At 27.4% G+C, this 143,303-nt stretch overlaps 8 protein-coding genes and 3 long non-coding RNA genes across 37 annotated transcripts; 8 read left to right on the top strand and 3 right to left on the bottom strand.

The window, feature by feature from the left end:
* Nucleotides 1-13,805: 13,805 nt before the first annotated feature.
* LOC119683184 lies at nt 13,806-16,154 on the top strand. Of its 2 annotated transcripts, none has more exons than XR_005252635.1 (3): nt 13,806-15,205; nt 15,304-15,739; nt 15,800-16,154. It is a non-coding gene; the product is annotated as an uncharacterized LOC119683184 (long non-coding RNA). The 2 variants fall into 2 exon arrangements; XR_005252636.1 differs by having other exon boundaries at nt 13,806-15,189.
* A 4,768-nt stretch (nt 16,155-20,922) lies between these two features.
* Nucleotides 20,923-47,460, bottom strand: LOC119677419. 2 transcript variants are annotated; one of them, XM_038088757.1, is made up of 15 exons: nt 46,498-47,460; nt 42,500-43,469; nt 40,732-40,879; nt 35,544-35,608; nt 25,345-25,458; nt 25,056-25,193; nt 24,701-24,838; nt 24,495-24,583; nt 23,922-24,049; nt 23,566-23,685; nt 22,262-22,407; nt 22,023-22,194; nt 21,591-21,949; nt 21,318-21,515; nt 20,923-21,208 (listed from the first exon to the last, which is right to left on the bottom strand). In XM_038088757.1, the coding sequence occupies exons 1-15, from the start codon at nt 46,513-46,515 to the stop codon at nt 21,081-21,083; spliced, it is 2,931 nt and encodes a 976-aa protein (XP_037944685.1). In that variant the 5' UTR covers nt 46,516-47,460; the 3' UTR covers nt 20,923-21,080. The 2 variants fall into 2 exon arrangements, with proteins under 2 accessions (XP_037944685.1, XP_037944684.1); XM_038088756.1 differs by having other exon boundaries at nt 35,367-35,608.
* Nucleotides 47,461-50,648: 3,188 nt separating this feature from the next.
* Nucleotides 50,649-91,702, bottom strand: LOC119677739 (modifier of mdg4). Of its 24 annotated transcripts, none has more exons than XM_038089203.1 (7): nt 91,231-91,701; nt 90,735-90,993; nt 90,522-90,661; nt 89,566-90,349; nt 58,593-58,688; nt 58,310-58,420; nt 57,520-57,947 (listed from the first exon to the last, which is right to left on the bottom strand). In XM_038089203.1, exons 2-7 carry the CDS (start codon nt 90,946-90,948, stop codon nt 57,652-57,654), a joined length of 1,641 nt encoding a protein of 546 aa, XP_037945131.1. In that variant the 5' UTR covers nt 90,949-90,993; nt 91,231-91,701; the 3' UTR covers nt 57,520-57,651. The 24 variants fall into 24 exon arrangements, with proteins under 24 accessions (XP_037945147.1, XP_037945146.1, XP_037945149.1 ...); XM_038089213.1 differs by lacking the exons at nt 57,520-57,947; nt 58,310-58,420; nt 58,593-58,688 and adding exons at nt 59,658-59,721; nt 59,891-60,101; nt 60,158-60,282 and having other exon boundaries at nt 91,231-91,698; XM_038089216.1 differs by lacking the exons at nt 57,520-57,947; nt 58,310-58,420; nt 58,593-58,688 and adding exons at nt 72,260-72,280; nt 72,466-72,518; nt 72,587-72,823 and having other exon boundaries at nt 91,231-91,697.
* On the top strand, nt 67,862-69,822 carry LOC119677743 (modifier of mdg4-like). Its single transcript, XM_038089228.1, has 3 exons — nt 67,862-68,594; nt 69,067-69,282; nt 69,337-69,822. Exons 1-3 carry the CDS (start codon nt 68,036-68,038, stop codon nt 69,432-69,434), a joined length of 873 nt encoding a protein of 290 aa, XP_037945156.1. The 5' UTR covers nt 67,862-68,035; the 3' UTR covers nt 69,435-69,822.
* Nucleotides 73,624-74,846, top strand: LOC119677745. Of its 2 annotated transcripts, XR_005252289.1 has the most exons (3): nt 73,624-73,830; nt 74,152-74,404; nt 74,592-74,846. XR_005252289.1 is itself a non-coding variant. In XM_038089230.1 (2 exons), exons 1-2 carry the CDS (start codon nt 73,797-73,799, stop codon nt 74,400-74,402), a joined length of 285 nt encoding a protein of 94 aa, XP_037945158.1. In that variant the 5' UTR covers nt 73,624-73,796; the 3' UTR covers nt 74,403-74,478. The 2 variants fall into 2 exon arrangements, 1 of the variants encoding a protein (XP_037945158.1); XM_038089230.1 differs by lacking the exon at nt 74,592-74,846 and having other exon boundaries at nt 74,152-74,478.
* Nucleotides 76,190-77,781, top strand: LOC119677748. Its single transcript, XR_005252291.1, has 3 exons — nt 76,190-76,279; nt 77,281-77,531; nt 77,695-77,781. It is a non-coding gene; the product is annotated as an uncharacterized LOC119677748 (long non-coding RNA).
* LOC119677744 lies at nt 78,330-78,909 on the top strand. Its single transcript, XM_038089229.1, has one exon. The coding sequence runs from the start codon at nt 78,367-78,369 to the stop codon at nt 78,886-78,888; it is 522 nt and encodes a 173-aa protein (XP_037945157.1). The 5' UTR covers nt 78,330-78,366; the 3' UTR covers nt 78,889-78,909.
* LOC119677746 lies at nt 78,979-80,088 on the top strand (the record flags this gene model as incomplete). The annotated part of the gene is made up of 2 exons (XM_038089231.1): nt 78,979-79,464; nt 79,635-80,088. A coding segment is annotated over one exon (447 nt), but the record flags the coding sequence as incomplete, so codon positions are not given.
* On the bottom strand, nt 81,417-82,037 carry LOC119677747. The gene is made up of 3 exons (XR_005252290.1): nt 81,860-82,037; nt 81,672-81,786; nt 81,417-81,503 (listed from the first exon to the last, which is right to left on the bottom strand). It is a non-coding gene; the product is annotated as an uncharacterized LOC119677747 (long non-coding RNA).
* A 6,076-nt stretch (nt 91,703-97,778) lies between the features above and the next one.
* LOC119676794 (muscle-specific homeobox protein tinman) lies at nt 97,779-102,601 on the top strand. The gene is made up of 3 exons (XM_038088053.1): nt 97,779-97,954; nt 101,250-101,971; nt 102,218-102,601. Exons 1-3 carry the CDS (start codon nt 97,779-97,781, stop codon nt 102,553-102,555), a joined length of 1,236 nt encoding a protein of 411 aa, XP_037943981.1. The 3' UTR covers nt 102,556-102,601.
* Nucleotides 102,602-116,767: 14,166 nt separating this feature from the next.
* Nucleotides 116,768-118,934, top strand: LOC119676795 (homeobox protein bagpipe). The gene is made up of 3 exons (XM_038088054.1): nt 116,768-117,266; nt 117,424-117,851; nt 118,454-118,934. The coding sequence occupies exons 1-3, from the start codon at nt 116,768-116,770 to the stop codon at nt 118,826-118,828; spliced, it is 1,302 nt and encodes a 433-aa protein (XP_037943982.1). The 3' UTR covers nt 118,829-118,934.
* Nucleotides 118,935-143,303: the final 24,369 nt, after the last annotated feature.

Consider the following 143,303-nt stretch of genomic DNA (forward strand, 5'->3'; position numbering starts at 1 on the left):
ATCTTCGAATATTATAAAGTTTCGCGACGATGTTCACTTATATAAATAATTATATAAAAATCATTATTATAAACACAGAAATCTATATACATTCTTCGTAATTAAGACAGTACTCTCCGTGTATAACTAAATCGAAATATCATAAATATAAGTATAAAATGAGGTATTATTTATTAATCTTATACGTCAAATAAAATCTAAATAGTTTCTTCGAAATACGATCACGTATATCTCCAGATATTATTGAGTTTCGCGACGATATTCACTTATATAAATAATTATATAAAAATCATTATTATAATCATAGACATCTATATACATTCTCCGTAATTAAGACAGTACTCTTCGTGTATAACTAAATCGAAATATCATAAATATTAGTATAAAATGAGGTATTATTTATTAATCTTATACGTCAAATAAAATCTAAATAGTTTCTTCGAAATACGATCACGTATATCTCCAGATATTATTGAGTTTCGCGACGATGTTCACTTATATAAATAACTATATAAAAATCATTATTATAATCATAGACATCTATATACATTCTTCGTAATTAAGACAGTACTCTTCGTGTATAACTAAATCGAAATATTATCAGAAAAATAAGTATAAAAAGAGGTATTTTCTAAAAATCTAATATATCTAAAATAGTGTAAGGAGAATCTTCGAAATACGATCAAGTATATCTTCAGATATTAAAAAGTTTCACAACGTTGTTTACTTGTATAAATAATTATATAAAAATCATTATTACAACATAGAAATCTATATACATTCTCCGCAATTAAGACAATCGTCTTCACATATAACAAAATCGAAATATCATATAAGTATAAGTATAAAATAAGGTATTATTTATTAATTTTATACGTCAAATAAAATCTAAATAGTTTCTTCGAAATACGATCACGTATATCTCCAGATATTATTGAGTTTCGCGACGATGTTCACTTATATAAATAACTATATAAAAATCATTATTATAATCATAGACATCTATATACATTCTTCGTAATTAAGACAGTACTCTTCGTGTATAACTAAATCGAAATATTATCAGAAAAATAAGTATAAAAAGAGGTATTTTCTAAAAATCTAATATATCTAAAATAGTGTAAGGAGAATCTTCGAAATACGATCAAGTATATCTTCAGATATTAAAAAGTTTCACAACGTTGTTTACTTGTATAAATAATTATATAAAAATCATTATTACAACATAGAAATCTATATACATTCTCCGCAATTAAGACAATCGTCTTCACATATAACAAAATCGAAATATCATATAAGTATAAGTATAAAATAAGGTATTATTTATTAATTTTATACGTCAAATAAAATCTAAATAGTTTCTTCAAAATACGATCACGTATATCTCCAGATATTATTGAGTTTCGCGACGATGTTCACTTATATAAATAACTATATAAAAATCATTATTATAATCATAGACATCTATATACATTCTTCGTAATTAAGACAGTACTCTTCGTGTATAACTAAATCGAAATATTATCAGAAAAATAAGTATAAAAAGAGGTATTTTCTAAAAATCTAATATATCTAAAATAGTGTATGGAGAATCTTCGCAATACGATCGAGTATATTTTCAGATATTAAAAAGTTTCACAACGTTGTTTACTTGTATAAATAATTATATAAAAATCATTATTACAACATAGAAATCTATATACATTCTCCGCAATTAAGACAATCGTCTTCACATATAACTAAATCGAAATATCATATAAGTTTAAGTATAAAATAAGGTATTATTTATTAATCTTATACGTCAAATAAAATCTAAATAGTTTCTTCGAAATACGATCACGTATATCTCCAGATATTATTGAGTTTCGCGACGATGTTCACTTATATAAATAACTATATAAAAATCATTATTATAATCATAGACATCTATATACATTCTTCGTAATTAAGACAGTACTCTTCGTGTATAACTAAATCGAAATATTATCAGAAAAATAAGTATAAAAAGAGGTATTTTCTAAAAATCTAATATATCTAAAATAGTGTAAGGAGAATCTTCGAAAGACGATCAAGTATATCTTCAGATATTAAAAAGTTTCACAACGTTGTTTACTTGTATAAATAATTATATAAAAATCATTATTATAAACACAGGAATCTATCTACATTCTCCGCAATTAAGACAGTACTTTTCACATATAACTAAATCGAAATATCATAAATATAAGTATAAAATGAGGTATTATTTATTAATCTTATACGTCAAATAAAATCTAAATAGTTTCTTCGAAATACGATCACGTATATCTCCAGATATTATTGAGTTTCGCGACGATGTTCACTTATATAAATAACTATATAAAAATCATTATTATAAACACAGAAATCTATATATATTCTTCGTAATTAAGACAGTACTCTTCGTGTATAACTAAATCGAAATATTATCAGAAAAATAAGTATAAAAAGAGGTATTTTCCAAAAATCTAATATATCTAAAATAGTGTGAGGAGAATCTTCGAAATACGATCAAGTATATCTTCAGATATTTTAAAGTTTCACAACGTTCTTCACTTGTATAAATAATTATAGAAAAATCTTTATTATAATTATAGAAAACTATATACATTCTCCGCAATTAAGACAATCGTCTTTACATATAACTAAATCGAAATATCACAAATATAAATATAAAATGAGGTATTATTTATAAATCTTATACGTCAAATAAAATCTAAATAGTTTCTTCGAAATACGATCACGTATATCTCCTGATATTATTGAGTTTCGCGACGATGTTCACTTACACAAAGAATTTTATAAAAACCATTATTATAAATATAGAAATCTATATACACTCTTCGTGCTTAAGACAATACTTTTCATGAATAACTAATTCGAAATATCACAAATATAAGTATATAATGAGGAATTTTTTAAAAATCTAATATATTAATAATAATCTAAATTGTTTCTTCGAAATACGATCAAGTATATCTTCAGATATTTTAAAGTTTCACAACATTCTTCACTTGTATAAATAATTATAGAAAAGTCATTATTATAAATATAGGATTCTATATACATTCTCCGCAATTAAGACAATCGTCTTCACATATACCTAAATCGAAATATCACAAATATAAGTATAAAATGAGGTATTCTTTATTAATCTTATACGTCAAATACAGTCTAAATAACTTCATCGAAATACTATCTAACACATCTTCGAATACTATAAAGTTTTGCGACGATGTTCACTTATATAAATAATTATATAAAAATCGTTATTATAAACACAGAAATCTATATACATTCTTCGTAATTAAGACAGTACTCTTCACATAGAACTAAATCGAAATATCACAAATATAAGTATAAAATGAGGTATTATTTCTTAATCTTATACGTCAAATACAGTCTTAATAACTTCATCGAAATACTATAAAATGCATCTTCGAATATTATTAAGTTTCGCGACGATGTTCACTTATATAAATAATTATATAAAAATCATTATTATAAACACAGAAATCTATATACATTCTTCGTAATTAAGACAGTACTCTTCACATATAACTAAATCGAAATATCACAAATATAAGTATAAAATGAGGTATTATTTATTAATCTTATACGTCAAATAAAATCTAAATAGTTTCATCGAAATACGATCACGTATATCTCCAGATATTACAGAGTTTCGCGATGATGTTCACTTATATAAATAATTATATAAAAATCATTATTATAAACACAGAAATCTATATATATTCTTCGTAATTAAGACAGTATTCTTCGTGTGTAACTAAATCGAAATATTATCAGAAAAATAAGTATAAAATGAGGTATTTTCCAAAAATCTAATATATCTAAAATAGTGTAAGAAGAATCTTCGAAATACGATCAAGTATATCTTCAGATATTAAAAAGTTTCACAACGTTGTTCACTTGTATAAATAATTATATAAAAATCATTATTATAAACACAGAAATCTATATACCATACATTCTCCGCAATTAAGACAATCGTCTTCACATATAACTAAATCGAAATATCACAAATATAAGTATAAAATGAGGTATTATTTATTAATCTTATACGTCAAATACAGTCAAAATAACTTCATCGAAATACTATCTAACACATCTTCGAATACTATAAAGTTTTGCGACGATGTTAACTTATACAAATAATTTTATAAAAACCATTATTATAAATATAGAAATCTATATACACTCTTCGTAATTAAGACAATACTTTTCATGTATAACTAAATCGAAATATCACAAATATAAGTATATAATGAGGAATTTTTTAAAAATCTAATATATTAATAATAATCTAAATTGTTTCTTCGAAATACGATCAAGTATATCTTCAGATATTTTAAAGTTTCACAACATTCCTCACTTGTATAAATAATTATATAAAAATCATTATTATAACATAGAAATCTATATACATTCTCCGCAATTAAGACAATAGTCTTCACATATAACAAAATCGAAATATCACAAATATAAGTATAAAATGAGGTATTATTTATTAATCTTATACGTCAAATAAAATATAAATAGTTTCTTCGAAATACGATCACGTATATCTCCAGATATTATTGAGTTTCGCGACGATATTCACTTATATAAATAACTATTTAAAAATCATTACTATAATCATAGACATCTGTATACATTCTTCGTAATTAAGACAGTACTCTTCACATATAACTAAATCGAAATATTATCAGAAAAATAAGTATAAAAAGAGGTATTTTCCAAAAATCTAATATATCTAAAATAGTGTAACGAGAATCTTCGAAATACGATCAAGTATATCTTCAGATATTAAAAAGTTTCACAACGTTGTTTACTTGTATAAATAATTATATAAAAATCATTATTATAAACATAGAAATCTATATACCATACATTCTCCGCAATTAAGACAATCGTCTTCACATATAACTAAATCGAAATATCACAAATATAAGTATAAAATGAGGTATTATTTATTAATCTTATACGTCAAATAAAATATAAATAGTTTCTTCAAAATACGATCACGTATATCTCCAGATATTATTGAGTTTCGCGACGATGTTCACTTATATAAATAATTATATAAAAATCATTATTATAAACATAGAAAACTATATACATTCTCCGCAATTAAGACAATCGTCTTCACATATACCTAAATCGAAATATCACAAATATAAGTATAAAATGAGGTATTATTTATTAATCTTATACGTCAAATACAGTCTAAATAACTTCATCGAAATACTATAAAATGCATCTTCGAATATTATAAAGTTTCGCGACGATGTTCACTTATATAAATAATTATATAAAAATCATTATTATAAACACAGAAATCTATATACATTCTTCGTAATTAAGACAGTACTCTCCGTGTATAACTAAATAGAAATATCATAAATATAAGTATAAAATGAGCTATTATTTATTAATCTTATACGTCAAATAAAATCTAAATAGTTTCTTCGAAACACGATCACGTATATCTCCAGATATTATTGAGTTTCGCGACGATGTTCACTTATATAAATAACTATATAAAAATCATTATTATAATCATAGACATCTATATACATTCTTCGTAATTAAGACAGTACTCTTCGTGTATAACTAAATCGAAATATTATCAGAAAAATAAGTATAAAATGAGGTATTTTCTAAAAATCTAATATATCTAAAATAGTGTAAGGAGAATCTTCGAAATACGATCAAGTATATCTTCAGATATTAAAAAGTTTCACAACGTTGTTTACTTGTATAAATAATTATATAAAACTCATTATTATAAACATAGAAATCTATATACATTCTCCGCAATTAAGACAATCGTCTTTACATATAACTAAATCGAAATATCACAAATATAAGTATAAAATGAGGTATTATTTATTAATCTTATACTTCAAATACAGTCTAAATAACTTCATCGAAATACTATAAAATGCATCTTCGAATATTATAAAGTTTCGCGACGATGTTCACTTATATAAATAATTATATAAAAATCATTATTATAAACACAGAAATCTATATATATTCTTCGTAATTAAGACAGTACTCTTCGTGTATAACTAAATCGAAATATTACAAATATAAGTATAAAATGAGGTATTATTTATTAATCTTATACGTCAAATAAAATCTAAATAATTTCTTCGAAATACGATCACGTTTATCTCCAGATATTATTGAGTTTCGCGACGATGTTCACTTATATAAACAACTATATAAAAATCATTATTATAATCATAGACATCTATATACATTCTTCGTAATTAAGACAGTACTCTTCGTGTATAACTAAATCGAAATATTATCAGAAAAATAAGTATAAAATGAGGTATTTTCTAAAAATCTAATAAATCAAAAATAGTGTAAGCAGAATCTTCAAAATACGATCGAGTATATTTTCAGATATTAGAAAGTTTCACAACGTTGTTTACTTGTATAAATAATTATATAAAAATCATTATTATAACATAGAAATCTATATACATTCTCCGCAATTAAGACAATCGTCTTCACATATAACAAAATCGAAATATCACAAATATAAATATAAAATGAGGTATTATTTATTAATCTTATTCGTCAAATAAAATATAAATAGTTTCTTCGAAATACGATCACGTATATCTCCAGATATTATTGAGTTTCGCGACGATGTTCACTTATATAAATAACTATATAAAAATCATTATTATAATCATAGACATTTATATACATTCTTCGTAATTAAGACAGTACTCTCCGTGTATAACTAAATCGAAATATCATAAATATAAGTATAAAATGAGGTATTATTTATTAATCTTATACGTCAAATAAAATCTAAATAGTTTCTTCGAAATACGATCACGTATATCTCCAGATATTATTGAGTTTCGCGACGATGTTCACTTATATAAATAACTATATAAAAATCATTATTATAATCATAGACATCTGTATACATTCTTCGTAATTAAGACAGTACTCTTCGTGTATAACTAAATCGAAATATTATCAGAAAAATACGTATAAAATGAGGTATTTTCTAAAAATCTAATATATCTAAAATAGTGTAAGGAGAATCTTCGAAATACGATCAAGTATATCTTCAGATATTATTGAGTTTCACAACGTTGTTTACTTGTATAAATAATTATATAAAAATCATTATTATAACATAGAAATCTATATACATTCTCCGCAATTAAGACAATCGTCTTCATATATAACAAAATCGAAATATCACAAATATAAGTATAAAATGAGGTATTATTTATTAATCTTATACGTCAAATACAGTCTAAATAACTTCATCGAAATACTATAAAATGCATCTTCGAATATTATAAAGTTTCGCGACGATATTCACTTATATAAATAATTATATAAAAATCATTATTATAAACACAGAAATCTATATACATTCTTCGTAATTAAGACAGTACTCTCCGTGTATAACTAAATCGAAATATCATAAATATAAGTATAAAATAAGGTATTATTTATTAATCTTATACGTCAAATAAAATCAAAATAGTTTCTTCGAAATACAATCACGTATATCTAAAGATATTATTGAGTTTCGCGACGATGTTCACTTATACAAAGAATTTTATAAAAACCATTATTATAAATATAGAAATCTATATACACTCTTCGTAATTAAGACAATACTTTTCATGTATAACTAAATCGAACTATTTTCAAAAATATAAGTATATAATGAGGAATTTTTTAAAAATCTAATATATCAAAAATAGTGTAAACAGAATCTTCGAAATACGATCAAGTATATCCTCAGATATTTTAAAGTTTCACAACGTTCTTCACTTGTATAAATAATTATAGAAAAATTTTTATTATAATTATAGAAAACTATATACATTCTCCGCAATTAAGACAATCGTCTTCACATATAACTAAATCGAAATATCACAAATATAAGTATAAAATGAGGTATTATTTATAAAGTTTATACGTCAAATAAAATCTAAATAGTTTCTTCGAAATACGATCACGTATATCTCCTGATATTATTGAGTTTCGCGACGATGTTCACTTATACAAAGAATTTTATAAAAACCATTATTATAAATATATAAATCTATATACACTCTTCGTGCTTAAGACAATACTTTTCATGTATAACTAAATCGAAATATCACAAATATAAGTATATAATGAGGAATTTTTTAAAAATCTAATATATTAATAATAATCTAAATTGTTTCTTCGAAATACGATCAAGTATATCTTCAGATATTTTAAAGTTTCACAACGTTCTTCACTTGTATAAATAATTATAGAAAAATCATTATTATAAACACAGAAATCTATATACATTTTCCGCAATTAAGACAATCGTCTTCACATATAACTAAATCGAAATATCACAAATATAAGTATAAAATGAGGTATTATTTATTAATCATATACGTCAAATAAAATATAAATAGTTTCTTCGAAATACGATCACGTATATCTCCAGATATTATTAAGATTCGCGACGATGTTCACTTATATAAATAATTATATAAAAATTATTATAAATATAGAAATCTATATACATTCTTCGTAATTAAGACAGTACTCTTCGTGTATAACTAAATCGAAATATTATCAGAAAAATAAGTATATAATGAGGAATTTTTTAAAAATCTAGTATATTAATAATAATCTAAACTGTTTCTTCGAAATACGATCAAGTATATCTTCAGATATTTTAAAGTTTCACAACGTTCTTCACTTGTATAAACAATTATAGAAAAATCTTTATTATAATTATAGAAAACTATATACATTCTCCGCAATTAAGACAATCGTCTTCATATATAACTAAATCGAAATACCACAAATATAAGTATAAAATGAGGTATTATTTATAAATCTTATACGTCAAATAAAATATAAATAGTTTCTTCGAAATACGATCACGTATATCTCCAGATATTATTAAGATTCGCGACGATGTTCACTTATATAAATAATTATATAAAAATTTTTATAAATATAGAAATCTATATACATTCTTCGTAATTAAGACAGTACTCTTCGTGTATAACTAAATCGAAATATTATCAGAAAAATAAGTATAAAATGAGGTATTTTCTAAAAATCTAATATATCAAAAATAGTGTAAACAGAATCTTCGAAATACGATCGAGTATATCTTCAGATATTAAAAAGTTTCACAACGTTGTTCACTTGTATAAATAATTATATAAAAATCATTATTATAAACACAGAAATCTATATACATTCTTCGTAATTAAGACAGTACCCTCCGTGTATAACTAAATCGAAATATCATAAATATAAGTATAAAATAAGGTATTATTTATTAATCTTATACGTCAAATAAAATCAAAATAGTTTCTTCGAAATACAATCACGTATATCTAAAGATATTATTGAGTTTCGCGACGATGTTCACTTATACAAAGAATTTTATAAAAACCATTATTATAAATATAGAAATCTATATACACTCTTCGTAATTAAGACAATACTTTTCATGTATAACTAAATCGAACTATTTTCAAAAATATAAGTATATAATGAGGAATTTTTTAAAAATCTAATATATCAAAAATAGTGTAAACAGAATCTTCGAAATACGATCAAGTATATCCTCAGATATTTTAAAGTTTCACAACGTTCTTCACTTGTATAAATAATTATAGAAAAATTTTTATTATAATTATAGAAAACTATATACATTCTCCGCAATTAAGACAATCGTCTTCACATATAACTAAATCGAAATATCACAAATATAAGTATAAAATGAGGTATTATTTATAAAGTTTATACGTCAAATAAAATCTAAATAGTTTCTTCGAAATACGATCACGTATATCTCCTGATATTATTGAGTTTCGCGACGATGTTCACTTATACAAAGAATTTTATAAAAACCATTATTATAAATATATAAATCTATATACACTCTTCGTGCTTAAGACAATACTTTTCATGTATAACTAAATCGAAATATCACAAATATAAGTATATAATGAGGAATTTTTTAAAAATCTAATATATTAATAATAATCTAAATTGTTTCTTCGAAATACGATCAAGTATATCTTCAGATATTTTAAAGTTTCACAACGTTCTTCACTTGTATAAATAATTATAGAAAAATCATTATTATAAACACAGAAATCTATATACATTTTCCGCAATTAAGACAATCGTCTTCACATATAACTAAATCGAAATATCACAAATATAAGTATAAAATGAGGTATTATTTATTAATCATATACGTCAAATAAAATATAAATAGTTTCTTCGAAATACGATCACGTATATCTCCAGATATTATTAAGATTCGCGACGATGTTCACTTATATAAATAATTATATAAAAATTATTATAAATATAGAAATCTATATACATTCTTCGTAATTAAGACAGTACTCTTCGTGTATAACTAAATCGAAATATTATCAGAAAAATAAGTATATAATGAGGAATTTTTTAAAAATCTAGTATATTAATAATAATCTAAACTGTTTCTTCGAAATACGATCAAGTATATCTTCAGATATTTTAAAGTTTCACAACGTTCTTCACTTGTATAAACAATTATAGAAAAATCTTTATTATAATTATAGAAAACTATATACATTCTCCGCAATTAAGACAATCGTCTTCATATATAACTAAATCGAAATACCACAAATATAAGTATAAAATGAGGTATTATTTATAAATCTTATACGTCAAATAAAATATAAATAGTTTCTTCGAAATACGATCACGTATATCTCCAGATATTATTAAGATTCGCGACGATGTTCACTTATATAAATAATTATATAAAAATTTTTATAAATATAGAAATCTATATACATTCTTCGTAATTAAGACAGTACTCTTCGTGTATAACTAAATCGAAATATTATCAGAAAAATAAGTATAAAATGAGGTATTTTCTAAAAATCTAATATATCAAAAATAGTGTAAACAGAATCTTCGAAATACGATCGAGTATATCTTCAGATATTAAAAAGTTTCACAACGTTGTTCACTTGTATAAATAATTATATAAAAATCATTATTATAAACACAGAAATCTATATACATTCTTCGTAATTAAGACAGTACCCTCCGTGTATAACTAAATCGAAATATCATAAATATAAGTATAAAATAAGGTATTATTTATTAATCTTATACGTCAAATAAAATCTAAATAGTTTCTTCGAAATACAATCACGTATATCTAAAGATATTATTGAGTTTCGCGACGATGTTCACTTATACAAAGAATTTTATAAAATCCATTATTATAAATATAGAAATCTATATACACTCTTCGTAATTAAGACAATACTTTTCATGTATAACTAAATCGAACTATTTTCAGAAATATAAGTATATAATGAGGAATTTTTTAAAAATCTAATATATTAATAATAATCTAAACTGTTTCTTCGAAATACGATCAAGTATATCTTCAGATATTTTAAAGTTTCACAACGTTCTTCACTTGTATAAATAATTATAGAAAAATCTTTATTATAATTATAGAAAACTATATACATTCTCCGCAATTAAGACAATCGTCTTCACATATAACTAAATCGAAATATCACAAATATAAGTATAAAATGAGGTATTATTTATAAATCTTATACGTCAAATAAAATCTAAATAGTTTCTTCGAAATACGATCACGTATATCTCCTGATATTATTGAGTTTCGCGACGATGTTCACTTATATAAATAATTATATAAAAATCATTATTATAAACATAGAAATCTATATACATTCTTCGTGCTTAAGACAATACTTTTCATGAATAACTAATTCGAAATATCACAAATATAAGTATATAATGAGGAATTTTTTAAAAATCCATTATTATAAACATAGAAATCTATCATACCATACATTCTCCGCAATTAAAGACAATCGTCATTCTCACAACTATAACAAAATCGAAATATCACAAATATAAGTATAAAATGAGGTATTATTTATTAATCTTATACGTCAAATAAAATATAAATAGTTTCTTCGAAATACGATCACGTATATCTCCAGATATTATTGAGTTTCGCGACGATGTTCACTTATACAAAGAATTTTAGAAAAACCATTATTATAAATATAGAAATCTATATACACTCTACGTAATTAAGACAATACTTTTCATGTATAACTAAATCGAGCTATTTTCAAAAATATAAGTATATAATGAGGAATTTTTTAAAAATCTAATATATTAATAATAATCTAAATTGTTTCTTCGAAATACGATCAAGTATATCTTCAGATATTTTAAAGTTTCACAACGTTCTTCACTTGTATAAATAATTATAGAAAAATCATTATTATAAATATAGGATTCTATATACATTCTCCGTAATTAAGAGAGTGCTCTTCGCGTAGAACTTAATCGAACTATTTTCAGAAATATAAGTATTTAATGAGGTGTTATTTATAAATCTAATATATTAAAAATAATCTAAATTGCTTCTTCGAAATACGATCAAATATATCTACAGGTGTTATTAAGTTTTACAACGTTGTTTACTTGTATAAATAATTATATAAAAATCATTATTATAAACATAGAAATCTATATACCATACATTCTCCGCAATTAAGACAATCGTCTTCACATATAACTAAATCGAAATATCACAAATATAAGTATAAAATGAGGTATTATTTATTAATCTTATACGTCAAATACAGTCTAAATAGTTTCTTCGAAATACGATCACGTATATCTCGAGATATTATTGAGTTTCGCGACGATATTCACTTATATGAATAATTATATAAAAATCATTATTATAAACACAGAAATCTATATACATTCTTCGTAATTAAGACAGTACTCTTCACATGTAACTAAATCGAACTATCACAAATATAAGAACATAATAAGGTATTACTTCTGAATCTAATATATTTAAAATAATCTGAATTGCTTCTGCGAAATACGATCAAGTACATCTCCGGGTAATATAAAGTTTTACAACGTTGTTCACTTGTATAAATAATTATAAAAAAATCATTATTATAACATAGAAATCTATATACATTCTTCGTAATTAAGACAGTATTCTTCGTTTACTATTATCGAACTTTTATCGGAAATATAAGTATATAATGAGGAATTTTTTAAAAATCTAATATATCAAAAATAATCTAAATAGTTTCTTCGAAATATGATCAAGTATATCTTCATATATTATAAAGTTTCACAACGTTGTTTATTTGTATAAATAATTATATAAGTCATTGTTATAAACTTAGAAATTTATATACATTCTTCGTAATTAACACAGTACTCTTCGTGTATAACTAAATCGAAATATCACATATATAAATATATAATGAGATATTATTTATAAGTCTGAAGTATCCCAAATAGTCGAAATAGTTTTCTTGACATACAAATATTTTTTTTAATGTTTTAAGTTTTTTGCCCATTATAGTATACGTATAAATTTCATAATATGAACAATGTAATATATAAAAACATTTGTATGAATATTTTTTAATTAGGACCATATTGTTCATAAATTTTAAAATCGATATATTAAATCAAATTATTTGTAATAAAGTAAATTTTAGAAATATAAAATCTCCATAATAATCAATATAATTTTCAATGTGTAATGGAGCATGCACTTCTTAAGCTGAACCCATGTTAACCAAGATTTTCTAATAATATATATCTTATTGTATTTTGAATTTTCAACTTATGTCAATTTACTTAACTTTTTGTAAATAAAATATTAAATGCATTTTATTGCCGAAATCAAATCAAAATAGCCTTTCTCGAAGTGATAATTTTAAATTGAGAGACTAAAAAAAATCACTCGGAGTCGTGTCAGATGAGTACGATGCTTGGTCGTGGAAGATGACGCAATATCATGATGCGAATTCAATGAATTGGCCTTCCATAATTCTGTCTGTTTTGGTGGAAATTGTTGATGTAAAAGCCATATGAACTATTATTCACCGTTTGTCCCTCTGGAAGAAATTAAGAATAAACCATACCGCTATTATTGAAAAGATTTGTCAGTCCTACTCTCATTTTCTAACGAATTTGATATAGATAGATTTTGTGACTATTTAATTAGTAAATGTAAAATCTCAGGACATTATGTGTCCAGTGATCTGGTTTGAATGTTATTTTTCAACAGCATAGGGCTAATTTGACACCACTAGTGCGGCAGCAAATTTTATGCCCAAAATAAAGCCAAGATAATTTTCAACGACTCATATACTGTTTTCAGCGGACTAGACGAAGCGATTGCACTACCATATCTCCGTCTTCTTTAAATACTTTATAACATTCATATGTCTATGTTTGTAGCATGAACAATTCACGGAATCGCACAAGACACTCCAACAATTCCATCACCTGCACAATGCGGGATGCATCCAATATTCTGCGACAATTTCGTAAGCATCGTGCTTTCGAATATTATCTAAAAAATCTGGAACCTCTAAAGAGAATATTAATTTATAATAATAATTTTAAAATTATTATTATTTATTAGTTTTTTAAAATAAACTTCTATATTTTTTTTCTAAATACAAATTTTCTTAAAATATTGCTGAACGCAATATAAACACAACTACTTCTGGGTGAGGTTATAACTAATTATATTTAGTACTTGGAGAACATTAAATCTTCGGTATTTTTCAATACCAACAAGAACCTCATCCACCCCAAATATTTAAATACAGAGATATGACATCTAAATACAGCTAATGATCATTAACGTAGTCATTAGGAAATGATAGATATGTTCTTGGGTAGTAAATTTTACAGACTGCGGTAGGTAATGGAAGTAAAATAAATATTTATTTAATAATAATAATTTTAAAAAAAATTCTATATTTTTTTTTCTTAATACAAATTTGTTTAAAATCTTGCTGAACGCAATAAAAACACAACTTCTTCTGGGTGAGGTTATAACTAATTATATTTAGTAATTGGAGAACATTACATTCTCGGTATTTTTCAATACCAACAAGAACCTCACCCACCCCAAATATTTAAATAAAGAGATATGACATCCGAATTATTAAATGCAGCCAACGATTATAATGGTCTTCACGAGGAAACGATAGACATGTTATTGGGAAGTAAGCTTACGGAATGTGACAGGTAAAGGAAATAAATGGTAAATAATCTTAATTTAAAAATATTCGTAAAACCATATATATATATTGTAAATTAAATGCAAAAAATGAAAATAAAACTTGATTTTATATATTACAGCTTTCATCTATTAGAATCGTTCAAGTTAAAGTCTGCTTTATACGCAAATTAAAACGAGTATAATTAAAATGAGGACTTCCTAAGATTTTTTATCAGCCCACTAATATTTATCGTAATTTCGTTTTTGAATTATGTATATGACAAACTTAAAATAACAACATAAGAATCGTTTCTAACAATTATAAAATGCATTATTTTATACATAAATAGTGAGTAGTATATCCACGCATGACAAAATAAAAAAATTTGTAAACGTTAAGTTTACGGTATTTTTCAATACCCATATAAAGAGATAATATTTTCAACTTTTAAATAAAAAGAATTTGGACACCATCCTTATGGATTTATAACAGTAAAACAATTTTGGGTCTACTATGTGGAAGTGCACTTCATAGAGATGACTGCAGAAGATACAACAGAAATAATTAATGAAAAAGTAAGAAATCGAATTATATATAAATAATTATTGTATTTTTATATGTTTGTATTTATTTAGAATTGTGTTCCAGATTTAATAATATCAAAACCTTAAACCGAACAACAGCGTGTTTATCTAATAAATAATTCAAAGCACTATAATGGATATCCAATCTTAGTCCACTATGATAAATTTTTTTATCGAAGCCAATACCGTGGTGCCTTGCAAACGCCATTCTTCTAGCGCAGGTCAAATTAGCTTTTCGTTCGTCTATTACAAAATCAGCCAAGCTATACTTTTCAAACAGGATCCACACTCATCAAAACTGATTGCTATCGAGTCTATCGAGACGTGTTATTTTGCTGTAGCTATAGTTTCTTCAGAATCATCCTTTCTCACATATGGAGCCAAAAATTCGCCATACAATTTTTGTTTAATTGAAATTGAATTGATTTTGTTTTTATTATATATTATTATATAGATTTTATATATTACAACAGATTGTTTATATTAGATTTATAAGAATATAAGAAACACATGAACTTAAATAAATTTATAATTAAATATAAGTCCTCAAATTGTTTTTCGCATTTTGTTAGCAAAATAACTGTTAGCACTCGAAATATTGATTACATTTTTGTATTTAATAACTCTCAGTCCCCCTTTTAACAATATGTGTAAGATACATTTTTTTCTGCATTTAAGGGAAAACATGTACTCCTTATAGCTTTTTTAAGTGCTCAATGTCTACTAATTTTCTTTTAAAACAATGAAATTTGAAACAGCTTTTGGTCTCAAGACAACTATTACCACCATTCTCCCTGTCTAGTTATCCATGAAACTAAGTATCCATTATTTCAACTTTTACATCCATAATTTACATTTTTGTAATTAATGCAAGACACGCTTTTAGTATACTATACTTGTAATCGTTCAATAATGCTATCTTATATTAGATCTTTAATCGGACAACTACTTTCTTGCAGCCAAGGCTAGGATATAACTTACAATTCAACTTTTATACTGATAGAATAGCCACATCTTGGTGCGTACTAAAGGTGTGATTAAGAATGTCGACGGAAATGTCGGAAGATAAGGTTTTTTCAGACGAAAAAATCAACAAAGTTAATAGAGAATTTTGCAAGAATAAATCGAGGTTTAAGCATTACGCACAAGGTTATGAAAAAACTTAAAATCTGATATAATAGTGTTGAAATTTACCGACGTAGGTATAGTGAACTGGGTGTTACTACACAGCGACTGAAAAAAATCAAGACGTCAGACGCACATAGTTTGTCTACAGCATTTTTTAAGCCCACTTGCAATATGCTGATAGAGTGCATGTATTAGCTTATCTGCAAGATATAGCTACTTGAAGGTACAACTAATGATATGAATCTCAGTACCCTATGAGCACACAACTGCAGTATTAACGTAATACCTGTTGCGTACACCCAATACAAAGGTAATAAATTATTTATTTGTTTATTATCTTTATTCAATAGAATAATAAGAGCGCCATGGTACAGCAGGTCGATAGATATGTTCTTATAGAGAGGTTAACTAAATTAATACGCATTAAGGCATCATTATTCCACTTATTATTATAAACTCGCATCCATACACTTTCTTTGCTGAAAACAATCTCTTCCAATAAGCGGACATTGAAATAGTCATGTTGTCGCTGGACCCACAAACCAAATTCACGCAGAAACCAAGTTGTAAGATTTTTTTTTATTTCTTTCTATATCGATACATTATTATCTGGCGAACATTTTAACTAAAAGGTGTTAAGAAATACACGGCATATTATTAAATTAATAATAATAAAAGTCGATTTGTTATACTTTTATTTTATTTTATTAAATATATTTTTTAAATAAATAATAAATAAAAATTTTTTAAAAATTAACATAAATCATTGTTTTTCATATTTTATATTCGCATTTTCTCACACATAAAAATAAGAATTGTTGTTTTAAGAATTAGTCAAATTATTTATAAAAAATTTCAAATATAAAAAATTACTTAATACTAATATTTAGCATAGCGTTTATGGTTTTAGTGCCCCTCTCATACCGTGCATTCAGAAGATTCAGTTGTTAGTGGTATATCATAAATCGGGGGTATCTTTTCAGTTAGTTTTAATTTAAGCATTTTATTATGTACAAAAATATTTGATACTTATTTAATAATATTGTTTATATATATATATATATATTAATATATATTTATATATATATTTGCTTTTTATATTTTTGAACATTTATAATAATTTATTTTGTATTTTTCATGTATTAAGTTAGCTTGTTTGTCTTATAGATCACAACAAAATCTTTCATAAATTTCACAAATAAACAATCAAATAAATTAGTATTCAAAAAGAAAAAAGTGCAATTTAGCTTTGTCCGCTATTGTCTTCGAGTGCAGAGACGATTTGCAAAATTAGAAAATCTTTTAATTTGTATTTTGTTTCTTTTACTAGTTGAAAGAAATAGGAAGAGTTCAGATACAATTCACACAATATATTTCAAATTTATTTTTATTCGATTTATGTATTGCTTGTGGCAGAGATAAATATTAACTCAGGAGTGGAATATTCTACCTGGTAAATTAATTGCATTGATATCCCATATCAAATATATACTCATATTTTGGTACATTATTTTGAAATAACATATTTATATAATAGAACTTATTGTTTTCAAAAGCGATTGCTTTCCAGACTTTGACTTTGAGAAAAACACATAAATTTAACTATAAATAAATGCAAAGCTATGAAATTAAGAATTTGAGAGGAAGAATGCGGAAGCATTTGTAATTAGATATGTAAGGTACTCTTACTAAATATCGTATATAAAAACCAAAATTAAAATGCTAGTAAAATTTACATAAAATGATAAATGAACACGATTGTATAAAAATAACTCAACGTAGAGTTTAATCTTTTGTGTCATTTCTTTACACTGCAGTTTTAGAAAATCATATTTTGCACATACAAATTAAATACTATTGTACACCGAACCTAATTTAGAAAAAAAGTTAACAGATCTATGTACCCCACACTCACATATTCACATGAGAGCAATTGCTTAATGTAAGGAATGGATAAAGAAAACAAAAATTCACGACAAAAAGAAAGTTTTTAAAGGATATCTTTGGTATGGCCCGGCCCTTATTAAAATTTTTATTGAAATGCGTGAATTCATATATGAATTATTTGTTTGTGTTTAACTATCTAGGAAATATCAGCAATTTTGCATTTATTTAATTTTTTTCTATTTCTTTTGTATAACGCTTAATAATCTATTTCATATATCATACCTAATTATACTGATTAAATTGCATATATTTCATATGATTTCATATAATTTCATATAATTTTTGTTTTATTTACATGATTAAAATTTCGGTTCACTACTTAAAGGTTTAAATGGTTTTCTGTTTGAATGCATATTATCTGTCTTTATTAGTTTTCATAAAATTACATGGTATGAATTGTCTTTCTTAATTTGTCATTTTATTTTGTATGATATCTTAATTTTCAGTTAATTTAGTACAAGAAGAATAATTTTTATACAAATATGAATTTATATATATGTATTCTTTTTCTTCACACTTTTCGCCTTTATCCGGCTTCTGTCTTTCAATACAAACGCATTCATAAGTATTTATTACATTGTATTATTATACTAGATCTATATCACCTCTTAATTTTCTTAAACATTCTATATTTAATTTTAATAAATTTTTTTTCCATTTCTTCAAAAATGTGATTGAATCAAGACAATTATTTATTTATTTATATCTTTTATAGCTTTTCGTAATTTTAATTATATTTTGCAAGGTTTTCTTATATATAACTATTATGAAACCAATGGAATCCTATGCAAAATATGTTTTCTTAGTGTTTCATTTTTTTAATAAAAAAAACAAAATAATTATTTTGTAATTCAAGATTATTGTAATTTAAAAAATAATAAAAAATAATTTAATGTTTATTTGACAGCACAATTTATTTGTTTTTGTTTTTTTTTGTTTTACTAATAAGCATACAAGCTAAATTAAAATGTTATTTTATCAATAATACAAACTCACTGTAAATCGCAAAATTAAATTTAAATATAATTTATATATATAATTTATTTGTTTATTTGCTTATTGTATAAAATATTTAAAAATTAATAAAGTCTGATGAAATTTTTTTTAAAAGTCTAGTATATAGTATATATATATCTATATTAACTGAAGAAGCGATTCAATATGTTTGTTCAAAATTATTTTCAAAGAAAAAAATTCTAATATTTCTTTTGAATTAAAATGAATATCTCCTTTTGAGCATTTCGTGAAATCACTGGTTTTTTATGAACAATTAAACCAAAAAATATTTTTAAGGTTTTAAGGAGCAAAGATTATGGAGATTTTACAGTAAGATATATTATTGAAAAAATAACAGTTCAGCTGTAATTTATGCGCAATTGACAAAATATACACATATATATAAGGGAGGGAAAATGCATTAAATTATCAGTTAAAGTTTATTTTGCTTTGTTTTTTTATATTAATTTATAAAACGTATTCTTTTTCATTACAAATTTTTTGCTTTTCATTTTATTTATATAATTTTTTTTTATTAACTTTGTTGTATTCGAATCTTAAAAACTAAAATTATGTGCAAACTAAATATAAAACATCAATAACAAAAACAATTTCCTAAAATATATTTATATTATACATCAGTTGCAGAAAATTTGTGTAGTTAAAAAAGCTTTAAGCTAATGATCGTATAATATATGCAAATTTTCATATTACAATAAATAGTTTAGTTAGCGTATATAATTACACATGGTTATTATCCTTAAACTTGTATTATTTTTATCAATTATTTAGTTATCAATACACAGCTAAGGCTTTATTGCAAACCATTTCAATTTCAATATTAACTTATATTTACAAAATATATTTTATTTTTATTTATAGCTAAAATTAAGGTTTTTACAAAAAAGTCTTTATTAAGGGATTTTTGTATACTTTTTAGTTCATTTTAAACTGTGTACACTAAAATGTAATTCAACAATTGCATTATAATTCTACTCACTTTTTTGTAGAGAGAGATTTTTCAAAACTTCGAAACTTCAAATCTCTTAAATATTTATATTTACAATTAATTTTTCATTTATTTTAGTTTGAAATCGATTATTTCAAATTTATTTCACTAACATTTTTAAAAATTGTCGTTTTAGTTTAATTGGAAAAAAATATTTATTATATTGTGCATTTTAATCAATGTATTCGGCGCTAAAGACCCTTTAATTCTTTTCTAATATATAAAAAGTTTTATTCATTAATTGTGCTGAAGTCATCTATGATTTAATGTGAAAATTCCTGTTTGTAGCAACGCACACAAGCAATGGAAGATAGCAATAGTTGTTAAATACATATTTATACAGACTTTGGTGGAACTTGATCCAGTTTCGCCACATTTACCTATAACAAAAAAAAAGTATATATTTTTTTCAAAAATAATTTTAAACAAAAATTATATGAATTCTTGTTATTAAATGAATTAATTGATTTTTTATATAAACTATATTACCTAGTACTGATAGATTTGCAACTAAATGATGATCAGGTGGTTTTTGCGTGCCACGATAGCAAGCATCACCAATAACAAATTTGGCGGATGTGCCCTCAGTAGGTCTGTAGCTAATACACACACCGTGTTTAGTACCTTTATGTCTTGCTATAATGTAAACGGTACTATTTTCCGACCACGACCCGTGACAAGAATATTCTATAAATGTAAATAAAAAGGAGTATTTCCTCGTTTATATATTTTCTCTATTATATAACTTTTAATATCTAGTACCTTCATCGCCATCATCACTGCATAGCGGGCGTACATCTATTACATTTGGTTCTGTACATCCCACCCATAATTGCCGTTGAGATTTAACATTTGTAACACAACCAGGAACATCACGTCTATTCCTTTGTTTTATTGATAACTCCGTTGAAATAGAGTTTATCGTTGTTCTATTTCTATCTTTGTCAATATTCAATGGTAGATCTTCATTTATATCATGTACATTAAATTCATTAAAAGCTTGTGTAGGTGAAATCGTGGTTACCGCTGCGCGCCTATTACGTACGGGCACTCCACGAGTATTGGCATGCCAAGAACCTTTTTCATTTTTTTCCGAATTACGAAAACTTAATGTACTGTGTCTAAAAATTATTTAAAAATTAGTAAAAGAATTTCGGCAAGGCTAATAATATTAAAATTAAAAAAATTTATTACCTTTTATGTAAATTGCCATTTTCTAGTTGACTTATATGGCGATGAGTATGTCCACCATGAGCTTTATTATTATGATTTCGCTTATGACGGGTGGTTAAATAAGGTGGACCAATGGCACCCCGTAAGTAATACAAGCCTTCCATTGGGCATATTTGAGGATCTGGATTGCTTGCTATATATAATGTAAAAAATAATATATAAAATTTATATAATAAAATTTAAAGGGTTTTTCAAATTACCCAATAAAGTTATATACGGCATTTTGTTAAAGTCAAAGTGATCAGGTGCGCATGCATCTTCCAGTCTAGATGCTTGTTTTCCAGTTTGAATTTCAATAACATGAGTATCTCGTCGATAAAACATCATGCACATAAATCCAGATTGACTAATCGAAAAAAAATTAAGTAAATCTCTACATTTGTTTTTTAAATAAATTATAATGAATTATCAATACATTAATTATTAATATATTAATGTATAGTTAATTTTGAACACATTTAATTTAACTAGGCATGCTTGGAGGTGATCGATTAAATAAATCGATGTGCAGTTTTAAATAGACCTATAGCAACAATAATTTATTCAGAAAATCAAAGATTAAAGATTTCAAAGACATGAATTTTTTTTATATGACCCAATAAAAGCATTGGAATACCTACCTTCTGGTAGGTTTTTTAATTTTTTTTATTTTTATTCAACTTAAAACTTTTACGTTTTCTTTAACTGTTATTGCACCCGTTAATAACTATTTAAATTTTTTTTATTTTACGCATACATATCAATACGTAAAGTATGATGGCTGGCATTTTTGAAAAGTATAAGAAGCAACAATGTAAATGCAAAAACCATGTATTAAAAAAAAATAACAAAATTGCAGCACCAACAATGTTGTCTTATGTACGTACGATACGAGTTTATTTGTATGTAAAAACTTCATTTAATTAGTTGAAGTAAAAACTAGTAAACTATACGTTTTAAATGAATTTTTGCAATTTGTAAATTAAGAAGATAATTAGTGATTTGTAGCATAAATACTTGTGTGAAAGATATATCAACAAGAGAGAAAGACCGTTGACATTAAATAATGTTGAGAATTTTTAAACTGCGTTTCATTTAGCTTAAATAATCTAGGATAATATAATTCAACATGGCAATATTATATTATTAATTTATAATTTGTATATATGAAATCAATTAATTACTATGCTATTACTATTTTGTAATAACTATAATTACTATTAATATTTTTAATTAATGAAGTGTAACATATAACTTTAATAATTTTTAGATTAGACAATATTTTTGTATTATGTTGGTTAAAATATCTCGCTTCATTGAATGAATATTTTTGAGACAAATTTTATTTATCATATATACATTATATAGACCTATGTTTATGTATATAAGAAAGAAACATTGTAGGATTCTTATTAAAGAAACTTTCACATCTCTTGTATACATATGTATCCTTATACTAAATTGCTTACCAATAAGTACGATATTGAGTATCATTTAAATAACTTTATATATGAAAAGCACTTACCAGCCAGTAGTGTAATGAACCACAGCCATCATTTCGGTTGAAGTCTGTTTGTTGATTTGTTCGCATAAAGCTCTCGTTTCCATGTAACCATTTGGCTTAATGATGTGCACAGAGCCATCACTTTAATAGAAAAAATAGATGCACTTATATATTTTTTCTTATTAATTTCTTTTACATATTTTAATATTTTTGCATTTATTATGCTCCGCTAATGGGAATGACCCAATTTCATTCATATTTTATGCACAACACCCATTCCCCACCCCTACGTGCTTAAAACTATGTATATGTGTTGGTAATAGTGTTATTAAGTATTTAAATGCGTGTTGTAAACACTTTAATGAAGTATTACTTACTTGGAATGATAATTATAGACAGCGTTGCCCATCAAGGCATGCCAATGACGTGGTCCCTTAAACCAAACCGGAAAGTCACACCGTTCAGCCAATGGCGGTTTGCGCAACGACATGATACGGGAACCAACCTACATATAATAAAAAGGAAATCATATTGAATACAGAAATATAAAAAAACTCACTTCAACCTATCTCATTTAAGATGTGTTAATTTTTTACTAATTTATATAGTATTACAAAACCAATTAAAAAATGAATTCAAGATTCAGTCTACAACGCACATTAAAATTACATTAAAAGAAGGAAAAAAGAATAATTAAACTATACAAGTACATTTTTGCAAACAAAAGTAAGTTCCCAAAGGTCTTGTTGGTTTAATAAAAAGAGGTTAAGTACTTCTATAAAAATGTTTACTGCTTATTCTGTAAAAATTCTGTAATTTTTCCACTTGAAAACATTAATCGCGCTAAAAGTTCGCTCAAAAAATCAAGATGTTTTCTTTTTAATTTTTGTATATAGAGTTCTCTTTCCTCTTTAAATTTTAATAACTTAAGCTATAATAATTTGATTTACCTCGGCACTGTCAAGTCCGTTGCATGTTGCGTCGCCAGATTGTGCCAGTTTATATTCAGCATCCTTTGAACTCATCATACTTGGGCCGCCTGTATTTCAATGGAAAAAGAGAAACACAAAGAAGTTACATTACATTGAAAATTTCTATTCTTGGGTAAGGGTTAGCTGTATGCACATGATGCCACAACTAAATACAATAAACATACCCATCAAAGAAGAGATTTTTTCATAAACGAAACAGCGATAACGCTCCTCATTGGATATGGCATGATGATGTGACACTAGGCCAACAAGATAACGTGAATTACCATCCTTCCAAGTTGCTAGGCATGTAAGCTCTTCAACTGTAATTAGAAAAGAAGACATAATTTCTTTAATAATCCTATACAACAAATTGTCACTCATAAATGAAATAAAGAAGTACTACTGAAAAAATGTACTTAATTTTATATATAGTATAATTAAAAAGCAAAGCTTTTCATAAAAATTCTTTGGAGTGTATAATTACTGAAGTATTATGTACAAAGCAAATATGTTTTAAAATAAAATATACAAACCAACCTGTACTTTCAGTGCCTTGCACATCAGGACAAGCTTGAAAACTGAGCAACAAGCGGCTATCTTCCGTACAGCTTTCTATATTTGAAACAGGACTTTTGCACTCGCCGTGGCCACGATTATATGTAAAGACAAATGGTCCTTGAAAAAAAAATAGAAAATAGAATGTGCAATATTAATAACACATTAATACATATAAATAATGTCACTCAGATATATGGTATATGGCTATATCATATATAGCTTTGTTCGTTTTTTTTTTTTTTGTTTTTTGAATGTTTTCAAGACATACCTTTTAATGGGCATTTTACAGGTTCCGCACTTTCACGAAAGAGTGAATACAAAAGTGCATCACCAGGAATTTGATCACAGAGATTTTGTAAAGTTTCACGTCCTTTGCAGAAACCTGGGGGACATAATTTTTTGAAGACAAAGGAACAATTAATGCACAATTTTCAAAAACAAAATTTATTTTTGCACAAAAAATTGATATAGGGAAAAGGAAGAGGGGAACAAAGTTTTACACACATTAGCATTTTATTAGAAGATGAAAAACTACAAAATTAATATATTTAATATTACTATGCCCAAAGAAATTAAACATAATAAATGAATGACTTTATTTCATATCAATATAGAGAAATTGAAAAAATTTGCAACAATTTAGTTTACAAATATACAATTTTTAAAAGAGTGGTTTAGAGTGGTTTAATTTCTTTGAGTTTTAAAATAATTTAAAACTAAAACAACAATTTCTGTTTATTAATCATACAAAATATGTTAAGAAAAAATAATTTGAAAATTCTGCATATACACTTCAAATGTAATATTGTAGTTTTTAAAGAAGTATCTATACAAATCTATTTTAAGCATACGAGTAGAGTAACTCTTGTAACTAAATAGATATTTAATAATCTAAATCGATTTTATAATCTAAATCGATTATATTCGAAGTCCTTTTATGAATTTGAATTTTTAACAATATGAAGAACAAAATTACACCGTGAAATATTTTATATAGTTATTAATGTTTATATGTACATAAATAAAGGTTTATATTCAATAAACAAAAAAATCTTAATAATTTTAAAAATGAATTTAAAAATTAGTGATATTTTAATTTATTGGATCTAAAAGTTTGCTGTAAAAATTTTTTTTAAAGTCTTTTAAAAACTCCTCAGTTAAGTTTATTTTTGGAGTTTTATTAATATTGCATTTAGCTTAAAATAATAAACAACAGATAAAGAATAATTATACAATATCGGCGTGCATATAATGTGCAACATTACGCACATAAGTCTATAATGTAGAATAAAGAGTACTTTCGGTATTTAATTCCTAGTTTAATTATTGAGTTAATTTTAAATTATGTTTAATTACGAGTATAATCTCTGAAAACTATTAAAACTTCGTTATCACCTTTTGAGAGTTATACATTCGTAGATATGCGTAAATTTTCTTTTATATATTATATGATAGACAATATTGTATGTAAATTGTTTATTCTTATATTATTTTGCCATAATGCGAATACGATAACTAAATAAGCTAGGCAAAGTTGAATATCTTCAACTGCAAAGATTTTAGTCAATCTATTCATAATATTTTGGACCAGCTAGCGTTACCTTTTGTCAACAAAGTTTTCTTGTAAAGCATAATCAGGGTAGGTGATAATTAGACAAATCTTAGATTTAGATAAGAATTTCTTATCTTACAAATCTTAGATAAGAACAATTTCAATGTCTCATTTAAATACTATAGAATTAAAATTATATTTGTTTGCTGAAAAGTTTCTGAGATTAAAAAAAGTAGACCTTTACAGCAGACTGCTGGGGTGTGCAGATGTATCATACCAAGACGAAGGGCAATGTTAATCACCTGCAGCAGCAACGTGACCTAGACACAGATCACACCGATGGAAGTCTTAAATAACTAATAGAGACCCTACCTCGAAGTAATACTAACGTAGTACCGGGGTAGGACGAGGGTCTGAAGGGGTATAAAGGGGAATGGTTTAGTCCGTGCGAGTCGGGCACTCAGTTTCCGGGGCGCCGGATTGTGGTCAGTGCGTAGGCAATCCACTCCTCCTTGACGCAAAAAAAAAAATTAACATTTTTATATACCATTTATTATACTAATTTGTAACTGAATGGTTTAACACATTGCTTTTGATGCAATTCTCTTTATTATGGTACATTATGGTATCGAACTCAATTTTAAATAAATTAAAAATTTAAATTCATATTTCACATATTTTTATGCTTTTATTTTTTTAATATATATATTTCAATGTATTTTTGTTCTTCATTCAGTTAGTTATTAACCATTTTTTGTGTGTTGTATTTTAAGCATTAATTGCATAAAATGTGGTATATAAAACAAAAGTAAAAAATTAGTTTTCGGTAAAGGGTCCTCTCTTTGTTGAAAATTAAAAATCAACACTCAGTCAAATATTGTTTTCATTTATGAGAAAGAAAATAATAATAAATTCATAGAAATAGTATTATAATAAATTACAACTACAGCACACATACTATATTTTTTTTTAAGATATACAAAATAACTACAAAAAACAAGCAAAAACACAAACACATACGTAAGCCAAAAGTGCTTATTTAATTTAATTTCGTTTAATTTAATTTAAAATAAAAACTCAAAACAATAGTAAATCATTTCAAAGCTTAGCTAAAGTAAAAGGAGTTTTTGAATTCAAAACCTAAATTAAAATTTTAAATGTAAATTTTTTTTAAATTGTGTTTATAGAATAATTAATAGAATTCAACTCTACACATAATAAAATTGTTTAAACACAATGATAACAAAAATTTGAATGAATGAAATAAAACTAAATTTAATTGTTTACAATTACAACATTTAAAACGTCTATAAGCACATTGATACAAATACTTTAATTATTTTTTTTTTGTTTTTCAATACAAAACAGAAATTGTTGAGTTTGGTTTTTAAATAAATATGAGGGAACTAAAAATCACATACACAAAAACATTTTTAAATAATTAACATGAAATATATATATATATATGACAATTTATTTTTTATACTAGCGGTCACCGGGCAGCCCATCCCAACATTTTCTTGTTAAAATTGTGGTTGTTGATTGATTCATTCTTTATAGAAAATTTTCATATTTTATTATTTTAGCTGAAATATGATTATTTAAATGCTTTTACTTTGATTTTATGTTTTTAATATTTTTATTTTTTTTTTTTGTTTTCCTCTAAACACTCAAAATGAGCTTTCGTTCATTTTCAAATATTTAATGGCATAATATTGAGAAACAAAAAGTAATTAATATGATATATAATAAATATATACATTTTATATAATAATAAAGTGTTTACAAACGAATTCACTGTAAAAACAAACTAACAATAAAATAATTTTATTGTTTTAAATTATGTACAAATAAATTTTAAACTAATAATATAAATATATATAAAAACAAAAACAATATTACTTTATTTCAATAGTTTTATAATGAAAAAATTTTTACAAAATGAAATTACAAATATATTTACAGCGTGTATTTGAACGTAATAGTATGATTTAATGAAATATTTTTAACAAAATTTAAAAAAATGCAAACAAAGACCAAAGTAACACAATATACAAACATATTTATAATACACGAAATAAATGAATGTTATTTTACATAAGAAAAATAAGATTTAATAAATAAAATAACACGCAATTTGATGACACCGAAAAGCAAGCATACCTCACCTCAATTCGAGTAGGTGTATCTTAAAAGGGAAAATCACTAAAAATTATTTAATTAATTCATAATTATGATATATGGTGTACTAGTTTAATGCATAATTTCGTGGTAGTTATATACATACTTTTGAGTATAAAGTAAGGTGAAAATACCAAAAGCAATCAGAATTAAATTAATTTTTTGTTCTTTTTTTTACTTCACAAATTTTGTTTTTATAAATATAAGCTATATTTTCAATTCATATATTATATGTATATGCTATAATTATATATCTAAACCTCTTTTTAATACTATTATGAATGAAGTTTAAAACTAACGCATTATGAAAATAGTTACTTTTCATACAACTCGCTATTCGTATTTAGGTTCTCCTTACTTAAAATCTGTAAATTGTATTCATAAAGAAACCTAAAATAAATAATTAATTGCTTAAAATAGTTTAACAATGTTTATTAATAAATTGTGTGTTTTTTTTAACGAGGGAGTGCCTGTAAAGGAAATGAAATTTCCTTCTTACTTCATTTAATAATTTAAACGGTCTTATACTGTTACAATATTAATATATTTTTTGCATTTATTTTTAATTAACTAAAAAAACAAATAATGTTAAAATAAACCAAATTAAGATGTCTAATTGAATTTACAAAACACACTCATACGCTTCCTGCTCTTCAATTCGTTATCTTCATCTTCATAAAAAATACTTAAACGAAAAGCTTAATATGGGTTTATGTGGGAACCGCAAACTTAACCCGTCTCAATTTCAACGCAATTTGCTATATTCATCCTCTTAGCTAATTTCAAATGTATAGTTATTTATATATATGTAATAAGGAATGTTTATACCTATGTCATTGCATACTTGTAATGTAGTATACATACATCTGTAAATTTATAACTGCACTATTACATTAAAAAGATATAATTATACTGAGTACTATTCGTAGTATCTATTCGTATAGTATCTGCACAATTTAAGTTCAGAGACGAACATGTTGTTATTTTTGCATTTAATTCTACATTCTACAGATACATATACATATATGTATATGTATATTTTTCATATACATATTATCCATCAACTTCAATGATTCATTTCACTGGTTTTCTTTGTGTGGTTTTGGTTCATTTGAAATGCATTACATTTACTAAATTAGATATAAAGTAAACTTCTATAACTTCTTGTTAACTAAATCAATGTAACATATAACCAAAGTTTAATTTAAATTTTTCATAACTTTTTATGAAACCACATTTAATTTACAAACAATTTTAATAAATGTGAAATTCATCTCTGGTCACTATTCAATTAATTTTCTTCATTAGGTTACATTTGAAATTGTTTTTAGATAAAGTACGAAACAAAAAAAACATTATCATTAAATGCACTTTTTAATGTAGAACAGCACTTTGCTCTCACCCTTCAACAGAATTAAGAATTAAGTATCTTCAAGCTTCTTGTATGTAATAAAAACCACTCATACATATTTACAAATTTACAAAACTACAATTTTAATAAAAATAATTTAAGATATTTTTGTGAATAATGGTATTTGAATTTCACATTTATTTAAATTTTTTACCAAACAGAAAATTCGACTTCAAAATCGTTTGAAATTTTATATAAATTTTGTTGAATTTGTTTAATAATATAATCACGAGTATGTAATTTTTACATCAAGTATAAAATTTTTTCATTTCTTACAATATTAGTAGTTGATCAATTATTATCGATAGCATTAAGATAATAATGCATATAATTTACTGAATGTAGAAACATTCAAACAAGATAATTTTAAATATTATCCCTAGTAATAGCCACATACCAAACTACTGATATTTACTGTTACAGTTTGTATTATATTAAAAGTATTTTTATATAATCCGTTTATGTAGTTGAATGTTATATTATATATATGTATAACAATATTTGCTTTGACTCTGCAAGGTAGAATAGAAGTCGGTTGGAGACTCAACAAAGTACAGCATCTTGACGAGAAATATTTTTTACGCAAGCTACCCCTTGTCGATCAATGGCAATTACTACATTTCTACCTCAAAATAATATAATATAATAATATAATATAATGTGAAAGGACACAGGTAGGACGAGCATGGGGTCTCATATATACATATTCGGGCCATGTATAACGAAGTCCAGAAACTCTTTTATTGAAGAGCCTGAAGAGCAGAAGGAATTGATCATTGAAAAGGTAGTATCTCCATCCTCACTAAGTGTAAAACCGCATACTCACACTAAAAGTCTCAAAACATTTGCAGTGTTTTACCACATTAGATAGTACAATATTGTTTATATATCAGGTAGATAGTCATTTCGCAACACTACCCTATCGTGTTGTGGAAAGAGGAGTCTTATAGGTAACGATTGTCTGAGATTTAATAATTGTTATGACCTTTTTTGCCTGTTACTGCAGTATTTGAATGTATTTTTATCTATATGTAAGTATTAGAAACAGCAGTAAGACACACACCTGTGTATATTCGCTTATTAAAATTAATATATTTTAAAATTACAAAAGATATTAACTATTTTAAAACATCAATTGAAGAAGAGTGGTATCAATGATTTTGAAAATTTTATTAATTGTTATACTAACTACAGAATGCAACTTTTTTTAATAATTAAGAAGGAACTACTCAAGAGTTAAATTATGATAAAAATTAACTCGAATAAATGTGAACGTGCATTCATAACACTAAATATTATGGGAAAGGTGAAGTATATAAAGAAATCCCAAGAGAAATCCCTAACAAATGCCAAGAGGAAGTAACCAATCTCAAAAGTTTTATTTTTTAAATAAGATAAAAAACTATATAAAATATTTTAAAATAAGATACACATCTGCAAGGCTTTGGGCAATAAAAAACTCCACATTAAAAAGGATGTTAACCAATAGATTATTTAAAAAAATTGGTTTATTTATAATATTATTTGATTCAATAACAATATAAAAAATGTTTCATGTTATTATTGACCAAATATTGCTATTATAATAACATAATTATTAACAACAGTACCAATTATTAGTACTGTCAAATACTCGAAGATCGGTACCATCAACAACAGGATGGTAAAACTATAGGCATTGTTCATAGCGAACCATCATAGAGAAAATGGTACAATCTTATAGCAATAGATTTCAAAAAATCAGAGCATCATCGCCATTAAAAGCAATACCCATCCTATTTGAGTACTCGAGGACTCTACTGATACACAAGGAAAGATAAAATATTTTAAAGCGTGTTTTTTTAAATTTTGCAACAATAATAATATAGTTTTAAATGGGCTGCTTGTTTGATGTGCTCTTACATGCGGTAATCTCCGCACTTTAAAGTCAAAGCAATTGCTATCTTAAAATCTAAATAGTAGGGTCAGCATGCAATAGCTCTGGTACTACAACAAATCCCCTTTCCAATTTTATTCAATTTAGGTTATGTTATAAAACTCATATTTGTATTTGCAATATATTAAAAGTTTAATTCCATTAGTAAAATCTTTAGTTCGAGTATTTTTACAACAAATAGTATTGTCTCTATATTTATGTATTTGAGATATGCAAGAGTATACTTAACATCATCTTTTATAATTACAAATTGTCTTAGTAATTTGTATGCGATAATTTTAATATTATTTCTCATCAGGTATTTATGAATAATTTATTATATTATATAATTTAATAATTTAATTGATTACTAAAATTGTTTTAATTTAGGTTTTATATAATAATAAAAAAAACATTTGTTTAGTTAGATAAATATATATGACTTCAATTTTTTTTTTTTCATATATATATTTTTTATTCATTTTATATTTGGTCATAGTTAAAATGTAAAGAAAATGAATATTGGTCATAAATTAAATATTTGAATTGAAAAATAACTGCTTTTATAAAGAAGTACACACATAAATACACTCCATCCGGCAAAAAAAAATGTAAAACACTTTAAATTTAAATTGCTGATATCATACGCAATAGTTCAAATACAATCTATAAACTGTTACTATAAACTAAAGCTAAAATTCTCATTGAGATACCCCGTAGAGATATCGGTCTTTTGGTAGGTTTACTTACAGATCACTGTAAACTAGGGAACCATGCTAGAAGATTAGGTCTCCCTAATTTCAATCAAATCTGTCGCAGCTATGGGGAAGACGATGAGAGTGTCTCTCATCTACCATGTTTTTGCGCAGCTCAAGCACGGCGGCGACTTAATACTTTAGGAGTCCCTTTTCTTGAGGACTTGGATCAGTTACAGGAGCTGACACTAAATAGCATCTTATGCTTCGCTGAAGGTTCTAGGTGGTTTTAGACCCTGAGTTTTTCCAATATATACGGTAACACAATAAGTCTACGTAGATCCACTAGGAATCACCGATATAACCTAACCTAACCTACTATAAACTTGTTTTTATGTTTTCATAAATTGTTTAAGAAGAAGATTATATGGAATAAAGTACTAATGAAATACTCTCCTCTGAATATAAGATATAAATGCGTACATACGAGTATAGTGTTTTAATTCACTATAAATATCAATTTGTACGTATCAAAAAATTTGCAAAAATGAAGTGAAAAAGTTTCTTATTATATATGTTTTATTATATATTTTCTTATGATAGTCCAAAAAAATTTGAAGCATATTATATACAGTAATATATACAGAGTTGAAGTTTATAGTATATGTTTAGCTTAAACAAAAAGTTATTCTCACCTATTAAATATTATTGTATCAAAATCTATTTATAAAAACAGATAGAATTTTTTGCTAATAAATTTGTTTATTTTGTTTAGTAATACAATATATGAATATTTTTTGTAAATAAATAACCTTAGCTTTATTTACAGGCTATCTTAAAGTATTTACTGTTTACTTCTACAATAATACAAAAAGTTCTAAATTCTAATGCTGATTTTTAAAAATATAAATTTTTTTTAATTTCTAATCCTCTAACAAAATTATTCCTTTAAGTTAAAGTAACTTCTTTTTAATTAAATACATACATTTTTTAGCTGGATGTAGTGCATCAAAGACATTTGGGAACTGAAATGGGGTTTAGACGATACGCACATTAGGACACACACATAAAATTATATTTAAATAAAACTATTGATAAAACCGAATTATTTTGGTTTAAATTTAAATAAAAAAGGTCCTAATATAACAAAAATTCGTTAATAATTATATATATAACTTAAGTTATATATAAATTTTAGGCGTGCAACAAAAATGAAAAATATATAATTATACAATAAGAAAAAATTGTTAATATTTTATTGTGAATAAAAAACTTCATCAGCATAATGGCTTTAGTTTATATATAAAATAATGTATATATATATTTTCTATATTAGTTACAAAAGTGTTTTTAGTTATATTTCGAGTTATGACGTCTTGACGTGGTGTTCAATGAGATGATATATTTACAATATGAGTATACGACAATGACGTCATACATTGCATAAGGATTAACTAAAAAGATTATAAATTTTATTTGTGATTTTAGGATTTTAAACCTCATCTATGTTAATGTACGTTAAAATATTTGTATTTGTGCGCGAAAATTGCTTACTAAACTTTCATAACATAACTAAATTACGTGTAATTACCGCGTTTAAATAAAAAATCAATTAAACTTAAGGATAAAAATAATTATAATTAAGTATAATTTATAAAGCACACACAATAAGAAATATCTTAAAACTTTTTAATTAAGGAAAATACATATCATTATAAATATTTATGTAAATAGAGTTTTGCAAATATATATAAATATATGTAAAGATATTAACAAACAATTTTGTATTTACAAAATTCAATTATTTACAGTCATAATCAAAATCAAGAAATAAAGATTTTATTAAATTATGAATAAAATAAAAAATATTTTGAAATTTTTTATATTCGAAATTTTCTGGAATTGTATTTTTGAATTTTCGAATTTTTGAATTTTTAGTAATTATATTAAATATTTTACAAAAGTTGGGACGGGTTAATCTGCTATTCCGCTAATACTTTTGGTATCACAAACTATTGATTTTATATTGAAAATATATATGTATGTATATTTTCGATTTTGCACACTAACAATAATTAATAATATTAATTTTAAAATTAATAAAATTTAGAGAGGACCCTTGCCATGAATTGAAAAAATTTACAAAAAAATATTCAAAACTAATAAAAATACATAAATAACTTCGTTGTATTATGCAGAGTAATTTTTGGTTTTACTATTTACAAGGTTTTTATTTGTATTAATTTTTATGCTTAACTTGGTGAAAAATCAAAAATAAATCATAGATCAAATAATCAAGTTACAAAAAATTTAACTAAATAATATTTAAAATATGTTTCGAAATCATATCAAATATTTTTAAATCAAAGGAATGTGTATTTAAATTATGTATTTGAAGATGATTTTTTTTTTCAGAAATCATCTTTATTTTATGTAGCAATACATAATACTAATTACAAAAAAAATTAAAAAAAAAAAAATAATTAAATAAACATAAATTAAAACTTTAAATTGAAGTATTAAAATTAATGCTTACAATCATTCATATCGTCATTGGATCTCAAGTATTGATCCGATGATGATAGTCTTGAATTCGTATTGGGATGAGCTCCCCCCATATGATCACTTGTTTGTTTCTTTGCTAAAGTGCTACGCATCGCCATTGCGGATGGGTTCGATTGATGCATATACATACTATCACCTTCGCACTCACTTTCTTTATACTGGAGCACATTTTTATGCTTCTCATAGATAACCAGGCACCGATGACATCCTTTCCTAAAAATTCATTTATCATCAAATCAAATTGTTTATGAATCATCAATATATTTGTTTCATTACTTGTGTTATTATCTTTTTTATATACACACTAACATATGATTGCTTTTTGTATGAATAACTAAGTAAACGACTGATTATTTTCTTTGTCTTGTTATCATAAAGAAATATTTACTTTATTTCTAATATATAAGAGTGTATGAGGCATATTTTTTTTATAAATTTCTAAATAAAATGTCTTGAATCAACTTCATATGAAATATACTAAATTTTAACAGGAATCGCAATGTTTTATATGTAGAGCAGCATATACAAGTTTTAACATTTATTTTATTTAAATAAATGATCTATTCAGACTTTGCTGTGTGATACAGTTATATTTTAAACAAATTACTTATTTAATCCGAATTTAAGATATTTCACAGAACGATAAATGAAAATATATGATATACATATATATTCATTATTGATGACCATTAAAACTGATCGGATAAATATAAATTATTATCATAAATTCATTACTAGAAATAGAATTTTATATAGTTTAAAATTTAATTAATAAATATAAAGAATATCTTAATATTTTTAACATAACAAGGTCAATTTATTAAATATAGTAAGAAAATATTCGATTTATAGAGTACATAGAGTACATATAAAATAATTATTCATTGAAAAATTATTTTTAAACTGGATTGATTGTACACCAAAGTGTAATTGTCCGTGAAATTCTTCACATCGAGTATATTTATTAAGAAGTTAGTACAAATATTGGATCTCTTAATGGATCTAAAAAAAAATATAGTAATGATTTACATCTGAGGGTTGATTGAGAAACCATGATTTATTTGATTAACTCTTCGTAATCAAATGAAGCTTAAGGCACAACTACTATTTAGAATTCTAAATAATTAAAAGTTTTTCATTAAATGAATTTATTTTATAAAAAATATATTGCTGTATATTCTGAAATAAGATGTAAAATCAGTATTTTGAAAAAACTTGTAGATGAAGCTTTATTTCCGTCAAAAAAAAAAAATTAACAACTTCAAATGTAATTATATAAAAGAAAAAAAATACTACTATTAAAATTGTGCAAAAATGCTGTAGATAAAAAATGAAAATCAAAAAACTAAATTGAAATTAATTTTTAAATGTTAATAGGAATAAGTAAATTGCATATCTGAAGTAAATATGAAAAAATATACATATATTGTCTTAAACATATACATATACGTATGTAAGTTGCGGCAAGAATTGAAACTACATTAAACACCCTGTATACATACTTATAAAAGCATGATAAACATAAATTAGACATACACATAATTGTCTGCACATAAAAATTCACATATATATATTTTGATAAAATTGCTTGGTTTCCAGAAATTATTTCGTTGACAGTAAACGCCATTCCCAAGTGCATATTTATGTACACACTTGCATGCCTTAAGGGTATACGGAGCTTAAGCAAAAAAGGGAGGGTAAACAAAAGTGAGTAGCATAAAATTACACCCTCCGTTTTCGTTAACATTTCTGTTGCTCATTTTATTTTCATTTGCAACTCTACTCGACTCTACTCGACTCGACTCGACTCGAACATTCTTTAGCTCAGATACATTTGAAAACACAGTATGTACTGCGTTTGTTACACTTATGTGGATATTTAAATTTGAAGAAACGAATTTTTTTTTTGTTTTATGTAACAATGTTTGTGAACAATAAATTTTATATTTTTTTGAATTTTCTGAATATAAAATTATGCAATTTTACCCACAGAAATTACACACATACCAACCAACTACTTACATATTCATTCAGAAAGATACTTCGTTGACCTTAGAACTTTGCTTTCGTCCCTCTTCGCTATTTTATGACAATATAAATACGAGCACTCATACTTAAGTAGAACTAATGAAGCATTTATTCAGTTATAAATTATTATTTGTGCTTATATACATATGTTATTAATATAAAACACCTGGTGAGACTAAACTAGCGCCATGATCTATAATTTTTAGAATTAACATTTAACTAAGTATAAAATTCTTTTCGGAATTAATTGATTGAAATCATTTAAAACATATGTTTACGTTAACGAAAAATTTTGCACAATTATAAAAATGAAAAACATATTATACGAGTATATATAGTATATAGAAGAATACAATAATTTTAATAAAAAATAAATAGATGTTTTTAAAATATTAGAAAAATATATTGAATTCAAGGTTTAAATTATTGAGAGTTTCTTTTAATATATTATATTATCATAATAACAAAACAGAACTCGATTTCGCTGGACATTACATTGGACGTTATGTATTTACGGAATATATGTTACATAATAATATGCATTAAGAAGACAGTGATTATAGCTTAGAAAGAAAAAAGTCATAGATCTATCCTATATTAAACAAGTTTATGTTAATGTTTTATATCAGTAACCATAATGCATTCGTCAATAAATGTATAATATCAGCGATTTCCTGGGTTAGGTTAAAGAAATAGTGTTACGAAATAAATATGTCTTAGTACTACAAAAAATGGAGTATTCGAAAATTTGAAACATAAGAAATAAATTTTATAGATAAAAAAAACGCGTTTTTTCAGAGTGGAACATAATAGCAAAAGAAAATTTGATATATGGAATAAAATAATATTAAAAAAATATCTATAAAAAATTTCATATAAAAGGAAAAAAGGGCAAAGATACATGCTATAAAAAATTTAGATAAGTTGATATATCAACCAATATCAATATATCAAAATAAAGATATAGTAGCTTCAAAATCGAAACAATATATTATTTGAAAGTTGATAAAAGATTTTAAGAAACCGCAAAATAATATTTATGAAGTATTTGACGTTATTTTTTCATTTATAACATAAATATAACATAATAAAATACTTAACAAATAGAAAGTATTGGAAGCAGAGGTTTTCTTTTCTTGAAATATGTAAATTATAATTTAATGACAAAATAATATTTATGAGACAATAAAGCAAATATTACATTAACATTAATATGAATAAACTATTGAAAAGATAATAAGCATATGAAAAGATATGAGTGATATGAGACCACTACAGAACTGCAAAATTCTTGACGGCTAAGTCAGAGTAGATGTTTGAGAGTCACGAAAGTATGTCCGATTCTTATACAACGATTTAATTATCTTGAGATTCGAGAAACTAGAACTTTATGCCATTCGGATTGAAAGAAAGAGCATTAATTGAGTGACAGACGCGGCTAGCTCAGTCGAGTCATTCCAAGTAATACTTTCATGTTCGTGAATTCACATTACTATTACCGTTTTGGTGAGTGAGTTCAGAGTTGTTGAACTAAGAATGACCGTACTATTATAATAAATGATAAGATTGTTTGTAGAGCAGGCCGGTTTTCGAAGAATACTTCGAATTTTCCTTTTGAAGCAATTGCATATTTGAAATCAATTTTAATAGCGTAAGCTTCAACTATAAAAAACAGATGCACCATTAGTTAGGCAACCTTCTAAGATTAAAGAACTAGAATAGGATAGTGCCGCAAACGTAATGGTAGTTAGTGTCCCATCAAAAGCCATCTGTGTATATTTAAAACCATTTAATTAATTTATAATGCTGGATTTGAAAAGGCTATTTAACGCTATGGATATTAATTTGTACGTAAATACTTTTGACTTTCATTTCATTTGAATGGCAATATTGGGATCTATTGCGCAACATGAGAAAAAAAAAAATAATACCATTATTTCAAAATTACTTTAACTTTATTGGCAGCAAGAAGTGATTATATTGAGTAAATCATATGAAATCAATTATTGCGATTTTTCTAATTTCTTAATTTTAAAACAAGAAAGACCAAATCAAAACTATAGAGGTCAATACTCATCTATGTACTACTTAAACAGTTTAAACATGGACAATATCAAATTCAAAGTAAAAAAAAATATAAATTATATAGTATGCACAAAGTAATGAAAAATTATGTTGTAGAGAATGTATAAAGAGGTGGATATATATGGGGAATGTTAGTTCAATATTAAGAATTAATATTTTTTAAATAAATCAGTAAACGAAATGAACAGAAAATATGAAAACATGAAAACTTCATGCTTAACAATGAGTTAGATCTGTGGGTTGAGAATAAATCGGAAAACACATATAGGTGCGGAAGTGGTTTTACTATAATCCGAAATTGAATTGTTGAAAATCAAGACTTTTGAAACCGCTTTGTATAATTCCATAAAATTTACACAGTTTCGACATAGGATATGAAGTTTATGTATAATACAATATAATATATTTCTAACATTATTTTTTTAAATATTTATATTTTAATACCTTACAATAACATATTATTCATTCAAAGTAATAATTTTTTAAAACTTTCAACTATAAACTTAAAAATAATTTTATAACTATAGAGTATACATATTTTAAATAATAAAAAAATTGTAACGCTTTAAAAAACAAAATAAATATTAAAATTAATTCAACTTTATAAATTAAATAATATATTTTTAACATGTACAAATGTGTATGAAGGTTAATTTCATTTTTTGTATAACTTATTTGTATGGATTTTCAGAAAAAATTATAACACACATTTCAGCTACAAATTAAAGTTTTATTTAAATGCATAGCAACTGCAAAAATATATTACGAATATTAAACTTAAAATATTAAAAAATTAAAATTTTTTATTATAAGCTAAAAGTTTTAAGTTTTTATTTTTATATAGAAGACTCTTAGTTTCAAAAGGAATAAAAGAATTACACAAGTAAAGATACTTCAAAAAGAATACAAGCACACAAAACACGCAAACTTTTTTATTTATTACACAATTTATATATATATGTTATTATGTTTTGTTTAAAATATAAATGATTAATATGCTCTGTTTTTATTTTAATATTTATTATATCTTATCTTACCTTAAAGCACCTTTACTTCATATAAAGTAATTTTACATAAAATTTGCATAAATTAACTTATTTTATAATTTCGTAATAGTTTATTGGCATTAAAATAATTGAATAATCCGATTATATATCTCTTTTTTTGACACCTCATTTCATATATGGTAAATAAAATTTGAAAAATATAAAAATTGTACTTACTCATCTACTATTAAATATTTGTTACCCTCGGATGCCGCACATTTACCCCGATAACTGAATTGTGATCCTTTAATGTGTATAGGTTGTTGGTAGCCCGATAGGAACCAAGATCCTTCCCAACGTGCAGGAAATGTACAATTCGACAAAGCTACAAATTCAAGTTTAAATAATGATAATACAAATATTCTCAATATATGTAAATCTAAATATAAATCTACAATAAAACAAAACTTAGTTATTAAATATTATGTAAAATATAATGACATTATTAATACTTTTATTTTTTTTAGGAAATAATGGACAAATAAGTTGACTTTCATGTGTAAAATTCAGAAAAAAAAATTTTTTTATCAATTTTTGAAAGATAAATTTCAAACAATTTCAGTAATTTCATGTATCTTACTAACATAAAAGATCTATTTTCATTAAAGTGCATATACATTATACATTATATGTATATATGTTGCTTTGAATATTTCTTCGGTTTTTCCTTTCCACCTCTACAAAATTACGTTTAAGTGATTCAAAAGTAATTGTGTAGTTTTGCTGTTATTAATTTTATTTAAATGAAGGAAATACGTTACGCTTACAACGACATTTATTAAAAGATTTGTGTCTTTTTTATTTAATAAATTGTTCAAAGTAATTGATAATACATTTCTGAGGGTGGAGTAAAATAACAATAATTGAACTAAAACATATCTAACTTATTTGTTATTTAACTATACAATATAGTAGAATACACTTAATTAAACCGTTATTACAGTTGAAGTAAAAAAAAATGATACACTTATTTTAAGGAAATTACATTTTCATATTATCAAAACAAGTGACTGATATTTCTAAATACTATCCAAACGTATGCCAAAAAAATGCTTCGCATGCAGTGTGCAATTGTTCAACTAAACTATTTTCTAGAGGAACTTAGTCGGACTTAGCCTTTCAGATCTTTCAGATCAGGCTTGAAATTATTTTTACCATTTGAGATTTATTCGAAACACCAATAGTTCAGCCAAACTATTTTCTAGAGGAATTCTTAGTCGGACTTAGCCTTTGAGATCTTGAAGTTTCTTGAAGGCCTTTTTAAAGGCTTAAAATTATTTTAACCATTTGAGATTTATTCAATTAAGTCACTAAATCATAACCACCACCATTAGGAAACTCTAAACTTATCAGAATATTTTGTACTGAGACGTGCAGTACAAGTTCTATGGAACATCAGAAATGACGACATAGACAAAGACTTGAAAATCGAGCGTCGGGCGTCGAGAGTGTACAAGATATCAAAGACAGAGCACTGAAATTGTTAGATTCTGCGAAAACGCACATTAATTCACAATTGCATTCTCTCAAATCAAATGCAGCAAGTACACTTCTACAAAATCATCGGATAAAACTTAATATCAGAATACAAGGGAGCTCACATTACAGTGGATCATCTAAATGGTCACAAACACTATTGAGTGAAAATAGCAAAGAGATTTATTTATGAGAGTAGAGCAAAGAAGAATAACAGGATATAACATATTACTTTACATAAGAAATTTTACTAAAATAACATCCGTTATTTCTTTATTAAAACAAAAATAGAAAAAATAAATAAACTAAAAATTTTTTAAGATGAGTACTTTAAAGTGTATTACTTATATGTTAATAGGCTTACTATTATAAAAATATTGCAATACATTAATAACATAAAGTAAAATTAACCAAAAATAATTGAAGTCATTTTCATTTGTGCGATTAATAAGATTACAGTTTCACTTACCATCTTGACGCCCTGACCAGCAGCTGGCCGACGATATCAGTAATAACAGTATCATAACGTATAACGTTTTTGCTGTTACTATTGCATTTGTTAGTCTTTTCCTTAATAATATTTGTTGCCAAATTAGTTGAAACGTTCGTCTAGGAAGCTGATGAAATTTAACTCTACTACATTGATGTACATTAACCTCGTCGATAATATCACTGTTTTCATTAAAGCACCTACATTCAAGCGTCGTTGTTTGCGAATTAATTTTAGTATTTTTGGCTATTTCCATTGCGTTTGGCGATATACCACTCATTGTTGTGGCAGCCGTATTTTCTAAACTACTTTCACAGATTGGCATAACTACTAAATGTGTGTTCCTTAAATTTAATTTATCAACTAATTGAAAGTTTGTTTTAACATTTATATCATCGTTTTCATTCATCTTATCGTTTTGTATTGATTCCGATAACGAAAATGCTGGTGGTTTCTTTACTGGATTATTTGTTGTTGTCGAAGAGGTATCCATTTTAACTACACTTTTCTTATGTGTTTGTGCAGGCGGTGCTGATACTAACACAGAATTTGTATAGAAATGCTTGCGACGTTCTCTACTCTCCTTGTTCCTAGAACTTCTGTTTCTCATATCTTGCTGCCTTAACCCTTCTACATTTGATTTCACTGTCGTTGTTGCTGTTGCTGTTGCTGTTGTTGTTGTTGCTGTTACTGTTGTTGATGATGTTTGAATTGTTGGAAAAATAGCTGCCGGTTCTTTTTTCATTGACATAACAAATTTTTCATAATTTTTTTGCTCCCGAGACTGACACATGCTACCACCTTCGTTAACACGCGTTCCAGCACCAGTGCCGCTACCAATTGGAGACACATTTGCATTTATACCAGGAACATGTTGACATGACTGCAGAAAAGGCGATAAATAAATTATTGTCGCCTTCATGTGTGTCAACGTCGTCGAATGCGAATTCTGTAAAGCACAAAGCATAAGAAGGGGAAAATTACAAATTTATATTTTTTAAAACGATCTAATATGATAATATACTCATATATTGTGTATAATAAGATACGCTATCAATTATAATATACTTGTATAGAGATTTTCCAAAAAATATGTTTTATAAGCACTTTTTTAAATAAGTTCCCCCAAATTATATTCCTAAGTTCACAAGTATGTATTAAAATATAAAATAGGGCACATTCTTTTATAATCATAAATCAACTCTCCGATAAGATGCTGCATACAAGAATTATTGCCTTTCTCTTTAACTTAATCATTCTGGAAGTGAGATCATATATAATCTCTTTTTCATAAAATTCTTCAAGAATACATAAACAATATTAAAACTAATCTGTTTTTGAATGATGTACACATTTTAATTTTAGATACCTGAAATTAAATAGTAATACTTTTTGTTTGTATTATATATATATATAAGTATTTATTATTATACAATTACAGAAATATTTTTAACTACATAACAACAACTATTATTTCTATTACTATTATTTATTTAACTAAATTAAATTTAAAAAATTGTTTTGGAACTTATCACTATATTAATCTGCTTATTTTGATTTGTAAATATGTAAGTTTTGATCGTGAACCAAAATTTACTATAGTAACCAAATGCAAGATGACTCAATTGGACTGCAATCAATTTTAAATTGCAACATTCGAAATGGTAGCAACACATGTACATTTCACCTAATGACAATTGATACTGATATTAAAGTTTATAGCGGCACTCTATAAGTGGCTATTGCTATCTCCCGAACACCTCAATGTTAATAAATTTTCATGACTAGAACTCTGGCACGGAGGACTATTTGGTTTATTAAGCTAACATAGCAAATACAGCCATCATGTAGCGAATACTAAAACTGAGCTCAATCTGAAACCATATAAGTCCCAAAAATTACAATGTTTTTACATACATTATAATAGAACGATAGACAACATATATTAAAAGAGAACTATACTTGAGAGTGAGAAGTAACTAATGAACTTGCATGACTTTGGTCATTTCTCGAACATCGTCTATTCTAGTGAGAAAAATTTTTAAATTTTTTTAAATATAGTCCAATTTACCTAACAGAGAGGTTATATAAAAATGAAGACACATAAATGGCCACAAGAATTCAAGCATCATCACGTACGATGGTTTGCGTATGCGTATGGTAGATTGTTGCCGTTAAGGTTTAATACAAAGAAGTTCTGAAAGGTGTGCTGAACATTTGTCCAAAGAAGAATTTCGTAGAGAGAATGAACATTTTGACAAGATTCTGAACCGTTTCGCGCCAACCACCGTTGGCTCTCGCATAGGTGCATTCATGGCACTCATTTTATATTTCATTTTATAAAACCATTTTATTTTATGACCGTCAAATAAAATTCAGGAAAATCGAAATTTTATAATTCTAAATGCGTGCTGCATTTGCTGGCATTGGTCATGACATTGGTCATTTCATTCGATATTTCGAGCTATTTAAGAAGTATGATCAGATTTTTTACTTCTGTATAAAACAGATTAAACCTGAATCTACCTAAATCAAAACGGTTTTCACACATTCGGAGAGAAGACAGCGGAAAACATCTGAAGTGATCAAATACTTAAATTTTGTCTGATGAGTTGTGGCATCTTATGGTTTTTTGGAATCCACATGCCACAAAAATGCATGTACCACATTGACAAATGCAAAATCAGTAATAGCATACATATTAGGGTATTGTTTCGGTAAAAAAAAAATTCCTAAAAAGCTCAACATTTTTTCGACTAAACAATAAAAACTCTTTGTTTGTTTAATAAAACGTGAAAATTAAGATGTCTACGAACCTATGTTTATTAAATAATTGCTAATTATTTATCGATCGCAATCAGTGTAATCCCTAATATATATATAGTATACAAATTTTATAAAATAAATTATCACAAGATAATTAATAACAAAAAATTCAAACTATTAAAATTTCAACTAATATATAATAATTCAATTACAATTTTTATGTAATACTACAATCTTAAATAACAATTTTGTATATGTATTTTACCCAATATAGTATATAACATAAAGTGTTTGTGCCTAATTTTTAAACTAATATTTAAAGTTATTATGTGTGCAGTTCTATTTCATATATTAGTATTATTAGTATTACTTATGACAAATTTGATAAAACGTGAGAAATTATGAAGAATTTTATTAATGTGTGAAAATTTCAAACTATTATTTTTAAAACATTAACTGAGATATTGTTCTTTACAATTTTGGAGTCACTACTTTTTGGGAGACATGAACCTATATCCCTTTTTCTCAATACTCTCTCAATTCTCCCTACTTTAATCAAGAGAGGTCCACAGAAACATTGATTACCCAAAGACTTTATGATCACTTCGTCATTGCTTGCAATCATTTTGATTTTTTGACTTTTATTATCCTTACCGTAGTTACAGTTTTCTTAATATATTGTATTATTTTAAAAATATATTCTAACAAACTATAGATGATTAAAAGTAAATACACATTTTGATTAATGATGTATATCTCATAATGGATAATATTTTCAAGGTTTAAATATATTTTAATTAACATACTAAATTTTATACTCGAGTGTGATTGACAAAAATTTCTTTAATTATAAATTAACAACATTGTTATAATGTTAATATATATAACATTGTAAAAAGCAATAATCATAGAAGTTAGTAAATGTTTAATTCAAAAAATTTGGACAATTCTAGTATGGAACTGTTTTCTTTTTGTTTCTTTTCTTCTCACGGACACCCAGACATCGTTGCTACTGTTATTTCCTTTTTCCAATAAATTGGAAATGTTCAAAAGTACCTTGACGACTTTTGACCCACCACCCACATATTATCCGCTAAAGTAGACAAATTTATTTTTTCAACAAATATATTTTACAAATATCAATATTAATAATACTAATGGTATTGTTATTAACAAACAACAAAATTTTATATAAAAAAAAACATACAAACCTGTTTCGTAGTATTCATATTGGTTTATTGTTTTATTTAAATTGTATAATCAGCGCTCCGAGCGTTGAAACGAACCGCATAAGACAAAACGAAACAACAAACGGAACGAGGGAACTAAATGGTAAACGCGTATCCAGTAACATTGGAATAAAATTACCAAAAATTTTTGTATTATGAAGTAGAGCAGCTTATTTTCTTTCGTGTTTGTATGCTTGTTTATTGAGCACTAGGAGAACGGGTCGAAGGGGTCATACAAATAAAATGCACTTGGTATATTTGAGGCGAATTCAATACCTATACTCCAATTATTCTCTTTTTAAAATCAACGGCCACTGCGCTGCTGGCCTTCTCTTTCTCATTTGTGTCAATCCAAAAAAACCGAACTTGTGAGTAATAAGTTCTGAAAAATATATGGTAAGGATATCGGAGGATTTTCCTTCATATTTTACATATTTTAATATTAACAATTACACTTTGTACATTCAATACATTTTGCAATTTCACTATGCTGATAAATTGGCAAATCGGTTTGCGTTCAAAAATTAGTAAAAGTACAACATAACTTTCGCAGTACACGAACGACGCTCCGGGGGCTCTTTTGGGTGTATATATAGAAAAAATTTGCAAAGTGCTCCAAAATTTTAATTTTTAATTAACCGATAATTGCAGACTTTTTAACTATCTTGACACCTTTCTGCTAAGTTTTTTCTTTCGAAATCGTAAACTTCATTTTATTTATTAGATTTAGTAGATTTATTAACATATTCAAATATTGTTTAAATTGTGCATAATTCAATTTTATATAAATTACTTGTTAATTTTATTGTTTTAATAATTATTTATAAATAGTTTTTTAAAAAATTTGCTATTTTCAAAATTCTTTAGGTAATATATACACATTTTGATATTTATTCACCAAGTGCTACAATCTTTTCAATGTCTAGTTCCTCTTCGATTCAAAATGCAACTAAAGATACATTCGCCTGAAGTGGTAGAATGTGGTTGTATGAGCATTGGATTTTATGCTAGAGTGAAACAACACATTATGTACAATCATAAGATAGAATGGTGTAGCTACTGACGTATTTGCAGCACACTGGAAATGATAGTAAATTATTCTCATCTGTCTTTCTTTTGCTAAGGTTTATTGATTTTTTCATGTTGTTTCTCAAATGAATCTTTAGAATTTATTATACTTTTGTTACGTGCAATAAATTGCATACTCTTCAAATAACATAATGCAACTAGAAAAATTATCATTAATTTGTAATTTTTACAAAATGTACTTATTTTATTATTTTGCATTAATTCTTTGCAATATTCGTAATAATAAATAATTTTTATACAATGTCACAATATAGCCTTCATAATTATAATTTATTTATTAAAATTAAATAATGTATACAAATTATAATTACTTTATTTAATTATATAAAATTAATTTTATTAGCTTATTAAAGAAATAAAGTCCAGCTACCACAAAGTGACTGTGTTTGATTATTTTTAAAAATTATTAAGAATATTTTTAACAAAAATTCTTTCAATGAATGTTAACTTCAATTTCTTAGTTATTACAGATCACCTAATAATATTCAACATAACTTATTACAAATTCTAGTTATAACTATAAAAATATATCTGTACAGATTTTCCACTGTACAATTTTAAACATTTATCAATATCTTCATTATACTAGAGATGAGGAAAAGCGCATGTGCAGCCTTCATAAACATGTATTTAAACTTTTAGTTTATGCTAAATACAGATAATAGTATAAGAATAAAGTACAGATCGGAATAAATTGTTCAAATTCAAACCTTAAGATAATTCAAATTCTTCATTTTTAAATATATAAACTTATATGTATATATGAACTTAGTTATAATTTAGTATTTAATTTCGAATCAATAATCTAATTAAGTAATTTTAAATTAAAACATAGCTATGCTGATTAATGCCTACTATAATATAGTGGATTTCAATACAGAAGGGCTATAATGCAACAATCAAATATATAATAAAACCAGTTTTAGTTATTTTTTAGCATATAATTTGTTTTTGTTCAGTGACCTTTTTTAATGAAATAGACTATAACATCGGGTTGAAATATCTATCCCCTATATTTGCCACTTTGTTCTAATAATGTTGCAAATGTAGATATATATATATAATGGAACCATCGTTCGTGTCTTACGATTGTCATCAAGTAAATTTAATATCTTTATAGGATATCCTGACATACCATGAACATAAAGATATTATAAATATTATTAATAGCTTTTATAGATATCTTAGTCATCTTAGTCATGTTACAAACATTTTTCCATCAATAATGCCATAGATGTTATAAGACTTCTTTCCAATAATTTTAATAATTCTACAATAATTATTTTTTTGATTTGTAAAATTATTTTCACTTAATACTATAGAAGATAATATTGTATATAAAAATAAGTATAAGGCAATATATGAAACTAATAAAGTAATTAAACTAAACCTATGATATGCATATAGTATATATGAGATTAATGAACATAGGTACACAAATTTGTTCATTATAATTATTTTATACATACCTTTAGAGCATACGTTCAAGATTTTGGGCAAGATGAATTCGGAGTGCAAAACTATTAAAAAACAGACCTTATTGGAACACACATTTCAAATTTTACGAATTAGTATAATAATTACATTTCAATATTTGATTATAAAATATATATTCTGTTCTAACTATATACTAATACTACACAACTGTTAGTGTTTTTGTGTTTATATTAAAAATACTGCTAATTTTTGTGTGTTAAAAAATGATTGTCAGAAAAATTTGCAATAATAAGAGCAACTAATGATTATCCATTACCAAATATGTATTGCGTGTAAGGAGTTATTAAGATCATAGAAGAAGACCACAACTAAGATGCATAGATTGTGTCGACAATGATGTAGCAATGATGAGTTAAGTTGAGATTAATTCTAAAGCAGGCAAAAACACAGTGTTAGTTATATAGAAAATAAAATGATGTAATAATGAGGATAAAATATGTGGTCAGCGTTGAATAACGAAATATACGAATATATCATTCAGTGAGAGATTCAATCATTCATAAGTCTATCTTGGCCAAGTTCCTGTTTTTGCAGGATTACAGCTTATCCCAGATTGGTAATGTAGATACATGAGATAGAGTATAGTTTTCTCCACAACTCCAACTAAACTCAGTCCTTATAATATGCCTTCCCACTACACAGTGATCTGTAAGCACCGATACAATAGTGCTGAGCAGTTTACGCTTTAGTTAAAGCAGTTGACTGGCACGTTTCTTCTCCAGTTTGGACCAGATCGACCTTGTGATCTGACAGAAATTTTTATCTGTCCAAGTTTGCTTAGCTATATTTAGATATATCCGAAAAATAATTGTCAAGAAGCAGAATGTCTGCCATGGGAAGATCGTCAAATCAAATAACGGGCAAATATAGCTGTGGCGCTTACCAGAAATTTGATGGCAACTGAGCTGTTTGAGAAGATTACGATAATTTGCAGATGTTCGTTTGATGATTGTCCGCATAAACACGAAACTTTACGTTATCCCAGAAAAGTTCAGTGCTTACAAATCAGGTTATGTTGATAGCCAAAACGTGAACTTACACATTCATGAAATTTCTCGCATAACAAAGATCAAATAGGATGTGTTGTGTGAATTATTGTATCTTCATACAATAATTTGCCTTTTTCATATAAAAAAAGCTTCTAGATTAAACACATATATTGGATCCTATTGCAAAATATATTAATATATACTAATCATATTATTAAGAATCTTGAAGAAACCGATCTATTTTCCGATCTATTAACACAACTATTATGTTAAACAGTCGAATCGTTGTCAAATTACATCATAAAGTTAGAAATACGATTTGATATAATTCATGATTTATATTCATAAATATTTCATATTTTTTTATAAACTATGTAAAACAGTCCTACGTAAGGAATTCTTATTTTAAACTTTTTTATTTTACAATATGTTCAATTAATAATTAAAACGTAAGCATACCTATCGGCTTTGAAATTTTTTAAATAATATTTTTAAGATTCTACATTTCCACTTTTCAAACTTCGCCAACAATTAATATTTACACTTCTATGTTAAATATTTCTAAGTTTCTGATTATGGCCAATGATTATGCTCGACATTTCGCTTTGTAACTTCTTCCTCCGTCAGATTAGTGATAATACGTGCTTTGCAATTTTTGCTACGTTGCTTTGAACAAACCCAGTACTTACGATTTCGTTTTTTTTTGGCACATATATAAGAGTAATCATTTAAAATAAGTTTACGAGCACCACGTTGCCCAAGTACGTATTGAATTGGTTCAACTACTACACCAACATCCTCCAAAAAGTCAACATCTGAAATATAAGGAGTAAAAATTGAAGAACTTAAAGAAAATGGGAAACGAATATACATTTTAATGTTTATCAAATTCTTAAATTACCAAGTAGAGCAAAATTACTTATTTTCATTTTATACATTCAATTTATTTTGTGTTTATTATCTAATGTAATTATAAATAAGCTATCTTAAAAAAATAAATTAATAGCAGTTTCTTTTACATTGAATCATAATCTTGTTTATCATCCAATGGACCATGATTATGGCTTTGGTTTTTTATCATTAATTCACCAGTGGTTGAACAAGTTATAATACGTGCTTTGCATCTATTGTATCGATTCTTAGAGCATAACCAATAAGTTTTTGTTCCTTTGCAGTTGTTTCGAAAATATGCATATCCAGCTAGTAATAGCTTTGGTTTTCCTTTATTTCCAGTCACTATTGTTAAACCACCTTTTTCATATAAGAAATCTGTAAATTAAATAAGAAATATTTTTATATTGTTAGTTAAATAATATCGTAAAATAAATTTATGGAAAAAAGTTGCAATATTTTACACAAATATGTTTTACAAGTGAACTTTTTTAATTTTATAAAAAATATTTATAATTTTATTTTATATAAAATTTTTATTCTCTGTTTTGATTTTTTAACAGTGATTATGTAGTCGGGTAGTTAACTTAATATTGCTTATATCTAAAGTACGCGACGATTTTGATGTAATCACACGGGCTCGACATTTTCTGGATTTTGCATGTGCACAGTTCCAATAGATTCTATTATTATATGTTTTATTTTTAATATATTCGTACCCTTTAACAACTAGCTTAGGTTTTCCTCGTTGACCAATGACATAGAAAACTAGAAGCAGAACAACGGTAACAAATAAATGTAAATGATAAATTACCTTTTGTAATTGATTTCAGATATTTAAATTTAAAAAACATTTTTATATATCATATATAAAATATATCATATATATATCATATAACAAACATACAAATTATAAATTAAACTTTTTAATTAATGATATATATTTCAATTTAAAAAACTTTATTTTTTACATAAAGAACAAAATCGCCTTATATTTTATTTCGAACATAAATAAGAAAATTTTAGATACTACCCCATCTCTTACTAAATTGAAAAGCTTTTAATAGCACATAACATAGATACTAAAAAATGTTATTGTAACATTTTATGTCTCATAATATGCAAAATATTTAATTATTTGCTATTAAGTAAATAGTTGCTTGTTATATAGTATAATAATAATTTTTTTGAACCAAATAGAAATCAAATATTTTAGATTATATTTGTAAACTGAAATATATCGGAAAGTATTTATTATATAAAGCATATTTATTTATTTACATATTTATTTATTTAATTTTTTTATTAAATACGTGAAATTTTCAATACTTTATGATTACATATATGTAAATTCTTGAAGTTAAAATAGCACAAGATTTATATCATATATATATATTTTAAATATAAAAATTTCACATAGAATTTGGAGAAATAAATGTTAATTATATTCATTACGAGAGCATTACATTTATTTTATAAATGAATATTTAATTAAAATAAAAATCGTTTCAGCACAAATACAATTTGAACTTTTATGGATTGATATGTGTGTGCTTCGCATAACGAAGAGTGTAGAGCTCCATGCCTGTAAGAAATTGATATATAATTCAAAATTAATTTAGTATTTAATTACGTACCGTTTACAGTTCTAGTAGTAGCACGTGATTTACACTTAGCACTTTTATAACGTGTACACCGCCAGTTTGTTGTCTGCTTAAGTTTGCGATCAATTATATATTCATAATCTCCAATTAGTAATTTTCTTTTTTTCTTTTTAGTTCTGGTATAAACTGCTACTTGTGGATCATCTAAAAAGAAAAACAGTATTGTTTGAAATTGATTAGAAAATAATATTTGTTAATCAATATTTATAAATAGCATATATTATATAAAAAAATTACAATTTTTCTAATTTTTTCGTAAATTTTATTTATTTAATAAAAAACATTGTATTTTTCATCAACGAAATTTAAACTATTTTGTGATAGCTTATCACAAATCCATTTGCCAAACTTTAAAATTTCATGTCATCGCTCAATGCAACTGATATCCGCAAATTTATTACTATATATATAAATTTAATATATACTTATAATATATAACGTCTATTATCTTTCTAAAAAAAAAAAAATAAACATAAAGAGAAAATATAAACACAATACACTAATAAAAATATAAATCAATAGATGTTTTAAAATCTTGCAACTAAAAATTAACAATATTTAAGCTCTCATAAATATGTTATTTTATACAATAAATATAGAAAGTTAAATATAGAAATCACTGTAATATTATATATTTAAATAACAAATATATATTTATTTACCCTTTCATAATTAGCAGTCCATTTTAAAGACTGAAATTTATAATAGTTCAAATTTCAAACTCTTAACAGTATTACATATGCTAAAATTAAAAAAAAAAATAATTGTACGTTAGAAAACATCTAAATTAGATCAAATTTATATATTGTCTTTCATATTCATATTTTATTTCATGAAAAAAATATTTTAATAATTTAATTAAAATTATAATAATTTTGGCACTAAAATAATTCAGAACTCTATGGATGGATATGTGTGTGTTCCGAATAACGAACAGTGTAGAGCTCGATTCCTGCAATAAACAAATATATTATTTAAGGTTTATTTAGTATTTTATTATTATACCTTTTATTGTCCTAGTAGTAGCACGTGATTTGCACTTTTCACTTTTATAGCGAGTACACCGCCAGTTTGTTGTCTGTTTCAATTTGCGATCCACTACGTATTCGAAATTCCCGATCAATAATTTTTTATTTTTCTTTTTCGATTTCGTAAAAATTGCTACTTGTTTAAAATCTAAAAAGAAAATATTTATACTTTTCATTAAAAACGAACTCTACATTACACAATATTCATAACTTCAATGATTACTATAAAACTATAAAGTTCATTTAATTAGTACAAAACAAAATGTATTTTATTTTTTTAAACAAACTTCAAATTTTCTTTTCGAAATGGCATATAGTTCAATGCCATTTATAAATTAATTCCATAACATTATCATCAATTCAAGTCTGTAATAGAGCTATGATGCATATGAATATAATATAAATAATTTTAAAGAATTTATTTATGGATAATATTTAAGTTTTTAAGTTATTCTTAATAATTATTGAATAAAGTGATATTTTAATAAAATAAAATAAAATTTTTAAAATTTCAATGTTTAAGATATTTACTTTATACAAACGAATCAACTTCATAATTCTTAACTTAGCTTTATAAAAATATTTATTTTACATAAAATAATTTTCTTTTGGTTTGATTCTTTAATAAGGAATTCAAATAATTTCATTTAATAAATTAATCATTAATTTGGTTTAAATTAAACATATATTTTAACCAATTAATTGATCGAAAACTAAGTCTTAATAACGATGCTGTGTGGTTCAAATAACGATGAATGTAAAGCTCCAAGCCTACAAAAAAATATATTATTTAAAGTATATTTGTTATTTTATTACTTACCGTTTACTATTTACTATGTTAGTAGTAGCACACGCCTTGCATTTTGCACTCTGTTTTTATCACCAGTTTGTTGTCTGCATAAGTTTGCAATCAAATTTATATTCTAAATTTCCAATTACTTATTTTTTTTTATTTTTATACTAAAAAAATTACTTTCTTTCAAAATCTAAAAAATATTTACTAATATATATTATTTATTCATACTAATTTATTTAAATTAGTCTTACTTATACTAATTAATATATTTATTTGTACTAACTTTTATACTAATTAATGTATACAAATTAATTTACTTTAGTTATACTAATTAAAACACTATTTTTCAAAGCTTAGTGTCGAATTTATTTAATTATTCGAAAAATTAATTTTTTTATCCATAATTTTTTTCATATGACGCATATTTAATTTAACGCCATTTGTAGACTCCATATGATTATGAGGACTTTGGTGTACAATTTTACCATTATCAGTATGTATGCGTCCGTGACATTTAAACATTGTAGTATATTGCGTGCAACGCCAATACACCTAAAAAAGTTAATGTCTTAATTGAATAACTGTAATAAAAAAGTTCTATTTTAGGCGATAGACATCATCGCTGCGTCTAGGACAACAGTTCAAATATCAAACGCAATAATATAAGATAAATTAAATGGCAAAGCAACAGCAAATAAATACGTTTCATAAAATCATATATGTTATAAAAATTAAGTATGCCTTACCTTTTCCCGGATTTTCTTTTCACGAACATAATAAAAACCCTTGCATGAAAGCTGCGTTTTTCCCTTTTGACTTACAACGTATTTTATTTCGTCATATTTTTCGTCTGAAAATAAAAAATTAAACTTAAATTAGAAAGCACCAAAAATGTTTTATTACATTTTATTTATTGAATAATGATAACATCATATATATATGTGTATATTTGCATAACAAATCGTTTAATACGCTGAAAGTAAAAAAAATGTTAACTTACTTTTTATTTTTTAATAACAAATGCTTATATTACCGTAAGAAATATATTTGAGTATAAAAATATTATTTTTAATCTAGTATATGTATAAAACATGTGCAAAATTGGCAACAAAACAAATTCATAAAAATATTGCAATTTACTTAAATTTTTATTAGAATATATTACTATAAATCAAATAAACGTATCTCCGTGCTGTTTATATCATAATACCATTATCATATGTTGCTCATCATCATTTTGGCAAATCCGCTTACAAAGTAAAACTTACAGTATACGAGTATACGAATAAATATTCTTTCAACAACTATTCCAATTCGTTTTTCTTATCATCAAACTTTAATATTAGTTTAATAAATAATGAGAATTATACATTTAAACCTGCAATAAGCAGAATATTTAAGATCCCTTTTTAATGAATTAATCAAATATAACTAATATACGAACCATTTATTAAATTACTGTATATTTAGTATATTAAATATTAGTATGTCCATTACTTGGCCTAGTCTCCGATAAATTAAATATCCAGAACTCTGTAATTCTTCTTTACGTTGATATTAATCCTGAAGTTTTGTTTCACTAGAAGTAAAGAAAATAAAATTAAAAAAAAAAGCCTATTTAGAATATATAAATATAATAATAATAGTTTATGTAGCAATACATGGGGTTTACTATTTTTTTATTATAAAAATATACTTATTATTTAATTTTCTACATTGTTAGAAATTTATTTACCCTGACTAGAATTTACATCTCTTCGGCACAACTAATACCTTTGTACTTAAGATAAATTTATTTATTATTTTATCTTATATCACTTTCATTTAGTACTGTAGTATTTCTATGATTATGTGGAGTTTCATGTATAATTTTATTATTTTCTGTGTGTAAACGCCCGCAACACTTATACTTTACGTATCTTTTACAACGCCAATACTCCTGCATCAACAAATAGAATATGAAAAATAATTAAGTAAAACTATTTAAATTAATTTTGATAATTTGTTTTAAAAATATTGATATTTTGAAAAATATATTTAAATATTAAAACAAAATTATTTATATTATACCTTGTTTTGAGTTTTGCTATGTCGATAATAAGTAAAACCCCTCCACTGCAGAGAAACCCCTTTCTTGTTAACCAAATAGCATACACTCTTATTCTCTCCTTCTGAAAATATTTAAAATGACATTAAAAATTTGAATTTTATTCAGTATATGTATATAAAAAACAAACATTTAACAAATAAATTTCAATTTATAAATCATTTTTTAATTTTTATTTTGCTTATTAACTTATATACATCGTCAAAATAATTAAATAATTAAATGATAAATGTTAAGTTTCGTTTTCAACAAGTTTGTTTTGTTTTTTAATGTCGAGTATTGTATGCGACCAAAGATGTCTGAATTGGATCTGTTGTAGACACAGTATCTAAAACCTCAAAATTAACAGAACCATCGATTTCAATATGTTCATGTTTAATTGGAGTAACAGAATAGCAATGTTGTTTATTGGAACCGTATTTATTGCGTTTAAGTTCAGCATGTACATGTTCCGCTTTATTTATAATAAACTTAGGAGGGCTTTCCTTTAGCATAGTTATGCGTGCAGGACATTTAATTTTTTTTGTTGCCATTGAACTGCATCTCCAAAGAATTTTTTTCTTATTTTCACTCATTACAAGGAATCGCACACCATTTGCCATTATAGCAGGACGACCTCTTAGTGACTGTGTAAAGAAAATCATAAAATCTTCTGGATTTGGAACCACTTCATTAGCAAGCACAACTGTAAATAATATATAAAAATACATATGGCGTTAGCATATTATAAAAAAAATAAAACAATTATAATGTTTTAAAACTTAGTGAGCTAAAAGAATACAAATAGTACTGGAACAATATTTTACAAAATTTAATATTTATTTTTTTTCGATTCTTAACAAAAATAGTTGTTTTTTAAAAAATGTTAATATTAGTATTGAAGATAATTATGCTTTTTTAAAAAATAAATTAAACAAATAGCTACATGAAATTATATTGAGTTAAACTTTGTTAAACTAGATTCACTACATATCTTATAAATTCTACATGTTAATAAATTCACTTTAGTTATGGATATCTTCCAATATCCTCAGATGCAGCTTTGTCCAATGGTTTATGTTTTAATGTTTCTGCTTCAATTATTCGCTTGTGCAGCGCTTTTCTTTCCTTCCACTGTATGAGCTGACCGTTTGGATGATTTAACATGATAGTGTTTATGTATTTGACGAAAATCGTTAGCATCATATTTATTCATACAAATAAGTACGGGACAACGAATTTGCCTGTAATACCAATGGCATCGCCAAAATAAATTTGTACGATTTTCATTATTTCGAAAATATTTTAGTCCATCTAGCCAAAGTAACTGGCCGCCTCGTTTTGATAATGAAAAATGAATTTTCGGCTGCCTGCCTTTATATTGTCCATGATCTTAAAGAAAAATAATATGTTAATATATAATATTTATTCAAACACATTTATGTAATTCAAAAAATAAATGTTCAAAGCCATATAAATCTAAATGTATATATTAAATAAACGAAATAGTATAACAAATCAGTTTATTTTTTATTACTTTTTAAATTAAAACTAATATATTTATATATACATTGTGTAATACCTTTATACATTATGATATGATCTAATTAACAACTTTTCATTTTGTTTTCAATTTTTCCTGATTTTAAGAAATTAATCTTTAAATGCAGTTACAGTATTTTGATCTAATTGAAGAGAATTTTCACCATACGTATATATTTTAGGTAAAAGCGGTTTTATTTCTATATCATTACTTGTTAAATGTTTATGTTGGTGACATAGTTTTAAATTACATGAAGTTTCGTCATATATTGCTATTGCAGGACATTTCTCCTTATAATAATTACTGCATTTCCAATACTGACCTAATAAAAATATAGAAAAATTATTAATTTAATGCCTTAATGAAATGTGCAAAGCATATACAATAAAAAACATTAATTAATTCTTACTTCATATATTGATTAAAAATATATATATATCAATTATATAAACACACTAAGTTTTACAACTTTATATCAATTACTTATTACTTACGTGATCCTCTTTTTTTGTTACGAAAAAATCGAAATCCATTTATCACCAATAATTTCCCACCGTTTTTCTTGGAATCTATAAAATCGATACGAAAACCTGAAAATAATTACAAATTATTATAATACGTTTCCCATAATCTTATACATTATGAAAACAAAAAGAAAAAAATAATTGTAAAATCAATTTTTATATTGATTGGTTTAAAATCTTTTATTTATTTTTGTTGTTAACGCAGATTTTGATTTTCTACAATTTTTCTGATTGCTAAGCTGTAACGAGTTTTTTAATCTTCATTCCCGATAGCATGATTATGAGTTCCTTTCAGAATGCAACGCCAAGGCTCATTCAAACTAGTAATAGCTCTAGCTTTGCACGCACTATGCCATTTTGTACATTTCCAGTATATATTTGACCCATAAACATTATTTTTAGTGAAACGATGTCCTTCAAAATGTAGAACCTTATTTCCTCGAGCTGTTGTGTCATATCGCATATTGCCCCAATCATCGATTCCCCTACTATCCAAAAAATGGGGTTCCCGTGTAGAAATTCCAGTTTTTACTCGCACTTTATCCGATATTTTTGGTAGAAAACTTTCATCTACATTACTGATCTCAGTTTTATAATTTGTCAAAGCAAATGCAAATGATCTTATTGTGTCTATAATAAACAAAATTACAAAAAAAAGTTGTTAAATTCAATACTTAAGCCAATATTATTTAAAATTTGTTGCGAAAAAAACATTATTTTGTATTTGTTGTTGATGTTAATCAATAGCAGATTTATTTAAAACAAATGATTTGAATATAACATCAGATTTTTCTATATTTCCTACATTTCTTTTTTTTTTAGGAAATTTTCGTAAGTGATTATGTTCAGTTGAACTCTGCAATATACGTTCTCTTCCGTGGGTATCACATGCAGTAACTATTCTAGCTTTACAATAAGTCACATCCTAAAATAATATGTTGAATAAATATGATAAGGAAAGAAAAAAGAAAATATGTGCTTACCTTTTTTGAACAAATCCAGTAAGTGCGTGTGCTTGATTTCCGATTTTTAACATATTTATTATTTCTATGGAATAAAATAGTACAACCACGCTGACCACTTATAAATGTAGCAATTTCTAAAAATAAATAAATTATACATTTTAGTAGTAGCAGAGTAGAAGTAGTTAAAAAAAAGCTTCATTGCGCTCTGACGGTACATATTTAATTTACAGTGCTTTCTCATTTCACATATTTATTTATATATTTTATTACTTAATTTTATAAGGTTAAAAAGATAATGCATACATGTTATCATTTTTGTAATTGCTATTAATTAACGAATCTTAATATCTTTCTTTGCAAATTTCTTTGGTTCTTCTTTTGGCGTTAAGTTACTTAGTATTCTTTTTTTACGCGGAACTCTATGGGGGTGATTGTGATTATAAGATACTGACGCAACCTTATGAGCCCCATCAGTAAAATGAGTTACAACTCTGGCATTACATTTTGTGCTTCCCTAAATAATAAATTTAAATGCTTTCATCGTGTAAATATTGATATTTTAGATAATACCTTTTTAGCACATATCCAGTAAGTTTTAAGCCCACTTTGCCTGTTTTTTACATATGGAAAACCTCTATAAACTAATAAGGTGCAACCACGCTGACCCACGGCAAACGATAATAGGTTTTGTTCATCTGTAAAAAATTAAAAATAAATAAATATGAACAACAAAATATTAAAAAAATACAATAATATAGATTCTATATAAAAAGAATTCCAAAATAGTATATTTATTTTAAGAAATATTTAATTTAAAATATATAACATACATTACAATATACATATTTAAAACTAATTATTTTTATTTTTATTTATATTTAAATTTAATTTCAATAAATTAATTTAAAATGGCATATGATTATGTGTTCCGCACTTAACAACCACATCATGCCTATATTCGTTATCTACAGTAACTACTCGTGCCTTGCACTTATGAACTCCAGCACGGGCACAAGACCAATAAGTTTTAACACCAGATGATTTATTACGCGTGAATGAATAATCTCCAACTTTCAATTTGCGACTTCCACGAAAACCGGTAATATACGTAAAGTATGGGTTTGATCCTGTTAAAAAGAAGAAATAAATTAGTAAAAGTATGAATACAGTTTATAAATAATAACTGCCTTTTTAATATTAAATAAATAACTAGAATTTTTTCATGCATTTTTTTTTTATTTATTCAATTTACATATCGTACATCAAAACTGTGAAATATACTACGATAAAATTTTTGAATTAAAGAATTTATATCTGCTCTTTAATTGTTAGTAGGTAATTTATCTGCTTTAATCGATTTAAGGGAACCATATTTTCTGGCTTTTGTGATGACTTCATGATTATGGTCACTATTTAATACTGTCAAAATGGAACCTTTAGTTTTGACACGAGCACGGCACCGCAGAACTGCAAATTGCGAACACCGCCAGTAAGTTACATCTTCACGGGACACATGTCTATTAAACGTATGCTGCTTTAAAATCAGTTGTTTTGTTCCATATTTACTGACTACGAAAAATGGTTGTTGGTTGTCTATACTTAACATTGCGTCTTGCTTATATCCCTCAAGCCTTCCTGCAAAATTAATATATTTTTAAATTTATAATAAATGTAGAATTTTTATTTAAGTAAAACACATTCGTTGGAAGATTGATTTCAAAAATATATAACTTTAATACCAATAATTAATATACTAAATTCTTACAGTTCAAAATAGTTACATATGACTTTTTCTTATTTTATATATATTTTATTTTTAAAAAATAATTCAAAAACAGATATTGGAAATTTTAAAATGTGATGTCATACGTAGTATTATGCTTTTCGACTTAAAAATCTTTAACTTAAAATTTTATTAAATTTAACACATTTTATGGACACGTACGTATTTACACAATACCTACGTAACGCATAACGCATAACGCAAAAATAGGGATTTTTTAAATCAATATTATGACATATTTTTTGTACTAACACATATAATGCACCAATATTATAATACGAGTATAATTAAACAATAACATATATTTTATTTATTAGCTACTTAGAAATGATAAATAATGCATAATTCAACTAATCTATAAATATATATTGTATATATTATATATTTTGAATTACTTGTTAATACGACCAATTTAAAATGCGTTTTTTGATTATTACAAAAAATGTAATTTTGTAAATGACTTAATTTTTTATAATTTCATGTGTTAGATAAACGATCTAAGCCCGGTAATAATCAAAAAACTTAATAGAGGTATTCACTCTGTATTGCAAAGTCATTGCAAGGTGCACGAAATGCAAAAATGCAAAAATGCTAAACTAAAATTGCAAGAGTGCGAGAACAACTCTGTTGCAGAACTGCAACATCATAATGGAACATGTATGTTTTTGTAGCATACCACATCCACATAAGAAGCAACAGATGCCAAAATATCTCTTTTTTTTCTACCTATTTTGCTTCGTTGCAAGCATATATACAGAGGTGTAGGCTTAGCAAGATTGCAAGCAATTGCAAGAGACTGAATACCCCTAATATATTTTATATTAATATTTACTATTATACAACATAGTTTTATAAAGTTTTAAAAGAAATTATGCCTTCCGGTAGGTATCCATCAGAAAACTTGGGTCCATGATTGTGTTGATTTTTACCCAATTTTAACGATCCATCTGATTTAGTTATAGCTCGTGCACTACATTTGTTCTCAGCGACGCGCTTGCCATTACCATTTGAGCAAATCCAATTTACGGTTGTGCGAAAGCTGGCTTCCTTTTTATACATGTATCCATTGTATACAAGATTAAATCCTTGTTTTTGATTACGTAAATAAAAAATTTTTTGATTCTCGAGCCAAACTCCACATTGCATACCTACAGCAGATATGTTGCATTTTACTGAAATATTAAATTAAAAATACTATTATTATATTCAAGCAAATTTATTTTTAAATTTAATTACGAATTTTTTTAATTTATATTTTTATTTTTCTTAACAATTATTTTAAATTGTTTTAAACAATATTTTTATTAAAGATTTTGTTCATAATACTAAAACATTAAAAACATATATTAAATGCGGTATTAAAAAAATATATATAAACATGATTAAAATTGGATTTGTATCACATCCTTTTAAACGAGAGAGAATTTGTTTGTTTCATGTCATCTCAACACCGTATTTTCTTTTCGGAATAATATGAAATTTTCTGTATAAAACACGGCTATAAACACGGCTATAAACACGGCTTCTTTTGTAACACAAATTACAGGATACGAATATTGCTGATGCTTTCAGGATTCTATTGTTTATTCCAGTTTTAAGAAAACCTCTTCCTACATTAGATAGAAGACTTAGATGTCTAAATACTTGTATACTCTTACTCTGCAATTATAACAAACGCAACAATTAAATTGTAAAAATGTAATAAATTTTTTACATATGTATATTACCTTTACGTAAATTTCGTTTATTATAAAAATAATATTTTAATTAATCATTAATTATTAAAATAGATATCTATTAGATGCAATAAAATAATTCGTAAAATTAAATAAAACTACTTAACAAAATTATAAAACATATTTTTCACAAATAATTGGTAAATTTATCGATAGAATATCAATTTCAACTCTCAATTTAATATTATTTTATGCAATGTACGTCGTAATAAGGGACTTTAATAAAGAGTGAGAACTGAAATAGCGGCGATCTAAATATATTTGGACAGCTTCTTAACTCACAAAGAGTATTTTGTTGATAATTATATAAAAAATGTTTGTATCCAAAAACAATTTTCTTCAAATCCTACAAACACAATTTTTAAAATCCGATTGGAACATGACTTCGGGCTACTATCCGCAACATATAATCAAGAAGACAAAATAATGGTTTAAGGTCAATGAATCTTTAGATTATCATGACAAGCTAAATTTCCCAACCAAAATTTCCCTAATTTTTATTTCTACATATTATAACAAATTTATTAAGACTCAGAACGTTTTCTAAAAATTTTTTGTGTAACTATTGTTTGATAATTAGATATTGCACCTTTGCGTTAATTCCTTTGTGCCAGTTTACTTAGGGTTATCATCTTCAAGCATTGATTAATGTTTATAAATATATGTTATTAATGCTTTTAACTGCAAAAAGTTCCTTATAAAATATTGTATGGTCCTTACAGAGAGGACAAATCATTTGCAACCGAGAGTACGCACATATGCTTCAACTCTGTCATTTGTTCTGGATTCCAAAATACAACAATGTTGTTTGCCACTCTAAGCCTATATGGTTATTATTTCCATTTAGATCTGGAAGCGAATTAAGCATCATAGACAGTGCTGTTCCTAATAATTATCAAAGGAACCGTACTATGTCCGTAAAAACGCGTAGCATAATTCCTTTGATCTCAAAACTTTCTTTTAAGTTTTTTGTTTGTTCATTAACAGTTCATTAACTTTATTGGAGCACTAACATCTTTAATAAATCTGTACAGATATGAAGTTTCATTAATTTTTGATTATAAACAATAACAGATTAATGACAGTGACAGTCTGTAGAACTATTCTTTATTAGGTAGCTTTTAATATATATGCGAGATAAACTGGAAAGACATTATCTGGCTCTAGACATTTAAAGTACACGAAAACCAACTCCTTATGTTCGTCAGATTATTTAGGATAGGGAAGATGGACATCATTTTACGCAATCTGTAGTCCAGGTACTCAGTCGTCAGTGTTTCTCATTTTCCTTCTGTTGAGTGTTTATATTCTAGGTGATATACTATTCGAGAGTATAGTTTAATATAAACACATTTTTAAAGTTTTCCGCATAAGGTCTCTCAGGTCAGTATTTCAAAGCACGTAAAGATAGCTATATAATCATCTGATGAATGATGAATTCTAGCATTAATGAACGGACCTCTAGTTTTTTCGAAATAATGCTAGGTTGTTAATCCATCACAGAATTGTTTTATTTGTTTTTAACCTGTAAGTCTTGAGAAATTTTATATCAAATACATGAGTCATGTGATATACTATACGTTAGCTTTTTGGTCGTTGTTGATTCTAAACTGAAATTAAAGTGCTTGTGATCGGAAAAGCTGACTTTCTCGGACAACTATAAACTTTTAACAAAGGTTGATGATTTTATGAAATCAATAACTCTCTAACTCTATCACTGTTGCATTGGAAACCTTCTGAGTGACGCGAGGAATTATTTTACTGGCCATTACAACTCATTTCGAACTTTCTGGCTCCACTGGTCTTGCAACAGTATCATAGGTTATCAAAATTGTGGCTTGTTTGGTTTTGCCATCTTGGTACCATAAACTTAATAAAACAAGTGTTTTATTCAATTATGGTGCGTTAGAACACATAAATTTTGCACTGATAATCTATTTTTGTAATTAAGATATTTTCAATAACTGACTTAATTACTTTACAAATAAAATGTATTAACTTTTTTTTAACTACATACGACTATTATTTAGAACATATATTTATAAATATTTATTTATTTATTATATATTTATAAATATGAATGCTAACTCTTTTCCAGCTCAACAACTTAAGTCTCTATAAAAGAATTATTCATCTCAAACCCTAATTTGAACACAATTTTTTATTGTCGTAAGAGTTTGATATTTTCAGATGAGTGCAGTTCAGGTCCATAAATCTGTAAAATCATTCTTTTTGCAAAAGGTTGTTGTTACATTTAACGCATATAACCATTTAAAATGAATATTTATTAACTTGAAATGAACTATAAATAACTTGCAATGAAATATGACTATATTAAATATTCTTATATATGAAATCTAATTTATAAAGATCAGTGGTTCGCCACAGTTTGTTATTACAACCTCACCAATTTTGGCGGTTTTCAGCTATTATTGCCAAGCACAGAGAACGCGTAGAACAACTTAATGAAATAATTTAATGCAATATTTATAATGTAACATTTTTTCACTAATTTTTTATAATTTTGAGTTTTGCATTACATTCAGAAGAATTTGGTTTGACATTAAAACTTTGTTTTTCTTCCTCAAAAAAATTTCCATTTTTGAGTTTTGCAGTATTGTACTGAGGCGAGAAAATGGCAAGCTTCGTTTCTATTCATTAGTTTTCATATAATTTTGAACATATACACATTTTACTTTATGACAGAAAAAACATGAAAACACTTACCGACATATTTTACTTGATAAAACTTTTGTGAATAATAAGTTATCTAAATATTTTTGCATTTCACACATTTTTACAATTCTTTACTTTGGTATGCAATATTTCGATTTTCACGCACTACTATTAATTCCACAATTTATTGTATTTTAATCAAAACCAAGCAGTTGTGACTAATATAAGGGCAAAAAAACTGTAAAACTACCGCTAATTTAGTAAATGTAGATTTATAAAATAAAAATTATAAGCAACAATATTTCTCACAACATTTATGCTAGCGCGGCGAAAAAAGTTACTGAAAACAGAAAATCGTAATAGATTTCAAAATGGCCGCAACACACATTTAGGTATGCTTACCTTTCAAACAAGCTTACAAGCGTGCTCTGAACAATGTACATTAACATGATATGCTCTTCATATCCTCAATAAACAGGTTTTAAACAGTTTTTAAAAATTAATTAAAACTCAATTGCAGACTTTGTTGTAAGGGGCCACTTTATTATTGTATATTTATTATTTATTATTATGTGTTCTAGATCATAACAAAAATTATATGAAAGGTAAATATAACTTTTATTTAAATTTTAAATATTTTATCAAATAATATTTGAATTATCTTGTTAACGCATAAAATCTTCTAATAAAAATTTTCCTTGAAATCACTTTAAACTTTCCAAGAGCATTTAATAGACTTGTGTAACAAGTTCACCTACACAATTTAATAAATTGAATTTATTGAAGATACTACAGTTGTCGCGGAATTTAAAATTTGCAACAACAAAACTTTTAGCAGCAGTTTATTGTCAATTTATGCAAAAACCATTGGTTTTAAATAAAGCGTAAAGATTTAAAAATATGTTTAAGTTTTTAGCTGTTACTTTAATTGAATTAAAAATTATACATGAAAAGGCAAGATGCTTATTCAAAAGTATTATTATATGCATATTAATACTTGTTGTCCATATTCACTACCAACAAATAAATATTTTATGCTGCCTATAAAACAGCTGATGAATTCTATGATTGATTGATAGACAGCAATCTTATATCAGTTTTAATTTTTATACACAAACCCACCTAAAATTAATCTTAAAATCTATTTTGATTTATTTGGTTTTTATTATTCGATTTAGCATGGCAAATATATCATATGTCATGAATGTGAAGTGCATACTTCATAAATTGTCATAATTTATTGTTTCAATGCCCAAAAATTATTAATAACAATTTTGTCTTTTTTACGGGCTAATTGGTCAACAGTTAAATAATAAACTTTTTAAAAAGTATTTATTTGTTTTAAAAAAATTTTAATTTAACCGATATTTCGACTATAATCTATACTCATCATTAGGGTACTATAAAATTTTAATATAATGTAACAATATTTTAGTACATATCAAAAAGAAACAATTACAAAATACATTAACATCGCAACATGAATTATATACATATATGTATATAGAAAACAATTACACAATATTTTGACAATAAATATAAAAATAACAAATATAGGAGAGATATATTTATCCTCTTCCAGATTTGTTGAAACTGATATTATACACCTGAGCACAGTGTAGTATGCCAGTTTTATAGTTGAGTCTGGTGTCACTAGGATTTTGGAGACAATATAGCATTTTCAAGAAAAAGCATTTTTGTTGATTATTTTTTTGGTATAACACCTTTACATTATTGACCAATAAGCCGGTAAAAAAATATGTTTATAAATTGTAATATGTAGTAAAATTTTCGATTTATAAACATTTTTATGTATTATTTATTAATATAACATATAAGCTGGCATTAACTGATTACAATAAGACGAAATAATTAATATAAGCAATCTGTTTTGATAGTCACACAAATTTTATAAAAGGTATGAATTTCGTATGAATGCAATAAAAAATTGTATACATCTTTAACTTGTTGATATTTTAGTCTCTGCAATTGCAACTCTGTGGATGACGCGTGCATAAATTCATTCATAATAAAATAAATACATCATTTTACAAATTTTTCTTGTTGTTTTATTTTAGTTTTAAGATAATACATATTTGTAAAAAAAATTCTAACAAATAATTTGTATTTTTAGATAAACTAAGAAAAAAAGTTAAGCATGCTACGATTGCAACTTCGTCTGCTGGTACCCAGAAAAGGAGACCCGGACGACCCCGTAAACAAAACAAAGAAGAAGTTTCGACAGTTCCGTTAATGGAAAAAATTCACGCTACTATACGTGAAAATAAACCATCTCGACCAGTCTATGCATCCACGACTAAAGGTGGTATGAAACTTATATATGATGGACATCATTTTCGGTACTCGTTCCGCAAAGGTCAATATTCTATATTTCAATGTTGTTATAAGGAAAATAAAGAAGAATGTAAAGTACGAGTTGTATCAGACCAAAAGCGAGTTTATCCTTTAGATGGAGAACATGTTCACTATATGCTTGCAACTGATAAAAGTGTAACTTCAGTTATGTTTGAACCTGATCTGAATAACGATGGAGAAAAAGAAGCAAAACCTTCACATTTAGATTTAATTCAAAGCAAAAGTGATGAACATGAGACGAATGTAGCAAACACTTCTGTTAAAGTTCATAATTTATCTAATGTTCTTGAAATAGAAATACCATTAAATAATGAGAAGGAATCAAAAGAATTTATCAAAATTAACAGTCAGGAAGAACAGTCACACTTTACGGATGCGGAAAATCCAGTTGATTTTCGTGAAAAATTAAAGAAACGTTTGCAAAAAGTACTTCTTGGTAAAAATAAATAATTATATACGTTTTATCAGAAGATAATTAAGGCGTATAGTAAGAAATAATAAGTAAAAAATATTGTGGACATAATATTAAAGTTAAATATTTTATTAGCTATTAATTAGAAAAATTGTTGAACTTTAAATGGTGAAAAGCATGCAGAACATGTTTAGTATTTAAACAAACAATAATATTCTTACGCTGACAAAGAAATTAATTTCAATTTTCATATAAAATCAATGAAAGTATATATTTTTATAATAATTAAAATATTAAAGTTATCGTATTTTTATAAATATATATATCATATTCGTGTGTTCCACATTTAGACTATATTTTTATTGGTTTACAAATATATAAATAATTAAATAAATAAAATAAAATTTGTTTCTGAATTCTGTTTTTAAATGATTTAAACTAAACTAAACACTATTTGCATATAATATAAAATAATGTCGTGCATTTTTTGTTTTAGTTATACCACAGTTTTCAGCAAACTGTAGACCACAAAAATTCATAATCAGTCAAACAGGAACGACATTGCTTGTCGTGAACGATTTTTTATACCGTTCTAAGTTAAGGCGATTAGAGAGAGGACATGATACAGTTTATTGGGAATGTATACATAATCGTTTAAGAAAATGTCGAAGTCGGATTAAAACAATGGGAAATGATTTATATTTAATAAATGGTATGTTAAGTCCAATATTTTTTATACAAGTTTTTTAAAAATATCTGATTTTAGACTTACACAATCACGCTAGCGATATTGACAGAATTGAAGAGGCTGAAGAAGATGGATTAATTGTGTTTAGAAGATTGAGTTGGTTCTTAGAGAAGTAATAAATACTTCGCTTATTCATTTGGAAAAAAAACGTTACATTAAATTATCTTGATTATTAAAAATAAAATTTAATTTTTTTTGGACGGACGAGCATAAATTGTTAGTTTCACAATTAAATCATCCTTGAAGAAGTACACAACATAACAACTTTGTATATGTGATAAGGCAAATAGTTATTGTGGTCTTGATGAAGCCGAAACTTCTGTCGAAAAACACAAAGCCAGACCTTATAAATAAAATTTATATTTCTGGAAGAAACTATTAATAAACTTTAACAAGAAGTGATTTTCTTACCTGCTAACTTTTACAGCATGCATGCCATGCAAGCATGCAGAACATGTTTAATATTTAATCAAACAATAATATTCTTACGTTGACAAAAAATTAATTTCAATTTTCATATGAAATTAATGTGAATATTTATATGGTTAAAGTATATATTTTTGAAATAATTAAAATATTAAAGTTATCGTATTTTTATAAACATATATATATAATATTTGAGTGTTCCACATTTAGACTATATTTTTATTGGTTTAATAATATATAAATAATTAAACAAAGAAAATAAAATTTCTTTTTAAAATTTCTCATAACAAAATCTCTGAATTCTATTTTTAAATTATTTAAACAAAACTAAACACTATTTGCATATAAAATAACATAATGTCGTACTTTTTTTGTTTTAGTTATACCACAGTTTTTAGCAAACTGTGGACCACAAAAATTCATAATCAGTCGAAAAGGCGGTACATTGCTTGTCGTGAACGATTTTTTATACCGTTCTAACTTAAGGCGATTTGGAAGAAGACATGATAGAGTTTATTGGGAATGTATACATAATCGTTCAAGAAAATGCCGAAGTCGGATTAAAACAGTGGGAAATGATTTATATTTAACAAATGGTATGTTAAGTCCAATATTTTTTATACGAATTTTTAAAAATATCTGATTTTAGACTTACACAATCACGCCAGAGATGTTGAAAGAATTGGAGAGGCTGAAGAAGATGGATTAATTGTGTTTAGAAGATTAAGTTACTTTTTAGAGAAATAATAAATACTTTGCTTATTCATTTGGAAAAAAAACATTACATTTAATTATCTTGATTATAAAAAATTAAGATTTAATTTTATTTGAAAGGACAAGCATAAATTGTTAGTTTCACAATTAAATCATCACATAATAAACCTAACATAATAACTTTGTATATGTGAGAAGGCAAATAGTTGATGTAACGTGATAATGTGGTCTTGATGAGGCCGAAACTTATATTCCTGGAAGAAACTATTAATAAACTTTAACAAGAAGTTATTGTCTTACCTGTTAACTTTTACAGGTGTAAAGAATGTTGGTTACATTCTAAAATAACTTCAATGAAATTCTTACACAAAAAGAAAGCCTGACGAATGGATTTAAGAAAACTCAAAGCCGAAAGCTAACCCTTATGCATTAATATATGTCGGTTGATTGAAGAAAAAATTAGAGTTGGAAATAAAAATTTTTGAGGCAAAGTGTAATCGGTATTGATTACTTAAAGCCTCTTAAATATGTAATCTATTTCGAATAATGATTAAATGAGATTGCTAACAGTTAATTATTTATAGCTTTAATGTTTGTTCCATATTTAAGATTAAGTTGTAAAGTTTTTTTTAATTTATTTATTACATAATATAATCTACGAAAAAAAAAATAAATTTAAAATTGAAGAACCAAAAACCGAGTAGATGGTAGACCAAAAAGTTTAATTTTATATCTTAAATATTGAATGTGATATAGATGGTTTAAAAAAATAACTTGTAAAAAGTGCATATTTTTATTACGTTTATTTTCATTATTGCCTCTTGTCGAAGCATATATATAAACGAAAAATGGACAACTTCGATTTTAATTTTAGAAATTATTAAATTGCCAATATTTTTATCGCCCAAAATGGAGTTACAAATACTTAAACTATTTAAAAAAAATTGATACTATAAAAATTATATATAGTTTTTAAAGACAAATTTCGCAAAACAAAGCTAATTGCGTAAACAATTGTTTATAAATAATCATAGAAGTTCTTCCTTAACTTTGTTCATGCCATTTGATGTAAAACTTAAAGTATTATTTATATTAAATTTTGTTTGGCAATATTTCTGACAAAGTTCGTGTAATTCTTTGTGTTTTCTCTTTATGTGACTTAGGAAATTTCCTGTTGATTTTCTTGTGCCAGAAATAACGCAATGGCAAGTTGTACATGTAGCTTGTATTGCTCCTGGAGTTCTTACATTTGGCTGTATGTTATTGTAAAATCGTCCGTCAAGTAGTTTAGGCAATGTTAATTTTTTCCGGTAAAATGTTTTACACATTCCTGAAATATACAAATCGTTAGTGTTTCCTTAACCATTTATCAAATTATCACTATCAAATACTAAAATAAATTTTATTCAAAGATTAAGTAGTTTAATTAAATTTTATTAAGGATTTTGATTAAAACGCCTAAGTTAATATTAATTTATTTTTTAGTTTCCTAATAATGACACCATCCCAAACAGACAACTTTTCGGATCATCCATAATATTAGTTGACATATCAACTAGAGGTTCGGTTTTTATTTCAGGGTTATGGGTATGTGGTGCTCCTGTAATGCGAACGTTGCCATCGTCACTCAATTTTGAAGTCACAACAGTTGCACGACAACCATATTTCACATACCGTGAACAACGCCAAAATATATTTTTATGACTTTGTCGATTTTCTACGTAACGATATCCATTATAAATTAGCATAACACGGCCCCTTTGAGTCGTGGTGTACTGTAAACATTCATTTGTCTGCTTCTCATCGTAAAAGTATTTCAAACCTAAAAATAAATATATCATTTATTTAACAAATAATGATATCGGATATAAGTTTTTAAAATAGTATTTAAATAAGTACTCCTTAAGTAGTTAAGTAAATTTTAGTTTTTATTTTTAATAAGCTGTTTTTATGTTTGAATTAATATAATGCCATTGTTCTTAATTTATGCTTAATAAAGTTGAGCACCATTTTTCCATCTATATTCTTCCCACGTTTAAGGAAAATCTGAACAACATGAGCTATAACGTAAAGAAAAGTATAAACACATATTAAATAGTATGCAGAAATAGTATTCTTTTAAACTTACTTATAACCGACTTCAGTGCATGTTCATCCAAAAAAGACACTTGTTTTTCTGGAGATCTGCGCGCAGCTGCCTCCAGCACTTTCAAACCGAAAACCAATTCCGATAAGCGAGAAGTGTAGATACAGGCATCATCTATAAATATTTTACCTAAATTTGCTTTGGACACAAATACGCGACTTCCTGTGTGCAAAGGTATAGTGCCAGGTTTGTTTTTTGTTTCTCGAACATTTTGTTTTGCTAAAATAATTATAAGAAGTTTTAAGTTATTCTTAACACTGATACATAAACTGAATATGTTTAAGTTTATCAAATAAAAAAACACGACAATTTTTAAAACTTTATTTTATATATTTTTTCTTATACAGCATACATATAAACTTTAATATACTAAAAATACTTTGGTTGGATTTGGAAAGAATTATTATTAAGAGGTAAAAACATAATACTACACATGTAAAACTTCTTACATTATACCAAAGTTGTAACACTAACTACAATTACTATAAAATATACAAATATACACAATGTATAGAGAAAAACAAATAGTAAAGACTAAAAATTAGGAAAAATGCACATTTTGGCAACTACGCGTCAGTGTTCTTGTCAATCGTTTTAACGCCATGGTAGTATTTCTTATTTTGAAAACTACTTATCTTATAACATAAATAAAAATCAAAAAAAATTAGTTTCTAACATTTCCATGTTATATATAATATATATAGTTATTTTCAAAAATTTAATATATAAATTAATATTTAATTTTATTTTTAAAACTATACGTTTGTATTGAGTTAGAGTTATTTATATATAAATAGTAGTATTCATTATATTGTTTTGCAACCCTGAAAATACGCTTGGTTTTTTATGCATAAAAAATGTTGTAAAAAGTTTTGATAACATGTTTTATTTTCGTAGTTTGTTATTATATTTAAGTGAAAGGCAATATAAAATTAAATAAATTAACGTAATTAATATATTTACGTTATACTGTTTACGAGGAAATAAATTTGGATTTGGAATATGTTGAAAGTATTTTTTTAATAATGTGGTTTTAAGTATATGAAAATTGCAACAGACTTGACTATTATTATTTAAGTGTATTATGTTATGTTGTGTTGTTTTTTTTACTAATATATATACTATGTCATAGTTTATAAAAAAAAAGTGTAAAGTTTTGTGCGCAGACATTAATTAAAAAATTTAATGAAAGATGCATGGACAAGAACTTTATTGCAACCAAAAAGGTACTTGAACCTGCTATTTATTACATATCATTTATTATTCTTAATAAAAGGTAGTTTAATTAACTTAAGTTTTTACGGTATGTATAAAAATAATTCATAATATCACTGAATTCAGCCATTAAACTAATATATCTTTCAGATGCTTGTTCAAGTCTTAGATAACTATAAATTGTAATGATAATTAATGTAATATATAGTTTTAATCAATAAAAGTAAATAAAAAATAAACGCAAAGTATATATGGGATTTATTAGTATCTAAATGTTTCTATGTAATTATTTATTATTATTTATAACATAAATTAACTTACACTATTTTTAGGCCTTGCCCGTGCTTTGAAAGTGGATAATAAGACATGTTACAGTCAACTTAAAATATATTTCTCCCGCAGTTGCCGTGGTAAAAAGCTACTTAACCTTAATGATAAACCATTTACATTAAATAGAAAAATTAAGGATGCTTGCTACTGGGAATGCGTAAAAATGCGATGCAAATATACGAAGTGTTCCGCTCGTGCAATTACAAAATTTGATGAAATTATATCCATCAGAGGGGTACATAATCATAATTAAATGTAAGAATTAAAAATGATAGCAACTTAAGTTTTATACATTCTCATTCTCAACTCAAAATAAGAGTTAAAACTGAATAAAGTACAAATATAACAAATATTCAATTTATACTATTTCTTCGCATAAACTAAAACTATTACAAATTTTTATAAAGGTTTTAGTAATTAACTCATAGCAAATGTTTTGCAGATGTTTGGATGAAAGCAGATTATAGCTTTACCCGCAATCGTAGGGGTGGTCTAAATCTTATCCACAAAGGATTTCATTACACAATTGAACGCAAGTACAGTACAACTAGAAATTGGGTTTGTAACAAAAATAGTAATACTGCACTGCGATGTCCTGCAAGATGTATTACTTCCGGTTTCAATAATATCAAATTTAGTCGTAAGCAACATAATCACGATCCAATTAGTAATGATTAAGCAAAAAACGCCAATAATAGGTGGGGTATAATTTAATATAAAAAAGATGAATTAAAAATATTTAAATATTTTATTTCAGGATATTCTCATTTATGTTGTCATTGTCGGTTACTTTAGAAATAAAATTTATTACCTTAACAATAGATAAAGGTAAATATATTCCCTACTTTTATTTTAAAAATCATGTATATAATAACATCATACATTATAGCCTAAAAAATTTTGGATAACTACAAATTCCGTCTTAATTGTTACAATTTTACACCTGTAAACACGTAATTTTAATAAGAATGAAAATTTTAAATTTATGTAATTAAGATTAATAAATAAATTATAAACGATACTAAATCTAACAAAGTAAAACTTTTCTGTCTCTTTATAGTATCGAAAGTATCTATGTACAAGTTTAAATATTATTTGAAAAAAATACTATAAAGATATGTCTTCGTTAATAGTTTTATATTAAAATAACAATTACAAAAATATTAATATATAATAAATTATATATATATATTTTTATTATAGCACCAAATTTGTTACGTACGGGCAATTCTATTTTCATTAATAAATTTCGGTTCGTCATTTCATCTCAAACTCATGCTAAATTGTATCTTCGATGCGTAAACTTTCGTCAACAATGTCGCGCGCGAGCTATTCAACGAAATGATAACATGCAGCTTCAGATACGAAATGGAACACATAATCATACATTAGAAGAACAAATTAAACAAAACAATCTTAAATGCAGAAAAAATATTAAAAACTAGATAGCTATGGTACGTATTTTATTTGTATTACCTTTTCAATAAACAAAATTTATATAACCGATTTTCAAGTATTAACCTTTTTATGTTTATATGTTTTAAGTTTTTAATAATTATTTAAATGATTGACATTTTTCTAGAGCAGTCAAGTTCAAAATTTGCATCAGTCACGTCGAGATACTCAGTTGGTATTTTACAAAGGTACACATACACACCGAAGGAAAAAGCAGAAGTTAGCAAAAAATCAAGAGAAAATCGAATTGCTCCACGTGCTATAAGGCAAAATTTTGTGCACGATTAGTGACAGAAATTACAGATTTTGGAGATGTAATACATGTTACCTCTGCAAGACATACACATCCTCCAATATACAATCAGACAAAAATTATAGACTTAAATCTAACAGTAAATCTTTTCAAGAGGCTTATAAGAAAGTAGATATGTTCCTAATCGTAGGAGTGCTCTAAGTCTTATCCGCAAGGCATTTCATTGCACAAATGAACGCAAGTACAGTCCAACTAGAAATTTTGAATTTTGTAACAAAAATAGTAATACTGCATTGCGATGCCCTGCTAGATGTATTCCCTCCGGTTTGGATAATATTTAATTTTGTCGTATGCAGCATAATCATGATTATGATGTACAATTATTAACGATAAGCGACAATGATTAGCCAATAATAAGTGTGGTATAATTTAATTTAAAAAAAATTGGTTTATAAATACTAACATATTTTTTTTTTCAGGTAGTCTCATCTTAATTTTATAATATTCTATAATTATTTTGTGTAGAATTTATTACTTTAATCATATAAAGAGGTAAATACAGTGGAATCAAGATATCTCGAATTTTGAGAAAAATTTTAAAACTTTTGAGTAAATGCGTTTTCGATTTAACAAGGATATTTAAATAGAAATTATGTATCTGTAGTATGAATCAAGTCAACTGTACAAACAACTAAAAAAATATCTATTATGTTCTTTTGATTAAAGTAATTATTAAATTGCTTGTCAATTATTTTTCCAAGATCTAATAATGAACCAAATACGTAATCCTCTATATCAAGAACATCTCTTAATGTTGATTTGTAGTGTGTAAGTAGTTACTCTGGCTTACTCGGTTGATATTAATGGTTCAGAAAGAGCAAAAACTCCATGCATTGTTTTTCAATTTTATTACTATAAGTTTGGAAAATTCCAAATAAGATTATTATATTTTAATTATTTATGGAGTATAAATATATTTTATCAATACCTCTTAGGGAAATAACATTTTGTTCAAGTGACAAAGTTTAAATAATTTGACATATCGCATATTTAATGGTTCAGCGGAAGAGAATGCAAATTTTTTTTCAACTTACTGTAGATTACCACTTAATAAAGAGGTTCGAGTTATTGAGGTTTCATTGTAAATTCCTTAATAGCTTTATAATTTTTTTTTTCGGAGAACATCAAATGGTGTCATAATTGCTATAATTTCACATCTGTAAAAACATTTAATTATAATTAGAAGTACAATTTTAAATGTATAAAAATGTTAAAATTAATAAAAACAAATTAAAAACGGTAACAAATTTAACAATGGAATCTACCAACTTTCTTTACAGTATCAAAAGTATTTATATAAAATAATAATATTTACAAAGTCATTAATATATAATAATATATGTATATATTATTTTTATTATAGCACCTAATTTGATGCGCACGGGCAATTTTATTTTCATTAATAAATTTCGGTTCGTCATTTCATCTCAAACTAATGGTAAATTGTATCTTAAATGTGCGAACTTTCGTCAAAAATGCCGCGCGCGTGCTGTTCAACGCAAGGATACAATGCAGCTTCAGATACGAAATGGAACACATAATCATACATTAGAAGAACAAATTAAAAAATATGATATTACATGCAGAAAGAATATTAAAAACTAGATAGCTATGGTGTGTTATTAATCAAAATCAAAAAATTTCTTTTGTACTGCCTTTTCAATAAACAAAATTCATATAACCGATTATCAACTATTAACCTTTTTTATGTCTATATGTTTAAATTTTTTTAGTAGTTATTTATATAAATAACTGATATTGTTTTTCCTTGTTATAGAGCGTGCAAGTTTAAAATTTGCAACCTATGTTAAGTCTCGGCGCGGGACTCAATTGGTATATTACAAAGATAACACATATACACCTAATGAAAAAGCAAGAATTGGCCAAAAATCGAGGGACTGGAAGTGCTCAATGTATCATAAAGCGAAATGTCGTGCACGATTAGTGACAAAAATTACAGATCTTGGAGATTTTATACATGTTTCCTCTGCAAAACATACACATGCCCCAATGTATAATTCAGACAAAAATTATGGATTCAAATCAACATCTTCAATGCATAATATAAAAAGCGAACCCTGCAGTCTACAGCATAGGAAGTAAATAATTAAAATGTTCTTTTTAAAATCATCTACCAAAAGTACAGTGAGTATGCATATAATTATATATATAAATATATATATATCAAATTGTTTATGAACAAAATATTTAATTGTATTTTCAGAAATTCATAATGGCCTAACCCATCTAATGATCTAATGATAGGTTATTCACACAATTATTGAAATGTAAAATATTACAATATTACAATGTAAACAATTGACTAATTTTTAATTAAAAAATTCTTTGAAAATGTAAAGTTTTTTGTTTTAGTAAATAATATTTAGGAAATATTTTTTTAATGTACTAAAAATTTTTTAAAACTAATAACATTTACGTATTTACAGAAATGGTTACGATAAAAGTATTGAGAAAAGATATCGCAAAATCAAAAGTTAATAAAAAACGAGGCACCACAACTAACTACTCAATCGTAACAAGCATGGAAGAAAATCAACAGTATGGCAATGTCGAATATGGCGAAAATATCTCTATTAAATCTGAAGCTGATAACGATCACGATCACGATAACGATGACGATGACCTAGTGTGTACAAAGAACTTGGCAGAACGTTCGTCTATTCTCAAAATCAAATCTTTCATGACGGAAAAAGATGCTATTTTGAGATTTATTCCGGGCCAACGTGGCAAGCAACTTTTGTTATATAAAAATTTTACATTTGCTAAAAACAATGTCTGTGGTAATGCAACTTATTGGAACTGTCGGAGTCGGCGACTCGGCATGAAGCCATGCAAAGCGCGTATAACCACTTTTGAACAACCGAATGGATTACATAAAGTTTGTCTCACAAAACCGCAACATAATCACGAACCCTCACCAAGAATATTGAAAAAAATTGAAAAAATCTAACTATTCAATAAATGTTAATTTAATAAATAACTGCATTTTTATTTCAAATATTTAAACTATACGTTTTGAACATTAATGATTTTCTAAGACTTTACTAAAGCATTACTTTTATTATTTACAGATAGCACTGTTGCCGTCTATGCTGCAACATCACGGGGTCGTATTCAGCTGATATATGGAGGTCAGCCATTTATATTCGAAAAGATACTAAAGTTGTCGACTGGAGAAGAGAAGAAATTTTGGCGTTGCAATCAATGGTGGAATCAGAAATGCCGGTCGCGTGTCTTCACTATTAATGACACTGTTATACCGTTACAACGATATCATACTCACGAAGAAATTGTTAAAAGGAAAAAACGTGCTCGCAAGGCTCCTCAAGCGAAACCCGACCTAAAGTTTGATAAAAATAAGAGTATTCTAACAAATACAGCAAGTGGTAGCATTGATGTTGCTCATCTAAATATGAAGTATGAGGAAATCGTGGCTGATGTAACAGAAATTGAACCGTCGGACCCACTATCTACTATAAAAAAATAAAAATTTTCAACAACTTTAAACACCATTAGAAATACTATAGTAATAATGTAATTTATATAAATAAAAATATTAAAATAAAAATTTATAAAAGCATTAATAATTCAAAAAAATAAAAAAAAATTGTACATTAAAATATGTACACATTATTTTTTTTGTGAAAAATAAAAAAATTACTGCATTTACATTTATTAATCATAGTTTATTTCTAGGGAGTCCAAAAATGACTGATTCGAAAGAGTACTATTTTATGAAAGGACAGCGTTCATCTACCAAACTCGTTTATGACAACAACTACTTTGTGAAATTCATGCAAAATACTAAAGGCACAAAGTGGGTATGCTCAACCCGTTCATCAACAAAATGTCGCGCACGCATCCGTTTAACAAGTCTTGGAAATTTGGAAGTACTTTATGGAGAGCATAATCACGTTTCGCGTCAAAAAGAATCAAAATGCGCAACCAAGAAATCAAAGCTATCATAAGATATAAGATATGTTATAGTGGTAGGAATATAAGTTTGCTATACAGTTTTTATTGTAAAATAATTTTTATTAGTGAAGATTTATAAAATAAGAGATGTAATTATTAACTAATGTTAAAAAGTGGTACATTTATATGATAAAATTTTTACAAATTAATGATGTATGAGTTGTTCGGCAAGTAATTTCGTTTTATTTTTTTATGAAAATGAAAGAGATTTTCTTATGGCGAATAATTAAATTATGTAACATGTTATCCATTATGGTCTAAATCCGTTTGCCATTTTTCTAACAGTAGGTTGATTTCACGCTCATAAAATTGTTGTTCTTCGCTGGCAAAAAATTGATTTATATGATTCACTTTTTTTTTCACTTTTTTTAATTAATCTCGGCTAACGAATGTCTCGGCTAACGAAACCTTTTTTTTCTCCGACTATTGCGTTTAGAATTATTGTGGACAACCCATTTCTAATTTCTAGTGATGCGATTCCAAAATGCTTCCTACTCTTCACGTTTGAAAAGCAAATCACTAGTCAATGTATCGGCACAAAATTCTTATCGTGCTTTGAGATTAAACCTAGAGGTTTCACATAATCATGGTTGAATGGTTGAATTTTAGAAATAGTATTTTAGCGATGTCATGCACTGTTATCCATCAGTTTTCACCTATTAATGCCTATATTATGTCTTCATCAGCTTCAATTGACCTTCCAGAGCATGATGCATCTTCCATATGAAAATTATGCGGCTTATGAGTGAATTTGGCTGCGAAGAAATACAATGAAGCCATCTGTTGAGAAAAAATGAAATAACTTTTCGAACAAGAAAATGATTGTTTGATAAAAAAATATTGTTTAAACGATTAAAACAATATTTTCCCAATTATTTATTCCAGATTTATATGTTCAGCATCAAAACACGTTTCACACATCCAAACTCCTCCAGGACATTCAGCACAATAGGTTGTTAATTTTTTAAGTTGTTTTGCCTGATTGCTGTCAGCTTTTTGAAGACATTTGACACATTTTCCCATTAGCCGTGGCTTTTGAATAATAGATAGATGATGACTGTTTATTGATTTGATAATATTTTCTGGACGTCGTATATCGGAATATTTAGTTACTGGTTTAGCAGTGATTTCTAGTGCAGGCACTGATTGTACTTTTTCTTCATATGATCGTTTTTTCAATCCTGAACTTCGTTTAATGTTGTGCTTTTCAGTTGTCAATGGAGGCTTTCGGTTTTTAAAGTTCAGGACTTTAGCTGAAATAATAAATATTAATGTTAGTAAAGTGTTTTATATTTAAATCATGCATAGTAAGAATTAATTAAAAATAATTCATGAACATTTTAATTTATTTTATATAAGCTTTATTTAATAGAAAACAAATTTTTGGTATGTTGTGTTTTGGATGATTATGTGCATGGCATAAAGACAACAAGGATTTGCCTTTAGTTACGAGAATAGCAGGACAACCAAGTTTATTCTGCGAAATACATGTCCAACGTGCAGAGCAAGTTTCCGCCTTTACCGATTTAAATGAATAAATATAATTATTATGTATTAGTTGTCCACGATCATTGTAGTACATTGGACCAGCTGGAATTAAAAAAAAATATGTATATGTTAGTCTTTTAAATATTAACTATACGTTTTGAAAGTTGTTACAAAAAACTTTCTTTATCTAAATCAATTATACTAAAAATATATTTTATATGTCAGTTTTTTTTATTTATTATAATCAACTTATTGTGTTTTTTATAGCACCTCTGACTTTCATGGAGAACCTTGCACTCTTCCTCGCTGAACGCCATGATGATAACTTAAATCTTTAAATCTTTTTTCTTCACAAGTCTTTTTCCGCAAATATAGAACTCGTGCTCTGCAACAAAAATGATTGAAGTTATGCATTTTTTGTATAATTTACTCTAAATACTTATATTGTTTGTACTTACGAAGTTATATCTGCACATAGCTTCAATAAAAATATTTATTCGTCCTTCTGAATCGCGTGAAAACAAATCCATTAATATCTAATCGGTGTGTTCTCTTAAAATTCAACCAATATTCTATGTTAATACATTTAGAATTAACTTTAAATTCCTCAAAAGATAAACCTATTCTTCAAACTACTAAAAATTGTTATATATAATAATAATAATATGTAGTAAATATGCTAATTAACTTAAATATAATTAAATATGACTACATATTAATAAATCATGTAACTTCACATCTTTAGAAGTTTTTTTTTTTATTAAATCAACACTGTAACTATAATGAAAAGATATAATTATTTTTACATGGAACGTAATTTGCTATTTTTAAGATTATATATACAATACAACTAAGAGCCATTTCTAGACTACTCATGTAGTAACATAATTTGTGTATGCATTATTTCATCATAGTCGTTCTCTGACTTTACTTCTAAGCGCACTGGTAAAGATCTCTGGCGTGCTATCTTAAAACGGGATATTCCTGCAGCTATACGGCTTCTTTCCATCATTTTTTCAATCTTCTCAGTATGCGGAGGATGATTATGCTCACCACCAGACAACGCTTTAAGTCTGCCATTTTCAAGTACACAACGGGATCGACATCGTTCTGTTTGAATTTTTTTGGAATAATTGTGACAACGCCAGTATTCCTTATTATTCTTTCTGCTGTGACAATTGTATATAAAGTTTTTTAGAACGAGGCAAGGTGTTGCCCAAGGCGTTTCTATAAATGAGAGTTCAACATCTGAAATACAAACATAAAAGGAAAAAACTATTAGTGTTGGTTGCATTAAAATTATTCTAAGTTCTAAAGTGTAACATGTAGTGGTTATCTATTAAACATTTTTGAGGAAATTATTTTATAAAAATTATTTTATTATCTATTAATTTTCTCTAACTTATTAAGTATGTGGATTACAAAAAACACAGATTAATTTGGTATTATTTCAACATCAGATTTTTCATCATTGAACTCATATCCCTCTATGTTAGATGACCCTGAGGACATGAAAAGTTTAATTTTTTTTTGTGAGTACACCTCTAGTGGGGCGACAGAAACATATTCGGCGAGTTTTAAATCATAAGGCGCAATTTCAATCAAATCTGCCAATTCCTCTTCCTCTTTGAACAGTGGTCTTCGTCCAATACGTTGACTATGATTTTGATGATTGTGTTCCCGACGTGCTGCGACTAGTTCATTTTTTTTAGTAATCACAACCGCTTTGCATCGTAACTTGAGCACGTCGATGCATCGCCATGTGGTGTGACCATTAGCCTGTGTAAGTTTTTTATTGTAAATAAAACTATTGTAGACCAACTGAGCGTTCTTCTTTTGGCTTCGTATAAATTTCACTTCACCTGCAATAAAGAAAATAAGTATTTATTTTATTTTTCATAAAAAAAAAATTACTTAAATGAAAAAAAAAACACAGTTACATACAATTTAATTAACTTTTATTCAAATTTAAAATATTTTACTTTAATTTAATAAATAAAAAAACGTCACACTGCTTCTGCAGCTTAGCTAAGTATTCTCCAAACAATCGACAGGACATAAAGAATTCATCTGCATTTTCCGAAAATGGTATCCTTCTGAAAAATAAATGGCAGGTTTAAGATATTTTTTTCATTAACAATGTTTATTCATGTATATATTAGGGTACAAATATTCGACCAGATATAATAGTCGTTTGCAGTATCTAATACAGTTCAAATTTCACAAATGGTCATGTCGTGCTATAGCAATCTACTAACTCCTTGAAGTAGATGACTTAATACACAACTGCTAAGCCAGAATCGGATTATATTGCACTTTTAGTATAAAGAATAAATAATATTAAAACATATATACAAATTCTGATGATATTTTTCCTACCTGTATAAGAATACAGATTTCGGTTCACGCGTATCACATTTTTATAGATTTTACTCATATTCCACACTCCTCTTCAATGCACAACTTCTTACTGTAGAGGCATACAGGTATAATTTTTTTTTTTATAAATATTAGAGCAATCCTAATTATTCATAAATATATTCAAAAATTTAAATATATTTCCTTTAAGAAATTTTCACATATGATACATTATGAATCTACCAAATGGATATCTTCATAAAAGAGCAAACTGTCCCAGTTTGCTACAATTCTCTTTGGCATCATGCAAATTTTGTTGAACATTCGATATATGCATAAAACTTTTTCTCACATCAATATTCATAACACTTCACAGTTCTCAGATTTTTACGATCAACATTCACTGTAATAAGAAAAAACCTTCCACCAATTATCATGTTTAACGAAAGGATAAACAACAAATTTGCAATCAGAAAGCCTAGTTTGTAGATGTACAATATATTCCCATACACTTCATTCATTTTTTGTTGAGTACTATTTGTTTTTAGTAGCATTGAATGTTGATTAAACTTTGCATGGTTGCATTTTCTAGTACTAATATCTTAGAATTTCCGTATAATGAATATGTATTGAATAATATAAATGCTAATCATTGTTATACTAAGGCCGTGTGCGATTTCGAGTAAATTGATGGTAAAATGAGGGAAATAGTAAATTATGTCTATATGGCAGTGAATGTAGGTATTTACCTGAATTTCGAGTAGGGTAAGTTAAATAAAAATTAGGTAAATTGAGTATTACCATTGTGAAAATTTTATAAGATGTTTATTAAATAAATAAATAAATTTGAAAACTTTTAATCAAAAATAATAAATAAGTGCAATAAATAAATAAATATTGACATAAGTGCAGTGCAAAAAATCTCTAGAAAATTTCAATTTACTTGAACTCGCACACGGTCTAGATTTCATTTTTATATGGCAAAATGTTTTTAATAAACCGATACTTCCAGCGTTAAACTTCGCAATCTAAATATGTTATTACTAACTTATTACAAAATATTTAGATAAATGACTATGGCATTCGAATCAGATGAGCAATTTACTTAAATCCTACAAGGCTTACAGCTTTAAGGCAATGTCTGTTCGTCAAACGTAGAAATCTTGCAAAGAGCTCAAGCAAAAATTCTAGGAATGATTACTGGTGCACCCTGGTATATCAGAAATGAAAACATACATTTCGATTTGAAAGTTCGAGATCGCGAGAGTTTATTTCAAATCTTGAAAGCCATATTAACCAGCTGTCTAGACAAGATTGAAACGTGATATCTGGTAAATAAGCTCTGGCTATTTATTCAGGGACCCCTTAAAGTAATTAACAATTCATTTTATAATTCATTGTTGTATGTATATATAAAATGTTATTAGTTTTTAAAACGCCAAAAAAAATTTTTTTTTTTTTGTAAATCAATTGTAATTATTCCTTCTATAATATTTTTAATATGATAGAAATGTTTATAAATAAATCCTAAAACTTACTTTTATCAAAAGAGATCTAAATTTTACAGAGTACCATTATTTAAAGAAATAAAACAATCTTCAGAAATAGTTTTCATTTATTTTTTAATTGAGTGCAAAAAAAATATAATTACATTAATTTTAAATATTTTTGCTGTAAAATCAGAAATTGGTGCTCCTTTAGCGATCTGTGAGCTTATACGGGGTTTACATTACGAATTTTGCTGGTGGAAATCGACTTTGAGTGCAAAACCAGCAACCAATATCGATTTTGCTTTATAGAAATAGTATCAACCAATTTCGAACTTTGACTGATAGGTAAAAAGAAATAAATAAATGCTGAATTCAAGAAACTTGTTTAAATTCTGACAACTATAATCACTTGTCACTGTTTTATAAATTGACACGTCCCAAAAACCGATATCATGTTCAATGATTACTGCATAAGCTGCAGCAATAAGATATCAATATATACTACTCCATAATATATGATATTTAGAAACCCGTTTATTCTGTATTACCTATGCCAAATATCTATCCAAATTCAGTTTATAATTATCAATTTAACTGTTTAGGATTATGTACCAAAATACAGATTTTACCATGTATATAAAATGAATAAAAAAAATTATTTTGTTTCTATTATATCATTTGTTAAATGAATCGTGATGAAATATCCATTATTGTCAAACTATAGTACCAGATTTACTACAAATAAAACGCAGAGTTGTATTTAAATAAATTATTACAGCCGTTCAGTTTCTCTGGAAAAAGCTATGAAAGTATAGAAATAAAAAAAAATAAACCAAATCATTTGGTGTCTTAAAACAAATCTAAGGACGTGTGCGGGTTAGACTAAGTTGCGTTCTAAATGTGGGAAATTACAAGTTGTGCCGATAATGTAGTGATGTGTCGATACGTGTTGATAAATGGCTAAATGTGTGCAGTGCAAAAAATCCTAAAAATCTTCCATTTGGTTTAGCATCAACTTAGTCTAACTTGAACTGGACACACTTTAAAAATAGGTGCGTGCGTGCGTGTGTGTGTATAAGCAACTTGTTAACTCATCTTTACTGTATAGTTGCGTCACTTAAAGTATGCAGCTGATATTACGCTTGAGGAACTCCAAACATTTTAAACCATAACTCTAATTCTTCTTAGGCTTTTCTATTGAAATCATTACTATGAACTATTTAGAAATATATAGGGATAATTCTATAACTCTGTAGCTCCGGGTAAATTTTAAAACACACATGAAAGATTTTCTTAATATATGTGATGTGATACTTTTATCAAAAAGCTGTGTTATAAGTGCTGCAGATTTTCTGCAGCTCTGGTGCACTCTGAGCAATGATTAGATACCAGCTGTTACAAATTCCATCAAACATTTGTTTACTAACTTAAAAACGTTATTATTAAAATATATAGCTGTACATCATCCACTTTTACTTCAATAACTTACCCTACATAAAATTTTACACATACATTTTTATAAAAATTTACTTACCCTACATAAATATATTTCCATTTAAAAAACAACTGAATATTATTTTTCAATGCATGTTTATAAAATATTTACTCGTAATCAATTTTAATTTCTGATATCAACATTGTAGGCACGATGGTTACGTATATTTAAAAAATACCTTACATCCACCTAGCGTATGTAGTGTATAAATAATTCAATTACATAGAAAAACTGAAATATAAACATACTTTAAGTTATTAACGGCAAAGGTATTTTCGAATTTAAAATCATTTAGATAGGTGGTATCATCGTCGATTAAGTTAACGAGCCAATTTAATAATTAGAGATAATTTAGGTGGCAGCATCTCAATCATCTCCATTTAATTTTTGCCGGCATCTTTATTTGAAAAAGATGGAGCTGAGACTGAAGGTGTGTTTTTGTGTACACAAGAATTTTCTGGAAAAAATTTGAGAATTTTAGACTCGTGGTACGTGCATTTCGTCGGGATAATATTTAAAGATAAGATCGTAAAATGCGTTTATCGCATTAAATTAACCAATGCCATGGAAAAGAAAAGTAAATATAATATTTCATCAGACAAAGAGGCGACGAATGACAATGCATCAGAACAAAATCCAGAAATAAATGCTCAAGTTATGCATAGCAGTGATGCACCGAAGTCTTTTGATGACAGACCAATGACTAGTGCTGAAGCAGCTGCACGACGTATTAAAAAGCTAATCCATCCCACAGAGGAAGAAAGTAACGACAGTTTAAGTTCATTCAATGATACACGTAGACCTGACTACCAACCAATACCTAAAAGAAGAGAATTTCAACACCGAGATCCAAGACTAATGGATATCTATTTAGCTGGAACAGCAGGTGGATGAAATAATATCCAAATACATTATAATCAAATTACATTAATATATTGGATCATACATTGGAATTAATAAAACTAAATTTGGTATATAACTGCACTTTTTTATTTTCCAAAAACAATTACGACTGTATGTGTTTCTATCTAAATGCATTCTCTTTTACCGTAAATAGAGTAAAGGGTTCACATTATGTGAAAGAGCTTTATGAAGCTATAATTCACCAGTAAACTGCAAATACGTAACCATTTTCCACTATGATTGTGTTACGCTTCACATTTTTTGCAACATATATGAAAAACAAACCCCTGCATATATGTTCAAAACTTGAACTAATTTTTCAAGCAAATATATCTTCTTTGCCTTCAGTGAAACAATTTCTAAAAATCTAGAACGTAGAGAACTGTTATGGGTTAATACTACATATGAATTTATTGAGCATACGAGTATTTAATGAATTTCAAATATTTTCAATCAGTTTCTATCTCTTTAGTGTTTAAATTTGTTCAATACTCTCGTGAAAGGACAACTAAAAAATTAAATTAATGTTTCTAGTTTGTATGATTCATATTGACTTAGATTGTATCTAATGCAGTCATGGGCTAGAATAATCTTTGATTGCAAGTTACATTTAGATCAATTGCTCCCTAATAAAAATGACGTACACAATCCAATAAATACGTAGACCGTTAACTATTTTGCATCTAGAGTGCCTTTAGGCCTCACACCCCATTGAAACAGTTATATATTCTCATATGCTATTTAATTGTCATTCATTATTTGATCAAATGACATACGTTTAACTATTTCAAAAGTAATTGGTCCTACAGTTTTATTCTTAACTTGGTATATACGTACTTCTTTTATAACTATGAAATTGAATTTAATGAGGCAATGAGCAATACTACATAATTAATTAGGCTGAACTACCTACAATCCCCTCAATTAAAAACTCATCTTTATGCTGTCTATTACTATAACAACCGACCTAGTTGTATAATCCAGTTACTTTATAGTATTTAGAAACTACTTATAAATGACTTGGAAAACCTTAATGTAACCAAGTATTAACTTAAATTTATTAAATTTTTTTTTAGTCTCATACCAATTTACATCACTAACATATATTTAATCTTTAATCTGCAACAGATTTAAGGAAAAAAATTTTTTTTTAAATATTACCATAAATGCATTATTGCAAAAACCCTTATTTTATCTATCTTTATATTTATTTGTTACTACTCTCTTCAGTTTTGTAGTATATATGTAGTAATCGTTTCTAACTAGATTTTATATGTTATTTATACTTATCCAATATTGTTAAAATAACAAATTATTTAATTGTACTTACGTTGTTATAATTTTCAGATTATTTGACACTTTTACTTTTTATCGTACACATTTAACAATCGAAATGCATTCCGAAAATATACATATATATATGTAACACCGTACAGACAACACATAATTTTAGTATTTAAAACACAAACTTGAAATGATGTGTATCCTCTCCGTGTTAACGCAAGAAGCATTCAATACGTTGAGGATTCCATCGTAAACATTAATTTCGACCGAACTTAGCTGCGGAAACCGACTTAAAACTAACTTACAAACTAATTTATATATATTTCTTTTTTGACAGAAACAAACTTTAAACGATTTCTTGGCTTATTTATCTTTAGTCTCGCCTCGCCTCGTTTGAAGTTGATTGCAGTCAATTTGGCTGCAGTTGCAAACAAATCATAGCTCTTTCATTGTTTAAAATAAATTCAATTTCATTGACAATTTTGTACACATCATTTTAACATATTAATTAATTAAATATTATTATTTATTTTTGAAGCTACTTTTTGTTTGCAACTGCACCCGAAATCTAAAACTATAAATTGAATTATCTCTGTTGCTGAAATAATTCAATATCGATTGTATATTTACCAACCTTGTGCATCATTATTTGACTGATCGGCAGCATCGACATATGATGAATCAGAGAATGACGTCTGTTGTTTTATCAGAGCTTTTGTCGATGTCGTCGCAACTGAAGCATTACTAACATTCACACCACCAGAATTGCCACCAGTAACAGATGTTGCCACAGATGCATTAGCTGTTCCATCTTCATTTTCGGTAAAGTAACTTTCATCATATCGCATGTCACCGTAGGAATCATCTTCAACATATGTTGCTTCATGATCTGTGGCATTTACTTCTCCTGCATCTTCAGAGTAATCTGGTTCAGATTTGGTGGGTATTTCCATTGGCATGTCAATATATTCGGTATCAGATTGTTGAGCTTTGCTATCGACTACTGTTGCTTGCACAGTTATTTGTGAGGTTGCAGATTCTGATGCATCTAATGGATCAATTGTACTCTTGGTGCGTTTTATATGTGGTGCACTTCCAATGCTACGTTGTGCAGGACGCTTGTGTGTAACGACGGTGGCTGTAGCTGGTACACTACTTATTTGTTGCGCGGAGCTATGATGATGTGTATGCTGTTGCAGGTGTGAGGCTTGCTGTTGTGCAATTGTTGCCTGTGGCGCTGCTGTTGTTTGTATAACAATTTGTGTAGCTGGTTTTTCATCTGAATCATCAATTGTTTCTATTTTATAGGACCGTGTTTGTGAGGTTCGCTGTTGTCGTACTCGTGGGGATGTAATTTGCTGTATTTGTGGTGTTGGAGTAGATGGTTCCGCTGGTGATGACGATGGTGCAGGATCACTCTGTAATAAATGTATATGAAATATTTATATTTGTTTGTTTATACACACACATCCATAAGCAATTATTTTTTACTAGATACATAAGAGAAGAAAAAAAAAAAAAAAAATGGCGCGAACATGCGCGTACCCACGCCATCTCATAATTGTGATATACACAAACTTATGTACTTACATCGGTTAAACCTTTTATTTGAAGAGCCTCTGCTGTGCTTATGAACGCTGGAAGAGCTTCTTGCTTAACATTTACTTCTCCACAATACATAAACTGAATGAGATCTTTAAGAGCTGTATGACTAACATCTTTTAGGAATACTGAAAATTTATAATATATTAGGAATCGGGTCATGAAAACTTTACTATTGATATTAATTTAATGAATAATTACCAAAAGCATGTTGATTGGCCGGCATCTGTGTGAACATTTTGCGGAAGTACGGAGAACAAACAGATAGTACAAGACGATGCGCCTTCACTAGTTGCCCCTCCGCTGCAAGCGTCACATCAACCAAATCACCACGGCATAACGATTCATGAAAACCAGCCGAGAGATTGCTATTAAAATTATTCCAACAAAGCGAAAACTGTTCGTCGTCCGCCATATTGTCGAAAAATAGCTACGACGAAAAATCAATAATTGTGTACTCCTGAAAATTGTAAAATAGAGAGAAAAAAAAATGTATTCCAATAATTTACAATATATTTAATAAAGTATAAAATTAAAGCAACAATTTTTTTTGTTTATATTTTAAAATTACCCAAAATTTTGTCGAAAACAAAATTGAAACATTGGGAAATTTTTTCTCTTGAATTTACTTTGCATGAAATTCTTTAAAATTAAAGAATTTTAACATACAATATTTTACTTTGCCATATTAACTTACCGTTTATATAGTTTTATATATTGAAGTTAATTATTATCAGATTAAAAATATTAAAATTTTTGCTAACACTTAGAACAAGCGATACACTACTTTATTCTTCGAAAATCCGCTCGCAAATGAAAGCATCGATATAATAATTCTATGATATATTCGACAAAACTGTTTCCGGAACTATAATTTTAGAAGAGCTATTTTGATTGGCTGTTGGCGATTACACAAAATCTTGCCGTTTTATATGAGACAGCGATATACACAAAAAAGGGATGATTCTCTTTTATTTTCAAGCACTGTGCACATTAAAAATATGTATTTTTACATCAATTCACTATTAAATAATTTTATTAAACAATAGAAGGCCCGTGGAAAATCTTTAATTTCACTACACGTTAACACCGTTTTAAATCTTAATTGCAAATTTTATTTAATAAACGATTGCTTCCAGTGAATTTATGCCAGTCAAGGTATACAGAAAATTCTATTTCCGTAAATGTTGAAAATAGAAGCTCGATTTTGATTGGCCGAAACCGGTGTAGCTTGATGCTTCTAAATATTTAGATGACATGGTTGTATTTATTGAATAACGATACAAAATTATTGAATTGACATGAAATTGTTATCATTCACATTCTTTTTATATAATGATTTATTATATTTGAGAATTAAATTGATAAAATTTTATATGCTGCTTTTAATGGAAATAAGCAATTTTAGTTAATTTAAGTTAAAGTAATTAAGCAAATAAATTTTACATAACTTTTATATGGTTCCATATAGAATAAAAATATATTACAATTTAAAATAATTTGTACGAATATTCTTAACATATGTAAAGAAAATTAAAACGACAATTAGAAAGATCAACCATCATATTAAAAAGATTTTGATAAGTGAAGAAGTATATTATGAATTCAGTAGCCTTAAAAAAATAGTTCATTTGTGAAATAAGTAAATAAGAATTTATATTTTTGTATTGCATATATTGTAATAAGTTACAACATAAAAATATTAATTCAATTACATATTAATATTTTTAGGATAAATTATTAATGTATTATATATAAAAAATAATATAATAATAAATTAATTATATCATCCATTATTAAATAAAAATTAACACAATATATTTTACTAAAAGTACATACAGGAACAGACCTATTGATATGTAAAACAGCGTTTACTACCTAATAGCATATGTATGTTATTCATAAAGGATGTAATGGAAACGTTTACTTTAATAGGATTATATACCAATCATACTAATATAAATTATTACCGAAATATAACAGCCTATTCACACAGTATAAGTAATATTTGCTCGAGTAGTTACAAAATCAAACTGACAATGCAGTCTGATTTACACAAAATTTGACAGCTCAAATTACAGCTATATTGCAATTTGTATAAAATCAATTTGTTTATCAATATTATGAGTAATGTTCATAATTAGAGCTAAATTAAATAAAATATTGCTAAAACTACAAGCGTTTTTATTTACGAGCGCAAAAAAAAACCATAAATGAAAAATACACCTGAAGTTATTTAGTATATACACAAACCACATTAGTAAGTACAGCGGCGTTCAACAAGGTTCGGTAATGAAATTTGTCTTTGCTTAAATTTAAGATAAGCAAAGAACATTTGGAAACAAAAAATATCATAAGAAAATGCACAGATGTATAAAACCTGCCTTTTCCTGACCTGAAGTAGTTCGAAATTTTACTTGAATTTGCGACTTAATGTTATGCTATAAAATAAATGATATATATAATATGATATAATAGCCATTAAAACATATTAATTAATTTTTATCATAACATCAATTTACTAAAAATTTTGATACCAAATATTAAACCGTTTGTTCATATCCACATAAGAATGTTGAGCAAAAATTAGGTGGATTGATAAAAGTTGTGTACAGGAAGTCTTAAAATAGTTATTGAGCTACAAAATTTTTTAATATTATTGTGATTTTAATGAGTAAATAATTTCGTGAATATTAATGTCAAAAAAAGGATTTAAGTATAAATTCACAATCATACTTTTTTTTATAATTATTGTATTTAAAGACTATTTCGATAACATTATTTAATCGTTAATATTTCAACAATCGTCAGAAAGCGAAATTTAGTGGTACACTAATGCGTGATAAAATTGCTAATAAAGGTTTAATGCATTTGGGTTTTAATTATAATACTGCGTTTACATACAAAAGTTAATCTTGTTTTGGTCGAAATTAATTTTAAATCTTCTTAGAAATGGTAATTATTTTTCTGTGCAACCCTGCAAATGACTTAATATCGTAGATTTTTTTTACGATCTAAAAAGAATTCGAAAAGAAATGTCAAAATCTATTTAAAACAAACATTGAAAATTTGAAAATACCGAAGTGAGTGAAATTATTATTAAATTTGTTTAGTTTTATTGGCTAAAGAATTTAAGTAAATGGTCCAATAAAAGTACAAGATCACTTTTTCGAGAGCCAACGTTCGAAAGCGGACGAGGCACCTAGAAGAAGAAGAATAACAGTTTTAAACATAATTAAAACTAAAATTTGTTGAATTTTTTTATAAAACTATTTATTAAATTTATATTATAGTTGTTTTGTACAAACTTGTAATTAAATGCTTTATTAACAGATATATATCAAACACACGAAACACAACATAAAAAGAGAAACGTCAAAATTAATCTCCAATGAATAATGTAAATGGTGTAGAATAAAAATGTAGATTAACTTATTCTCGTTCTCTTAATCTCGCAATTTAAACGTAGTATTAGAAATAGTTTGTGATAGGCTCAAACATTAGCTATTCGTGACTTTGCGTCCATTGATAGGCTATAATATTTTGGCCTATCCATATTTAGTAAAGAATTTCTTTTATTTCCACGTTATCTAGATAAGTCTTAATCTTTTCCCGATCTATGCCTGATTTGGGGATTAATTCTTTGTAAGAAATTCTTCTCCTATATTGTATAAGAGCAGGTATTCCTCTGTCTTTAATGCACAATCTGCATTCGTTGGTTGTTAAAATTCTAAACCGCACTTTATTAAGAAACCAGTTATTGTATCAATCATTGTTTTTAAATCAGATCTATGTTATTAAGATTTAGGAGGTATTTGCTCTCCTTTTCTGAGTAGTCCAGGAATAGGATTTATGTTGTTATCTTTCCACCTAGCTCTGTTTAGTATAGTGGTAGCGTGTTTCCTGTTGGTTATGTGTTTTGAAATCATATGCCTTAAAGGCATTTGAGTATGCAGATTATTTTAATTTAGCCAATATTTATCCGTGGTGTTCATTGTTGTGGTGTTTTGTCCAGAGACCACTGTGAAAAAGTTTAAATATAGTAATGGATATAACCGTCTGCACTTTAAGAATTAGCAATATTATACCTTATAAAGTATTTAGTGCCGTCGTTGGAGTTGTTCTTAAATATTGATCTATGTATAAATGGTTTCTAAGATGGAGAAAAAACTGAAGCACCTTAGGTGAAAAGTCGCATTATTCTTCTAATGGGTTCAAAATATTAGAGATTATTATTAACGTACATTTATTAATAATGTGATTTTCCACTGAACATGTTTCAATCCAAATGCATTTCTACGTTTCTGTCTTTTTCAATAAATCAGCTATTAATAAGATATATAAGAATATGATTAAATTTTACTTTTCTACGGTCTGCAAGTAGTTCAATTGATTAGTTCATATTTGGTTGAAGGTTACTCATTTTCGAAATGTCATGAAGCGAAGGTGTTGGGAGCAAATTTATCACCAAATAGGACTAACTTGATTCCAAGAAGTCAGTCTACATTTTCAATTTTGTATAAAAATAATAATTATAATATATTAATTACTTGATAGCAACAAAAACTACTTAACACAAGTGTATTAGCGTTTAGTCTGAAGACATTGTAATACTGATCTATTATTTTAAAGAAGATATTTTTTTACGTATGAATATTTTCAATTCTGAATGAATATTAAATTGGAAATGACCTTCGGTAGAAAAATGATTTTACAATAAAGGCGTTTGGCATTCATGTTAATTCTGATTTCTAACCGAAGCGTATCGCTGATGCTATTATAGTTGTCATCAATTTGAAAGTAATATATTTAAGGATCGAAAAAAATTCGGTTCTTGGAGATAAGATACTTATACTATATTAACACTTTCAAATAAAGTGATGATATTTATATTAACACAACAACATCATGTTATAGAATATAATCTGTGGATTAACATTGTTCATACAGAAATCAAACGAACCCCTTAAAAGATAATGCTGAAACGCACAACTCACTTATTCGTCTGAAAATGAACCAACAAATCTATATACTTAGTTAAGTCCCTAATTTTGCAGGATAACAGCTCTGTTAGGTTGGTAAGAAAAAAATTGCTCAAAAGATTTTCTATTGGTCAAAGATGAGCATTGACAAAGAAGGTGAAATACGGATTCATCCTCTTCTGTATAACCGTATCCACGACTAAAATTATTATAGTGTAGAACCAGTCTCATGGCATTTCTTCCCAGTAGGGAGTGACTGTCAGCGCCGATACCATACGGTTGAGCAGGTTACATTTTAGTTGAAGCCACTGACTGGTTCGTTTGTTGTCCAGTTTGTCTCAGGTCGATCGAGAGATCTGACAGAAATTTTCATCTGCTCAATTTTTTTATCCATACTCAGATGTTTATTTTTAATATCCAGCTTAGCCGTTGCAAGGGGTATACCAAAATCCGAGAAATGAAGTATATTTTAATCGTTAATGGTAATGTATTTGCATTTATAAAATTTTGACTATTAATATTTTTCTAATAAATTATTTACAAAAGAATTTAATTTCATAACAAGTTCGAGTAAATTGACAGTAAATTGAGGGAAATAGTAAATTATGTCGTTAGGGCAGTGAATGTTGATATTTACCAGAATTTCGAGTAGGGTGAATTAGATGAAAATTAGGTAAATTAGGTGTTACCATTGTGAAAATTTTATAAGATGTTTAATAAAAAAATAAATAATTTTGAAAACTTTTAACTAAAAATAATAAATAATTGCAATAAATAAATAAATAAATATTTATATAACTGCAGTCCCTAGGAAATTTCAATTTACTTTACCTCAATTTACTCGAAGTCGCACACGGCCTAACTCAAGATAATTAGTTGGATAATAAATGTTAATTTGCTTTCTATTTATAATATATTATAATTTGCTTTCCATTCATAAATTATTATTTCATCCGATTTTTATATATCTATCAGGAATTCTTGAAAAACAAACACAACTCAGCTATTTGTATATATATATATATAATACTTTTATATTATTTCTATATATATTATTTTTTAGAGCTACTTCTTCTATTTGAAGAATAAAAGCTACTTCTATTTATGAGTTCTACAACTTCTCCGTTAGTTTATTATAGCAAAGAGGTGGATAAAAAACCATGACAATGGTTAAGAAAAGTCAAAATAATAAAAACAATATTACTAAATATTATTAGTCCGTTTATATGTAATATTTTTAAATTATGTACTACATATTTGTACTAAGGTTGCTTTGGTAGTGAGCTAACAAGACTATGAAACTACACGGTCGAAAATTTTAGTTTAAAGTCTCAACCCTGTAAACTTTTTTAGGGTTTACATCAATATTTTCAAGCTCTGAGGTTGACTTTTTAAACCTACTGAAGTTTATAATTGGTAATATATAAGAAAATAAACTCTAGAAGTTGAATGCTTCAACTTTAAAGTTTAAATCGCAGACAATAAACTGGGTGAGTTGATAACATAACCCGCAAGTTTTATTTTAAAACCATTAAGATTCTATTAAACTGTTATAAACTTATTTAAGTTTGGATAAATATAAAAACCCTCTGAGTTTTAAATTTAAACGAAAATTTTCGACCGTGTAAGCATTAAAAACTATAATCAGTAATATAACAAAAACAATTACATTATAAAATTACTTATCACATCACAAACAACTTGTATTGAGTTAAAAGTGTTAATAACAGAAATCTTTACTCTTAAGAAGCAATTGAAGTGTTTAAAATTAAAGTATTAAAAATAATAAAATGTTGGATTACGGCAAATTATTTGCTTTCAACTTATTAAGTACAATAATTTTGACACAAAACAAATAACAATAAAAACAAAACACTAAAGGAAAAAAAACAAAGGAACGATGTAAAATGAAACAAGTGCGCCTTCTCCTATTGGCTGAAAAGTAGCCATTTTCTAAACGTTGTTGGTGGTTGCAAGAAGAACAGCAGGAAACTTAAGAAACTCATACGCTTAAGCAGAGCGTACGACAGCATTGTTTACGACAAATGGATGCTTTTAGTTTCACAAACGTACTGACAAATTATAGACACGCACGTTTACGGAAAGAATCAAAATCAATAGTGCGATTTCTGAAGGCAGCGGTGCCTGGCAGTGTAATTAAAAATTTCGCTAATTAGATACTTTTGTTATTGTTAAAGCTTAATTTCAAGAAGTGTTTACAAAAAATCGTGAAAACTCAACACAAGAAAAAAATTTGTTTAAAATGCTGCAGCATCAGCAACAATCTCAAGTGTCGCAAGGATATTATGATTACAACCAATCTAGCCCTGGAAATATTACTAATTCGGACTCACTTAATACAACACCATTCTCCGTTAAGGATATTTTAAATTTGGTTAATCAAAATGACAACTATGACAGTTATGGTCAGTTAGAAAGGTAGGGACGATTAAAGTACATATAAATAATTTAAGATCGGTGTACATCACCTTTTATAGGCCAGAAAGCCCACGCTTAGACCATTAAGGTCTAGTACGATACCGATAGTATGCATCACTCAGTATGCGCGTGTTATTAACGAATTGTGATCGGTGTTATTAAATAATTGAAATTAATATAATTGAAATTAAAGTAACATTAAAAATTATTTAAAAAAAAATTAAAAATAATTACCATATAATACATTCGGGATTTAATATTTTGAAACACATCCAATTAGCCGTCGCATTAGTTAATCAATTCTTATTTTACAGTAAGAGTTTTTGAGAGAAATTTTGAATTAATTTTAAATTGACCAATTGAAGATTGTGAAATTATTACTAACAATTATTATATATATATTATATATATTTTAGATACCAATGTGCTTTATACGAAGAATTGATTAATTAGAGTTGATATGATTTCACTTACTTTTATTTTAAGAAAATATATATAATATATGGTTTAGTTCTTCCAAACTGATCGGATCTTTAATATACAGCACATTTTTCCTATTAGAGTTATCGAATTTAATTGGTTTATTACTTGTTTAAGAATATCAGTAATATAGTAATAAATATTTAAGATTACAGTGAGAAAACTTGATACTTATTTTTATAAGTGTCTATAAATTTCTATAAGTTTGAGATATTTTGGCGGAAGGCTTTGAATGAGCAATAATGCTCAATGAATTACTTTTAAATCTTTAAATAAATAGATGACTTATTTTGTTATCTATCATGACTTCATGACTTCATAAATACTCAGCTCTTCTTTATATTTTTTCAGAATGATTGTTTAGTGCAGTTCGTTGTGACCTTTCATATATCCAATAAAAGGGTTTGTTGTCGCATTGAAGAGGAGTTTTGTCAATATTATAGGTTACGTGCATTATAGGTTACACCTGAATTCTTAAAAAACTTCTCTAAATTTGTCCATATTGAAAAATTCTAACGAGCAGCAGTATATTGTTTTATAAAATTAGTGGAATATATAATAAATATTACATATTTATACATATTTAGACATATTTATACATATTTCATCTTTTTGCATCTTTTACCTTTAGTCCGTCACTGCCTAAATATATTCCAATCGTTTATGCTATACGGTCTATATTTTATGTCTTCACAATTTAATGATCGTGTTGTGTAGTGGATTTGAGTCCTGGGTACCACACTCAATAAATAGTGCACCTCATAATGAGTTTTGGAACTTAAAAAATATTTATATTGGTTATTTAATTAATAAAAATTAATTGTACGTGGTATACTATCCCATGTTAGGGTTATATCTAACCTGTATATTGTCTGGAGAATTTATTAAAATAAGGTTGAATGAAGGTATTCAATTTTATCTTAAAGCACATATCAGTGTCTTTGTCTCTGCCAGACATTTAGCGAAGGCGTATTCGATAATGACTTTGTATTATATTTTTGTACCGTAAAACATTTTGGAGTAGAATTTTTATTTATTTACTTAAGAACTAGAAGAAAAACGACCACAACGTATAAAAAAGTATGGGGTGTATTCTATTATAATTTATATATATGTATATATTATATATGTGATTTAGCAGAATATTCGTATAGAATATTATTTAACTACCACATACCATAGAAGAAGTAGAAGAATAATAAGAAGAATTTAGACCGAACTCTTGTTATTGTATTATTTTGTGTACGAAGAAATAAATATTACTCAGGAAAGATATAATTATTACTAAGAAATGATATAGTTATGAGAAGTAAAGTACAGTTTAGTAATATTTCAAAATACTTGTAAGATATTAAATATATATATTATACAACTAACTCTACTCATTTGACTTTTGTGAAGAGTAATATGTTTTTTTTGGAAGGTATGTATCTTGTTGGACCCGCTAGCGTTTCATTGGGAGTGTGAAGTGACTTTGATATTTAGTAAGTAGTGCTGTATACCTATTTGGAGCTATATAGTTTGGTCGCAATTTATGTTGCTTTAGTTTTATATTAGGATGGCTAATCTAGTTTTATGAAGAATTTCAATGTTTTATGTATATTTTGAAAGAGAAATTAATGGGCTTTAAATGCTCCAATATTTTTCATGCTTTTGGTCTTCAACATACTAATATGAGCATAGTATCAGGGATATGAACATTGAGAGTTATAGTAAGTGATTTACCAAAATGCTATAAGCTGAGGCTTATTTGATCTTCAAAAGACTATTTTAGAAGTTCCTTTAATTGAGTTTTTCGTAATAAAAATAATATTAATAATAATAATATTAATAATCTACTAGTGATCATATAAGCAAGAGTTATAATATAAACATATTTAAGTTTATTTTTGTTTCTTTTAATTAATATTGACTTTTAATAGTTAAAAAAATTTCCAAAATAATCTTATATTTCTTCTTCATAATAAATGAAGATTGAATAATTTCACATGATGGGAAACTAATCAACCTGTTATCTTCCCTTCGTAGGGTTCAATACGTTTTTTAATTCTCATTATTGAATATTAAGGTTTACCTAATCTTGTTATTTTATTTATTTTTAATCAAACTAACTCACGGAAGAAATATTGTTCTGTAGAAAATAAACGTTATTATAACCTTTGTTCAATGGAAAAGAAATAATTTAAGGCATAAGAATATCCTATAATAATATCCTATGCAAACATACAATTTGAATATATGGTATGCTTGCAAGATGAATTGCATCCCTGAAAGGATATTTTTTCAGTTTTTATTTTCTTTTAAAATTCTGTCAAATCACACTAGTGCATTAATAAGAAAAATTATTTCAAAACGGATACGAGCAAAAGGAAGCCGTGTTGGGCGCCTTCGTCCTAGCAGAGGCTGTGATGGCTGCAATATGAATTCTTTTTTATGCCAGTTTTGTGGATGGTCAGGCAAAATCGTAGAGTTGCAACTTAAAATTTGCCTGGTTAGCACATGTGCCTTACACACTATAATCATGGAAGTATGGGTCTAGTCACTGCGGCATGCTTAGTGTTGTTAATTCTGATGAGGCATGAAATGATGTCACCACAAGAGCCTAAACTTATAATTAGAATTTATTTGAAATTTTTGCAAGATATTAAAAGTGTATACATATATAGCAAAGACACCCTGCCTATGTTCAGGAACTGCAGTACTTGGTGTGTGCCTAGCGGCTACATTTAGCCCTCTGTGCGAACATGTGTGAAACATTAATTTGTTTGTATGACATTGTTTTACTTTAATTTTGAATTTTTTTCTTTAATTTTAGTAGTCCGTTACATCCTTCCTCAGCACAATATATTAATGATTATGATGAACAACAACGTGTTGGTTATTCGCATCAGGAATCTGTAACAGCAATTCTTCCACATGGTCACCATATAACTCCTGTAGCAGCGATGTCGCCTCAGTACTATTCCAACGAATTTACACAAACTGCACATTCACATTCAAATGGTTTGAGCCATCATCCAGCATATGCAACTACAGCACTACATTCGCATCATGCACAGGCACAGGCACAGGCACAGGCGCAGGCACACCATACACAACACTATTATCCGCCATACAATTCATCACATCAGTTTTATGTACCGCCACCACCACCACCTCCGCCACCACTTGTTTCAGACTCAGTTTCTTCTTATCCCGCATCTTTTTGTTCGCAAACTGGCCAGCATTCTTCTGCTTACAATTACAGTTATGGAGTACCTGGTGGCACTCCATATGGCAATTCACAAGCAAGTGCTCATGCGTTAATAAAGTCTGAAGCACAATCACCTCAGACTGAATATATATCAACGCCCTTTATAACGCCTTCTCCTACCTTGGACTTAAATAGTTCCGCTGAAGTAGATGTATTGCACGTAGCAGCAGTTCAACAGCCGGCAGCTTCGACAGTCAGTTGCAAAAAACTATCAATGGCAGCACAGTCCGTACAGAACTTACTGGAAACAGCTAATAACTCGGCTTCACTACGCAGCATATCCAGCGGAACTGCTACGGATATAGTGCACAATTTCGACCAATGTACGGATGGTATTATATCAGACGTCCAAAAACGTACCAGTAAGTAGAGAAAGATTAGAACAGTTTTTTATTTGTGGAATTAATTAGAATCAATTAGTTAATATTATTTATTATAATTAATAGTCTTATAATTAGAATTAATAAATTAATTTCTATTATATATAGTATAATGTATATATTATATAATAGTATCAATGTATATTTCAGAAGATAACACGCAAGTGACATCATCACGTTCAGAATTACGTAAAAATGGAAAGCCACGTTCTAAGCGTAAACCTAGAGTACTCTTCTCTCAAGCACAAGTACTAGAGTTGGAATGTAGGTTTCGTTTGCAAAAATATTTGACAGGTGCTGAGCGGGAAGTCATTGCACACAAATTAAATCTGTCGCCCACCCAAGTAAAAATTTGGTTTCAAAATCGTCGTTATAAGTCGAAGAGAGGTGAAATCGATGGCGACATAGTCATAGCATCCATGAAATACAAACCAGAGCATATGGGATCACATCAAGCTCTTATGTGGAACGAAGTCCATCATCAGTGACAGAAGCGTTGCTTTATATAGTAAGGCCAATAATTATTTTCAAATCAAAAATTGCAAACACAACGAAGGTACCTAATATATTGACAATAATTAAATAATTTTATTAAAAGTTTTTATTATATTAATTTAAAAAAAAAATAAGAATCATTATATTGTATATACTCATAGAAACATGTGACAATAACTAGTTAAATAAAAAATAATTGAAACAAATTTTAAGCGCGAAATTATTTTAATAGTTCTGGTTGCGTTCTATAAGACCCGAAATAAAGGTTACTGGACATTAAGAGTGTGTGAAAAAAAGTAGAGTTTGTAGAAAATAGAGTTAGAAAGATTTAGTTTCACTTAAAAAGTCTTTTTTATACAAATATTTTTTAGAACGGTTTCAAATTTCACATATAGTATTGATTAAAGCCTCCAAGAGAGGCTTAGACTCTTTTTACGAGAAAACTAAAAAGTAATTTTAAATTTACTTTCAATTCCAAGGAGGATTCATTTCACATTTGAAAATATCTGCATCAGCTTTCTTGTATAGTACATATATGAGTATATAGCATATATATGCAGTATTCGTTTATGTAAAGAAAGATACAATCATAGACTTATTCAATCATATACTTATTCAATATTAAAAAAATTAAGGTATTTATGTTGATTAGTGTAGTGGTGGTCAAAATAGTTACTAAGTTGATCAATCTTTTCGATAATGAGATAAGACGCTTATAGATTTATTTGTTTCCAATAATATTGGATTCGTCTGGAAATGATAGTTCAATCGGACACAGTTAAAAAGTTCATAACTTCATAGAAATAAAGTAGAACCATATGTTTCAAATTCTAACAGAATTTCCGAACTATTTAAAAATATTATAAAGGATCAATTAATATATGTATAAAAGATTTCCTTAAAACACATCGGCTTTCTGTAGAAATAAGCACTTGGATTATAGCAGTTCTTTTGTGCTGTCCTATGGCCTTCCTTGTCCAAAGGCATTGAGAAACAATAAATTTTTCCAAAAATACTGCAGAGGACCAATTAATACATGTAGGAAATTTATATAAGATATTCATAAGATGCATGACTTTCAGTGGAACATAGAAATTTGACTATAGTCAATTGCTTAAACTGGTTATATAATTTTTGCCGGTTGCCATATCTGTAAGCGGGAGTTTTTCTTGTCTTAAGGTTTCAATATACTATATATTTAAACACTTTTAGAATGTTTTAGTGATAAACTTAATAAGACTTACATAGAAAATCATAGAAAATAGTATTGAGTCAAACTTTTAATCTGACTAGATTCAGGTTCAGAGCTATCGCTCGAAAATCTTATTTTGTGACATTGTTTTTTACATGTAACATTTTGACCTATCATGGAGATGATGGATGATGGAGATGATTTTGTAAGTTGAAAAATTGAAAGCATAGAATTAGGAACACATATGGTTATGGATGATAATGGCCCTCACATATCTATAAAAAATATAACGGGAAATTTCGTAATAAATAGATTCTTCCACTATATGTTTTTGATATAAGGTAGTAAAACCTTTGTAGTTTGCAATTTCCAGTATTGAAATACTTGTAGTTTAAAAGGATAATATAATAAATTTTACTATGATTATTATTTTTATAACAATAACACATTCTTAGCTCCGGAATTTAATAAAATTCTGGGAAATTTTTTGGCAAATGATGGTACCTCCGCAGATCATTGTTTTCTTTTAGAAAGTGTGATACTTATCAATCACTAATTGTCAGTAGATTTACTTTAATGGCTTTGATAATCTCATACCACCTGGAAAGTTAAGATCTATTAAGTTTATAACTACTACCAAAACATAACGTTGAAAATATATAAATATGTTCCTTTATTCTTAGCCTTTCTATTCTACAATCTACCTAACCACAATTTAGCCTAACTCAGATTCAATTTAGCCCCATTTAGTGAGCAGAATTGAAGTTGAATGAGTGGGCGTGTTAATTTAAAAATGATCAAAATTAGAATTATTTGCCTTCTACCGTTCATCGTGGAGTTCAGGCAAATTAATTATTTGTCTGCCTATCGCTTCCATTAGCCAGCAACAATTACATCTGCGATTTGTTGAGGTTGTCTAAATACACGCATCCGAATTACGTATGTGTGGCTTGGTGTTGTGGTCGCAATATAAATCAATTTTTATCAAAACGATCTGTTTTTACTTTTGAATATTGCCTTGCATTGTAATATTAATTCAAATCTAAAAGAAACATAAAAATAAAAATAAAAAATATTGAAAATATGTGAAACCAAGAAGAAATATTGTACATATTTCCTCTTTGAAATGCTCTTGCCTAAAGATGGAAACAACAAAGGTTGCTTTCATTTAGAATGGCATTACGAGTTCCGATATGAGTAGATAAAGTGCTCCAAATGCAACTGTAAATTTAAACATAAATAAATGAAAATATACTTTATCAGACATTTATGACAGCGAATGAGTTGAGTGGAAGGGGACTGGTAGTGGGAATGGGAAAGGGAAGGGAAAGGCCAAAAGCGGGAATTGAACTCAGTGAGAAAACGTGTATATGTATAATGGAGTGCTCACGCGCTAGTGGCATATCAATTACTAAATAAACATGACCGTTCGTCTTCCTTAAATCGTGGATGCCCCGCAAGGGCTTTGTTGCACTTGTTCTTGCAACACAACATGCAGCTGATCACACTTAATTTTTTTTTTGCGTTGATGTATAAAGTTTCATTATTGAGTTTTCTATTTGTTTGGAGTTTTTATAAGGCATTAAATTAGCGAGGGTAAATGTCAATCAAAGCCATCAAGAATCTGGGGGCAAATCTTATGACAGGCTCGGGTCACAATTGCGTTAAGTTCAACCTTAAAAAACTAATCCAATAAGTAGGTAAGCGAGAGGGAAAGATTTCAAACAACAAAACGCCTTGGCACAAATTGTAGGCAGATCAATTGCTACAAAACTAAATTTATGTAAAATTACATAAAAACCGGCTCGAGGCGTCATCAATTATGCATTAATTTAGTTCGCATCTAAAACTATTTTTTAGTTGTACTCACATATGCTTGCGCACGCCTGCCTAATATCTATTAACAGAGAACCGGGAATGTATACATGGGCTGGCAATGTTGACCGCAGTGGTCGAAAAACGGATTCATATTACATGTCTCGTCAATGACTTTGAATTATTTACTACCTACACCAACTAATCCCAATTACACACATGAGGCATGCAGCATGCGACATTCCGCACATGTACAGTGAAAACCTTTTTTAAGGATGCGCATTCGATTCCGGAATATTTTTCATAATTTTGTCTAGACTTAAGGCTCTTATCGTCAACAGTAAAGTAAAGTAAAGTAAAGTATTTAAAAAAAAGATTTTTCTTTGATTTGATTTGTTTTTAAATTAACAGTATTTTTATATTTTTATACATATATTTAGTTTTCCGTTTACTTACTCTTATTATAATATTACAAATGTTATATCGAAAATATAAAAAGAATAATTATGTAAAAAAATAGCACTGCTCTATGCACTTTTCCAAATCTGTAACAGATAATTTTGTCAAATTTTTTTTGAATTTAGTCTTCCAAAACCTTAAAATTCAGGACCAAGTGCAATCCTATCTATCAATGTCTAAACATAACGCTGTCTCAAATGTACCTAATTTTTTTAATGCATACCTAATGGAATCACAACTAAACATTGCATTATCATTTAAATTTGTTCTCTCCATTATAACAGAATTCGCTGCTCCAACACAGTAGCCATTGTAGATGCGACATATCAAGGCTCATCAAGGTTTTCTTCCCATTGAAAAAAGGAAAAGGTTTTATCATTGTAAGAAAATCTCAATATGGGCAATGACTTATAGTATCAGTTAAAACCTCGAATGGTAATGAATTGTGAGTTGAAATTTCTTACCCACCTATTTAGGTGATCCGTGCCTTTATTCCATGCTGAGGGTCTCTAGTCTTGTAGTCAAATGCAAACGAATTTGAGTTGCTCCCTCAACTTGAGCATTTCACAGTTGAGTTTCTATCTTCACAGAAGTCTTCTTCTTAAGACTGCTGTTTCAAGTAACTTTTTGGTGCACCATCGTTCCATATTCAAGATATGATATATCTTATAATCGAATAAGCGATGGTAATTCGTAGAACAATGTCAACGTTGTGATTAAGTTTATGACGAAATTCTCACATGTAAAATCGTAGAGAAGACATGCTTTCCATTTGTCGAGCAAGTTTTATTTCGCAACGCAGGTCCTTTAAGACACGAGACCGTCGGTGATCGGCAGTAAGAAGATATTATTGCATATGAGATTATTAAAAGTTGATATATTTCATTATATTTAATTTCACTTCATTATATGTGATTATATCTGAAATTAAATATAATCTGATCTGATCATATACTCGTATTATTGATATTACCTAATTGTACGGAAAAAAATATACCAAAAAGCATTATATAAGAAAGATATTATCTGATCTGATCATATATTATTGATATTACCTAATATAATAAAATATATAAGTAGCCTTGCCTTGCCTTCCTTGTCCAATCTTCAGTATTTTAAAATATTTATTTGTTAGTATGATACCAGTTTTTATAGACTGTTAATAAATAGTTTTTAGTTAAACTAAAAATTGATAGTTAAAATTTTCCGACCTATCCGTCTCTAATAATAGGAGCTTTTATTAGCTTAGAAAAAATATGTATATATTCATTAATACCTTATATCTTACACACAAAAGCCAACTTGAGCTCAACGCCCGGATTGGAGTTGCTAATACGCAGACCAGAAGAATTCTCAAGCGAACCACAGAGGTACGGGTACTAACAATGCTAAAATGTGCGACTCTGCCATTCAAGTGAATCAACTTAATAACTCTATAAACTCAGCTAAGTCCTTAATTTAAAAGAATGACAGCTCTGTCTAGTCGATAGGAAAAGAGGCCCAAAGTTTTTTAAGCTCTTACCGGCCGTATATAGGCATGGACAGGAAATGAGTACTACTTTTTGGAGTCGCAACTACGAAGAAATTCATTGTAGGGTAGTTTATCTTGATGTATTAGAGTGGAATTCAACAGATTTAATGTTTTCTTATGTCTCTTGGGTTTAACGTAGGCTTTGCTGTAGCAGGTGATGTCGCCGTTGTCCATGTTAGGTAGGTAGTGCTGCCACTGGCAAATGTCATACCACACAGTGATATTTTATAGATGAAATGTTCTGTTTGATAAATGTCACTGAATCAGTGTTACTAAATGGAGAATCTCTTTTTCTTAAGTAGCGTATATAGCACGAAAGTCGGGATAACCGGTTGTACATTTTTGTAATAATATATTAACGGTAGTTATCGACGTCATCGCTGAACTTGTGTGATATGTAAACAAATGGAATATTACATAACCGCCGGTTTCTTTTTATACTGCACCAGAATTGCCTTAAATTTGAGTTCAAGTGGAAAATTTGTCATAATGCCGTCTTCTACTGTACGCGACAATGAAAATGAAAAATTTTTTCCTCAATTAGTGTTTGGTGCTACAATTAAAAGTAAAACAAAAAAAATATATATAAATGAAAACAAGAAACTGAAACCACTAAATGGCGCTTAGAGTCAAGGCGCCAATGCCATAAAATAGTTGTGTCAAAGGATCAAAGACGGAAAAGGCGCGTTTGAATGTCATGTTTGGAAATTCGTTGTTCATTCTCTTCTAGGTGGTATCCTTTGAGCATAACATTGAGCGTCCTTTAAATGTTTATAGGCTTTAGATTGAGTTCTGATTGAATAGGAGCCAATAATTGTCTAATTTGTGCCGACAGAGGGTGAAGACCTCATAAAACAGTTTTGCTTTTCTGGAGTAAAAATTGTAACTCTTCTTTTTATGTATAAAAAATTCTTAATATATAAACAATTGTCAAATTTGTTGAGTTTCATAAATAAACTTTTATTAACGAGAAATTTTACAACTTTAACACTCTTGAAGGCATAACGCGATCTTTTTTGTTAATAAAATTTAGAAAAAAATCTTTTGTGAATTCCTCAAGAATAAAAAAATTAATAAAATGTCAAGTGGCTCCGCTGGTTTCACTTCGATGGAAGTGACATTTTATCAACAAACAAAATGAATTAAATTGACTTTTATTCTGCTTTGATGTGGGAACTTTTGTAAGCAAATGACAGGCTACACAGTAGTCAGAAAAGAGTGCGGACTAATTGCCGCGAAAAGATTTATTTCCATCAGTTAAACGATTTGTATTTAAAAGTTTTGAGTATTTCAATACGATATGTTATGTTCAAGTCATAAGATAGTCCTTTCTTACAAGAATATTTGCTATTTTGATAATCCAGTCTCGTTTGTTCAGATCAGCATATATGAATCACAATTAGAAGCGAAGTGTAGTGTGATTATATCCTATTTTCCTATTTAATTTTTATATATTTTGATACCCATTTGTTGGGGTTTAACATTAGTATTAAAGAAGTCTTTTAAGATCTTAATAGAGTCGCCGACTATCACTTTAAGGAGTTGTAACTAAAATGATATCAAATCCATTCAGATACAATTGATTTTTTGAGTAATTCCTTCTGGAGTTGAGACTGTACAGATTGCTTCAATAATATTATTTCTGACAGATGCACATATAAGATAAATTCATAAATTATCTTAAATTGAACTTCCCTTTAACTGTTTTGACAAGATTATAGGTGATTCATAGCTACCGATTGAAGCTAATTTTACAGAATTAATTGAATTTAATAAAGGTACTGCTTTGGAATAACAATAAACTCCAAAAACGGTCTTAGAGCTGTTAAATCTTTAAATAACTTTTTAAATACATTTGTTTTGGTAAAATGAGTGGGTTGGATTTTCACAATAATACTAATTAAATTAAACAACTTAATTATATTATCATCAATAGTGAAGATCCTACAGAAAAAAAAAATCTTTCATAGTTCGAGCCCTAAAATTAATTACGAAAACTGACAGGCTTACCAACAGCGCGTTATCGAATCTCAGAATGGTTACAGATTCCTCGGGAATATATGCAGATCTGAGGTCAGTTATTGCTTAGTCTGATAAAGTGATAAACAATAATCCAGTCAAGGCGTAGAGAGGGGTTATGAAGAAACCTCGCAGTTAATAGAGAGGAAAAGTGCTCAAGTATTGACTCAACTAGCCTCAACATAATAATAGAGATATAATCATGTTAAGGTAGGTAATACTTTTAAATTTTAAAAAGGAAGTTTAATTTTCTAAATACTAAAAGTTAAATAAATGTACTTTATTATTTTTACGCATCATTCAAATTTATTTAAGTCATAGCTGGCTTTCAAACAAAATTCGTAAAAGGACAGAACGAATGTTTTCCAATAACAATTCCATTAATTTCGTATTACATGTGTTCATATAAGATTTTGTTAGTATCTTGTAATTCATTGAAAATCTATAAGAATAATATTTAAAATTACAATAATTCTTCTAACAATATGTAATTTTATTTGAAATTTGCAAGATATATAAAAATTTGCAAAAAAAAATTTTTTATAGCATCCCTGGTTAATTTTTACCTTCATTATTAAATACACACACCAATGTCAGTATTCATCACGAATAAGAACCATTTTTTTTATTTCCTTTACGTATAGGTGGCGCAGTAACTAGTTTTTGCACACAAATTTATAAACTCCATTCTTAAATTTATTTTCTGTACTCAAACTAAAATATTAAACATTTCTAAACACTTCTTAATTACTTTTTTATATTAAGTTAATAGTTTGATGGTGAAGTTGTTAATCAAATTGAATAAATATGCAAGCATCTTGTGTTAATAAAGTTTGTGGTGCATTTCTTCACTAACTAATTTTTCAAATTTGTAAAACACTTTTGCATATACATGTTTTTTGTGTTAGATGGCGCACTGAAAATTCTGTTCCAATTAGACTTTGTTAGACTTTGTTTTTTTTATTATTTCTCTTAAATTTGGTAGAAGACACGTTTTAAAAAAAAATTCTATTAAGAAAAAATAGGTCTTTCCACAATAATGATAATAATTTCTCAAACATCAATCATCAACTATTTAAGTAGAAGTAATGGCATTGTCATATGCATTTTCTCTATAAGTATCTAGCACTGGACTTTAGAAGATATAAGTTTATTAGGAAATATTTTTCTGACAGTTTGTCGAAATATGTGCTAAATTCGTTTTTTACTTTTTATAACTTAAGGTATTTTGCGAGACATCGGTAATTGAGGTCAGCGGAAAATTATCTGCTGACCTGTCCTTTCTTGACTACCATAGTTTGGACTAGGTTGATCTTGAGAACTGAACTAATACTCGACCTTATCTATTTAGATACGTCTTATTTGATTGAAGTTCTTTGATATCCGGTAGCTCGGTATATGAGAAAAATATATCCTTATTATTATAATTATAACAATTATATATTATTATAAGATATTTATCTTATATATATCCTACTTCTACGATTTGATTATTTGTTTGTTTAAGATAAATCTTTAAAGTTAAATGAATTTGAAACGAAGCATTTCACACCTACATATTCCAATCATTGGTGTTGTAAGAAAGCTTGGCGCAGTAGCTCTATAAAATTATTTCTGTTATCGCAAACAATTTTTTATAAAACACAACATATAAAAATCGTTATTTTAATGAAGTAATCTTAGAAGTTTCTCTTTATATTTATTAGATCCATTATATTATTATTGGTGATTAAAGAAAAGGTCATTACATAGTAGTCCGAAAATTATTTGCATTCAATCACATTTAGTGGGACACACATTTAGTACCACATGAATCCACTTCTTATTGTGGTATATTAATATATAGCATAGCCTCACTTTGTCCTCTTGGATAAGTTCATGGTTTCAGGTCATAAAAGTAGTTGATTTTGTTTGATTTTGTGGTGTATCTAGAAGCGGAAGAATTAGGGGTAGATCTTCCCGTTGATAGTGTAATTTACTGATAGTGAACTGTGAAAACATTGAAAACAGAAATATTTTTTAGTGCAAACCCTGATATGATGACATGGAGCTAGGCTTCGCCTACCCTATGATACCTCTTGCAATGCGCGTCTACCAGTTCTAGAAGAAAGAACACTAGAACACCTGTTGTGTCTATGTCCAGGCTTGGTCAGAACTAGGATTAAGTTAAGTTTAACGGGGCCCTCTTCTACAACACACTCGGAGATGTCTTTAGTATTAGTATTAGCCAGACTCTTGCCTTTATAAATGCTTCTGGCTGGTTCTAGCTTGATCTTTTTTTAGTATCCATTATTACAAGGATTTGTGGATTCAAAACGGGTTTTTTCGGCCCTCCCTCCACCACAATTAACTAACTAACATAACCTCCGTTTGGCACATATTTAAATAACAGTTTTTACTGAAATATGTATTTTGTTGTATTTTTAAATTGCCTTCAAATTATTTATATTTATATATGTGAAAAACTTATTTGTGTACCTAGTTTTTAAATTTTGTATTTGTAGAAAATTGTTAATGCCCTTGATGAAATCAAGAAGAAAAAATGTGAATCTGAAATCACTTGTTATAATAATGGATGAGATTGTTTGTTTGCACAAATTATTAACGTGAAGCTATCGAATTGCACGAATTCCGCTCCTCGTGACTCCTTCGAACTTAAGTTCACTAGGACATGAATAATAAAATCTTGTGTAAACACTTGAAGTGGTTTTTGATAATCCATTAAATTGAATTTAATATCGAGAATAACAAGAGGGATGAGTGTATAGAAAAAATGCCTTAATTGAAAAGTATAATTCATCATAGCCTTAAGTTTGATTGAATACAAGCGATTAATAAAAAAAAAATAATGAAAATATGAGTTAGATTTAGTAGTATTTCATAATTAAAATAAACAAAAAAAAATGATTTAAAAGTTGTAAAAATTAACATTGGGAAAATAAAATTTACTTTAATATGTAAAGTATTTAATCACTTTGAATGCAAACCACACGTAAAAAAGGACAAAACTCTCAAGAGCTCAAGATATTTACATTAAATCAACACCAAGAGTTCGTATCTACAGAATTAAAAGTAATGTAATTACACTTGTGTACCAGTTTTATTCTAAAAACTGGTCTTATGACTGTCACACGTCGAGGACAGCTTGCGACTCAACAACTTCCTGTAAATATCCTTTGTCACGTATCTATTTGCTTGTGTTCTAGTGTTCCACATCCCAACACGAGTTCCTAACTAAGCGACGGAGTAGTACTCATGGAAATTGGTAACTAATTACTCAAGTATTATTGAAAATCATTGAATTGAAAACATATAACGAGCTTAATATCAAAAATTGACTGAGCACACTTCGCAATTTGACCACAATTCTTTTGAGCTTAGCGATTTCACCCCATTGTCCTTGTGGTGGGTAAACTGGCGTAGTGGGAAACACAAAAACTTTTAACCATTCAAATGGTAATAAAATGATTATTTTGCCCGAAGGTGTAAAAAAACAATAAAAAGCCACAATGAATAACTTAAGCAATAACAATACACGAAAAGCAAAAAAAAAAATAGTACAAAAAATTACGCCTTGTTCCATGTACAAATTATACAAAAAAAAAAACACTAACATATTCTTATACAGTATAAGAGTATAACAGCTTTTGGTTTAAGTGTGCTTCTGAGAAGTGAAGTGTGCGGGACAGATTTTTTAAATTGAATTATAATATTAATTTCATATTACATATATATTTTTATAATATTTAGTATTATTTTTTTTATAACAATTTTATACTCAGTTAAAATTTTATTTTCTTAACATTCAAATATATGTGCCTATAATTCACCTTGTAGCAAACAAACTACTGTGCTTAATACTCATTTTATATTCTCATCGCACACATGCACACATACTAATGCGTTTACCATTTTCTTTCAATTTCAGCCAATAGAAACGATTTATGAAGTGAAACGCCAATAGTAGCATCTTAAGACATTCAGTGAGTGTTTCTTCAAGTTGTTTTGGTTTTTAAAAAGATTTTTAAGATGAAAATGTTCAAGATTTGGCGCCAAGAATGCAAAATGTTTATATACGTTAGATTTAAAAATAACTACTATATTTAATATTAAATTATTAATAAATTATTAATTAATTTGTAAAAATAACCTATAAGTTTCATACTAAATTATTTATGATTTGTATAAACTTCTTAAAATATTTGTTAATACATAAAATTGTCTTAGAGTGAATGCCGATATTGAACTGATAAATCAATCTAAATGTATTGAAGCAATCGTACATCTCTCCGAAAAACAATATAAATACAAAAATGTGTATAAAGCTCATAAATTAAACGATTATAATCGCAATTTAATTACACAGGATAGTAACTATTATGTAGGTTAGGTTGAAGCGGCCAGTGGCGTCGCTAGGCGTCAGCGATGTCGGCGACCGCCGACGGCCTCGCGCCCGCAGGGGCCTCGCAAAAAGTTACCGACTGTGGATTCTAAGCACTTAATAAATATTTTGAGCAATTTGGTTTGATAATGGCATTAATTATATTCGAAGTATTGCCTAATGTTTATATAGTAATCAGATTCATGTTCACAGTTCCAGTCAGTATAGCTTCGACGAAAAGAAAGAAGCTAAGTTAAAATTGTTTAAGACGTACTAGAAAAGTATGATGGTCCAAGAGAGACTATCTTCATTATGATATAATTTAAAAAAAATAGGGTGATACTAAAAGTAGGAAAATTCATTTATTTTAATTTGTGTTTATTTTAAATTGATTGACAATAAAACTTTCAATCATGCTTTGTCGTATTAGTGAATGTAACTTATTTACTTTTACAACTGGGTTATAAGGGGGCCTCGCAATTCTGATGTCGCCGACGTGCAGAGTTGGTCTAGCTCCGCCACTGGAAGCAGCTTTGTACATACCAGTCCAATTGAGCTCAAATGACGATCCGTTTTAATACCAAAGGTTATCGTTGTTACCTCCAGTTAGTGTACCAACAACACCGAAAAATTAAAGTTTCCCCATTTAAGTTAAAGAAAACCAACATGATAAGTCCATAATTTAGTTCAATTTTGTAGAAAAACAGCTCTGTCAGATCGGTAAGAAATTTTTAATGTTTAATTATATTTGATTTTAAATAAATTTAGGTTATTTAAGTAATCTTTTAATTTGAACAGTGATGTTCTCCTGATTTGTTAATTGTATCAACTATTTATTTAATATAAATATTTAATATATAAAATAAAGGACATCAAATATTTTTAATACTTCACATAGCCAGCGGTTGGTAATGCTCTGAATTTTGAATTGACTTCCTACATTTCCAAACTATAGAGAAGTAATGATTTTCACAAGAGTAGTAAATTTGGGCTGTTTGGGTTTTAGATACTCCGTAATGTGATATAGGCGGCTCATGGTTTTGCAAGCTGTATTTTGTATCGTCAACAGCGTCATAGTCAATAGAGATGTTACTTTCCAAGTAACAAAATAAAATTATTTTCTGAATTAAAGAATCATTGATAATAAAAACTTGTGGTCTTTAATTTTTTAATGCCAGCGTTTTGTTTTCTCGATATTTTTATATAGTGCGATACAGACTATCTTCTATACTATTTTTTGAGATTTTGGACCGCATTTACTTTTACATATATGGTATTCATTATTGTCTGTAAGTAGCGCGTTATAATCTCTATAATCGAAAACGCTTAGATATTCATTGACTTTTTATAACAATTTTTTTTGACCGAAGCAACAAAAAGTAGGACACAATTAGTTGGATGCTAAATGAAAGGAAAAAAAACACAACGTTTTCTTATTCTATTAAAGGGAATATCAAGTAAAATATATTTAATAAGCAGGGTGGAGTTAAGGTCTCTATATGATTACTTTACAGGACACTGCAGCCTTTGATATGACTTAAATAAGTTGAAGCTTTTTGAAATTTATGTTTGTCGTCTTCCTGATAGGGACATGGAAAGTTCGAAGAATATTATTTGCAAATATCCAGCTCTTGGCAGACAAAAACTTAACTATTTAGCTGACATTGTTAAGTTTCCACATAAATTATGGAACATCAACCCAAAACTGTTCAAATTTATAAAACGCCTAAACATACAAGTTTAAGGATCAAAGCTATCCATAACAGATCTTATCTGATCACATTGCATTTTGGATTTTAATAATATTAAGAGCTACAAAATATTTGATAAAAGGCTCGAGTTTTGAGCAACTTATGTATATATAAATCAAAACAAAGATTATTGTTGCTCTTTTTATTTAAAATGCTTAAATTCACATATACATATCTTTACAATAATATAATTATTTATTAATATTTTATAGTTTTATTGATAAACACGTATGAGAAATACGTAATGTAAATTATTCTTAAACAGTACTTGTATCCGTCCGTAAATTATTCCGTCGACATTTGGCAATAATATTTTTAACTGTGCTCATATAGAGCTCTTCAGTATTTTTAGAACATTTAAAGTATATATAGTATATATCACAGCACATCCTGTTATATTTCTTAGAAAAAATTGTTTTATAAACATTGAGAAATTTTAAATATATTTACACTCAACTTCCATAATATTATATTGTGTGACCCAATTTTGTGTTGGAGGTGCCTGATGTAAACAAAAAAAAGGATATATCTCGAAGAATAATCGCTTTAAATAATTTCAATTTGAAATAAATTTAAATGAGAATACAAAAAGTGAATAGAGAATACAAAATTCACCACAAAAAAAAACAAAATTTGTTTACACTCATAAATCACTTGAGTAACGCTAAACATTAATAATCCAAATCCACCAACCAAACTGAAACAATGCATGAAGTAAATGTGGCCATTAACCAATCCTAACCACCACCAACACCACTACCAGCATCTGTTTTGGATTGGGAAAGAATAAGAAAAAGTACTTGAGTACCAGAGCAATAAATACGAAGCGGCGAGGCACTTGTGAGCGCGCACACTCTGCTGATGAGCAATTAGAGGGTACGTCAATGATCCGTGGTATTTAAACAGCAGGAGCAGTGGTGAAAAGTCGCATTCGTCTCGCATAGTTCAATCCATAGAGACTTGTACGCAGAGTACTCAAAAAAATAGACTAAAATAACAATTAAAAATATTCAGTATTCAATATTTATTGCTACGGCTAAGTAAAATGTTAACAAATATGGAAAGTGCAAATAGTGCTATATCGGGACTCAGTAAAACACTCACAACCCCATTTTCTATAAATGATATTTTAACGCGAAATAATAATACACTTAATGGTTCGCATTTAGAGCATCGTCGTTTATCCGGCGGTTTGGAATCTGAAACGGATCTTTTATCCATTAAATTGAGTCGACGAAAATCGCTTGAGGAAAACAATTCCGAGAATTGTTGCCGTAACGCGGGTGACATAAATCTTTATAGTAAATTGGCAACACAGTGTGCTATATCGCCGCCGGATCGTGTGAATCACAGTCGCGAAATTAAAATGAATAATGTGGCAAGCAGTGAATACATTCAGTATTATTCTGCCTTGGATAATAATAATCACACCGATTTTATGCAACACAAATTGGGTAATTTTTTTGGGACTAATAGCAATGTTCTAAATATGGGGAATGGAAATAATCGTGATTGTCATCCAATCGATATGAGAAGGTGCACAAACAATGATTCCGGTAAGCAACAGCTTCACAATATTTAATGTAACTCTAAGAGTAAAATATAACTGTAATACATTACATCGTTATTTATAATTGTTAATTATAGTCACTATATTTGCGAAATAATATCTTTTATAATTTCTATTATTTCTATAATTTTTATTATTTACAGACTGTGATTCTCCACCACCAGCTATTTACGGTGTTGGCACTAGTGACAGTTCACTTACCGATGAAAATTCAGCTATTAATCGTAAGAAGCGTTCACGTGCCGCTTTCAGTCATGCACAGGTTTTTGAACTAGAACGGCGTTTTTCCCAACAGAGATATCTAAGTGGACCTGAACGTTCAGAAATGGCCAAAACCTTACGCTTAACTGAAACTCAAGTTAAAATTTGGTTTCAGAATCGTCGTTACAAGACCAAAAGAAAACAAATTCAGCAACATGAAGCCGCGTTACTGAGCGCTACCAAACGTGTGCCCGTCCAGGTATTGGTAAGGAGTGAAGATGGTAGCGCTGCTTATGCACATATGTTTCCTCAAGCAGGTGGTTATGCACATGGCATAGATCCAGCGTTGTTGAATATTTATAGGCATCAGGTGAGTTAAGAATTATACAAATATTTGAAAATATATACGTGTGTATTATAATTGGGATTAACTGGGAAAAATATTTTCGAGAAACTTCAGACTGTGAAATGTGAAAAAAATTTTCGCGCTCACAGTCCAGAATATTATAATTAATTTTATATTTTCATTATATATATAATATTATATTATATATATGTCAAATTAAAACAGTAGAAAATTATGTATAAATTAGTATATTTCATGACTTCTTAAATCTTCATTATATATATAATATTATATTATATATATATCAAATTGAAACAGCAGAAAATTATATACTAACCAGTATATTTCATGGAACTCTTAGGATGATTTTTGTAGCTAATAACTTTTTCACGATTCTGATAAGTAGTTCCAGAACTCCTTGCATTACAAGAAATGAACTATAGGTTTTTCTGCATAAGAACAATTTTTTAATAAGAAAATATTTTTGACGGCTTGAATTACAAACAAGACTCTTGTGTTAATCAAGTATTAGATAGAAATATGATTATATACACATTTTGATTAAGTTTCTTAAGTCTTTTTTTTAAACATTAATAATAGTGTATTATATATCTATAATATTTTAGCTACAAATGGCATATGGAGTAGGAGTATCGCTGCCTCAGTTACCTTTTTCATATCCATTTTATCCGCATGGTGCGAAAATACCTCAACCCATACCACCACCAAGTCAACAAGCCGCAAATCTACCTTCAAACTTGCCAGCACTCAACGCCTCCAAAAGTGTTCTAAACTTTGGGAAAACTGAAAATGGTATTAATTATATAAACTCCTCTTCAGCATCTTCGTCGCCGACACATGCAAATCAAAGCACTAGTAACGGAAGTGCCAGATCGAGTCCTATTCCGACAAAAAGCACGTCTGCAGTTGAAGCGATTGAAAGTGGATCGGAAAGTCAATCAGCTTCAGAGGATTGTGAGGAAAACGTAGAAATTGACTAAATTCTTTAAAGCTAGCGAACAGAGAAATGAACGAAGGATGTATGTATGAGTGGAGTGTAAAAGGATAAACGGAAGTGCAGCAATTTTGCATTAAGTGCAGACTATATGAGCGCTTGTGATAAAACTATTTTAATATTAGTAAAGTTTTAGTTAAAATTATTTTTGTGTAAATACCTTTTTAAATATCTTTATAATTTTGCATTATTTTAAAACGGTTTCTTCTTAAAACTATCCCAACAAAAATATTTTTCATGCAGCTGTAAACCAAAGAATTATGAATTACGAATTGATTTTCAAACATTTTATAGCTTTAGTAATTTTAAATAAAAATTGTATATTAAATGTTAATATAAAAATAAAAAATAATGTAATACACACATTAACACACATTTTTTTAAAATTTTATCTGAAAAATATTTTTAAAGGTAAGTACTCGTATTTAAAGTATATATATGCTGAGGGTTTTCTATTATTTTTAATATTTGATATATATATATATATATCGGTACTTTTTTGAGTTCAAATCGAATGTTTATTTAAAGAAACGCCTATACTACATAAAAAAAAATTTGCGATAAAGATAAATAAATTTTAACGATTTTTATTGAACGGTAAGAATTATTGTTATAATCATCTTATTATATTGCAAAAGTATCCTTGATACATTTTCTCACTTAAAAAAAAAATCCGATGTAAATCAGTACTTCCTCAGTCACTTCGTTTCCTTACTCTTTAGCAATCTCTTACCTCTTCATTGCAATCTCCTAATTTATAACCTTTTATAAAATGCTTCAATTTAAACTTCGTAGGTATGTCAATTTTTTTCCGGTGGGTCGTTTAACAACAGCTTAATATTCTTGAAGAAAAAGTTTCTACTTATAGGGCTTATATTTTTCACTATAGGTTATTATAGCAGAAGCTTATTTTTATGAGTATAGAGGATTCTATTTATAGGGCATATATTATATTGCTTACTGATTTTAAAAAAGTAATCAATTATGATTATATTGTAAAATATATTACTCGTGCTATTCTCACAGCAGTAGTTACTCGACTTTTTAAAGTGCTTGGAAACAACAATTTGTGGCGAACTTTCTTTAACATTTATATAAAAAGAAAATTCGTCTTTAGTTTTCTTGAACTTTCACATCTTCAGTATATGTGTCCTTTGATCCTAACTTTGGTAGCTGCTATTACCAATCGTCTTGAAAAAGCACATTGTGTAAGTTGGCCAGTTTTTCTAAAGTCGGAACGCAATACACAGAAGCGAATCGCATAAGGAAAACAAGACGATTCATGGGTAAGAGAAAGACCGCTGATTATATAGCGAAATTACGATATCAAGGTCATTGACTATATATATTGATGAAGCACTGTAAAGATAGCGCTCAGATACAGTTTTCCTAAAGATGACTATCGAAGATCGTCGAAATATCGAATAAATATTTTAATATAACATGATTTGTTTTTAAATATAAATAATAAATTATAGTTTTTTATTTCTATTTGTGTGACCTATTAGCCTGCAAATAAATAAATATAAAAAAAATTAAAACCATATAACTTTTAATTTTTGCGTTAATTGATTATTATTTGATATAAGATTTTTAAACATTTAATAAAATTTAATTGAAAATTAAAATTTAATTTTAAATTATGAATGGACATTTTCTTTAAAAAAATGTTATTGTTATATTTTTGGTGTTAAAATTCTGGAGGGAAGATTTAGGTTTCGTGAGTAGTTGCCTGCTTTATTCCAATCCTTTTATCTATGAGTATATTATAATCAATTATATCTATAATCATTAAATTATATCTTTTAATCAATTTATCTATAATCATCAATTATATCTATGAATTTATTAAAATCTAGGAATATCAAGTGGACATATGAATAAAGTTAGTTAGTTATTTTTATCAGGGTATTACCTAGTATTACTTAATTACCTAGTTTTTTTTTATTTTATTATTGAGAAGCGATATGGATTTCGACTTGGTTCTGTTACGGTTTTGTTTAAGAATTCTTTTTTTAATGTGTAGAATTGTATTGTCACAATTTTGTGGTATAGGCTTAAAAATTTATTTATCTGATTGATTTTTTTATGTTAGTCGTTAATAAAAACTGCACTTGTTTTTACAGCTTTTAATAAAGCCACTATATTATTATTACGTCAGCCCTATTATATTATATTATACAGCTCTAATCTATTAATAAGATCAACAAAAAAATATAATAATTTCTTCGATTCCAACTAAGATTATTTGTATATCAAATATACTTATAGCTATTTTTGGCCACCCAGTTAGGACGGATATTGTCGCAGTCAGTTCTGCGAGAATCAACACATTTTGCACTAAGCACGTCATTATTTACATCACGCTTTAGTACAAACCGAAACCGTGACCTACCCATTGTCTGCAAAGAACTCTTCAAAAGGTTGGATCAGTCTGACCTTTGCACATGGTATGAGATACCATGTGTATTAATTTCATAAGAAAGTTCCCACAATATACCCACCGATATTATGAAATATATGCAACAAGTGCGTCAAACGCACTACAAACCGACGACCAATTGGTTTATGTCCTTTGAGGCACACTATGTGGTGACGACATTGTCAAGTACCCATGCGCGCGCGTGTTGTGTTGTAAGTTTGTTTATTGTCTCCAGAAATTAGTTGTTTTTTTATTTATATTTCGATGTTTGTACATTTCGACGCGACATATTTCTTATTTCCAGGCGTTACAAGTTAAACAAACAATTGTGGAAGGAGTTGCGTACGTTGTTGTATTGTTGCAATTACCATAATTAATGTTTGTAAACAAGAGTAAAACGTCCTGGCGTCAATTCAAGTAGATAAGTTGTTTGAAAACACAGTGACACGATCATAAGATCATCAACTAAAAATGGACCTCCCGAATTGTTAACACACAATTTGGGTTTCAAATTTCTTACTGAAACTGGCATCTGACAGCAATTCCCTTATAGTGAGATTGAAAAAATTCTTACATTAAATTAATTAGAATATTTTACATGATAACTTAAAACTATGTGACACTATTTATAATAATAATAATAATATTTTCTTAGTACAGATAATTAGAGAGTATTTAATTGATTGGAAATATAATAAGTAATTTAAATATATAATTGCATATTTACATGGGTCAACACTAAAATGGGTATGTAAACTCTATATATATATTAGAAGCATATATCTTATTTGACTTTGTTAGTAGTAAAAAAGGAATGAGAGCTGAGTTAGTAAATAAAACCATTTGTCATGATGTTAATACAGAATTTTGATATATGAACGGATATATCATATTAAGAACCCATAGTGGGTAACCACGTGTTCACAATACTAAAGTTCAATATTAAAGTTGTTATCCGAACAGAATATGTTTAACTTAAATTAGAAAAAACCATTAAGTATGATTGTAATACCATTTTAATATCAATAACCAAAATCAAAGTCTCCGATAGTAGTCGCCGTTGAATTGATCGAACTGATTTAGTTGGGATTGATTAAAAAAAATATTTATCAACTTCCTCTTTTGAGAAAATATTATTAATTTTTTGGAAAACTATATACTAATACGCATTAAATGTAATGCCAAATATGTGACAAACTGTTATGATATATACATTGAATAGAAGATAACGCTCTTGGATCTTAGATGAAAGAGGATTTAACTTTTAATTTCTATACCAAAATTAACGACACCCAAGAAGTGACACATTGAAAAGTATATATCAAAAACATTAATAAAAGCGCAGTAATAATTTCTATGGAAAACATCTGTATATATAGTTTCAATATTAAGAGATTATATTAAAATATTAATCTTATATGAGATTAAAAGATTATAAAGGAGTTCTAGAAATAAAACCTAGCAACTATTCTGGTATATTTAATTTCCAAACTGTGTGTATGAAGTGTTAATTCGTCTCCCAAAGGTTGGATGTTATTCATCGTAAATGACAACGAAATATAGAGTGTGCCGCTTTGAGATCTATACCGAAAGAGATTTGTTTAGCAAAGCATTATTTTAGTGATATCAATTTGGACATATTAAGATTTTTAAAACTAATTAATGGAATAAATAGAAAGTTCATAAAGTACATATTAGGCAGGCGATTAAATGGTTCCGCAAGTGATCAAATGATGAACGATGAGCGATTTAATGTTGATTTCAATGTCAACCAAAAATGGAAGGCATTTAAAACAGCAACAAATATGGTGTTTGGCGATCATTTCATCGCCTGCGTAAATTGACCTTTAGCCGAAATAGATAGCCTCTAATGAATATTAAAATTATTACTTAGAGAATTTTAGAGTTATTTTAGGAACGATTTCAATTAGTTTGAATTTGCAATTGAATTTATTATTCCTATTATTTAGTGAATTGCTTTTAATAAATCAGTGAATGGCTATCGCCACGAAGAGTAGAGGGCGCGACGAGGTAACGTCTAGTACTGAACTAGAACAAAACACTTCAATTCAATACCGAAATTACTTAAAAACGAATCATACGCGTAATTAAAATAAAAAATTGTAGTTATTGTGCTCTGGCCTTAGCTGGCTTTGGAGTGTTTTCGATAGTTTAATGGATGAAATAGAAAAATAAATTAATTGTAAGTACAAGTAAAAGCTGATTTATTACAAAGATAAATTGCACAGATATGATTGGCTTAATAATGTACGAAGAGTGTGGCGGCAGGCAGCTCTGCCGGATACTCAGTTGCGATTTGTTGCAAATTGCAGACGTTCAATTAGATTAGAAAAATTTATATCTGAATGTTATTGTATAATTTTTATTTTATTTTTTTTTTTTTCAGTGAAAAGCACTTCTGAAAAAATATGATGCAAAAGTAAAATTGTTCTTTGCATTTCAGTTTAAAGTGGATTTTAAATAATTTTGCAATAAGCGCCTAAAAATTCCATTTAATGTAACAAACGCCGGAATGGCCAAGAAATCGATTGCAATTTAAAAGCGATTGTTCACAAAGCTTAAGAAGTATGGTATTTTGCATTTAAGTAAGAAAATAGTAGGTATGAGTACATAAATAAGCTGTTCTAAGTGATTGGGTCAAGGCTATGCATCGTCACTGTGGGATAAAGTACTATTTCGGAGTGATATACGAATTCTAATTATGAGGAGAAAAGTTAAGTTTAATGAAAAATGTGAGTATGTAGAGCTGACGAGTTTGAGTATGTTGGATAACTCAATAATATCGGAACGAAGCAACAGTGGATTTAGACCCGAAACCAGTTAATTACTTCGGCGGGATTTGTTGGTTAGAAACCGTATAATTATAAAGGCAGATATGTGAGCACTACCGGAAAAAAAATTAAAAAATGATGTAGTAATTAATTAATTGATTCGAGAAAAAATATATAATATGCTTCTATAAATAATTAAAAAAAAAAATAAAAAAAGTAAATAAATTAATACATAATGAATAAAATGAATAAAAGGAACTAAATAAAAAATATTTGTTATATATATATATAACATAAAAATAAATAATATAAGTAAAAAATATTTGTTATATTTTTTATAATATAAAAATAAGTAAAATAAGTAAAAATAAATAAATAATATTTGTTACATTTATTTATAATATAAAGACAAATAAAATAATTAAAAATAAATAAAAATATTTGCTGTATTTATTTATAATATAAAAATAAATAAAATAATTAAAAATAAATAAAAATATTTGCTGCATTTATTTATAATATAAAAATAAATAAAATAAATAAAAAATATTCGTAGCATTTATTTATAATATAAAAATATATTTGTATAGCTTCCTAATGGTTAGTGACATTAGTCGATTAATGGTCTGACCTCCCTATATGCGTGGCTGTATCTATATTTAAAAGTTAGATTAGATACAAGACTGTAAAGGTAGAGAATAACTGATAGATAGAAAAAACCTGACATATACTAAGTTAGTTGTCGCCGAAAATATAGTGTAAAATCACAAATGTTCACTTAAGTTCACTTAAGCATAATGTTAGTGTGCTTATGTCCGTGGTTAAAAATTGCCTACATTAGTACAGACAACTCAGTAGAATTAGGGTACCTCCAGTAGAGATTTATATCTAATGTGTCACTGTTTGGCTATCTACAAACAAGAGAGTTAACTTCCTATAAATTCAGTTTTAGTCGACTCAAGAACTCTTATGAAGTCCTTTTTTTAAACCAGATGACAAACTACGTATAGTTGTTGAAAGAAAGATACGTCATTAAATGTTATCATAACAGGTTTTAAATCCATATGAGTCATAATATTGTCTATGCAAAGGCACATACTTTGCAATAATAATAATAAATAATCACATATAAATAAAGTATGTTGGCACGATGATAGCAAAACGGAAAAAGGATTGAAAATTAAAACCTACTGTCGTAGAAATTCTCTTCGAATTTTCTTTTATCTGTTATTAACTCACTAGAAGTGAGACGATTTCAGGTACCTATAACTCACAGGTATCCAATTAGTATATCAACATTTCTTTAGTTGTTCCAAGTGTAGTTCTAAAGTTTTTTGTCTTCTTATTAAGATATGCGTGATAGTATGAAAAGTAATATTTATTCAACAATAAAATTTATTTGGATTTATGGACTTCTAATGAGATAAGAAGAATATGTTCTTCTGCCGCTTTTAAAGATTTCCGCGATTATTTTTCCAAATGATACTTTGTTTTCGAATAATATTTATTGCTTGAGAAAATCTCTAGTAATATATGTATTTATGTATATAAATATTAATAAAAAAGTATATAAATATTAGAATAAAGCTGCTCCACTGTATTTGAACTTATTATTTTACGATTAAGCATATTCGTTATTGCACTAATGATTTAAGTGGTTCAAGTGTAAAGAGTTTAAGTGGAAAATGCGAAATATATGAAAAAATATGTATAAGATTGACCACTTAAATATAAATTTTAAGAGTTTTTTTATGATAATTACTAAGTTTGATTTCGAAATATTTCGGAATTGACGGTTATACATCCTCGTATATACAATACATTTGTTTTGCAAAACAAGATACAAGACGTATCATGCGGAATACACAGATCTATTTTTTTAAAGATAAATAAATTGTTAATAAGTCCAATAGCATTTATAATTTTTTTTATTAAATTTTTACAAATTTTATAATTTTGTAACAATATTGTTAACTGTTAATAATTTTCTTCATTAATTTTAATCTTTTTTTAATAATTAACTATTGAAGCTATTAATCTAAGTATATTAATTGAACTAATTGGTTATAATGAACAGATATTATATAGTATAATACTACCCACTAACTTTTTTGACTATAAAATATTCAACACATATATTGTGTATACGATAATCATTAAGGTATGAACTATATTGCATTCTACATATACTCGTATTATATGCAATTGTTAATTAAATAATGGGTATGCAAATTGTTGGCAATTAAATTTTTTATCTGATTTTTGATCAAAATAAAAGAAAATTTATTATAAGCATTTTCGCCACAAATTCTTTATTATTTTTGTGTATCAATCTATCAAACTTAGATATCGATCATCATCATCAATATTCACTATTCACTATTCACAATTCACTATTCGACACTAATATCAACATTAGCATCTGGCAGCTAGTTTTATTGTACTCGAATCTCCTATCTCAAATACTATGGAACGTGTTTAAAGACGTTCCCCTTCTCAAGAACTACAGTTCATCGATGCGTCTGTTTCTGTTTAATTTGTGATTTTTCACAATTTTTCACAATTTTCCACAATTTTTATTTCGCATTCTAATCCGCCATGTTTGTGTTTTCATTGCAACTGTGTTTGTTGCTCTTAAAGATTTCCGCGATTATTTTTCCAAATGATACTTTGTTTATTGCTTCGGAGGCACCGTTGGATTGTTTGGAAAAGCTATTAAAAAAAAAACAAATCTTTCTTAGGCTTGTTACGGTGATAATGAGAGAATGTACGAAACTATTCTTTAAAGAATTCTAGAGAATTGATGACACGGTTATGTAAAAATATAAAAAAAATCATGTAATTTCATTCATACAAGAATAGGTAAATATGTAGATATTGAGTATTACCGTAGGTGTCTAAATTATAATTAAGAATAAATAAAATTTTAAATGTATACGAGAAAATACTTTATTGTTATAGTATATTGAGATTAGGGATGATAGAATTTCGAAAGTGCTGTAGCGAATTCATGAAAGAACTTCAAAGATTTAATGTGTTCCGATCAAAAAATTAGAATAATTGATTAACTGATAAAAAAATATTTCTCTTGCTATTAAATATTTCATTAAAACAAGTACTTGTTTTCGCTTTCAAGAATAATAATAATATGTATACATATAAATAAATAGTTCCTCGATACTTTTCTGCGGTCTTCAGCTATTCAAGCCTTTCCTAGACCTTGCACTAAGTTTCCTACCAGTATAACAAAGTTTTTCAAATACAATATAAAAAGATTTAGACTAATAGAATTTCGATAGTAGTGCATCGAATGCTTGAATTTATGATCATCCATCACATTTTAAAGTTTCTGATGCTAATGTCAATAAAGTTCGTTTCATATAGTGAAATGATGTTTGGAATAAATATAGAAATATTGCGATTTACTATCCGATTATACAACAATATGTACTCAAATTATTTTATGTCATTAGTTGATAATTTCAGGGAATTTCGACAACATAAGCAAAGTTTCCTATCTGGAATCTGTTTCGATAAAACCAATAAATCATTTCTATTTTTAAAATGTAATAGTTACTTATATCATAAAACGAATATATATATATCAGAAAAGAGATAATTATAACATATTCAACACGATATTTGTTACAGTCAGTCCTGGGGTCTCATTACTTCCGTTAGGTAGATTAGCTTTCTGTCACTCTTAATCAGTAGATCGACCCTGAGGACACACGACCTGAATTGTTTGTTAATTATGATACTATTTCGAGATTCTATAAAACGCTAGATACTTTTACTGCAAGCTGTAGATACCTTGGTGAGAGAGCTAAAGACATAATTGCCCAAAAAGTGCGCTTTGCTTTTGTTTAGATTTGGGTATCTGAAATCTTCCATTGTTTTTTCCTCATATTACTTTCCATGCTAATAAAACGTGTTGAGGAAAAGGGATAAACAGTAGGATTGTATATGGGCTTTAGAGTTGTGAGATGAATGTATGGTATTGCAGACAAAGGCTGGGTTTGTAAATGTTGAGTAACTGTTTAGCATGCAATTGCTCACTTCCACTTTGGGCAAGAGTTGGGCAAGATCAAATCTACTGGCTTAGAACAGTAAATGTCATAAGCGGTAAGTCTAATGATATGTATTTCATATAAAGTGAAGGTGATAATGATTCGAATCATAGGATAATGACACATCCTGACATATATGATGTGACATATGTGATGTAAAGTTTTTAGCAATAACAAATTTAAATATCTGTACATTATTCTTTCGATTTAATGTATCAATCCAACTAAGGACTTATATTCATTAATTTGAATTGAGGATGGCTATCAAATAATAAAAAGTATAAAACATTTTATAAATGCAAATATAAACATTTTCCTCGACAGCTTCTTCCTGCAAAAGCAGCTCCTCTTCATGTCAGAAGAGGCGCACAGGAAAAAACTCTTTTTGTTTACAAAACATGCGTTATAGGCGCACATATTAAAAACACAAACACATCTTGCAGTTACAATCTGTACAAAATACGTACAAATGAAGTATAATTTAAATAAAAGGAGTAAAAATATGTCCTCCTATGATGCTATCAACACCAAACATTATAAACACTCGGTACAGAAATTTTGATTCACAAAACACGCCTTCCCGAAAACATTACACTTTGGTGGATGACAAGTGGAGGCATCGAATCGGTGACCTTTGTCAACAAACGATGAGGTACGATTCAGGAAAATAGATGCACAGCTTCCATTAAATATGCACGAATGCGCTAATCATGCGTCAACTCTTTACGGCTAGAAAGTACTTGTTCACTTGAATTGTTGGGTTTAGTGTTGTAAATAAATTGTTATGGAAAAACAAATACACGCAGAAGACGAAAATAATCAATGTGCACTTTTTTAATATCTGAAACGAAAAACTCCTTCGCTGCTGCTTGCTGGTTAACATACTTCAAGAGTTCATCCTCAACATCATCAATTCCATAATATTATTATTATCGGCTAATGTAAACAAAAGTACAGATATACAAATACTTATACAAATAAGCAATTGCATTCATTTCATTTCAATTCATTTCATTTCAGATACAAGATACAAGATACAAGATACTTGTATGTTGCGATTGTCATGTGTAGTCGTTGTGTTTTTGGTGGGGAGTACGAAAAATTGATTCTCTTGTCTGTCGTCGGCACGGCCAAATAAAAACTTATTATTGTCTTAACAATGAGATAGTATATTTTTGAATAGAAAAAAACTCTTTTCTTTTTCAAATTATATAATTAAATATTAGGATTGAAACAGTTGTAGTGAATTAAAGTAAAATTTACTTAAATCCTAAGTACTGCAGGTGAAGGGTAATACATCAAAACGTGCGACTAAAGAGAATTGGAAAATAGTTACCATAAAAATTATGTGAATTTTTAAATTAATATTTATATTCTTCTAAAACTAATTCTATCATTTGTTAAATATTTAAGGTTGATTTAAAAACTGACTTAAGTGTGAATTGAGTTAGCAAAGCTCATGACTTAAGCATGACTTAAGTCAGTATTGACTTAAGAGTTACGACTTTGAATTTAGTCAGTGTAGAAAATTATGGTTTGATTGAAAATATCAGATATAGTTAGTATTACGTTATGAAGGCAACCATCAACGATTATTCGATATGCAGATATCTGTACTACAGCTGGCGGTTTCTAAATAAAAGAAATATAACATACTCCATAGATATGTCAATCTTATAGTGAGTTTCTGTTGCATCATTGATGGTATACTATGAGTTATTACTTCTCTTGAAGTTGTAATAAGGAGTAAGAAGCTGAAAATGTTTAGAACGTAGCTTTAATATATAGAAATCTCAGCTTAAAGAGGATATTAGGCATCATATTCGAGATTGAACCTTTTGGAGATGCGTTTTATAATATGTACTATTGACTTTATAAGCAAAAGATGATCAAATATCTTCTTAGTCTTTTTTATACTTATGATAATCTAAATGTGTGTCCTATAATAATATATAAAATTCTGAAAAGTATTGATGTCATAAAAACATCATAGTTTTTAAAATGATTTTATATTGTTATGGTTAGGTATATATTTCAATATATATAAATGATTATATATTTCAACTTATTTAAAAAAAAAAATGAACAGTTAAATAACAAAGATGCCCAATTACTTATTAGAACAATATTTTCGAACAATAGGTAACTCCACAGCTAAGTTATGCAGACAGAATGTCATAAGGTACTAGTTGTTATGTCTGAAGACATGGTATACTCTCTTTAACCCATCGTTCTTAGATGATACCTTCTTTTTATAAATACAGTTAACTTTGGCAAACAGAATATTTTTAAAATACTACTTGCATGGATTTTAATCGAGATGTGGGTTTACTAATATGTCTCGCCTTGTACTGGCGGCAATCACGGAATGTCACTTTAGTTCAAGATGCTTCTAAAAATTTGGGGTTGCAAAATAAATCATTAGCGCTGCCGGTTTAATCAAGCACTTATATAATAGTCAAAAAAAGTTCATTTAAATTTAATTATATATTTGAAAAATCAGGGCAAAAGTGGGAATGAGTTAAAATAAATTAAAAAAGTTTGTTCTTTTTAATAGCAATTCACACCACATTGTAAGTTTAAGGAATAGTAAATTGAAATAGTAATTATCATATATACTTTCTTGATTGTATAGGTCTTATATGCTAAAACAGCTACATAACATATATAAATATGAACTCTTGTCCTGAGTGTAGTGTAGAGCCGGTGTTGTCAATTTAAATTGAACTTAATTATTGTAATAGGTAACGGCATCGTTCCATGAATAATATTTATTCCCTTATGCAATTTATCTTAATTGCATTATTGTTCTGCCCAAAGTCATTTGCAAGTGCATAAAGTCGTAGAGCACCTTGCGGACTCCACGTCAGTGACTATATCGATTGGGTTCTTTTAGAGTGTACCCTATTCAGCTAAATAATCCTATTTCTGAATAACTTCTGTTGTTCTAGTTAGGCCTACTTGAGCCCTATTTAGCGCTACCAGATGCGTAAGATATATATTATTACAGATTATGGCATTTATGGTCAGTGTGAAATGAGGGCTTATCTTATATTTGATAAAAAAATCTGTATCCTATGAAGTGTGTTGCTCGCAGTGTATTTCAAAATTTGATGAATTACATGTCACAAATAAAAGAAGTGCCTGATTATTTAGAGTTATAGATATAGATTATTATAGATATAGATTATAGATTATTGATTGCAGTTATAGATATCAATGATAAATTATTTATAGAAGTAATGGGTTTCGAATGATTATTTGGATTTATTGTTTTGCTATTAATTTTATAGTATTATATATATTGTAAGTATTAAATATACCTATAATAACTTTAAGAGTTTAAAAAGTACTACAAAATTTATATATTGATATAATTAATTAAATTTTTTAAAGCTTTAAAATAGTTAATTATTAAGAATAAGAATTGGAATTGTCAGTAAAACAAGCAGGCAGTCAATTTCTTTTGACAATCTTTAATTAAAAGAAATACCTATTCAAATGCATGTTAGCGTACATCCTTAATAGTCCTTCAATTGAAGCAAATTGACCTCTACACTGCTACACCTCTACATCTCTACACCTTCACCAGAAGCCAACTTGCATATACCATAATCTTATTTCTATTCAATTAACTATCTGACGACAACGTTTAAGTATAATTTACTGCTTATTCTTTTGAAGAATGTCCTTTACACTCGCTAATGTCTTACAACTTGCAACTCGTTAAGAATTCTCCACAGCAGTTTCTTTCACTTCACAAAAGCATAAATGGTCGTTCATTTGCACTTTGCAGTTGCTCCCTTGTTCAGCGTTTCCGAGAATTTTGTAAGAAACCAAGTTTTACTTATGCTTCCATTTTTATTTTTTTTTGCTGAAAATATAACTAAATTGCTAAATTGTGTCCTTTCGTCCTTTTAAGTAAAGGAATAATAAAAAAGAATTGCTGTTGTATTCGTACATATAGAATTGTTGTTGTTGCAGTTTGCTAAGAAGGCCAATCAAGAACGTGCAATATTTTTTCCCTGGCAATTTGAAATCATATTAAACGGAGTGTGGTATGTAATTTGCTCTTGCGATGTGCTTCATCAGAAAGGAAATTGAAAATTGCTTCAAAATAAGAGTGGGTGGATGGTTGGTCCCATACTTGTGTGATTCCAGGGAGTTGATGCTTACACATTATGTTCATCATATACAATAAGGCGGTTGTTAATATGTGACTAAGAGTACGCGGTACACTAGCCATAAATGCTTGCCTTAAGCATATATTTGAATATAATTTGCTAAATACATGGAGTAAATAGTATAGTATAGTTATATAGTACAGTATAGTATAGTATAGTATAGTTGCCGTTATATGAAACTGTTTAGTGAGCAGACATGCCGATCGGTTAGGGGTTTCTTTTATTGATTACTGTTGTAACTCAGGAGTGGGTCAGAGAATAAAAAGGAAAATGTCATTCATCTGCTCTATAACTGTTCGTCCGGTACAGACATCGTATCAACTTCGATGGTTGGGTTAAACGCTTTTTCGATATTCAAAACGCTTAAAGAAGTGAACTGAAGAACGAAAGTTCCTTAACCCAGCTTGTGTGCTTAGAACTGTGATATTAAGTTGCTATCTTGCGAGTTAAGTTGCTATCAGTATCTAACATCTATCACCATTTGGGTAAAATTAATGTGACATGTTTATGAGGCCAGTCACAAAATGTACAGCGAAAATAAAAAATCATTATGAAAAAAGTAGGTGGAATTTATTTTTATAGGAAAGAAGAAAGTAACTTTTATCATTGAAAAAGAAATTGTAAAGAAATTTAGAAAATTGCTCAACTACAAGTAATTTTTTCTGCTCTTTAATTCATTCACTCGACAGCTTCTTGTGAAAATTGCTTAGTTTAATGAAAAGTCAATAAATTGTTGCATGAAGGAAGGAACATTTTGGCTGCTTTTACGTGGTTTACATTTAATTCATCTCTCGGCAATTGGAAATTAAGTTGATTTTTTATGTTAAGTTTTAACACACTCTGTAATTTAATATTTAATATTCTTTTATTTGAGACAATCGATTTAAGTTTACACTCGAAAAAGCAGTTTATTTAAATAACTAAATATTGGTTAAAATAAAATTGTTATAAAAAGGGAGATACCCTAGTTAACTACAGCAGTTAGTTCGATTTTTCCACGCAGTAAATACTTTTTAATTAATAAGACACAAACAAATGTGTATTCATTGTCACGCGGTTGTACAACTTACAGTGACGTTTGTCGTACTTCCTTACAATTACTTTACTCGCAGCCTCTTCAGCTTTGTATGTCAGTTTTTTCTAAAACTGGCTTAATGTCTTTGCATCATCTTAGTCATTATTGTGGCCTTTTTATGTGTTATATGAAAAAAGGTTCGTAATCATCGCTTGAATTCTTGAAGAGTGCAATCCAACTTTGACCTGAGCATATACGAATCGAACATCGCCCATCAGTTTCTCACTTTCTCAGATTCTCATCTCGAATTAGATCAAAATTATTCGTGGAATTACTCTTTCGACTCACAGCATTCCAATCAGCTTTTGATACCGTCTATTTTTTCAGTGATCTTATGTAGTAGAAGTCGTTATGTTTTTTTGTAAATGGTAATATAGTCTTACTTTCATGATACAAGTATGGAGTTTAGAGCTTTAAGTAACGTCGGTATAGTGATTGTAAAACGTCAGTAAAACAGACAGAAATGGTTAGGAAATCATTCGAACTGAACATAACAGCTTAAAGACTGCACCGATTATCGCAAGTTGTGCTTAAACTAAAGCTTGTGAATTGTCTAAAAACATACGATTGGATTTACTTCGGTAGGATGACAAAATAACAAAATTTGGAGAGGTCTTTTGAAAATATACACCTTGGGATTGTAAGCACCAGTAAGCACGCAGCACCGATCTTGATGACGTGGACTCACACAATCGTAGATGGAAACTTTATTTTTAACTTTGGAATAACAGCATTGTTAATTTTCTTAATCCAGGATAAAAGTAAACCTCTTCAAAATTCCTACACTCAGTTAACGTGTCTTGAAACTTTTATGAGAATTATAATGGTCCACTGGAATATAATAAGGGATTAGAGTATAAACACCAAAAACGATGTTGGCCTAGAGATTCAACGGAGAATCACTCTCGCCAACAGATGCCGAAGTAACCTTCGGGCTAAGTAAGCAATTGAGAAATAAAGCCCTCTCTCGATAAACAAAAATCACGCTCTACAAAACTCTTATCATGCCTGTCCTGCTGTATGGTGCAGAGACTTGGACAATTACCAACATTGATAAAAAGGCGTTATGAGCATTCCAGAGAAATATTCTTCGGAAGATCTATGGTTCCTTATGAACGATGAGCTTTATGAGCTATACCGTAACATTGACCTAATTAAGCGCATAAAAATTCTGGTATTTGATTCGGTATCCACAGGTAGAAAACGCGGTAGAGGACATTCGCCTCGTCGGTGGAAGAACAGTTGGTAGCGCTAGGTACTACCAACTGGCAACAGTAAGCAACTAATCGAGCTGACTGGCAGTAAGTAAGTAGGAGTTTAAAGTTCTCCTTGATAATATAATCTACAGATAATATACTGTAATAAAATATTTTCTTGTATATTCTCATCTTAGCACATTCCTCCGTATGGCACTGCAGTGGTGTCACTTTCACGGCATAGGTAAGCTCATCTTTAATGCCACAGGCTCCCATTAACTTATATGTATCCAAATGAATAAATTTATATACAATATATCGTTTAGAATTTTTAAACTATTTATTCTCACAGCATAAAATTTTCATTCTGCAATATTTAAATTTTGTTTATTTAGTTGAGTTTATGCCATTATCTGCAATTAATTTCCGCTGTCAATTTTGTGAAAAAAAGAGAAAAAATGTGATTTTTGTAAACATTGCAAAAATGCCGCTGTCGACATTTTTGTTTAAACATTTTGCAAATTTTTAAGCAGATTTTGAGAGTGCAATTTAGTATGCATTTCAGCGCTGTAAGAACTATAATTGCCATTGCTAGGCTGGGCGGCCGACATATTTCCAAATGTAAACAATTTTAAAAAAATTTTCAAAACACATTAAGGCGATATTAACAGCCCCGGACTGTTGTTTAATATTCTGCAATTAACTAAAATTATTGCAGAGTAGCGTGAGTCAATATTTGAAAGAATTTCGGAGGCATGCATCTCAGCCAACAACAAACAGCATAAAATCTTAAACGATTCGTAATAAATTTTACAACCATTGTTTTATTGGGTTTTTTTATTAGATTTGAAAACAATTAAACAATAAAACAATAAAATTATTAAAATGACGCGCTGAACTGTGATGAACATGTGTTGCACAAAAGGCTTAAAGAGCTCTTAAAATACTTAGGATCTTCTGTTTTCTGCGTCTGGGTTCCAAATATAGCATTTCGGCGAGTACCCAACTCCACTTGTTATTCTTCTGTAGAACCAACATTGATGCATTGATGCACGTGGTCTTCTTTTTGGCGATTGTTTACATTAAAACCATTTCAACTATTAACACAAAAGGCTTTCGTTTTATGCTTCGTCTTAGACTTCATTGCCGATGCTTTATGCTTTCTTACGAAAATTGTTGGAAAACAATTCTCAATTTTCAAGATTCTAGATGCTCTATTTGGGCGGTAGCAAAAATATTTGTGGATCATTGCACATATCCCGAGACATATATGCACATATATACATATATACATGCATACATCAGCTATGTGATCTATATGATCTATATATATGTATATGATCTATGCGAGCTATGTCAGGTATGTATCAAACATTTAAATTTGTAAGAACTTTCCTATACACAATGTTAATAAACAAATATTTTTTGATATAATTGTTTTTTGTTGTAGTAAAAGTAAAACTCTTTGCGTTATAGTTTATTATGTATTTTCATTTATCCAAAATTTCTTGAAATGTATTTCAATTTCAATTTCAATTTTAGTAGGTTGTAGCTTGTAGTTTGTATTGGGAAGGAGGGGTAGGTGTGTAGGTAGGACTAATTGCCCTGGTGCCATATTGTAAGCGAGTAAATATTCAGTGTAGGTAAATTAAAAGTCCAATTGGATAAACAATTCCGAAAAGTAGGTGTTTCTTGGGTAAATAAAAAATATTATTTAAACACATATATATTTTAGTATAATTTGGTTATGTTTTTGTTTTGTTTTTAAATTGTTTATGAATGAATTGCTTTAATTTACAGTTAATTGTTGTTGTTATTTTTAAATAAACATGGGTGGTCCAGTGCTTGTTTTTAATGAATTAAATTGCAAAAAGTTCCATTATTGAATAATTTTTATTTCTGTATATGAATAAACGGCCTAAAATATTTAAGTCTGTTTTAAAAATAAACAATATATAAATTCGTTAATTAAGTATAAATCCATAATTAAACAAAAGAAAAGTATATTAGAGTTATTTTAATCATATACCATTAATTATAAATCATATATAACTATGTAATTATTCTATAGAATAACATAACCCTAACAAAAAGTAGCATAGAAAAAAATTAAATAACGTATATACATATAATATTTTTACAAGTTTGACTTTAATGTTTAAAAATAAAACAATACTGAACTTTCTTTACAATTCCAATAATCACAAGGGTTTAATATGGTATATTTAACGTAGCCGAAAATTACTGTCCTTTGCCTGGCCGTACTTTTGTTGTCTATCTTCAGCACTTTCAGGTGTTTCTAACAAACTAACGCTACCATGATCTATGCATATGACATAAATTGTATCAAATTCATACCATAAAATCAAGGAGACTCATGTATGAATATGGTTGGTTTGTTGCAATGGCAGGCCGTTATATAACTTCCATTTATCTCAATTTTACATTCCAAATTCCTCGCAAGAACCCTAGTATAGAAGAGTAGAAACTAAATCCAACCCGCCGAGTTAGGATAATTTAATAAGTCTTACGTCTTCACCGATGAAGAATCAGAAGAAGTATCTTTCTAAGAACGCATATCTATATGTATAATATGAATATTCAATACTTGCTCTCATAGCGCCTGCAATCATAAATTTGATAATCATGCAAAAATTGAAGAGAAACTAAACCAATTTGTACGATTATGCAAGAGGCTCTTTTGGACTTTTGTTTTTGTGGCCGCTGTGGTTGAAATATTCTATCTTAGATAGTAAAAATTATTCATTTATACGATCTTTCGCTCAACTAAGATAATGTATATTGCGTTTTCACTTCATCCTTGTTGATTTCAAGACCAATTATCATTGCTCTTTGCTTTCATTATTCTCTTTGTTTGCTGCTGTGATGTTGTGAGGGATTTATACTATTTATTTATAAAGTATATACACACGCAATCTTTCCAGAAGTCTTAGGAGAAATTGTTAAGCAGTCTTCCAATTTTTTATTGTGATTATTCTATAACAAATAACAACGGTGTCAGCCTACAGATCAGATGAAGAAGCACCATTGCCAATAGGATCAACTATGTGCTCAGTAAGCAATTGAGATGTGGAACTCTCTCTCGACAGACAAAAGTAACGCTCTAAAGTTCATTCATTCTACCTGTACTTCTGTGTTGCGCAGAAATATAGTCGATATCATAGATTGATGAAGCAGCACTGGAAGCTTTCGAGAGAAAAGTTCTTCGTAAGATCTCGACTCGTTGGTTCTCTACGAGTTGGCGATGACTACCGTAATCAAGTGAACTACGAGCTGTACGAAGCGAAATAACATTTAGCGGCTTCGCTGACTCAGTCATATCGTGAGAATAAATGACGATGCACCAGTGAAAAAGATCTTTGAAGCGGTCGTTGGTGAAAGAAGCCTAAGCGTACTTGATGTATGAGACTAGAGTAGTACCTATGAGACAGAAGTGCTTGGTAACGAGTTGTTGTATCCATTTAAGTAAGTAAGGAAGGTCCTATGCGATCAATGCATTGCAATAAAGACTTGGATAAAAGATAAACTAGCAATTTATCTTACCCTATGTCAATATTTGCTATTTGATATGAAATAAAGAATTAAGTATTGTGTTCTAGTATGGGAAGAAAACATATCCAACTAGAAGATCATATTGTGCACCCAGTAAGTGATTAAAATATATGGTTTTTTAAAAATGATTTCATGATTTTTTCTTTTAGACTTCAGAAATATTTTGGGTCGAAAGTTTAATGCAAATGATTAATGCGTATATTTTTGTTTGTTTATATTACTAAATTAACACTTAAATAAATTGTTTTTGAAAACTTTATGATATCTAAAATAAGATTTTTCCAAAGTAAAAAATACATTAAATCATTAAAATTCTCATAAATCGTAGGCAGGTGTTATGACTTTAAAGAGACGTCAGTAATTTTTCAAAACAAATTACGTGCGAGTACGTCGAAGCTGCCTCGTTAAGTGTTTAAGTAGGTGGCAGGAATGGTATTTGTGAGTCAATATTTATTTTAAAAAATTAGGAAAACTACTTATTATAAACGAAACAAATTACATGGAAAAATAATGAAATAATATAGTAAAAAAAAATGTTCAAGTATATATTTTTAAGTTTCTCCAGAACCATTTTGCCACTTCAGACCTTATCAGTGAATTTTCCACATACATGCAGAAATCGGAAAAGTTTTTTTTTTTTGGCAATACGTAAGACCCATTAAAACTACTAAAATGTGAGATTGCGTTAAAAAGTTATATTGCGCAATTAAAAGTGTTCCAATCGAAAAAGTTGTTCTGAGGCGAGGCAGTATCGCTTCAAGGTCTTTTGATATGTGGTCCAGCTAAATAAATTGAAATGGGCTGGCTTTTAATTGCTACAAAAACACGTATACTTATACGTATTCGTATACGTTTAATGAAAAAGCAATCAGTTCACAAATTTGTTGAAAGCAACGCTAATTAAGTTGCTCCCCCCATAAGCAGTCAACAGATGCTAATGAATTACATGAACTTTATGCGGCACACACTCCCCCCGATGGCCTCATGCAAGATATACGATGCGCCAAGATACGATGCCACACAATTTATTCCAAATAGGAGGATTGAAACTGCGTAAACTAAATTTGAAAATAAATTCAAAAATATAAAATGTAAAACAATAAACAAAATCACAAAACCAAAACATTTATCATTAAAAATTGAAAATTTTTTTTTGGTAAATCATTTAAACGCTTTTTTATTTGAAGAAAAATAATCAAAAAAACAATTTTCATAAATTTTATGCGTTTACGTTTTGGTTTAAATACGCGCCAAAGTTTATTCAATTGAAAATTTTGAAAATGATTTTGGAAGTCTTGAGGTGGGTGGCATTATTGTCCCCACATTCACAGCACACACACACAAACGAACATACACATACCTAACATATATCAGAAGTATGCAAACAATGGAGAATATGAGGACATAGCGCCGAAAATAGTTGACTTTTGAGTGTAACTTAAGTGTTAAAGAAATACTATACCATCTATCTATACTGTTAAGGATGACAATTAAGGTCAGAAAGAGAGAAACGGTTAACTTCAGTTTGTGTAATTTTTTGATATTAAAGAATAAATGAAGAATCATAGGTTAGGTAAGGTTGGAGTGACAGCTCCCTGCATCAAAGCTCCCTTGAGCACATATAATGACCAATTCTGATACCACATATGAGACATTGTTCTACCTAAAGGTTCAATTCAAAGCTAGAATCCGCATTATATGGGTTTTCCCTCAAAGTTTTCATTTTTATAATTAAATTTTATATAAAATACTGCTATATTCTTTTCAAAGACTTTTTAAATCATATAGCCTGTAATTATTATTACAGTTATGTGTAAGTACGATACTTATACAATCTATCTATACTGTTAAGGATAGCAATTAAGCTCACTTAGGAAATGGAGAAAAGGTTAACTTCAGTTTGTGTAATTTTTTGATATTAAAGAATAAATAGATAATCATAGGTTAGGTAAGGTTAGAGTGACAGCTCCCTGCACCAAAGCTCACTTGAGCACATATTATGACTAATTCTGTTACCACATATGAGACATTGTTTTACCTAAAGGATCAATTCAAAGTTAGAATCCGCATTATCTAGACCACGAATAATGCAACTTTGAAAATTATAATCAAGTTGAGAAGTTTTTCCCTTACAATCTTAATTTTTATAATTAATTATTACAGTTATGTATAATTATGATAATTAAGCAAGTGTGACATTTTGACATATAGTCCAATAAAGTTATATTATATTATACAGTTTTCCATATACAGATTTCCATTTAATTCGAACAAGTGCAGTATGAAAAGCAAAAAAAATATATTTTAATCCTGAATCCCATGGTGCAACATAAGTACTGCGTTGTCTAGTCTCTTCGGCGCTCAATCAGTTTTTAATTTGTGAAAGTAATTTACAATTTATATATATTTTTAAAATTTTTCTTAAATATTTTGAAATACTTAAAAGTGTCAATACAAGTCTAAATAAACTACTTTAAATATTTCAACCAAATAGACCACCAGCATATGTCTAGACCACAACAAGTGGGTCTGAGGTGACATACAATTGGCTTAGAATAATTTGTAGAAATTATATAAATCTTAAATTAAAAATAAAATTATAATTTTGATATTTAATCTAAAAATTTTGAAGTTAATAGTTAAAGTAAGACGTTATGTAAGTTTTTGTATAATACAAATTATATTAAATATCTTTTATAACAAATTGAAAATACTCACTTATTCACAAAAATACTACACATATTTATCACATCCTTCTCCGAAACGGTTGTCTGCAGAAATCCAATTTTGTGTTTTTTTTTTAAATTCTGTGATGAGAAAATTCTGAATCCTGTTTCATATCCGTTTTACCACTTTTATGTCCAAATATTGTATTATGTTATAGTAACCGATCACCAGCTGGTAGGTCCTTAACTACGCTCTAAGGGGTCCGCCTAACATTTGAAGCGGTTTTGTGCACATTTAGCACATAAAGGCAGACATAAGAACTTACATATAGCAGATATAAATTTCTATAATGAAAACTATTATTATTCCGGATTTCGTTTAAATTATATTTAAATATTTTTACATAGATATTATTAATACATTGAAGCGGTTTTGTGCACATTTAGTATATAAAAACTGAGAAGCACGAATTCTACATAATAGATAATTTTGTTTATCAAGTATATTTGTATTTATGAGTATTATTTACTGGAGATAGATTCCCATTTTTTGATTTGAAGTAATCTTTCTGATGTTTTATTAATAAATACTAATAATTGTTGATGATTTTGGTAGTGTTTGTTGTTCAAACTGTCAACATATATGCTCTTTGGTTGGTTAGTTGCAGTGACACCCTACCAGATAACTTTCCATGTACCTCAATTAGCGATTTTTCACCGTTTTGCTATCACATTCTTCGCCAGAATCCCTAAGATAAAAATATATAAATTAAATCTATCCCATCGAACTTCGATAATTATATAGGTTTTTCGTCTTTATCGATGAACAATCTGATAAGCTGTCAAAGAAATAACTTCTTAAAAGTCTATTTCTTCTGAGCGCCAAAGCCGAGCATTCACAGAGAATGTGTCTAATAGTTTCTTTTTCCTGCAGGTTTCCATAACTTCTGCAGTGAGGACTATGAGGAATATACAGTTTCTCTGCGTGGATGCCTATGCACTTATGACTGGAGAGAACTGCAGTTAGCCTTGCAGTGTTTACATGTTCACTTTTGATGGGTTTCCATCTAGTTTTATTATACGTGGGCCATGTTAACCGGGAAGTTACTTTTTAGTTCCTATATTTTTTTTTAATTACATATTAATTGAACTGGTAATTTATTAGTGGATTACCTTAACTATTTTGTGTTGGTTGGCAGACTTTTGTATACCTAAGGGTATGGGATGTATTTGCTTATTTTAAAGCATTAAATATCTTATATTTCTGTATTTATATATTTCATTAAAAAGCTATAAGGTTGTAATCTTTATTTACCCATCTAAGCTTTCTATTCTTAAGTCTTTATTTTTGTCCATCATCTTATATACCAAGAAGTTTCAATTACCATTTTTAGTTTCTTATTCTGACAAGTTTGTGTTTGTTGAAAAGTAGATTTTGGTGCTCTTCAAGACCCACAAAACTACCACTGGTTCATTATTTAATTGCAACTTTCAACTATTCGTATTAGTACTTATAAAGATCTATATATATTAAGAAATAACACTGATAGGAATCTTTATTTTCAAATATTTAAAAGCATTTTTGAATAATGAAAAATGTCTACCGAAATAATAGATAATAAATTTGCTAGTTTTTTTAAGGATTTAATAAATTTTTTCGCACTAATTTTAGCTACTTACCTAAGTGCCAATGAAAATATAAAGTTGCCACATATTTGCATGTGAATAAATATACGGATGTACGGATTTGTATTATTAAATTTGCTAGCCAAAAAGTAGACATTAGCAACAACAACACGAAAAAAAATAGCAAAGTATCTGTTATGTAGATGTATCTAAGGAATGTCGAAGAAAGAAACGACATTTGTACTCGGAAACTTTTGGCGTATGACAAATTTGGAACACTAAAATCAATTGACAGTTGAAATTACTTACAAAAACAATGGATGGAACTGAAGACGAAGCATTTTCAAAGAATTTATAAAACAAATACTTTTGACTAAAATTGCTCTCTTTCCATTTAGTTCAATATAAAAAATAGAATAAAAACAATATTCAAAGGAAATGCTCCATTTTCACTAATTGTTCCAATACATTTGTGTAAACAAAACTGTTAATACGGGAACGTCTCGAATGTTGACAATAGAAGGGTTAATTTGTTGGAGAGACAAGACCATGAGTCCATGAGGAACTGTGTACTCGCACAGTGTACAGTACAGTTTTAATGATTCGGTGTGACTGCACGTGTGTCATAAAATCTAATGGTGAGTATCTGTTGGATTAGTTGCACTTACATGTGCTCCTCACACCAAAAACAAACTTAGTGTACCGTTTATGCGATTTGAATGGTTTTGATCCTTTCATTTTAGTATTGTGTAGCGCATGTAGAATTTGTTTATAAAATAATTTTCTTACAAAAATATTTTTATTTATTTTCATGTGCTGGCAGTCAGTCCGTCATTGACGCGAAGTCAATGTTCTAT

The sequence above is a fragment of the Teleopsis dalmanni genome, chromosome 2 (assembly GCF_002237135.1).
Source record: "Teleopsis dalmanni isolate 2A chromosome 2, ASM223713v2, whole genome shotgun sequence".
Taxonomy (NCBI): Eukaryota; Metazoa; Arthropoda; class Insecta; order Diptera; family Diopsidae; genus Teleopsis; species Teleopsis dalmanni.

Excerpts from the sequence above, each read along its gene's own strand:
- LOC119677419 (XM_038088756.1), bottom strand. Across the intron at positions 35,609-40,731 it reads AAATATTTAATAGTAGATGA|GAAAGGATGTCATCGGTGCC; the intron begins GTAAGTACAATT and ends ATGAATTTTTAG. Across the intron at positions 25,459-35,366 it reads CAATGACGATATGAATGATT|GTTTCTGCAAAGGACGTGAA; the intron begins GTAAGCATTAAT and ends TATGTCCCCCAG.
- LOC119677743 (XM_038089228.1), top strand. The coding sequence starts at position 68,036 with ATGGAAAAAATTCACGCTACTATACGTGAAAATAAACCATCTCGACCA. Across the intron at positions 68,595-69,066 it reads TTTGCAAAAAGTACTTCTTG|TTATACCACAGTTTTCAGCA; the intron begins GTAAAAATAAAT and ends TTTTTGTTTTAG. Across the intron at positions 69,283-69,336 it reads TGATTTATATTTAATAAATG|ACTTACACAATCACGCTAGC; the intron begins GTATGTTAAGTC and ends ATCTGATTTTAG.
- LOC119677745 (XM_038089230.1), top strand. The coding sequence starts at position 73,797 with ATGCATGGACAAGAACTTTATTGCAACCAAAAAG. Across the intron at positions 73,831-74,151 it reads ACTTTATTGCAACCAAAAAG|GCCTTGCCCGTGCTTTGAAA; the intron begins GTACTTGAACCT and ends CACTATTTTTAG.
- LOC119677744 (XM_038089229.1), top strand. The coding sequence starts at position 78,367 with ATGGTTACGATAAAAGTATTGAGAAAAGATATCGCAAAATCAAAAGTT.
- LOC119677739 (XM_038089202.1), bottom strand. The coding sequence starts at position 90,948 with ATGGCGGACGACGAACAGTTTTCGCTTTGTTGGAATAATTTTAATAGC. Across the intron at positions 90,350-90,521 it reads AAATAAAAGGTTTAACCGAT|AGTGATCCTGCACCATCGTC; the intron begins GTAAGTACATAA and ends CATTTATTACAG. Across the intron at positions 62,543-89,565 it reads GTCAAATAATGATGCACAAG|TAAAATGCAACATATCTGCT; the intron begins GTTGGTAAATAT and ends TTAATATTTCAG.
- LOC119676794 (XM_038088053.1), top strand. The coding sequence starts at position 97,779 with ATGCTGCAGCATCAGCAACAATCTCAAGTGTCGCAAGGATATTATGAT. Across the intron at positions 97,955-101,249 it reads AGTTATGGTCAGTTAGAAAG|TAGTCCGTTACATCCTTCCT; the intron begins GTAGGGACGATT and ends CTTTAATTTTAG. Across the intron at positions 101,972-102,217 it reads TTCACTACGCAGCATATCCA|AAGATAACACGCAAGTGACA; the intron begins GCGGAACTGCTA and ends TGTATATTTCAG.
- LOC119676795 (XM_038088054.1), top strand. The coding sequence starts at position 116,768 with ATGGAAAGTGCAAATAGTGCTATATCGGGACTCAGTAAAACACTCACA. Across the intron at positions 117,267-117,423 it reads GTGCACAAACAATGATTCCG|ACTGTGATTCTCCACCACCA; the intron begins GTAAGCAACAGC and ends TATTATTTACAG. Across the intron at positions 117,852-118,453 it reads TGAATATTTATAGGCATCAG|CTACAAATGGCATATGGAGT; the intron begins GTGAGTTAAGAA and ends ATAATATTTTAG.